This window comes from Artemia sp. Qi Xiang Cuo, chromosome 15 (assembly GCF_049724085.1).
Source record: "Artemia sp. Qi Xiang Cuo chromosome 15, ASM4972408v1, whole genome shotgun sequence".
Taxonomy (NCBI): domain Eukaryota; kingdom Metazoa; phylum Arthropoda; class Branchiopoda; order Anostraca; family Artemiidae; genus Artemia; species Artemia sp. Qi Xiang Cuo.
The window spans coordinates 32,223,045-32,353,817 of record NC_142808.1 but is presented as its reverse complement, the minus strand read 5'-3'; the positions used below and the strand labels follow the sequence as shown (position 1 = coordinate 32,353,817).

At 35.6% G+C, this 130,773-nt stretch overlaps 2 protein-coding genes across 4 annotated transcripts; one reads left to right on the top strand and one right to left on the bottom strand.

Moving 5' to 3' along the window:
- Positions 1–13,921: 13,921 nt before the first annotated feature.
- Positions 13,922–33,877, bottom strand: ATPsynC (ATP synthase, subunit C). 2 transcript variants are annotated; one of them, XM_089101714.1, is made up of 4 exons: positions 33,787–33,877; positions 21,274–21,325; positions 19,042–19,228; positions 13,922–14,404 (listed from the first exon to the last, which is right to left on the bottom strand). In XM_089101714.1, exons 2-4 carry the CDS (start codon positions 21,307–21,309, stop codon positions 14,241–14,243), a joined length of 387 nt encoding a protein of 128 aa, XP_088957840.1. In that variant the 5' UTR covers positions 21,310–21,325; positions 33,787–33,877; the 3' UTR covers positions 13,922–14,240. The 2 variants fall into 2 exon arrangements, with proteins under 2 accessions (XP_088957840.1, XP_088957839.1); XM_089101713.1 differs by having other exon boundaries at positions 33,739–33,814.
- A 191-nt stretch (positions 33,878–34,068) lies between these two features.
- Positions 34,069–101,759, top strand: LOC148943561 (uncharacterized). 2 transcript variants are annotated; one of them, XR_016142929.1, is made up of 7 exons: positions 34,069–34,198; positions 53,837–54,091; positions 58,712–58,844; positions 87,220–87,342; positions 97,268–97,475; positions 100,020–101,503; positions 101,622–101,759. XR_016142929.1 is itself a non-coding variant. In XM_089101060.1 (6 exons), exons 1-6 carry the CDS (start codon positions 34,096–34,098, stop codon positions 100,404–100,406), a joined length of 1,209 nt encoding a protein of 402 aa, XP_088957186.1. In that variant the 5' UTR covers positions 34,069–34,095; the 3' UTR covers positions 100,407–101,759. The 2 variants fall into 2 exon arrangements, 1 of the variants encoding a protein (XP_088957186.1); XM_089101060.1 differs by having other exon boundaries at positions 100,020–101,759.
- The last annotated feature ends 29,014 nt before the right edge of the window (positions 101,760–130,773 follow it).

The following is a 130,773-nucleotide window of genomic DNA, read 5'->3' as shown; positions in this document are numbered from 1 at the left end:
TATAAGTTTCATTAAGTTTAGTTTTACCCATCAAAAGTTATGCGAGAAAAGACCGGAGAAAATTTGCCTGATTTTCGAAAAAAGGGAGAAAGACCCCCTAAAAGCTATAGAACGTTAATGAAAATCACACCATCACATTCAACGTATAAGAGAACCCTACTGTAAAGATTTCAAGCACCTATATGGGAGGATCTTTCGTCGAAGGAAGTTTTCATGGGGGAAGGGACATTGCTATGAAGGGGATGCCGGATTTCCCATCATTATTAAAGACAAAATCAGAAATTAAATAAAAAAAAAGTTTTTCAACTGAAAGTAAGGAGCAACAACAAAACTTAAAACGAACAGAAAATATTACATATATGATTGAGTTCACCCCCTAATCAATACTAGTAGAAAAAGAAGGTGCCAGTCCCGTACGAACACCAAATATGGGCATGGAATCCCCAGGGAGAATGATTGCATTACAATTTAGTGTAACGCTGACAGTACATAATTTATGGAATTTGGAACACCTGTGCTGTCAGTCATTAATCAAATTGTTTCCGGGCAAATTTTATTAATGTCTGACAGGCACTGTCAGTCATTAATCAAATTGTTTCCGGGCAAAGTTTATTAATGTCTTTGATGTATTTCCAAGGAGAATTGTCTCCGGAGCGAAGTTTATTAATGTCTTTGGAGTTCTTCCAGGAGAATGTTTCCGGGCGAATGTTTCGATCTTAGAGACGAAGAGAATTACGCGGGAAAGGGTTTTTTAGTAATTTGAAATGTGACAGCGCAGGGATGCCAAAAACAAAAGGAACACGCTGAAATTACGTTTAGGGGTTATCTGGGCGAAACCGTTTTAGACATTTTAGGGAATTATTTCGGCGAAACAGTTAGAGACATTTTAAAAGATGATTTTAGAAGAGGTTTTAGAAGAGCATTTGAGGGTGAAACTCTGTGGTCGTTATAATACACAAGTTGTATTTGAACAGTGTTGTGAGGTCCTCTACCCCAACCCCAAAGGGCTCCGATCCCCCTACCCCACCCCCGAAGGAAGCCCCCGGTCCTCAAAGGTCCCCCGGGCTCCCAAAGGGCCCCCGGCGTCCCAAAGGCCCCTGAGCCCCCATTTTTAATACTTTTTTAAGACTTTATTATATCTTTTCAGAACAAGTTATTTTCTTAATGTCCTCCAATCCATACAATTGAAGTACCCATCTTTTCACCCACACTTTACTAAGCTTTTGAATGCCCAACACCAAGCAATACTTTTCAAAGGCATTTCAGAACAAGTTCTTTTCTAATGTCCTTCCTAAACCCATTTACAAGTTGAGTACCCATCCTTTTCACCCACTTTACTTTACAGCTTTTTAAATGCTTCAACACCAAGCAATACTTTTCAAAGGCATTTAAGAACAAGTTATTTTCTTAATGTCATTCCTAAACCCATTTTACAAGTTGAAGTACCCATCCTTTTCACACACAACTTTACTTTACAGCTTTTTGAATGCTCAAACACCAAGCAATACTATTCAAAGGGCATTTCAGAACAAGTTCTTTTCATAATGTCCATCCTAAACCCATTTTACAAGTTGAAGTTTCCATCCTTTTCACCCACAACTTTACTTTGCAGCTTTTTGAATGCTCAACACAAAGCAATACTTTTCAAAGGCATTTCAGAACCAGTTATTATTTTAATGTCATTCCTAAACCCATTTTACAAGTTGAAGTACCCATCCTTTACACCCACAATTTTACTTTACAGCTTTTTGAATGCTCCAACACCAAGCAATACTTTTCAAAGGGCATTTCAGAACAAGTTCTTTTCATAATGTCCATCCTACATCCATTTTGCAAGTGGAATTTAACAGCCTTTTCACCCACTGATTTACTTTGCAGCTTTGTGAATGATCCACAAATATCACAGCTTTTAAAAAGACATTTCAGAAAAATTTATTTTCCTAGTGACCTTCCTAAACCCATTTCAAAAGTTGAAGTACCCATCCTTTTCACCAAAAACTTTACTTTAGAGCTTTTTGAATGCTCCAACACCAAGCAATACTTTTCAAAGGGCATTTCAGAACAATTTCTTTTCTTAATATCCTTCCTAAACCAATTTTACAAATTGAAGTACTCTTCCTTTTCACCATAACTTTACTATACTGCTTTTTTGAATGCTCCAACATCAAGCAATACTTCTCAAATGGCATTTAACAACACGTTCTTTTCTGATTGTCCTTCCTAAACCCACTTTAAAAGTTGACGTACCCGTCCTTTTCAACCTTAACTATGCTTTAAAACTTTTTAATACCACCAAACCAAGCGATACCTTTCAAAATGCATAACAGGGAAATTTATTTTCATAATGTCCCTCCTAAACCCATTTTACAAATTGAAGTACCCATCCTTTTCACCCACAACTTTACTAAACTGCTTTTTTGAATGCTCCAACACCAAGCAATACTTTTCAAATGCATTTCAGAACCAGTTCCTTTCTTAATGTCCCTCCTAAAATTATTTTTACATGTTGAAGTACCAATCCTTTTCACCACAACTTTACTTTACAACTTTTTTTCTTAATGTCCCTCCTAAACCCATTTTACAAGTTGAAGTACCCATCTTTTTCACCTAGAACTATACTTCACAGCTTTTTGAATGCCCCAACACCAAGTAATACTTTTCAAAAGGCATTTCAGAAAAATTTCTTTTCTTAATGTCCCTCCTAAACCCATTTTACAAGTTGAGGTACCCATCCTTTTCACCACAACTTTACTATAAGACTTCTCGAATACCCCAACATCAAGCAATACTTTTCAAAAGGCTTTATTATATCTTTCAGAACAAGTTCTGTACGTAGTGTTCGTCCTAAACCCATTGTACAAGTTTAAGTAGTCATTTTTCTCCTCGCCACTGTTCTATAATATCTTTTCGAACGCCCCAGGACCCAGAAATACTTTTCAAAGCGCTTTTCACAACAGGTTCTTTTCTTAAGGTCCTTCCTATAACGATTTTACAAATTGAAGTACCCATCCTTTCCACCCCCAACTTTACTTTACAGCTTTTTTGAATGCTCCAACACCAAGCAATACTTTTCAAATGGCATTTCAGAACCAGTTCTTTTCTTAATGTCCCTCCTAAACCTATTTTACAAGTTGAAGAACCCATCCTTTTCACACACAAATTTACTATACTGCCTTTTTGAATGCTCCAACACCAAGCAATACTTCTCAAAGGGCATTTCAGAACAATTTCTTTTCATAATGTCCTTCCTAAACCCATTTTACAAGTTGAAGTTCCCATCCTTTTCACCCACAACTTTACTTTACTGCTTCTTGAATGCCCCAACACTAAGCAATACTTTTCAAAAGGCATTTCAGAACAATTTCTTTTCTTAATGTTCTTCCTAAACCCATTTTACAAGTTGAAGTAACTCTCTTTTTCATCCACAATTTTGCTTTACAGCTTTTGAATGCCCCAAAACATAGCAATACCTTTCAAATGGTATTTCAGAACAAGTTATTTTCTTAATGTCACTCCTAAGCCAATTTTACAAGGTAATGTTCCCATCCTTTTCACCCACAGCTCTACTATACTGCATTTTTGAATGCTCGAGCACCATGCAATAATTCTCAAATGGAATATCAGAAACATTTATATTAATAATATCACTCACAAGCTAATTTTAAAAATTGAAGTACCCATCCTTGTCATACACAACTTTAATTTACAGATTTTTGAATGCTCCAACAGCAAGCAATACTTTTCAAATGGCATTTCAGAACACGTTAATTTCATAATGTCCCTCATAAAACCTTTTTACAAGTTGAAGTACCCATCCTTTTTATCCACAACTTTACTTTACAGCTTTTTGAATGTCTCCAACACCAAGCAATACTTTTCAAAAGGATTTCAGAACAAGTTCTTTTCTTAATGTCCCTCCTAAACCCATTTTACAAGTTGAAGTACCCATCCTTTTCACCCACAACTTTACTATACTACCTTTTTGAATGCTCCAACACCGAGTAATACTTTTCAAAAGGGCATTTCCGAACAAGTTATTTTCTTAATGTACTTCCTAAACCCAATTTACAAGTTGAATTTCCCATCCTTTTTACCCCAACTTTACTTTACAGCTTTTTGAATGCCCCAACACCAAGCAATACTTTTCAAAGGGAATTTCAGAACAAGTTATTTTCATAATATCCCTCCTAAACCCATTTTACAAGTTGAAGTTCCCATCCTTTTCACACACAACTTTACAGCTTTTTGAATGCGCCAACACCAAGCAATACTTTTCAAAGGCATTTCAGAACAAGTTCTTTTCATAATGTCCATCCTAAACCCATTTTACAAGTTGAAGTACCCATCCTTTTCACCCACAACTTTACTTTACAGCTTTTTGAATGCTCCAAAACCAAGCAATACTTTTCAAAGGCATTTCAGAACAAGTTCTTTTCTTAGTGACCGTCCTAAACCCATTTTACAAATTGAAGTACCCATCCTTTTCACCCACAACTTTACTTTACAGCTTTTTGAATGCTCCAACACCAAGCAATACTTTTCAAAGTGCATTTCAGAACAAGTTCTTTTATTAATGTCCTTCCTAAACCCATTTTACAAGTTGAAGTACCCATCCTTTACACCCAAAACTTTACTTTACAGCTTTTTGAATGCCCCAACACCAAGCAATACTTTTCAAAAGGCATTTCACAACAAGTTTCTTTCTTAATGTCCCTCCTAAACCCATTTTACAAGTTGAAGTACTCATCCTTTTCACCATAACTTTACTATACTGCTTTTTTGAATGCTCCAACATCAAGCAATACTTATCAAAGGACATTTAACAAAAATTTCTTTTCTTATTATCCTTCATAAACCCACATTAAAAATTGACGTACCCGTCATTTTCAACCTCAACTATGCTTTAAAGCTTTTGAATACCACCAAACCCACCAATACCTTTAAAAATGCATTACAGAGAAAGTTCTTTTCATAATGCCCCTCCTAAACCCATTTTACAAGTTGAAGTACCAATCCTTTTCACCCACAACTTTACTATACTGCTTTTTTGAATGCTCCAACACCAGGCAATACTTTTCAAATGCATTTCAGAACCAGTTCCTTTCTTAATGCCCCTCCTAAAATTATTTTTACATGTTGAAGTACCTATCTTTTTCAACACAACTTTACTTTACAAATTTTTTTTCTTAATGGCGCTCCTAAACCCATTTTACAAGTTGAAGTACCCATCTTTTTCACCCAGAACTATAATTCAAAGCTTTTTGAATGCCCCAACACCAAGCAATACTTTTCAAAGGACATTTCAGAACAAGTTCTTTTCTTAATGTCCCTCCTAAACCCATTTTACAAGTTGAGATACCCATCCTTTTCACCACAACTTTACTATAAGACTGAAGTACCCATCCTTTTCACCCACAACTTTACTTTACAGCTTTTGAATGCTCCAACACCAAGCAATACTTTTCAAAGGGCATTTCAGAACCAGTTCCTTTCTTAATGTCCCTCCTAAAACCATTTTACAAGTTTAAGTACCCATCCTTTGCACCTAATGATTCTAAATCTGATTTACGAATCTTTTCAAAAAGCACTTTTACCCCACTATCAAACGTAGTTTTTTGTCCTGCGCTCTAATTGACGACTCACAATTGGCCCAAGTCCTGAGGCGGGCCATACCCTCCGTCCAATAATCAGTCTTAAATATTTCTGATGATTCAAACGTTCACTCGGCTCTTATAACTTAAACTTCCTGAGAAACATTGTTTGTGTAGCATCTTTTTTATTGCGAACTATCTTAGCGAAATCCAAAGCTGGATAGCGCCGTTCTTGTCTGAGGCCAAACTGCAATTTTTCTCTTTGCTGATTAAGGACTTTTCTTTTTTTGAAACTAGATTTAAACTTAATTAGAGAAAGTCGGAATTATCTTTAGAAAGAAGGAACTTTATTTTTGTATTTTAAATATATCACATTTTACTCACGGTACAGTATAGATTGGTGATTTAAATTCTCAGGGTTTCAAGCTCTGGTAGATTTCTAAATATTTTTTTTCTTAATCTTGAGATTTTCAAATATTCAATTCAGACGTTTAAATCGCGATATGTCTGATGAGCACAAAAATAAAAAACTGAGATTCTGCTCAGATTTAGCATGAAGTAAGAGCATTGTCCTATAAAAATTGGGATTTATTAACAAGTAATCTTGGAAATATGATTGAATGTTGAAAAAAGATCGATACCATTCCACTGATTCAAACTGAGAATTAAGAGACCCATCTATACCGGCTAGATAAAAAAACAACAATTCTTTGCCTTCTTTTATAAACAATTTTATACGAACTTTTATCGAAGTGCAGATATTTCTGAAGAGTTTGGTTTTTATTTTAATGCTTTAGGATCAACAGAGGAAGTGATATGTCATATAATGCTGAGCTTTAATTAGATGAAAATAGGCAGTAAAGTGGCCACCATTTGTTCACCGAAATCAAAAACGCAAATTAATAATATGTTTGCACATCTCATACATTTAATTTCTATTACAAAATCCCCTAAAAAACAACAATGTTGTAAAAACCACCCCGCTTCGCAAAAAAAGCAAACACACATTTTATGACAGCCAATTTCTTCGCCTCTGTGCCATAGCAAGACTCGAAAAGAATTTTTTGACAGTAAAAGGAAGTTTAAATATTAAGTTTTTTCAGCCTCGTTGTGACATCACAATCCTGAAATATCATTTCGATAGCCTGAAGAAAGTAGGATTTTAAATTTCACTTCATTCTTATTACATTACAATGATACTTGCCTGCCAATTGGCTCTCGTTGTAATATGGATAAATTTTATTGATAAATAAAAATTTAATTAAATACTTTCGGGCGGTATGCGTCATCAGTAAAATCTAACAGATACCACACAGAGTAACTGAAACTTCTTTTCAAACTTGTTTGCAAAAAGAAGCAGTCTTAACAATTAAAATCTTATTAATCACTCAACTATTAAAAACTAAGTACAAAAAAATAACTTTCGTCCCAACCCCAACTAGAGCAAGCGGTCCCAACCCCGAATCCGCCACTACGTTAGGGGGCGCGCACCCCCCACCTGGATCTACCACTGGCTGGAGCACTGTTTTGAATTGGAAGAAAAAGTTCCCCATTTCTTGGAATTAAACTTCTTCACGTTTGAAGTAAAGGCCAGATTTGTTTTTAACAGCTTACAACAAACTCTGAATTTGACTTGACCTTTAGAAAAGTGGGGAATCTCTATGAGTCAATCTTTTCATTCTAAGACTTGTTATCCAGGTGCTGAAATAATAGAGAGACAATAAGATGCCAGGTCCTCATAAGCGTGACGGATAGATCTATAATGATACATCCTATTGTTTTCACTCAAACAAGGAATATATCTGAGGCTCAAAAGACAAGAGAATAGACGTAGATATTCTACAGTTACTTGTTTTATCCTCCATCTTAGCCGATTCCAAATATGGCCGTGAAACATGGAAAGATCTCTTCTGAAAATGTGAGCAGCGAAATTTCAAATCATTAGAGGTGTCCAAAGTTTTATCATCTCGAGATTCAAGAGGGACACAGGTTGGCATCTCTTCGAAAATGCTCTATTTTGCCCCCCCTCCCTAAAAATACTAATCCTCGCTACCTTCTCGTCAAGGAGTCTAAGCCAATGTGAACCAAATTTTCAGATAGGAACTCCCATGCTCTTAAGTTCGCGTAAAATGCTGTGAATTCCCAAGCCTTCTCAATGGCATTTTGTTGCTTTTCCCTCTTCATAGATTTTAAGGTCAATCACCGATTTCTTTGTAGGAAATTGGAAAAAAAGATCCTGATTCGGTAAAATTTCTAGATTCGCCCCCCAAAAAAGAAAGAAGGCCAAGGACACCACAACTTATCAGTATACAACGACAGGCAAGGGAGGGACAAAACCAGGGTGGTTTAATTAATCCCAAAAGAATATGAAAACTTTGAGTGCTGAATCTTCGGTGATTTAACATCGGTAGGGGAAAAATTACTTCAGTATCTGGGCGACTTCACTAAAACCGTGGAGATTTCAAAGAGAATTGGCTAGATTATTAATTTGTATTTTTTTAGGATTAAGATCGAAATTTCTTTTTAAGATAACAATTGATCAGAATTCCCTATCTTTGAAGAACTGTTTTCACCAAAAACAATCTGCATAAGTGGTCCAGGTTATCACACGAAAATCTTCGTACTTTACACAGATTAAATAAAAAAACAAGTTTTTTTTTAACTGAAAGTAAGGAGCGACATTAAAACTTGAAACGAACAGAAATTATTCCATAAATGAAAGGGGCTCTCTTCCTCAACACGTCGCTCTTTACGCTAAAGCTTTTTATTGTCGCAGCCTTGATTTTGGCTCACCATACATGAATAATTAAAACGAAATTTGAATATTAATTTTACTTTTTTGGCTAAATGGCTTTCTCGAAATTTTGTTCTGACGTAACTTACGAATTAATTTACATAACAAACTTCTATATTCGTATGTTTTTATTACGTATATAAGGGAGTTCACCCCATAGTCAATTCCTCGCCCTTTACGCTAAAGTTCGAATCACAAAGGCCGATTAATTAGAATAGATAGCTCTTTTGAAAGTACTAAAAAAAACTTTAGCGTAAAGAGCGAGGTATTGACTTGGGGGCGAACCCCCTCATATACGTAATAATTTTTGTTCGTTTTGAGTTTTAATGTTGTTCCTTACTTTCAGTTGAAAAAAACTTGTTTTTTTAAGTTAATTTCTGATCTTTTTTTAAATAATGTTGGGAAATCCGGCGCCCCTTTCATAAAAATGTCCCTTCCCAAGGAAACATTCTCCATGAAAAGAATGTTTCGATATTCTATCCCCTCTCACGATATTCTAGGACTACTGGATCGTATGATCACCCCTGGAAAAAAAAACAACAAATGAACACGCATCCGGGATCTTTCTTTTGACAAAAAATGCAAAATTCCACATTTTTGCAGAGAGGAGTTTGAAACTTCTGTAGTAGGGTTCTCTGATACGCTGAATCTGATGGTGTGAGTTTCGTTAAAGTTCTATGACTTTTAGGGGTTGTTTCCCGCCTTTTTTTAAAATCAGGCAAATTTTCTCAGGCACGTAACTTTTGATGAGTAAAGGGCTGGGCACACGTAGCTGATTTTGGGAACTGATTTCCAAATCAGCGCCGATTTTAAAGAGAATTGGCGTCGATTTGAGCTTGAAAAATTTTCTAGTTTTCGGCGCCAATTTTCATCATGATCATCACAAAAAAAAGGGATACAAATAAATAGTCAGCCAGAGATATCTGTGGTGAAAGACCCCGCTACTGAGCTGATAACTAAACTGAGAACTAAGCTTAGATCAATCATGCAACTATTCATAAAAGCCTTATTTACCTGGGAATGCCCATTGGAAATTCAATTAAGGAAACTATTAAGCTTGCCATCCAAAATTTTGAAAAAAGAGACAAGGTTAGATTATGCGTCACTTGTCTCTAACGTTACACACCTTAGTCGTTTCCATCTTTCTAAACTTTATAAGAGTCTAACTGTGCCTCATCTTCTTGCTCTGTCTCCTATTTGGCAATTATTCCTGCTTCAAAAAAAAATTGTTCATCGGATTTATTTTAAATTTGCTAAATTCCTTTTACATATGCCCCCTTGGACTAGTAGCTCTTTTTTGTCCCAAAAATTTAAGCTCATTTTCCCTTCGACAGTTATTGATAAAAGAGTAAAATATTTTAAATCTTCCGCCAGTAAACTAAATTATGATTGGTCATCTTTGTTTTATGAGTTTTTTTTATGTCTTTTGATTTATTTCTTATCTTGTGATTATGATATATGATTTGTGATTATGTCTATGATTGTAAAAAATACTTGTTTTTCTTCAGTGTCTAAGTTTTCTTGTCTTTTTTCTTTTGTTTCTCTTATGTACTCTGTCATTTAGGGGACTTGCACCCTTTTTTTGTTTTGACAGGTTATAAATAGATTGAATTGAATAAACTCCAGTTGACTATTTGTGTCCATGATTCTTTGGTTTGAAAATCTCGCCCAATAAACTTTTCTTTCAACAAATTTTTCTTACCTCTATCGTCTGTCCAGATGCTGAAATCGATTCCCGAAATCAGATACGTGTGCCGAGCCCTTAAGACTAAACTTGATGAAACTTATATATTTAAAATCAGCATAAAAATCTGATCCTTTTGATGTATCTATTGGTATTAAAATTTCGTTTTTTAGAGTTTCTGTTACTATTGAGCCGGGTCGCTCCTTACTTACAGTTCGTTACCACGAACTGTTTGACTAACTGACTTCAGATTAGCATCTGTTAGCTGATTAAGCAGACAGAAGGATGGGACAATTACAGTAAAATAGTTTGCAAAGTAGCAGAAGTCGTCTTAGGGAGGAAAGCTAGAAACCCAGTCAACAAAATTAGCGAAAACACTTCAAGCCCGATTTTTTTTTTTGCTAGGATTTACGAGACAGTACTAAAGGATTTGCAAAATAATAAGACTTCCTGTTCTGATAGTGTGGTAAATGAGTTTTAAAAATATGGTGGTTCCGAAGTTGAAAAAAGGGATAATTACTGAATATTATGAATATGATTTTTGGAGGACAAGTATTTATAGAGTTTAAGGAGAAGTATCTATGAAAATTTTTAATTAACTCTTTTATAAAAAAAAGCTGATAAGAGTGAGTGGTAATTACATAGGCTTTAGCTAGATTTCTTTAGCTTGGCCTTGGGCCTACACCCAAGGCCCTACAGGAGAGGCCAATAAAATTCATTTGACAATTTACAAAGTATGAGATTTATTTCGCGAGGAGTTAAGGGACTGTTTCAATAGAAAATAATAAGGTCTCTGGTGCTGATAGTGTGGTAAATGAATTTTAGAAATATGGTTGTTGCGAATGTTACGAGATAAATTACTGAAGATAATGAACGATTTTTGAAAAAAGGGGAAGCATTTAGTTGGTAAGGAGATAAGAGTAGGGAAGTAAGGAGATAAGAGTGAGTGTGGTAATAACAGAGGCATTAGCTTGCTTTCTGTAGCCTGGCCTTGAATATAGGGCTTATATAGTTTCGTCAATTGGGGGGTGCGGGAGTCCCCTTCGAATATTAAAACAGAAATTATTTGGTGTTCTCATTGAAATAATCGAAGAGCGATTTTTTCTTAACAAAACTGGACTGACTTATCGTCGAAGTGCCAGGTGCACTTTGCTGCTACACTGCCTATTCAAAGAAAAGTGATTTTAAAACAACACAGAAATACCTTAGCTGCTTATATACTGTCAGATGTCTCCCAAGAATGGAATGGCTGCTGAAAGTTCAGTATCACCTATCTCTTTCATTACTTTTGGCTCATCAGTTGGCTTCTGTCCAGGTTTTCCACTATCTCCAAATTTTTGGGGATTTCTCCGTAAATATGTCTCCTCTAGGGGCGCAAAAGATTTAAATCCGACCCTGATGGTACTTATTAGACTAGGAAATACTATACTTTAGGTTTTATGTCAAGAATGGCGTGGTTTTAGGAAGGAGAGAGTATTCAAGAACTGAGAAGTGTCTGAATCCCTATAATCCTTCCTCAGTTTTACAGATTAGGAAGAGGCATTTGGTTACACTAAAAAAAAAACTTTAGTAAAGGTCCTGTTTCGTATGGCATACGAAATAAGTGTATTGATGTGATTAGCGCTGTGTACAACACGAATTTTTCTTTAGTTAAAATAGGAAGTGAGGTTTGAAGTTGGCTTCATGTTTAATCAAGAATGAAGCAGGGTTGTGCCCTCTCCACGTTTATAGATTATAAGGCTGGGCTTTGTAAAAAAAACAAAAAAAAACAGAAAAGGCTCTTGGGGAGCACGAAATCAAATTGGAAGGTAAAATTCTCCTAGACTTAGATATTACAGATGACTTAAGTGTCCTAGACAAAATGTTAGCAAAATGAATGAATGTATAGACGTTTCGAGAGTTCTAGGTGCATGAGCAGATACGAAAATTAATGTCAACTAAGTCATTGAGTGTTGAAAACCACGGCAATGAAATGGTCAAGTATGGTTCTGAAACGTGGATGCTTCGGAAGATTTGTTGCAAGGAACACTTTTTGACTGAATATACATCTAACAATAATCTGTACGAAAACAATGGTTCTATCCCACTTTTTAGGGTTGTAATGAAAGGCTTACATGGCTAGGCGACGGTTTATGGATAAAGGATGACAGATAGTTCTCTCTGGCCAGACAAACGAAAAACAGGTCGTCCCCGAATGTGGCAGGAACAAGTCATGAAGGATATAAAGGAAACTGGAACTGCATGGGAGGGGATAAATAGTGAAGCGTTAAATGAATTGGGGCAGAGATGAAGCAAGCTCGTCTGTGTTGGCACCACGTGGCTTGGTGCTGCAACGAATTCTTGGTAGCAGTAGCTTACTAAGATGTAATTCATGAAATATGGGGTTCACCACATTTTAGAATGCTTGAAAGGAAAAGCCTGTCACAGTTTAGAGTTGTTAACTATTTAAAAGACCCATTAGGTGTCAAATTTTTTATCTAGGATATGCTCCAAAATCTTTTATAGGAAAAAATAACAGAGGCCAATCATGCAAAGTAGTTGTTAGGTAAGGTCTCTGGTGCTGATAGTGCGGTAAATGAATTTTAGAAACATGGTTGTTGCAAATGTTAGAGATAAATTACTGAAGATAATGAACGATTTTTGAAAAAAGGGGAAGCATTTAGTTTGTAAGGAGATAAGAGTAGGGAAGTAAGGAGATAAGAGTAAGTGTGGTAATAACAGAGGCATCAGCTTGCTTTCTGTAGCCTGGCCTTGAATATAGGGCTTATATAGTTTCGTCAATTGGGGGGTGCGGGAATCCCCTTCGAATATTAAAACAGAATTTATCTGGTGTTCTCGTTGAAATAATTGAAGAAGCAACAAAATCCCCCCTAAATTTTGAAAAATGCATTTTTGCCAGGCCTAGGGGTGCAAAAAAAGAGCGATTTTTTCTTAACAAAACTGGACTGACTTATCGTCGAAGTGCCAGGTGCACTTTGCTGCTGCAATGCCTATTCACAGAAAAGTGATTTTAAAACATCACAGGAATTCCGTGGCGGCTTATAGACTGTCAGATGTGTCCCAAGAATTGCAGCTGAGAGCTCGGTATAACCTCTCTCTTTCATTACTTTTGGCTCATCAGTTGGCTTCTGTCCAGGTTTTCCACTATCCTCAAATTTTTTGGGGATTTCTCCGTAAATATGTCTCCCCTAGGGGCGCAAAAGATTTAAATCAGACCCTGGTGGTACTTATTAGACTAGGAAATACTATACTTTAGATTTTATGTCAAGAAAGTGAAATGAAATTTTTAGGAATTTATCTGGAGCTAAAATTACGCCCTGGGAAAATGTTCCGAGCTTAAAGAATTACGATGTTCGCAAGTGACCAAACACTACGGGAAATCAAGAATTTGTTTTCCCCCACACTAGTTTCAGCTTCCACTCCTACCATTTTCTAATGATTTTTGTTAATATTCTAAAAGAGGGGCTCCATTTGGTCTAGTTAGTGTTAAGTGAGAAACACTGTTTAGTTTTTTTCTGTACCATGATCAAAATAAACTACTGTACCTGCCTTATTTATACTATTACCTAATAAAGTATATAGATAGGTAATACCAGCATTGTAGAGCTGACAAAAAGGGGTTCCAGCCTCTGCCTTGAAAATCATTCCATTTTATTAGATCAAATTCCTGGTCTTTAATTCCAGGTACTTATGTCCTGCATACAGCTCTTCAGGTGAAAGTTAACAAGGTTGAATCAAGGTACTGTAGTCCTCTTAATTCTGATGTACTTTAAAAGTTGAACAAACCATAATGTAGCAACCTCTGGGCATTTAGCTTTTCGAAATTACAACCTAAGATAAAAGAAGACAAAACTGTGGATACCTTTCGTTTATTCTCGCTCCATTTAATTACCTAACAATCAATTCTTTATAAACTCGCCTCTTGAAAAAAAAATTCTTAAAATGTGATTAAAACCACAGGTTTGTCAAATTATTACTGAAAGCAACCTACAAAAATTTTTTGGATTGCAAAAATTCTCATCTCAGCCCCAGAGTTGAAAATATTTATAAGCCTTCACTAATAATTCGAATTTTAAAGCCATTGGAATCTTTCTAAAAAGGAAACAAAACTATAATGTGTGCACTTGTTCACATTGTATTCAACTTTATTAAAGTTATTTTTATAAGTGGCTTAGAAAGCGAACAAGAGAAGGAAAGCCATCATAAGACAGAAAAGACCCATAGCTTCAGAAAGAGCAAAACCCAAAATGGCATATGAGAAGAGCTGTTGCTTCAATGATGGATTTCTAGCATAGCCAATGATCAAGGATCCAAAAACACTGCCAATACCGGCACCTGAAAAACAGAAAACATGTTAACACCCTAAAATATTCCTTTTTGAGAAAGGGATAGAGAGTAGCAATACTGAGCAGAAAAAAGTCCACAACATAGCCAGTAAGCGTAACTTTAAATTCCGACTATGCCTACTTCTAAGCCCCAGATTGAGAATAAATTTAGGTGGATCAGACTAGAAATTGTAAAAGTAAAAATGATCAAAAACAAGAATTTAAATTTGTAAGCACTTAAAACTAAATGAAGTTTAAATTTATAGTTTCAGAAGTTCTCACCTCCAATATACAATATTATTAAATGAATTTAACCAAAATTATAACTAGCATTCAAAACAAAGAAAAATCATGGACCAGAGTCTATAAGCCTGTCATATTTTTTTTATTCAACATACTCCTGCTTATGTTGCTTGTGGCCTTAGCGTCATTAGCCGTTTCTACCTTTCCAATTTAACACTATGTTGACATGCACAAGTGCTTGCTAGTACTGAAATATTAGTGCTTGTGGCACTAGTACTTTTCATTAATACAGATCATTGAAGTGGTAGGAATTTGATTTCTTTCAGTTTGAGGGCACCCAAAGGCCAGGCCTGGATTTTAAATATCCAAAATGCTTGTCTGTTTATGAACAGATGCATATTCAACTTTGTAGGCAATCTTGACTCAAATCCCGGCTACAAAATGAAGCCAAGTTCTGCCTGTCATGCCTAAATTCATCTAGCAGCCATGCTCTTCCACATGTCATGAGACATAGACTATTAGGGTTGCAAACACAGAAGCAAAAGTAGCCACAAAATTAGAATTTTACAAAATAAATGAAAACTAAAAGCCTGTTGTCAGTCTGAGTAATTTATACATCTACATAGTAAGCACCAAACTCTGAACGTACAAGTTCACTTGCTAAATTAATTCATTCCACTACAAAAACACAGAAAATTGTAGACTTTAATGTTAATCATTAAATGAGTAGAATATTGAAGATTCTTATTTTTTAATTTGTCTAGATTTGATGAACAACATCTAACAAGTTTTAGTAATGAATTGAAAAAGATGACATCAAACATTGAGAATTCTAATAAATCATTTTTCAGCCTTCAGACTATTCGAGGTTGCAATCAATCCATTTCTCACCTTTTTAGCCATATGGAACCCTTATTACGAATGATGTGTCAGAAAAAACCTACTTTCTTATTCAATTCAACTTATGAAGCTAATGTTGGTAATCATGACTCAAATTTCAACTAAGGAACTAAGCTGAACTATGCCTTGTCATATTATTTTCCTTCACCAACCTTGCTCTTCTAAACTTCGTTTTTCAACTTCAGGTTATTTTTGGTTGCAATAGATCTTTTTGTCACCTCTTTAACCACATGGAACCCTTATTACGAATGATGTGTCAGAAAAAAGCTACTTTCTTATTCAATTCAACTTATGAAGCTAATGTTGGTAATCATGACTCAAATTTCAACTAAGGAACTAAGCTGAACTCTGCCTTGTCATACCATTTTCCTCTAGCAACCTTGCTCTTCTAAAGTTCATTTTTCAACTTCAGACTATTTATGGTTGCAATGGATCCATTTCTCACCTTTTCAGCCAAATCGAACCCTTATTACGAATAATATGGAACCCTAAGCCATATGGAACCCTAAATACGAATGATGTGTCAGAAAAACCTACATTCTTATTCAATTTAAACTTATGAGGCTAATGTTGGTAATCATGACTCAAATTTCAACTAAGGAACTAAGCTGAACTCTGCCTTGTCATACCATTTTCCTCTAGCAACCTAGCTCATCTAAAGTTCATTTTTCAACTTCAGACTTTATGGTTGCAATGGATCCATTTCTCACCTTTTTAGCCATATGGAACCATCATTACGAATAATGTGTCAGAAAATCCTACATTCTTGTTAAATTAAAACTTAAGAAGCTAATGTTGGTAATGTTGACTCAAATTCAACTAAGGAACTAAGCTGAACTCTGCCTTGTCATATCATTTTCCTCTACCAACCTTGCTCTTCTGAAGTTAATTTTTCAACTTCAGACTATTTATGGTTGCAATAATCCATTTATCACCTTTTTAGCCATATGGAACCGTCATTACGAATAATGTGTCAGAAAATCCTACATTCTTGTTAAATTAAAACTAAAGAAGCTAATGTTGACTCAAATTCAACTAAGGAACTAAGCTGAACTCTGCCTTGTCATATCATTTTCCTCTACCAACCTTGCTCTTCTGAAGTTCATTTTTCAACTTCAGACTATTTATGGTTGCAATAATCCATTTATCAGCTTTTTAGCCATATGGAACCATCAATACAGATAATGTGTCAGAAAATCCTACATTCTTGTTAAATTAAAACTTAAGAAGCTAACGTTGGTAATTTTGACTTAAATTTCAACTAAAGACCTAAGCTGAACTCTGCCTGTCATATCATTTTCCTCTAGCAGCCTTGCTCTTCTAAAGTTCATTTTTCAACTTCAGGTTATTTTTAGTGATGTGTCAGAAGAAAAAAACCCCTTTCTTATTCAATTAAAACTTATGAAGCTGATGTTGGTAATCATGACTCAAATTTCAACTAAGGAACTAAGCTGAACTCTGCCTTGTCATACCATTTTCCTCTAGCAACCTTGCTCTTCTAAAGTTCATTTTTCAACTTCAGACTATTTATGGTTGCAATGGATCCATTTCTCACCTTTTCAGCCAAATCGAACCCTTATTACGAATAATGTGTCAGAAAAATCTAAAATCTTGTTTAATTAAAATTTTAGAAGCTAATGTTGCTAACATTGACTCCTATTTATACTAAGGAACTAAGCTGAACTCTGTCTTGTCATACCATTTTCCCCTAGCAACTTCAGACTATATATGGTTGCAATGGATCTATTTCCCACCTTTTAAGCCATATGGAACCCTTAATACGAATGATGTGTCAGAAAAACCTACATTCTTATTCAATTTAAACTTACGAGGCTAATGTTGGTAATCATGACTCAAATTTCAACTAAGGAACTAAGCTGAACTCTGCCTTGTCATACCATTTTCCTCTGGCAACCTTGCTCTTCTAAAGTTAATTTTTCAACTTCAGACTATTTATGGTTGCAATGGATCCATTTCTCACCTTTTTAGCCATATGGAACCCTTATTACGAACGATGTGTCAGAAAAACCTACATTCTTGTTAAATTAAAACTTTAAAAGCTAATCTTGACTCAAATTTCAACTAAGGAACTAAGCTGAACTATGCCTTGTCGTATTATTTTCCTTCAACAACCTTGCTCTTCTAAACTTCATTTTTAAAGTTCAAGTTTTTTTGGTTGCAATAGATCTTTTTCTCACCTCTTTAACCACATGGAACCCTTATTATGAATGATGTGTCAGAAAAAACCTACTTTCTTATTCAATTCAACTTATGAAGCTAATGTTGGTAATCATGACTCAAATTTCAAAGAAGGAACTAAGCTGAACTATGCCTTGTCATATTATTTTCCTTCACCAACCTTGCTCTTCTAAACTTCATTTTTCAACTTCAGGTTATTTTTGGTTGCAATAGATCTTTTTCTCACCTCTTTAACCACATGGAACCCTTATTACGAATGATGTGTCAGAAAAAAGCTACTTTCTTATTCAATTCAACTTATGAAGCTAATGTTGGTAATCATGACTCAAATTTCAACTAAGGAACTAAGCAGAACTCTGCCTTGTCATACCATTTTCCTCTAGCAACTTCAGACTATTTATGGTTGCAATGGATCTTTTTGTCACTTTTCAGCCATATGGAACCCTTATTACGAATGGTGTGTGAGAAAAGCCACATTTATGTAGTTTTTCACCTTTTTTGCCATAGAGGTTCCTTATTATAAATTAACTGTATAAAAAAACATGCTAAATACCCCTGTTCTTATTTACCAGTTTTTATGGACAGAATATTGCTATTAACTTTATAAAAAAAAAATTAAATAAGGTAGCAAGCATAATGCTATTTTTGTCAGAACAGCCTGTAATTATTTGTCTATTTTCATGGGACTGCGAGGTGTAGGAACACGAACAAAATGTTTATAAGTCATACTTACCACATTTCTAAGAAAAACTAAGTATTAAATTTGCCAATTGTGCAAGTAAACTCTAAACTGCTGTGAAGGCAAAATTTCGACATATTATTTTTTTTCTTTTTATTAGAAAAAAATAGTCATATCATTTGTATCTAAAACCTAACTGAACTGTGCAGTCTTCAAACTTGTTTTTTGTCTAGTTGCTGTGGTAGTAGTGTTGGTAGTCTTGACTACAAATTTCAACCTAGGAAATAAACCTGAATTCTACCTTCTTATACCATTATTATTTAACAATCTTGCTCTTTAAGATCCAGCACTGAACTTCAGACTATTAAAGGTTGCCATATTTTCATATACTGAATTTTATGCTGCCATATACTGGCAAATCACTTGACAGCAGAAAATCTTGGGTTGAACCCAAGCTGGAACAAATAGATTTGATAATAAAGCTGATGCTTTTTGTTATCTTTAAAGACAATAAAATCAACCAAATTTAAGAGAAAAAAGTCCATTTGCTCAACAAACAAAATAAAATTGCAGAAAATCTCTAAATATCAATAAAAGGATTGGTCACAAAATAAAAGATAACTAACCAGATCCCGCAACACCGACGGTGGCAGCACCAGCACCAATAAATTTTGCAGCTGAGTCAATGTCTCTTTGAACAGCAGAGGTTTGAAGGCTTCTTGCCTGGGTAGCCACTGGAGCTTCATCAATAACCTTCTGGGAGAGAACAGCACTGCTGACTGGCCTCAAATAAGCCTGGGAACCTTGGCTGACCTACATAAAAAAATAATAATAAATCAGGCAAGAGTTCTAAAGACAATTGTTATCTAGACAGGATTTATTGCCTCATTAGAATTTCATTGCCAACAGCAAGAATCCCCATTTCTGATAGATACTTGTCTGATAGACCAGTACTAAAATAGAGGTGATTTTTCTGACCAGTCAGTCAAGTTTTATTCAAAAACGAAAGAAATTTGCTTCTGAGGTTTCATTTAATACAAACATTTACCAATTAGTTCTTCTTTTTGCAAGTCTGAATGAAGATATAAAAAAAACTGTCCTACATAATTGCTCTTTTTTATGAATGAGGTCGACTGTCTAAATTATCATATTCCTTCTAAAATAACAGAAAATAGGCAGACTGAAAGAAAAATGGAAGAATCATAGTGTATTTTATGAGACTTGGAAGAGTCCCCATAGTTTGAAGGAGCCTCTTGCGGATGTGCCTCTATAGCACCACCTGACAACGAAGAAAATAAAAAATAACCCATTCTACATATTTAGAATCTACTTTGATGCAATTTAAGGTAGAATATCCTCCTATCAAGAACAGTTTCTCATAATACTTTCAGAGGGACTTTAATCATTTTTCATTGCTGTTTCCAATGTGAATTGTCACTCCAAAAATATACATAATGACTAACATGATTTATTCATATGTAAACCCAATAAACTGTTGATATATACCAGCTGTAATTACGTTACATCCCTACTTAAGTTACTGTTTCTAGTCATTTAAATTAAGTTCATTTGAAATCATTTGCCATTTTTATTTAAAATGTTATAAGTGGTCATTGTCCCCTGATTTGTTTGCATTTCTTCCAGCTTCTTTCTTGTTCTTTGATAATTTGTCTTCTCTTCCGCATTTTTCTACAAAATTCAGGTAAATATATTTTTGATAAAGAAATAATTATTTTCTGATGTGTTACAAAAAAATAAATAAAAACCTAGGTACTAAAATAAAATCAGAAGTAACTAGACCTGGAACCCCAAAACAATCTTTCTTATAGACAACTATCACAACCCTCAGTCACCATTAAGTGCATATAAAATCCATCGTTATTGCACACTCAATTAGACTAAGAAGTTGATTCAGAAATAAATTGCATCAAAATCATGAAAAAATTTGGTGCTATACCATTACTACATAACCCTCAGTCACCATTAAGTTCATATAAAATCCATCGTTATTGCACACTCAATTAGACTAAGAAGTTGATTCAGAAATAAATTGCATCAAAATCATGAAAAAATTCGGTGCTATACCATTACTATTAGATACTGTTGTCCCACCATTTGTCATGGCCCTTGGGCCTGTCAACCGTAGCAAAAATATGTTTGAGGTGTAATTCAATAAAACTATCAATAAGAAAATATTCTTGGTTACTTAGAGCATAACTTCCAGTATTAAGGTTACAATGAATCTTCAGAACAATATATCCCTAGAGAATAGGGGTGGGGTGGAAAGAGTAATAATAGGAAGCTATTTTTAAAGCTGAAGTTTGATACTTAAAATCCATAAAGCATATAGGGTTGATTTTTCAGTATTGTCTATTTCAAAATGAACGAACTGTTTCATTCCAGCTTAACCATGAATATTCTCCAATATAATGTCCAATCCATCGTTTCTGTTGACAAGAATGTTGACAGAGAAAAAACAATGACAGAGAAGATAACATAAAACTTTATTATGACATAGAAAAACAAAACTTATGCTGACAGAGAATGAATCAAATGCTGTGTAGTCAACAAAAAATGAACCACACATGAATTATCCGTTCTGGCAGCAGGTTACACAAGACCCATGGGGGCAAAGGTAAAATCTAACACAGTGCAAACATTTTGATGTATTATGTAAAATAACACAAGTATTATTATATACTTAAATGCGAGTGATAACGTAAAACTTTCAGTCTTCAATTAAAAAATTAAGCTACTTGGTAGCTTAGACAGAGCCTTAAAATTTCACCTCAAGGCGTTTTTAATACAAAATAAAAATACAACTAAAAAATAGATCAAAATAAATATGAATTACTTACAGCAGCACGGGTGGCAATGCGGGCAACAGTGTACATTTTGGTATATTTTGACCTAAAAGAGAAATATGAATCAATTTTGGATTTGTGTTCAAAATACAGAACAGAAATTAAAATAAGATACATTTTATTTAAATGTCCCCTTCATTCAACAAGATTATGTGATACTGATATTCTAATAAAGAAGTGTTCTTCCCTCTGGAAAGAAATGTAAGAACATTTTTTTTTATTTATTTAACATATAAAATCATGAAATCATTCTTATGTTTATTGAAGCTCATTAAACAGGATCAATATCTGATTGTTAAAGATGTTCTACCAGAAGCAAGCTTAGAAACCTTTCATGTTTAGCTATATGCTGTCCTTGCCTAACCATAATTATAGACACACAAAATAAAAAAAAGTTTTTTCAACTAAAAGTAAGGAGCAACATTAAAACTTAAAACAAACAGGAATTATTTCATATATGAAGGGGGTCACCCTCTTGTCAATACCTCACTCTTTACGCTAAAGTTTTTGTTAGTACTTAGAAAAGAGCTATTTATTCTAATTAAATGGCCTTTGTGAATCAGGAGTCATTCTCAAAGAATTGGGACAAAATTCAAACTTCTAGCACAAACAGCAAGGTATTAACAAGGGGGCGACCCCCCTCATATACGTGATAGTTTTAAACATTTTAAGGTTTAATGTTGCTCCTTACTTTCAGTTGAAAAACTTTTTTTTATATAATTATGATCATTTGTTAATCATGCTGGGAAATCCAGCTCCCCCTCCATAGAAAATCCCTTCCCCCATGGAAAGATCCTCCCACCAGAAGAATTGCTCCTGAAAACGTCAGTATACTTTGGGCAATAACCAATATTCAGTCACATATGGAGTGACCAAAATATTTAGTATTTGTTGTGAAATTTTATCACTGTTTGTGAAAATCACTCTCTAATAAAAGGATTTTATCCCTATTTAAACTTTTATTTATCATCATGGAAAGGCAGTGTGGTCTCTGAAGTTATATAAACCACAAGGAGGGATGGCATTCTCAGATGTGACCATGATATTTCAAGAGATCATAAAATAAGGGATCAAGTGGCACTAATTTTATTTTATTAGCATGTTTTATTTTTCTCTTGAGGGAGGGGGTAGCAGTGGCTGGTAGATGGTTCAATGTATCAGTAAATTTATGACAGAAATCAGACAGAAAAGAAAAAAGAAATGTATCATTGATTTTTTTTTGTAATCTAAATAATCACTGTTGTTACAATTGCATCCCAGCATCCCTAAGAAGCTGGACATAGCACTAGGCTATATACAAAAGCTAAATAACATGGGTGTTTTTTTGTGCAAATTGACTCATTAACAAACAATTGATGAGAAAAAAAAATAGTACAAATCCACTAAGTCAGCTTTCTTTTGTATGTAGCATTGAATTTTAATTCTTTTTTTTTTCGTTAAATTCTAGTTCAGGGGTTATTGCTCCTTAGAAATTACACCTAGCTCCATCTCCAAATGCCCTTTGATGAACTTTTATAATCAATGCATTACAAAAGTTAGTCCTTATGAAATAGAAGTCTTGCTCAATTAGGCACAAGGAAGTGTTTGAACCTAATACCTTTGCACATCCTGATTTACAAGATTTAAAAATCTTTTTTTTTTAAATTTAAAAAGAAATCTTTCAAATGACTTGAAATCTAGCTGAAAGAATAGGAAATACATTTTAAAAACTAAAGCCAATAAAAAAGAGAATAACCCAAAATTAAGGCTAAGTGTTTTTTTTTTACTGAGCTAGGTAGGCTATAGACCTACAATATATGTTATCTTCTATGTTGTGGGAATATAGAAAGGCCAGATTCTAGCTTGATAACTCCTTCCCATAGTATAATTTAAGCCATTGATGCATTCCTGGAAAATTTATCATTTTCTTTTTCAAGTAGGTTTTATTTTCCATTATAATGTGTAAGAGAAAGGTATAGTCGTCAATGAAAAAGACTTGAACCTCAATAGTTCTATTTTTACCAAAACAGTGTGCTAGGAGCTCTGATCTTACTTTTAAGGCCATTTTTTGTTAACATTCCTCTTTACTATACTCTGATCAGTGGTGCTTCAATGAGATTGTCATCAATGTTGGAATTTTTTTTTTTTTTTTTTAATAAGTGAGCTGCCAGACCCTAGCACTTCAATGAAAAAAAAGCTGCCAATTTCTTTCAAAACTTCATACTACTAACAACTCACCACAGCACCAAGCCGCCTGCAGCCACACACACTCCACCTCCATCCCAATATATTCAAAGCCTCCCTTTTTACACACTTCCAGGAAGTTCCCATTTCCTTTAAATCTTTCTTAATGACATCCCCCACCCCAGACACGGACAACCTGCTTTCCATTTAGCCCTAGACAGTTGGCCAAAAAGGACAATCTGTCATCCTACCATCCACACAACATACCCTAGTCACCTCAACCTTTCTTTCATTATAGCCCTAGAAAGTAGTATTGAATCACATTTTTCATATAGACTATTGATTGAAATACAGTCAGTCAGCCAGGTACCCAGAACAATCTGTAAGCAATTTTTCTGGAAAATATCTAGCAAATCTTCATCTGCTTTTTGGAGTGACCATGCTTCAGAGCCATATTTGATCACTGTCATCACTGTAACTTCTAATATTCTAATCTTGGTTTGCGGACTTACCTTCCTATTCTTCCAATTTTTTTTTTTAACTTTGAAAAAACACCCTGAGCCTTGGCTATTCTATTTTTACCTGCACCCACCATCTTTACTACTACCAAGGTAAGTGAAATTGTCCATCTAATCAATCTTTTTGTTATCCAATGTCACCTTTTCATCTTCACTTATTCCTAGCTTTAGTGACTTAGTCTTCTTAACATTAATTTTCAAACCTAGCACCCTGAATTTGCTACACCTCTAAAGGTTCATTCATTTTACTCAAACTTTCATCTAGGATGCTTTAATCGTCAGCATAATCTAATACAAGGAGACTTTCCTCTCCATTTGATTCGGTGGTCTCCCATTGCCTTTCCTGTGCTCCTCAAGACAAAGTCCATCAAAATATTCCATATAAAGGGGGGTAGAGCACAACCCTGCTCAACTCCTGATTTAATGCAAAACCAGCTGCTAACCTCATTTTCTACCTTAACTTCAGCAGTGTTATTCTCATACATAGCACTAATCACTTTAATGTATTTGTCTGGTATACAATACAAGTATAAAACCTTTGCTAAAGCTCTTCTATCAACAGAATTGAATGCTTGCTCATAATCTATAAAACTGATGACCAAAGGTGTTTGACAACTCAGGCACTTCTCAATTATTAACTTAAGGAGTAAAAATTTGGTTAACACATCCTCTACCTTTTCTAAAACTGCATTGTTCTTCTCTTAAAACTTTGTCTACTGCATCTCTCAGTCTAAAAAATAGCATATTACTAAGTAATTTGCTATCTACTGAGACCAGACTAATGTCTCAATAATTATCACACTCACTTGCATCACCTTTCTTATAAAGTGGCTTAATTAAGGGTTTTCTAAAATTGTTAGGTACTTTCCCCTTTTCAAAAATCATATTCATAATCTTAAATAACTTATTCCTAACCTCAGAGCCACCATATTTAAGAAACTCATTTACCACACTATCAGCACCTGGATCCTTATTATTTTTTTATCCTTTTAGTACTGTTGCTAATTTCTCCTCACAGAACAAACCTTCCTTCATGTCCAAGGTATCACAAACTTTTTCATTTTCCTCTATATCTTTTCCTGCAACTCTCAGTTTAGCAAATTCTCAAAATGTTCTGCTCATCTCTAACTCTTTCCTTATCAATAATTGTGGCCCCATTCCTATCTTTAACTGGGACAAGTCCAGATTGACTACTCCCTCTCAATTTATTAACATACCAGTACAATATTTTACTATGGTGCCGTCTTGCTGTATCTTCCAGATCCTCGGTAATTTCATCCATGGCATCCACTTCACACTTTGTTAGTTCACATTTCATAGGCTAAATCATACATTAGCAATAAAATGAGATTCTAAATGTTTTCTTTGAGTCTTGAGCAGGCCCACTTCAGATCAAATTTGAAAGTTTTGCTTTTACAGCACAGTGGATATGATAATTCTTAAGGCTTTTTTAAGTCAGTTTAAGCCCTGGAAACTTTTCTGAAAGTTTCATTTACTAGATTTAACCAGCATATTTTCAAAAAAGAAAAAATGGTAAATTTGTACTTTTTCATAAAATTTAGCTAGGAATAAAGTGAATGGCGCTGCTTATGGTGCTGCTAGCGCTATTACAGCTGCTTTTGCGCCACTCTAGTTTAGCTTGTTTGTGTGGAGTTCTCAACTGTTTTTGATGGTGCATTTTTTCAAAGAATTGGCCTCCCTAGCTTTGCTAAGTGCAATCTTAATGACTTTTACCTATCAAAAAGAATGTTTAAAAAGACTTCATTCATTTTCAACTGACTACAGCGCCATCTAATTTTGATTCTTATAGATGTTGCTGCTAAACTCTAGTTTAGTTTGTTTATGTGGAGTTCTCAACTGTTTTTGATGGTGCATTCTTTCAAGGAATTGGCCTCCCTATATTTGTAATCATCATGACTTTTACCTATCAAAAAGAATGTTTAAGAAGACTTAATTCATTTAATCTGACTACAACGCCATTTACATTTGTCAGTCTGTGGCTTTTTGGATTACTCAAACAGCCACCAGAGGACTCCCTGCTTAAAAAAAAGCGTAGACGGCGTGGAAAGAGAGGCGGGTGGCGAGGCAGACAGACAGCCATACCCGTTCAACACTATTCCATTGGAAGATGACCCATTCCCCCAACTGCGACACATGTGGAGTGTATGAAGACATACGTCACATCATCTTCAACTGTAGAAAATATGAAAAGGAGAGGGAAATACTAAGGAGTTGCTGTGAGAGGGCATTTAAGGCATTCACAATGTGCTCTGTTCTGGGACATTACAAGTCTCCTCCTTGGGCTAGACAACTAAGCAAAAACCTTTTAGGTAGATTTGTTAATAATACTGGTTTTGTTCATTCCCTTTAAGTTTTTTTTTTTTTTTTTTTTTTTTTTTTTCTTTTACACCCTTATATTATCTCATTTTAGAGTCATCACAATTTGTATATTTTTTCTTTTTATCTATGTTCTATCAGTTTTTTTTTTTTTTTTTTTTTTTTTTAGTTGACGCATGTGACAGGAATGTTGTATATTGGCATTATTTATTTAATTGTGTTGCAATTGTATTATAATTGTTTTATGACAAAGCAGTGCTGAATTACTCTGATTGTTTTTCGACGCAGGCATTTGCTACATGTGAATGACCCCCTACCAATAGCACAATATGTGATACCTGACATGGCTCAATGATTATTGATTAAAGTGACACCCAAGCAAGCTAGTGATTACAGAAGGCACAGATTAATCAAGTGATACGAACGCATATGACCGATTGGTCGAACGCGTCAAACCCCAAACAACAACAACAACAACATACCCGTTCATGTTTCTGAGGAACGTCGTTCTGACCGGAGGACGGCTGTATGTGAACCAAGGACTCTTGTGAAAATAAGATGTTTGCAAAGGTACGAAATTCCTCCCACTCTTTCTCCATCACAGCTGCAGCCGATCTTACCGTGTTCCTCTGATGAATTTCCCCCGCTGTTACGTCCTGAACAATTATCAGCTCAGGCAAAGTTTCCGAATTTCATTCTGTGTAATGCCCGATCCTTAACAAATAAAGTTGACGAGATGGAGATACTGCTGAGAGAAGTGAGTGTTCCTATTGCTGTAGTTACCGAATGCTGGGATATCACTGATGAAATGGGTAGAATAAAAGGCTACACTAGCTATTTCAACACTCGCCGTGATAGAGGTTTGAGTAGAAAAGGTGGTGGCGTTGGTATCTATATTCGTAATGACATTTCATCTAAGCTGTTAAATATACCAACCGATTCGTGTCACGAAGTTTTCTGGGTAGAGTGCAAGCCATCCAAACTATCAAAAAAGTTCTCATGTTTTATAATTGCATCTGTGTATTACCCAGAGAGTGCAAAAAATAGGAAAGAGCTTATCAGCTACTTACAGACCTATATCAATAAAGTTCGTCGTGCCCATGCCTATCCTGGCTTCATAATAGCTGGTGATTTTAACCAGACGAACAGACAATGGGTATCTAGTGTCCTTGATCTGAAGCAGGTAGTTACCATTGCTACGCACCAGAGTGGCAGTACTCTAGACCTAATTTTTACAAACATGAGTAACAATTATTACTCCCCTTGGTCGTTAGGTCCTCTCCACAGCTCAGATCATTATGTAATTCTTTGGCAAGCCCAAAATAACCAACCGAAGCCAAAGAGAACCAAAGTGACTATTCGTCCGCTTAACTCTCAATCAATATGTGATTTCGGTCGGTGGATCGGGACTTACTGCTTCGACGACCTGTGTTCTATAGTAAACCTGAATAGCAAAGTTCAGCAGTTTAACTCTCTTCTGTTAGAGATGTTTCACAAGTTTTTTCCCACTAAAGTTGTAGTGGTAAGTGAGTCTGATAAGCCATGGATCACAAGCGACCTCAAAAAAATGATCAAGATGAGGTGCGAGCTGCACAGTTCCGGACGAAGAGCCGCTGCGGCGAAACTTAGAAATCGAATCGTGGCCGTTAATCGTTTCAAGCGAAGAAATTATGTTCGGGAAAAGGCAGTACCCCTTTTCCAAAGTAGCAGTGGGAAGTGGCATTCCACAGTGAAACAAATGACTGGCAAGTCAGTTAACAGTGAGCTGAAAATACCCAAGCCTGACGGATCTCAAATGAGCGCTTCAGACGTAAACGAGGTCTTTGCTGGCATTTGTACCACCTACCCCTCAATTACAGAGGCCGAACTGGTTGATCTCTTAGTCGATTGTGAAACTGACGAAATAAAACAGTTTACCGAATTTGCTTTTTATAAAGAACTGAAAAAACTAAAACCGAATTGCTCTTCCTACCCTGGTGAGTTGCCGGTCAAACTTATTGGCGAATATGCCTTGTTTTTAGCCAAACCATTGGCATCGATCATCAATCAGTGCTTCAGTGAACAAACCTTTCCCGATGCTTGGAAGCGAGCCTATGTTTGCGTAATACCCAAAGTTAAAGGACCTAAGACATGTGATCAGTTAAGACCTATTTCGATCACACCGAACTTTGCTAGAGTTGCAGAATCTTTCATATATCGTGAACTTCTCACGGACATTTCACAGTCACTTGACCCCTTCCAGTATGGTTTCTTGAAGGGATGCAGCACGTCTGTTTATTTAGTACGGCTTTATCACCTAGTAGTTGAATGGTTGGAGTTTGGAAGCTCGTTTGTAGATTTACTTCTGGTAGACTACCGAAAGGCATTTGATTTGATTAAGCACCCTCTTGCCGCCCAGAATCTCAAGTCAATGGGTGCCCGTAAGCACATCCTCCAATTAGTAATTGATTTCTTACGTCACAGGTATCAAAAAGTGTACGCCCTTTTTCCCGGTGACCTTGAATCAGAATGGGTGGACATTACATGTGGCGCCCCACAAGGTACCAAATTAGCAGCTCTTCTTTTCCTGGCTGTTATCAACTATGTACTTTCTGACTTTGATGATCGTTTTAAATTCGTCGATGATTTGTCTGCGCTTCTTAAATACCACGTAAAGGATTCGCAAGCTGTAGCCCAGTTCGACCCAAATTTTTTCGATCAGTTTAAATCAGTGTACTGCGAACAGTCTTCAAATTAATGAGAATAAATCAAAGGTTTTGAGGTTCAACCCACTTAAACGCGATTTTACCTGCCCCACGACTTTGTTCCCTTCTGCTTCGTGTGCGACTATCTTGGGTGTCACCTTTCGTGTGGACTGTTCGTTCTCTATTCATGTACAAGAGCTAGTTAAGAAGGGACAGTATGCTATGCGGACACTGGTGGCGATGCGCCGCCTAGGTTTTCCAGTGTATCAGCTGAAAACAGCATACCTCACTTTTATTCAACCCATCCTTGAATATGCGTGTCCCGTCTGGGGCCCACAAGTTCATCACATAGATTACTTAAGTGATGATTTGGAGGGGATCCAGAAACGAGCTGTAAAGATCATTCTTTGCGACAAATATGTAGATTATAGCTCCGCTCTGAAGTCACTTGAAATACCAAGCCTTCGCGATCGCCGTTTTCAGCTGATGATTCGTTTTGGCCAGTTTTTATTGTCTAGTCCTGTACATAGGACAATATTACCACTTGAAATGCCTGTCCGCACAAATACCGGAAGCAAAAGCAAACTTATGCCCGTCTCGGGCCGCACAAACAGACTTAGTAACTCCTTTGTTCCTTTTTTTACAAGTGCATTTAATAAAATGTAGAGAAGTGTTTTTATGTAAAAAAGTTTTTATGTAAAAAACAGCGCCTTTTAGTGCATTTTTTTTTAATGTGTCTATGACAGCTGTTTTTCATTAAAATGATTCTGTTCTATTATATGAATAGATAACCTGATGTTTTTAGGCTCTTTCAACTCTGGGGCAAATTCCATTTAGAACCCTTAATGGGGCCCCAAAAGGTAAATTAGGATTGTTTGAAAACTTTGTGCTAGTTTATAAAAGTAGTTAAAACTAGTTACAAATATTACTGTCAAATGAGCCCTGCAACAACTCAATGATGTTTCAGTGCACAGCTAACAACAAAGAAAACAAATCTAGATCAGTGCCACCCATGTGGCACTGATCTAGTTGTTTAAGGTGAGTTGTTTCTAGTTGTTTAAAACAACTGATCAAGTTGTTTTAGTTGTTTAAGGTAAGTTTCCTGTTTAGAAGTTTTCAACAATGACAATCCCAATGATGGGTGTAAGTCTAAAATTAGGGCTGTTGAGAAGGAAACATGTTAAAAAAAAAAATTTAGTTCATAATATGCAGAATAACTGTAGGTAACATTTTGACTGCAGTTCCACTATATTTTACTTCCAACCCCTCCTAATGCAAATATATAGCTCAGATTACATATTTCTCATGTGTTTTTCTGGTTCTTTATTTTTTTAAAAGTTGATTCCATTTACAGGTAAACAGGTTGAAACAAGGGTGATGCATTGCTAAATGCATGGAAAACATATAATTTGGACTATATATTTGAATATTATGGGGGGGGGGGGACAATGTATAGTGAAGCTGAATTCAAAATGTGATAACTATAGTTATTCTGCATGCTATGAAGTCAATTTGTCTTTTTCTTAACTTGCTTCATTCTCAACAGCCCTAGTTTTAGACTTATATCCAACAGTTTACTTTTAGTTTGGCTGTGATGGTCTTTTTGAGGAATTTTAAGCTCTCGTTAAAAAAAATCCTGTAAATTAATTTGCATAAAAGACCTAACAAAATAGCTTATTGAAATTAATTAAAATAGTAATTACCTTCCACAATCAGCTACAAATGTCAATTTTTCTCACTAGATAGCTTTTTTTTAGAAACAAATTTATATACTTTTGGTTACAAGCCTATGGACTGTTGGTAAATTTTTGGCATTTCATTTTACTGACCTATGAATAAGGTAAATATACCACAATACCTTTTTTATGCTTTTTCCAAAAGCATAAAATCATCCTTCAAAGATGATTATTTTCTTTTTGTTTTAGACTCTGTTTATATACTACTGTTTGCATCATTCTTGTTTAAACTGATATACCAGTAAATTGAATTGATTGTGACAAAATTGAGAACCTGAAGATACTTAGTAGGCTATAGTGGAGCTGTAGTTGAAATATGTTGACCAGAATTATTCTGCATATAATGAAACAAGAATTGTTACTTTTAACTCTTTTATTTGAAAAAAAGGGAAAAGGTATCATTTTTGAGGGTCTGTAAACAGCTTAGGCTAAAATTGAATTTCTGAGTTGAGCAATTATTAACATATCTTCAGAAAGAGCATAAAAAAGGCATCAAGTGGTATACACACCTTATTAGCCTATTAGGTTAGTAGGCTAATATATTTTACCAGACTGTTTTAGGCCCCTTTAAAGCCTCAATAAAAATTGGTAAATTTTTGGCAGTTCATATTATTGACTTAGGAATAAAGTGAACATACCAATTGATGACTTTTTTATGCTCTTTATGAATATAATAATTGCTTCTATCAGAAATTCAAATTAACCCACCCCCATGCCCATAATGTGCAAATATATACCCTGAATTGTAACCACACAAACAAGTTATCAACACTAGTTAAGTTATTGAAAAGTGGTTAAAACATAACTAGTTTATAAATAAGTTGTTCATGAGTAACATTTTCCTACTGTTTCAAGTTTTCTGAATGCCATTGACAAAAATAGTGCTGAATTTACTGATTTGAAACTTTACTGTTGACAATTCATGGTATATATTAGCACAATAGAGGGGTGGGTAAATTTGAATTTCTGATCAAAGTGATTGTTAGATTCATAAAGAGCATATAAAAAGGTATTGAGTGGTATTTTCACTTTATTTGTAAGTCAATAATATAAGAACAGCCAAAAATTGGCCCCAAAAGCAATTATTATAGGCTATTCAAAAATAGCTTAAAAAAGGTATCAAGTGAAATATTAGCCTAGAGCTGTTTTTTTAACACTAAGATATTACATCTTTCTGCAAAGATTATTGTTTTTTTCAACTCATCTTTGTTCTAAGATCTTACAGCTCACTGAATGTTAGCAAAAAGCATGAAAGACACCATCTTTCTGCCATATGGAACAATCATGGTAGAACAGGCCTGTTCTTTTGCACTAAGATCTTACATCTAAGATCTCACATTTTTCTGCAAAGATTTATGTTCTTTTAACTTGTCTTTGTTCTAAGATCTTACAGCTCACTAATGTTAGCAAAAAGTGTGAAAGACACCATCTTTCTAACATATAGAACAATGATGAGAGAACTTTGATGATATACTCATCATTTTTCTCAGACTGATGATGAGAGCAGAATGATGCAAGATGTTTGCAAAAGAATGCCATAAGATGTCAGATCTCAGTGCTAAGATTTCAATTTTAAGCTTTCTTTGAGAAAAGATGTAAGATCTTAGCACATAGATGAGTAAAAGAACAGCTCTAACTTTGATGATATACTCATCATTGTTCTCAGACTGCTGATCAGAGCAGAATGATGTAAGATGTTTGCAAAAGAATGCCATAAGATGTAAGATCTCAGTGCTAAGAAAAAGCACTGAATGATGAAAGATGTTTGCATAAAAATGATAAGAGATGTAAGATCTTAGTTCAAAGATTTCACTTTTAAGCATTTTCTGACAGAAGATGTAAGATCTTAGCACATTGATGAGTAAAAAAATGGCCCTAGCCTATTCACTGTCTTCCTAGCTAAATTATATAAAAAGATCCAAATTTAAAAAAAATCATTCCCTACAATTTTACCCCTTGTTTATCAGAACCTGGTTTTTAAGGTGCTAGAGACTGGAATATCACCTTAAATTCAAGGTAAAATTCTACTTTAGCTACTTTTGGCTCTCTTGGAAAGGGGTTAGGTTATGAAAATGAAACTTTCAGGGATGGGTCTACGGTTTAAGGTTTGTCCTGGGAAGGTATTTTGAAGTACTTACCTCTACTCCTCCCTCTAGAGAGTCCTGACATTTGTCTACATGCCAGGTCTATACCTATTGAAATTTTGACAAAACAACATTTTACCTTAATTTTCAGATATCAGTTTCTCTTTTTTTCTGGATTGAGGCCTAGTTTTGAACATGTCGTTCTTGATATTTTAGTAAGATCTTAGGGATTATCTATGTTTTTTTTTCAAAATTTAGGAAATGTATTTCCATAGCCTAGGCCTATCTTCAAAACCTTATAAATTGGGATTGCGCAAAGTTGTGAAGCTGAAAATATTTTTTTTGTATGTCATTTAAGCAGAAGATCTATTTTGCAAACTTGCACTATTATAACACACAGATTTTTAAAGGTTATCAAAGGTCAGGACCCTCTAGAGGGAGAAGGAGTGGAGGTAGGTACTTCAAAATACCTTCCTGAGACATACTTTACCCTGTAGACCCATTCCTGAAAGTTTCAATTTCCTAACCAAGATAGCCCTTTCCAAGATAGCCGAAAGTAAAATTTTACCAAATTCAGAATAGGCCTATTAAGTCTTTTGAATAAAACTTTACATTCATAATGAATCCTGAACTATGAACAGTTTTCAAAAACTTTATTTGAACCATAAGCATAGGATCTGCCTCTCCTGGTAAAAATCTATCATTTAGTAGGATTAAACTTAGTTTCTAAGATAATCCATAGAAAACAGCATGGTCTAGGCCTACTTTAATTCTATTCCATTTATACAAACAGAATAGAACTAGGCCTTGGTAACAGTTTCCAGCGTTAAAACCAAGGATATGCAACTTTAGATAACAAAAGAGAAAACAGACAAGCTAAAGAACTAAGATATACAATCTTTTGCTAAAGTAAAACCACGTAAAGTTTAAAACATACCAGTCAGTCCCAGGTACACAACAAATAAGATTACTTAGGATAAAATACCTTTGGTTGTCTGATTGATTCTCTAAGCCAGCTGACTTCTAATTTTTTCTATCGGGAGGAGGAGCTAAGAAAATTTTACTATAATTCATGGATTTTATCAATATTTTTTAAACTTGATAATTCAAAAGTAAATAATAGTGAAATTATAGTATGGAAATTTGTTAATGTTAAAAAATCATACATTAGCTTATATCCCTTTAAAAATTGATTGTCTTTTTTTTTGGAAGAAACAGAATAGTACAAACCATGTGACAAGTGCGAGCATCATTTTTATCACTCTCATGCAAGGGAACCTGCTGGATAGTTAGGATGGCCGTGTTTTTAGTGAACGTGTGTAAATTTCAGGGTTGTGGGCAAGAGTTTCCAAGCCTAAGTGGGTTGATACAGCATATAGAAGAATGTCATATTATGAGTAAGCAACTACATTATAGGCTACTTCCCTGGTTTGCTGATAGAAGAGTTCAAAAGGAATGTTTGGAAGAAACTCCATAGCTTTGCTTTTGTGGTGGATGTGTGGAATGCTGGTTTGGTAGCCTAATTATGTTTGTAGTTTCAGTGTATGTTCTGTCCTAACTGTATACTTTAACTGGTGCTAGTACAGTGGTTGGCTGCCTCAAAAGAAACAATAGGCCTAAAATTAGGCTATACAAACTAGGTTACTTTAGCCTAGGCCTATAAAAAACTGGCCTATATTATTCCCAAGAGTATTTTATTTTACCCCTGTCCCCCCTAATGTGCAAATATGACACCCAAATTATTTTAATTATTAAATATATACCAAATCATATTATTTAGTTAGGAATACACCATTTGATGCCTTTTTGGTAAAATTCTACTTTAGTTACTTTTGGCTATCTTGGAAAGGGGTTGGGTTAGGAAAATGAAACTTTCAGGGATGGATGTACATGCTAAGGTTTGTCCCGGGCCTGTACTTTGAATTAACTACCTCCCCGCATCCCCCCCCCCTCTATAGCAAGGTAAATGAAATATAAGTAATAGTTTTTTTTTTATACTATTTAATACTATATTACTATAATAAAAATAAATAAATTATTACCTTAAACAACTTATGCTTTTAACATTGTTCATTAAAATATATTCCAAAATCCTATTTAAATCCTAAGCCATTTAATTTTCAACCCATGCTGACTTTCTTTATGGTATATGAAACCAGCTTTGTTGTGATGTCACACTTGCCTTATCAGAAATCCTTACCCTTAAGGGTAGCAGGCACCTGCCAAACAACTCTGTTGATAAGACCATTTAAACTGTAGACTATTAATGAAGGAAAGGATTTGACAACAGAGACCAGTAAAAATAACCTAATCTTTTTTAGAGGACAAATTATGTCATGGAAAGAGGTTTTTGAAAATCCCCTTCAACCCAAACTAAAAATTTTCTAAAATTCTACTTTAGAAGCTTTTAAAATATTTCTAAAGTACTAAAAGATATAGTGCTAAAAACATCAGAATTGACTTCAGAGGACACATTATATCACGGGAAAATGTTTTTGAAATCCCCCCTCCCCCCAAACTAAAAAATTTCCAAAAGTATGCTTTATAATCTTTTATAATATTTAAAATATTTCTACAGATCTACTAAATACAGCACTAAAGACATAAAAATCAACTTTAGAAGACACTTTATCCCATGGGAAGATGTTTTTGAAATCCCCCGTTCCCCCAAACTCAAAAATTTTAAAAAATTATATTTTATAAGCTTTTTAAATATTTATAAAGAAGTAATAGATAGAGTGCTAAAAACATCAAAATCGACTTCAGAGGACACGTTATATCACGGGAAGAGGTTTTTGAAATTACCCTTCCCCCCAAACTCAAAATTTTCGGGACAAACCTTAGCATGTACATCCATCCCTGAAAGTTTCATTCTCCTAACCCAACCCCTTTCCAAGATAGCCAAAAGTAACTAAAGTAGAATTTTACCAATTTTCTAAAATTCTACTTTAGGAACTTTTTAAATATTTCTAAAGCGCTAAAACATAGAGTGCTAAAAACATCAGAATCGACTTCAGAGGACACGTTATATCACGGGAAGAGGTTTTTAAAATCCTCCTTCCCCCCAAACTCAAAATTTTCCAAAATTCTACTTTAGAAGCTTTTTAAATATTTCTAAAGCACTAATAGATAGAGTGCTAAAAACATCAGAATCAACTTCAGAGGACACGTTATATCACGGGAAGAGGTTTTTAAAATCCCCCTTCCCCCAAAACTCAAAATTTTCTAAAATTCTACTTTAGGAGCTTTTTAAATATTTCTAAAGAGCTAAGACATAGAGAGCTACAAACATCAGAATCATCTTTAGAGGACAAATTATATTATGGGAAGATGTTTTTTAAATCCACCTTCCCCCCAAACTCAAAATTTTCAAAAATTCTACTTTAGAAGCTTTTTAAATATTTCAAAAGAAAGAAGAGAGAGGGCACTACAAATATCGGAATCGACTTCAGATGACAAATTATGTTATGGGAAGATGTTTTTAAAATCCCCCTACCCCCAAACTCAAAATTTTCCAAAATTTTGCTTTTGAAGTTTTTTTAAATATTTCTAAAGCGCTAAGACATAGAGTGCTACAAACATCAGAATCAACTGTAGAGGATAAATTATGTTATGGGAAGATGTTTGTGAAGATGAAGCGCTAAGACATAGAGCACTACAAACATCAGAATCAACTTTAGAGGACAATTTATGTTACGGGAAGATGTTTTTTATGTCATGGGAAGATGTTTTTGAAATACCCATTGAAATTTTGACAAAACAAAATTTTACCATAATTTTTATTTATCATTTGCTTTTTCTCTGGCTTTAGCTCTGAAAACACAATTTCAGTTATTTGAGCAGAATTTTAAGCCATATCAATGTTTTATTTTCAAAATTTAGGAAATGCAATTGCATACCTTTAAAACCTTATAAATTGGGATTGAGCATATTTGTGAAGCTGAAAACAATTTTGTTGTACTTCATTTAAACAGAAGATCTATTTTGTAAGGTTCTATTGCTATAACTCACAAATTTTTAAAGGTCATTCAAAGTTTTAGAAATCCCCCTTATCATTCATCCCATTCCCCCTTCATACTCTAAAATCTGGTTGGTAATTTGAAAAGCCTTATTTTCCACGGGGGTATTTTTTGGGGGGAGGGGGGATTTTCCGTGAGGGTATTTCCCGTGGGGGGGGGATATTTTCTGCGGGGAGGTATTTTCCGGGGGGAATTTCCGGTGGGTATTCGCCAAGAACCACAAATTTGATGGTATGAGTTTTATTAAAATCTTTTACTTTTAGGGGTTGTTTCCCCCTTTTACAAAACTCAGACAAATTTGTTAGACATGCAATTTATCAACCAGATTTTAGAGTATTATTCCGGTGCAACACGTTGCAACGAAATGGTCAGCTTAGATTAGTATAAGCAGGGGCACCGCGAGCAGGTTGCTGACCCCCGCGCCCCCCCCCCCCCTCCCCCCGCTATCAAATCTCCTTTCAACTAACCTTTGCACCCTCGAAAGAAAATTTTTATATAAGTTCCAACATTTTTTACATATTTTAAATCTTGGATGTAAAAAAGAAAAGCAAAATTTTTCAACATTATAGGATTAATCTATTTGAATATGTTTTATGTGGTTACCCAACTCAAAATGTTAAGGGGTTTCCAAAAAAAATACTCAAAACGAATATAGATTATTCGGTACTTGTGCATTATAAATAACCCACTGCTATAGACTGTACAAGGAAACCAGACAAACGGGTATTTGTTAGACAAATGGATTGCAAAGCGTGATTTCTTAGTGCATTTACAATATTTAAACTGTTGTTTGTTGGTTTTAGGGAGGGAAAAAGGTACCTTGGGTTGGTTACATATTTAATCTATGCTATGATTTACCCCCCCCCCCCACCCCCTAATGAGCATATATATAGCCCAACTTTGTTTCTAAACTATTATATTTTAATCCTATTTTATTTTATTTCATTATCAGTAACCAAACTTAACTTCTTTCGTGTATAGTGGTGGGTTATTTATAATGCACAAGTACCAAATAATCTATAGTCAAATATTTACTTCTGCCCCCTCTCTCCCCCTCCCTATTTACACTCTAATAACGTCTTGTAGCGTCAAGAATGAAGATAGCTGCACTAAACTATTTTGACAAAAAAATTTCAATTGATTTAAGAACAAGGGGGGTTAGATACAGTAAATTGCCAAATTTTCTGTTACAATGTTTTAAACATTAATTAGTAAATAATACCCATAAAAAACAAATTAGTTGGGGTTATAAAGCTCCGATATATATTTCATGAAATGGTGCATTCTCGAGGAGATTGAATATTTTTTTTGAAATAGTGCTCTGCCAGATATCCTTCCATATGTTCTTCTCTTCTGCCATATCTGGGTATATTGTCTCGAACGTCACGCCAGTGTCTTTTGATGTTTTGTGTGTGAGCACCTGTTGCAGGGTCAACAAAATTTATACTGTGGTTGACGCGTAAATGCTGATAGCCCTGGCTACCCAGGCAATCGTAGGCCCTCCAACAGTCGCTGATAATTGTTGTCCCTGGCAGGATTCGGTTTTGGATAATTCCCAACAACGTGGCACTACTTCTATCCAGCACAGAAACCATGAATGAATTACCAGTTCCTCGCTCTATTCCACCAAATACCCATTTAACCTTGACAATCCGACCACTATTATATTTACGCTTCCCAAATTGGGCTTCATCTATCTCAACAATGACTCCTCCTCCCAAAGGAGCAAAGTTTGAATGACATATGTACATACAAACCTCTCTTCAGAACTGGCTCCAATCCACAAAGGTTTGTTTACAACAAGTAACATTGTTGATCATGAAATCCTTCCTTGGAGGCGGTATTTGAAGCCAAATCATAAAAAAACGGAAATTTTCTAGCTCAGAAAGGTGTGAACGAGCCATCCATGTTTCGTCATAGATCGATTTTGAAAAATTACACTTTACCTGAGAATATTCACGGCCACCTCGGATAGGTATAAGCCTAGACTTCTGGCAACGGAAAGAATTTCTATATTTTACGCAAATCTGCCAACAAATATCGCAATTCCTGCTTCTCAATAACATGCCATGGTTATAATACAACCCTAAGACTGCCTCAACAGTACGAAATTGAACGATACCACCACAGAAATTTATTTCACAAAAATTGCAAGACATATCTCAATAATTGTCATTTACAGACTGAAGCTGTAACTCGTAATATCTGTTGAAGCATTAATTAATTGTTTCATTGTTAAACGGCGGGAATAGTAGAACAAAGATAACAGTGAATTAGGTTATAAATATATTGGAAAGATAGGTCAACTTAGTAGGCCTATGCGTTTTTCCTGCATTTGAAATAGTTACTTCTTAACAGATGTAAATATACTAGTCGATTCTGATGTTTTTAGCACTCTATCTATTAGTGCTTTAGAAATATTTAAAAAGCTCCTAAAGTAGAATTTTTAGAAAATTTTGAGTTTGGGGAGAAGGGGGATTTTAAAAACCTCTTCCCGTGATATAACGTGTCCTCTGAAGTCGATTGTGATGTTTTTAGCACTGTATCTTTTAATACTTTAGAAATATTTTAAAAGCTTCTAAAGTAGAATTTTAGAAAATTTTGAGTTTGGGGTGAAGGGGGATTTCAAAAACCTCTTCCCGTGATATAACGTGTCCTCTGAAGTCGATTTAGATGTTTTTAGCACTCTATCTATTAGTGCTTTAGAAATATTTAAAAAGCTAATAAAATAGAATTTTGGAAAATTTTGAGTTTGGGGGGAAGGGGGATTTAAAAAAAAAATACCCTTGACATAAATTTACATATAAAGTTGATGCTTATGTCTTTATAGCTCTATGTCTTAGAGCTATAGAAATATTTAAAATATTTTAAAAGATTATAAAGGAGAATTTTGAAAAATTTAGAGTTTGGGGGGGCGGGGGGAGTTCAAAAAAATCTTCCCGTGATGTAACGTGTCCTCTGAAGTCGATTCTGCTGTTTTTAGCACTCTATGTTTTAGCGCTTTAGAAATATTTAAAAAGCTCCTAAAGTAGAATTTTAGAAAATTTTGAGTTTGGGGGGAAGGGGATTTTAAAAGCCTCTTCCCGTGATATAACGTATCCTCTGAAGTTGATTCTGATGTTTTTAGCACTGTTTCTGTTAGCGCTTTAGAAATATGTAAAAAAGATTCGAAAGTAAATTTTTGGAAAACTTTGAGTTTGGGGGAAGGGGGATTTTAAAAACCTCTTCCCGTGATATAACGTGTCCTCTGAAGTCGATTCTGATGTTTTTAGCACTCTATGTCTTAGATCTTTAGAAATATTTAAAAATCTCATAAAGTAGAATTTTATAAAATTTTGAGGTTGGGGGGAAGGGGGATTTTAAAAACCTCTTCCCGTGATATAACGCGTCCTCTGAAGTCGATTCTGATGTTTTTAGCACTGTATCTTTTAGTACTTTAGAAATGTTATAAAAGCTTATAAAGTAGAATATTAGAAAATTTTGAGTTTGGGGTCAAGGGTGATTTTAAAAACCTCTTCCCGTGATATAACGTGTCCTCTGAAGTCGATTCTGATGTTTTTAGCTCTCTATCTATTAGTGCTTTAGAAATATTTAAAAAGCTTCTAAAATAGAATTTTGGAAAATTTTGAGTTTGGGGGGAAGGGGGATTTTAAAAAAATATTCCCATGAAATAATTTGTCATCTGAAGTTTATTCAGTTGTATGTAGCACTCTATGTCGTATCTCTTTAGAAATATTTAAAATATTATAAAAGCATCGAAATGAGAATTGTCGAAAATTTTTGAGTGTGGGGAGCCGGGTGATTTCAAAAACGTATGCCCGGGAAATAACGTGTCTTCTGAAATCGAGTCTGATGTTTTTAGAACTGTATGTTTTAGTACTTTATAAATATTTTAAAATATTCTAAAGTATAATTTTAGAAAATTTTGAGTTTGGGGAAGGGTGATTTCAAAAACCTTTTCCCATGATATAATGTGTCCTCTGAAGTCAATTCTGATGTTTTTAGCACTCTATCTTTTAGTACTTTAGAAATATTTTAAAAGCTTTTAAAGTAGAATTTTAGAAAATTTTAAGTTTGGGTGGAAGGGGAATTTCAAAAACATCTTCCCATGACATAATTTGTCCTCTAAAAAGGATTAGGTTATTTTTACTGGTCTATGTTGTCAAATCCTTTCCTTAATTAATACAGTTTAAATGGTCTTATCAACAGAGTTGTTTGGCATGTGCCTGCTACCCTTAAGGGTAAGGATTTCTGATAAGGCAAGTGTGACATCACAACAAAGCTGGTTTCATATACCATAAAGAAAGTCAGCATGGGTTGAAAATTAAATGGCTTAGGATTTAAATAGGATTTTGGAATATATTTTAATGAACAAGGTTAAAAGCAGAAGTTGTGTAAGGTAAGCAGTGATTTATATTTATGATAGTAATATAGGATGAAATATGAGTTAAAAACAACTAGTAATGTGCAGTAATTTACCATTATATAGAGGGGGGAGGAGTGGAGAGAGGTACTTAAAAGTACCTTCCCGGGACAAACCTTAGCATGTACATCCATCCCTGAAAGTTTCATTTTCCTAACCCAACCCCTTTCCAAGATAGCCAAAAGTAACTAAAGTAGAATTTTACCGCCTTTTTTTATGCTGATTACAAATATAATAATCATTTCTACTGGAAATGATTTTCAGCCCCCCATCCCTAAGCTAACCCCCATCCCCATATGTGGGTAAATATATACCAAATCATAGGCTATTATTGAGTTAGGAATAAAGTGGGTAAATATATGCTAAATCACATCATTGAATTAGGAATAAAGTGAATAGCCCTACACCATTTGATGCCTTTTTTTATGCTGATTACAAATATTATAATCATTTCTATCAGAAATGAATTTCAGCCCCCCCTAGCCTAACCTAACCCCCCCCCATATATGTGCAAATATATACCCTGAATTGACCCATAGAGGGGGGGGGGGCTAAAATTCATTTCCGATAGAAATGATTATTATACGCGTAATCAACATAAAAAAAGGCATAAAATGGTATATTCACTTTACTTGAAAATCAATAATATGATTTGGTAAATATTTACTTGGGGGTGGGGGGAAAGTTTAATCTTACCCCTCATTTACATCAGAAATAAAATGTATCCCCACCCTACCAATGTGCAAATATATACCCTGAATTGCATTAGCATGTAGTACCCTGAATTGGTATATAGGGATGGGGGTAAAATTTATTTCTGAACAAAATGATTATTATATTTAGAAAGAGCATAAAAAAGGCATTGAGTGGTATATTCACTTTATTTGTTAGTCAATAATATGATTTGGTTAAAATTTACCTATAAGTAAGGGTTATAAACCTAGAACTGGGACTGTTGAGAAGGAAACATGTTAAGAAAACAATTCTTACTTCATGATATGCAGAGTAATTATAGTTAACACATTTTGATTATAATGTTACTATACTTCACCCCAACCCTCTCAACCCAATGTGCAAATATATAGGCAAATTACAGTAAATTTTTACCAAATCATATTATTGACTAACAAATAAATTTATATACCACTCTATGCCTTTTTTGTGCTCTTTCCAAATATAATAATCATGTTTGTTGAAAATGAATTTCACCCCCACCCCTATATATTCCAATTCAGGGTATATATTTGCACATTAGGGGGGGGGGGCAAATTCTATTATTGATGCAAACGGGAGGTAAGTTTAAACTTTACCCCACACCCCTAATGTGAATATACCTAATATACCCTGAATTGGTATATAGGGGTGGGTAAAATTTATTTCCAAAAAAAAAAAATGATTACTATACTTTGAAAGAGCATAAAAAAAGGTATTGAGTGGTATATTCACTTTATTTGTAAGTCAAAAATGTGATTTGGTACAAATTTGCCCAAATTACATGTTTCCCATGTCTTTTGTTTCTTGATTTTGTCAGTAGAGTTTATGGGTACATGGTAGAAACAAGAGTGATGCATGACAAAATACATGGGACATCCATTTGAGAGCTTTAAGGTCCTCTGGACCTGTAGTGCTCTTGAGTTGACAACTCCCAATTGAACCTCTGCTGCCTCTTCTCCCACTCCTTGTCAAGGTAGCATTTGAAAGACTGGATGGAGGGAGCACTGACAGTTGAGTCTTTCAATTGATTCCAATGGTTTATGACTCTTCTCAAGAAGTACATTTGACAGGTTCTTGATTGGGAGCTTAACTTTGGCAGCTTCTTAGAGTGTCCTCTTGTGTAATAATAGCTGGTGCTATGACTGCTGCTAAAGGTGGCAGAGTTTTCTTCTTGAAGTTTGTAAGTCAGCATCATATCACTATGCATGTGTCTGTAGATGAGGGTAGATAGCTTAAGTTGCTTGAGGTGGTCCTCATATGAAGTTGATTTTAGGCTTTTCATGCATTTTGTTGCTCCCCTCTGAACATTGTTGATGAGCCATACATCTTGCCAATAAGAAGGACCTGCAAGGCACATGCCAAAATCGAGATGGGGTCTGATGAGAGCTTTATATAATTTTATGAATATTGTTGCCTCTTGGCTACTGATGGTCTGTTTTAATAGGCCATGACGGGAATTTGCACAGGAAACAACATGCTGAATGTGGCTGTGGAACTTCAACTTGTTGTTGATGATGACACCAAGGTCCCTTTCTTCTTCTCTTTTCTATAGATGCTCCCTTGTTTTTGTGATGGGATTGTAAATTGAGTAGGTGGCCATTGGGTTGTTAGGTCCAAGGTGCAAAATACAGCATTTGACTGTATTGAATTGAAGGAGCCAGTCTCAAGTCCAATCCTGTAGCCTGTCTATGTCATGTTGGATGGTCTGTGGATTTGCAATGCCAAACAGTTTGGCATCATCAGTGACCAAATGCATACTATTATCTATGTGATTGAAAATGTCATTGATGTACATCAAGAAAAGTGTTGGGCCTATTACAGTTCCCTGTGGTACCCTGCTCATTACCATGGCCTCATGGGATGGCCACCCATCTTGAATAAGCAGACTTTCTGTTTGTGGTTGGCAAGGAAATTCATTAGCCAGTCTATCACAGCTGATTTGATGCCATAGGCAGATAATTTGGAGTGCAATTGAATGTGTGGTACCTTGTCAAAAGCCTTGGCAAAGTCCAGCAGCAGTAGGTCAACTAGAGGTCCTTGGTCAATCAGATTTGTAATTTCTTTGTATGATTCCAATAGGTTTGTTTCAATTGATTTTCCTGACTGGAATCCATGCTGCTTGGGCAACAAGATCTTGTTTGTGGTTAAATGTTTGAGAATTGAATCATTGACTATGCATTCAAGTATCTTAACAACAGCTGAAGTTAGGCTAATAGGTCAATAATTCTCAGATTTGGTACAATCACCTTTTTTGAGTACCAGCATTATGTTGGCTACTTTCCAGTCTGCTGGTAGCTCTTTAGAGATAAGTGATGCCTGGAAGATTCTTGTGAGGGGCTCTGCTATCACTTCTGCAGTTTCTTTTAATAGTCTTGGATGTATATTATTGGTCCCTGGTGACTTGTTAACATCTAATTTCAGTAAACGTTTAAGGACATCTGTAGACAATACCGTGGTGCTCTCCATTGGGGCTTTTACATTGTATTTTGGTGGGGAAGGTAAAGGGGCATCTGATTCAGTAGTGAAAACTGAGACAAATTGTAGGTTCAGTAAGTCAGCAAGCTTGTTAGTGTCTGTAGTTTCTTCACCTTGCTCTGTTACCAGTTTTTTGATACACCATCTATTATGGTTTTGGCTAGAGATGCACTGCCAAAACTTCTTTGGGTTTGTCTTGGCTTCATCAGCAAGTTTGGATTCAAAGCTTATGTACAAGGCCCATGTCAAGTTTTTAGGTTTATTCTGACTTTTGGAATATTTCTCTCTATTTTCAGGGGAGTGGTGTTTTTTATATTTCTTCCATTGTCTGCTTTTATGGTTGATTTCCCTCTTAATCTCTTTTGTCATTATTGGAAGTGTTCTTGGTTAGGGGATGAGCTTGCTCAAGGTGTACTGATTTGCTTTGATTATCAGTAATTCTTTGAAGCACTCCCATTGCTGTTCTAGAGAACCAGATAAGACGTTGTCCAATCTGATGTTGTTGAGATCCATTCTAATCTTCTCATTGTTAATAAAGGTCTTCTTGCTGTAGCAATTTGTTACTTTGAGGACTGTTGTTCTAATGTCTATGGTGACATGATCACTCTTTCTGATTGGGGGCATGTAAAAGGTAGAGAGGAGAGCTTCTGGTCTCCTGAGAAATACCAGGTTAAGAAGGTTTGGTTGCTGTCCCTCCCTAAAACACATCGGCTGGTCAACAATTTGATGGAGAAGGGATCACCATAAGGGATCACCTGCGATTAGAAGATCACCATAAGGTAAAATTCTACCTTAGCTACTTTTCACTATCTTGGAAAGAGGTTAGGTTAGAAAAATGAAACTTTTAGAGATGGGTCTACAGGCTAAAGTATGTCCTGGAAAGGTATTTTGAATTACCTACCTCCACTTCTTCTCCCTCCAGAGGGTCCTGACCTTGATGACCTCTAAAAATCCATGTGTTATAAAAGTGACCTTGCAAAATAGATCTTCTGCTTAAATGAAGTACAACGAAATTGTTTTAAGCTTCACAATTTTGCTCAATCCCAATTTATTAGGTTTTAAAGATATGCAAATACATTTCCTAAATTTTGAAAAAAGAAACATTGATATTGCTTAAAATTCTACTCAAATAACAGGAATTGTATTTTCAGAACTAAATCCAGAGAAAAAAAAACTGATAACTAGAAATTAAGGTAAAATATTGTTTTGTCAAAATCTCCAATAGGTATAGGTCCTGTCATGTAGCCTAGGCAAATGACCTGACCCTCTAGAGAGAGGAGTGGATGTAGGTACTTTAAAATACCTTCCCTGGACATACTTTAGCCTGTAGACTCATCCTTGAGAGTTTCATTATCCTAACCTAACCCTTTTCCATGATAACCAAAAGTAGCTAAAGTAGAATTTTACCATAATCAGAGCTATATATTTACATTAAGGGGGAGGGGATAAAGTATAGTAGAATTGGAGTAAAAATATGTTCACTAGAATTTCCTGCATATTATGAAGCAAGAATTGTTTTCTTAAAACATCCTTCTCAACAGCCCCAATTCTATGTTTATGCCTAAGTATTTTAGAATTTTTTAAAGCCATTTTCAGACTTATTGTATTTGTTTCATGTCATCATAGAAATGAGAAAAGTTGATTAAATGTGTTATTTTAAAATTCTAGTTGAGTGACAGGTTAATAAGATTTACAAGAATGAATACATAGAATAAATAGGCAAGTTTTAGTCTGTCAGGAGTGTGTTCCCAGATAATATTGCAAATTTAAAGCCTTTTCCTACCTTATTATGTATGTGCCTGATTGACAGTATTTCAAACAGTATGTTGTATGAAAAAATGGATAAATTTGCAGTTAACAACATGATTTAGCTAGGATGAAAGTGAATATATCCCTTGCTGGCTTTTTTATGCTCTTTCCTAATTCAGTAATTGCTTCTGGATAAAAATTACATTTCGAGTCCCCCTAAAGGGCTAGAAACAGCTCATAGTAACCAACAGTTTGAAAACATGTTTCTTTTAAAACTGGCTAGTGAGAAAAATTGCCATTTTTAGGTCCCCATCAAGGGCTCAAAACAGAATTTCCCCCAGAAAAAATAATTAAACTGTAAAAGAACATAAGAAAAGGCACCAAGTTATGTATTCATTGTCATCTTTGCTAAATTATGTTGAAAACAGGAAAATTACCAAAAAATGTGGTTCTATCCTGCTTTCTAAGGCTATAATGAGAGAAAGGTTGAGATGGCTAGTGCTTCTGTCTGCATTATGTAGATATAAACAGATCATTCTTGAATTGGGTGTGAGGATGTCATAAAAAAGGAATCTGGAACTTACTGGGAGGTTGTAAAGAGGCAGACTTAGAACAGATTTGTATAGGGGATGAGCTAATGTTGGCCTTAGGCAGCTTGGTGCTGCAGTTAGGTGTAGTACTAGTTTTTCACTATCTAAACAAAAAGTGTTTGCTAACAATTTTTGCAACAATTGCGTTTCCATTGTCCAAACGGAAATTGTTAACTAACATAGTTAGAGAATTTCCCTGAGGAAACTCAAATCTATTTGAAATTATAGCAACTTGTATGTTTGGCAAAAGTTTTAAAAGGTGCATCAATATCTTCTGCTTATAGTTATCAAATTAATAAAGAAAACGTGAAACTTACCCAGAAGATAATGATAAACTGACAAAATCAGCAAACCTTTGTGTATAGCCTAGGGCAAAATTGTGTAAGGACACAAGTTGTGAATTGAAGCAATTACTAATTTGTAATGAACATTGACTGGGGAATTCAATTATACATTTTTTCTCTTCTTGTCTGATTTCTGCCCTATTATAAATTTTAACCCTCTGTCAGCCCTATTCTAGCTTTTGCTTGATAACAGTCTTGTACATGGTCTCTTTTGAGCTAAAGGATAGTACCCTTTGATTCCCTGTTTAACACTTTCCAAATATAATGCTTGATAATGTAATAATTGGTCTCTAGCCCTCCCCCTAATTTGGTCAGATATAGACCTAGGTTATATTCAGAACATCTGAAGGAAACACTATAACAATTCATACTTCATAATACACAGAAAATGTCCAATAACCTTATGTTTATGGCAGAATTTAGATAAGAAAACAGGAGATGTTCAATTAGATTTGCTCCTTTCAAGTACAATGACGAGTGTTGCAGTTGTGCCCGGCCTTCTATTCTCTCTTAAGAGGTGAGATATAGCTCTTGGCTTTATATATATATATATATATATATATATATATATATATATATATATATATATATATATATATATATATATATATATATATATATATATATATATATATATATATATATATATATAGTAACAGGAGCCCAGTAGCTTCGCCACCAGGCCCCAGCACTTGTCATGCAGCAGGCTTCTAAATATATATATATAGATTCTCACTGTTGCTTGTCTTCTAAATGCAGACAATTTGAGCCTTTTCTTGATGTCATGACGTTCAAATGGACCTTAAATTAGAAGTGGTGCTTTTGTAAAATTATATTTTTTTTTATTGGAACTTTGATTTTTATTTTGGTTTATCTTTTGTCATAACGAACAACATGTCTCTAGACCAGCGTTTCTATTAATTTTTATGGTGGCGGGACAAAAATTCCTTTTTGTCCTACGATTCATCTAGTCCAGATTTTTGATTTTACAAAGTATGGAAGGCATTGACAATCCCCTTTGTTTCTGTTAATTGTTCAGGTTGTTGGACCAAAACTTCTTCTTTTGCCTTAGCTTGACATTTGTCATTATGAAACAAATATCGCTGAATCTTTGTTTCTTCTAATTGTTCAGGTGGTGGGACAAAAACTTCTTTTTCTTCCAACAATTTATCCAGTCTATATTTTTTATTTTCAAAGGCTGTGTCAAAATCCAAAACCCAATCATCATTGCTATCATTTTCAATTTGTTTGCTTCATTACACCTTGGCTTATCTTTCGTCATTATGAAATACATATTGCCAAATCTTTGTTATTTTAACAAAGGTATGGTAGGCATTAATGACCTTATCCGTGTCAAAATCCCAAACTCAATCATCATTGCTATCATTTTCAATTTTGACATATTTTGATTCTTGCTGTCCATGTTGATTTTCATTGACTTGCTGCTCTTCATTTTCATTTTTGACTTGCCCACTTGTTTGGTGTCCTATGTCTTTTAACCATGTGTATCTTTGCTCTTCATTTCCATTTTTAACACACTCTTATTGTCGTTTTTTTATATCTTCTAACTGGCTGTGTCTTTGCTCTTCATTTTCATTTTTGACACGGTTTTGGATTTTGATTACTTAAGACAATTTAGCAATGGCATTTGCTTTAGCTGTCCATATTAGTGTTGTTGCAATTGATGGTCCAGGTTGTCAAATTTCACATCTTATCACATTTGATAGTTCAGGTGTTGGTTCCAAAGAATCATCAATTATATTAACTGCAACTGCGAATTTTTGTTTTTTGGGCCTTCCAACAGACATTATATTATATAAATAACTGTTGTGTTGGAAACTCAATCTTATTTATGCTATGCATAACATCATATAAGGAAATGCTTATATGATGCACTAAAATTGTACATGATGTTATTTCTAAAAACCAAAATTAAGGCTCTTAACGAATTTTCTCAGATTCTGACCCATCTAGATCGTTTTTTTGTGCGAGAATATCCAAGATACGAAAATCGAGCCATTTTTGAGAACATACATATATATATATATATATATATATATATATATATATATATATATATATATATATATATGTATATATATATATATATAACAGATACAAATAAATAAAAGTTTCCTATTTTCAAGAATCTAAGCCTTTTAAAGTAAAATTTCCTATTGCTAATATATATCTAGGAGATTTTCATTTAAGAATCCCCAGTAGGCTCATCATTTCCACCGTTAAGCAAATCACCCCTTAGATTCACCAAACCATTGCATCCAAAAAGAAAAACACATGCATCTCCCAAAATACATTATAGTGGGCAAATTTGTAGTCTATTTGGAATTTTAGTATTCCTTCAATTTGTCGCAGATAGTAGACAATTTGCTTGCAGCTGAATCCAAATTCTAATATATTTAATGGGTAAATTTGACTTAAAATAATACTCCCCCAAAACTTTATTACACTTCAATATACAAATAAACTAGTCACAGCATTTGTGCCAGCACCCCAATGCTGAATCTATTGGTCTTCTAGTCCCTTGCCAAAGTGGCTTCAATGTGTTTTTTCCTGGAACCAGTAGCTGAGAAATGAAAATCCAAATAACTTGCCTCTTTTACTACCCAGATCTCTTTCTCTTTATAATAAAATTGCAAACTTATTCATTGTTACTTCTTAGTTTACTGTCAACCATAATTTCTGTTTTATCAAAATTTAATTGCAATCATTTTAGATTCAGGTAATCCAAGGCGAGATTTAAAAGTTTCTGCATCTCATCTTCAGAATTTGTCACCAATGTAATGTCATCTGCAAACAATCATTGAAAACCTACATTTCCTAGTTATACTGTTGGGGCCCATCTATTCTGGAAAAACCTACCATATAACTAATGAATAGAAAAAATGGCATAGGTGATAGTGAGCTACCTTACCTCAGTCCTATGTTTTTATAGAAAAATACCGTTCCCCATAACAATTACACTATTTTTTGTCCTCTCATACGTGGATTGGAAAAGTCTAACTATTTTGTAGGTAATCCTAATTTAACTGAAACTTGTAGCATTAGGGATCTATCAACATTATCAAATACTTTGTTCAAATCTAGAAATCCATACAGATTATTTCTGCCTATACTATACTTAGTGATTGAATTATTGAAAATATTAATTTTATATATTGTTGAGTAGCTGGTTCCAAAGCCTCTATGTTCTTCTTCCAGTACTTGTCCAGTTTTTGTCAACTCAATAGCTCAATCTTTAATCAAAAACCCTTTCAAGCATCTTCAACTATTTTGAAGGCTAATAGGCCTGTAGTTACTACATAACATAGGGTTCGATTTTTTATAAATTGCGAATATTAGAGATTCCTTCCATGGCTCAGGCCAAACTATATGAACTTCACAATAACAAACATTAAAGTACCATTGAAAAGTTTATGTATTATTGCAGGTCCAAAAGCAGAATATCCAGGAGCTTTATTTATTAATAATAATAATATTTATTTATAATCCACTTGTATCAAAAGATAAATAGTGGAGTAAACACTTCGAAAAAAAAACAACAACGAAAAACGTGATAAGAAAACAAAATCAACAATAACATTAAATAATAAAAGAAATGGATCAGACCATGGTGATGCAAGAAACGCCAATACGCTGTTTCTGAAAGCTTTTCGTTGTAAACCAGTCAGATTCTCAGCAATATTCTGAAGGTATTTACTGTCTTTCGATTCCTATACCAAAGAGGAAGATAAAGAAAAATATACAGAAGCGGAAATAAGACGCTCGAATATCACTGAAATCCTTTTTCCTAAAAACAGGGTAAAATCCAGAAAATTAAAGAACAGAATAATCTAACAAAAGTAGAATAAAGCTTACGAAGATATTGCTTCCTTGACCTCTTCTTTTGTTATTGGATTACATACCTTTCTTCCTCTTCTAGCAAGGGATTGCTATGCACTCTATATCAGACTTTCTTGTGTCCCCTTCCATGCTATTTAGCCATTGCAGCAATGACAAGTTCCTATCTATTTGTAAAAGTTTCCCATTTTGTGGGTTTGCCATTATCTTTTGTATTTATTTCTCACCAACAGTTGAATCATCATGCCCAATAAAGCCAATTTAAAAAAAAGAAACAGCAAACTTGTGTGTATAGATTAATGCTAAATCAGACCCTATATAGTGGGGTTAGGTAGGAATGCAATTGCAATGGTACCAATAATATTTTGGAAAGAGCATTGAATGCTAAATCTAAAGGCATTTTATCTTCTTTTTTTCTATATATAATTTTCGGCTATATAATATACCTCAACCGTACAGTTTGTCCCACTTATTTTCATCTGAAATAAATTATTCATTTGTGTGCATGTCTTTTTTTTCCTTTCTTTATATATATATATATATATATATATATATATATATATATATATATATATATATATATATATATATATATATATATATATATATATATATAAAGGAACTTAGATGATGAAAGTTCAGAAAGCTTATCAAATTGAATATTGTTTGTTATTTTGGGTATCAAACTACTAAGGTCTTAACTCTCTGATTTGTTTCTCAGATATGTTAACCTGAATCATCTGCGCATTTTGGGTTTTAGCCAAGTTCTTAGCATGCTAGAATTGAAATCCTGTGTCCAAAAGGGCTAAGGTTTGAGTCCTGGCGTTGCTTATTATTTGGTTTGGAATGGGAGTCAGCAGTGTGACTCTTTAAACTCAGCCAGAGTCGACCCAGCTCCAAATAGGTACCTAGAGATTTCTGGGGGGGGGACAGGAAGCATTGGATGATTTGCCCCTAACCACGCATTCCACTCCTGGCCAAAGGCAGAGAATTAGGGGATTTGCACTTGTGCTATGCATACCATAGGTCAGCAGCGTGAAAAAGCTTTTTTATTAAGTTCATAGGTTGTAGCCATCATGTGTCTGGTCGGCCTAGGTTAACCCATCATGCCTGAGGAGAAACAAGTTCGATAAAGGTTAACAGTAATATAATGCAATATTCTCTAGTAAGCTAAAAATCTTCTCTTTTTTCACTGAAAAGGGGACATGGTCTGAACATGAGAATGCCTCATAGAAATTTGGGGAAAAACTCAAAACATTCATGAATTTGGGAGTAAAAGTAAACCGGGTTTAAGTTGAGGGCCCCTTTTTCCTATCACCCTAATCCGTTTGATAGCTTTTAGGTCTACCAGACATGTTGTATATAGGTTTATCTGTGTTTTGAGTAGTTTTCCAAAGACATTGATGTTTTATTTCTTCTTCCAGGCATCATTTGGGTTAAGCCAATAGACAATCAATTACTTGTGTGCAGCATAATGTCAACTTATCTGTTTCTTCAAAATGCAAAAGTAAATATATTGCTAAAAAAAAAAAAACAAGCAAAAGAAAATTAGAATACAAAAGATAGAAAGATAAAGTTGATACTTCTCAGAAATAACTCTTGCACAGATTCCAATATGATAACATTATATTGTTGGCTATGAAAAAGAAAATTGTAACAAGTTGAAAGGGAGGTCAAAACCCTTTTGAAAACAATGTCAGATCAGCGTGAAACCTTTAATTGGGGATTTATAACTCCCTATTTTGAAAATAGTGTTTTAGCAGGAGTAGCATTAGTGTCCTTTTATTGGAGAAAAAAAAAACTTTCTTGTGTTGTTTTCAGTAAAGCACAATCAACCAGTTGAATGCTGCAGGTTGAAGTGGTTGGGAGTTGAGGGGCCAATTCCCGTCTAGAGCAATTTTGCTTGATTTCAGTTTTAATGTCACTCTTTGCTTTTATTTAAGAAAAACTTAATTTATTAAACAACGAGTTAGCATTAACATTTCTAGTGAACCAGATTACATTATGTAGGTTTGCAAGTCTTATGAAATTGAAGAAAAGTAACTTGAAGCCTGGCAATCCTTTGAGAATAGGAAAGGCCTTTCGTATATGGAATAAACCCTTTAGCCCTTTTCTGAACCCTTCAAACCGTATCTTCATTAGTCAAAATTTATTGGGAGCCAAGCTGAGGTGCAATGCACATGAAGAGGATGATCAAAAATCCTTATTTTTTGGTAGGTTCGGTCACAAAATGCCACTCCCAGATTTAAAAAGAACATTTACCAACACACCCTATATTTTCATGAATTGACACCACTGTTAGAGCATTAGGAATTTCCAGAGATTGAACCTTTTGGTTACCTCTTTAGGTTAAAAGATAATAATTAGCAACTCTTCGAACTCCTGACCCTGATATTTAGTGTATGTCATGATTTTTTTTTTTTTTTTTCAGATGCAGTCTAAATTGTAGAGTTTAAGAAATAAAATGACAACCTATTTGCACCTACACCAACGCTCCAACCACTCATGCATCAAATCTATGTTTTGTTACACTTTATGGCTGATACATTTTTTTTTTTTTTTTTTTTTTTATTTTTTTGCTAATTCAGTCTTGTATTTGTGGAGTTTTTTACGACACAAGTAATGTTTCCGGTATCATTCTGTGTGTCCAAAGTCACACCTTCAACATAGCAGGAGCCCCTCTGAAGATCAGTCCAAAGAAATACCTAAAACTCCCTCTTTAGATCCATCCCCCCTTGCCCTGGAGCATATCCTCTTGATACCCCTCAACTTGTAGAATTTACTGTGTACATTTTTTATAGATGACAGTTTTTTTATTTTTGTATGCATTATGATGTAAATTAGTTTTGATTTTCTGTTCCAGATATTGACTTGTCTGAAAGACACAAAGAAGATGAATATCCTGCAGCAGTTCCACTGAGCTCTGTTTTGAGGTACTACTCCGAAAGTGATCAGAAAAGTGATGAATCTTGTGTTTTGAATGATGATTTTAGTGATATAGATGAATTTGTAACTGATGAAATGCTAAGTGAACTTTCTTCTTTACCTTGTGATGACCTTAGTCTATTAGACTCTCCATCAAAAACTCCTCCACAGTCATTACCGGTTTCTTCAACAGGTAGGTTTGTCATTAAATATGTTTACTCTGGAAATATGTGCTTGTTTTACATAGATACTTTTTGTGTTGATGCAGCATGGTTCTTATCAATCACTTACCTTAAATAAGGATTTCTATCATTGTTATGCTCTATGATGACTTCTGCTGGTTGTCTGGCTGCTTCTCATATCCTAGTTGAGGATTTGGCTCCCTCCAAGTTGTACTGAAACTCCTGATGTACCCACTATCTGTCAATGTTGCACTTGAAAGTGTTTGTTGACTCAGCAGATATATTGAATGTCCTCCAGTCGTATGGTACAAGGGATGGGCAAGGAGAGCAGAGAGGATGTTTTCTGATACATTTTTATTTTGGCTAAAATCATATCCCCTCAATTTCTTCCATAAGTATGGGTTTGTAGTTATATGTGAATTATGCTTTTTTTTTTTTTTTTTTTTTTTTTTTTTTTTTTGCCAGCTGCATTACAAATGGGAAGCTATACTTTAATCCAGTCTCAAATGTATCACAGCATGAGATAAAATCTTGGTTGCAATAACTTAAATGGCTATTGTTATATATGGTAACATACATCTTACTTAAAAGCAAACACTTTAAAATGTGTTTCATTTTATGTTTACTTCTTTTTTTACTTGTATAAGGGTCAGTTGCTCTTACAAGGAAGGTTTGTTTAGGCAGTTAAGATGTAGGACAACACTTCACATTTTTTTTAGGTTTGGGACTTTGAAAAAAAATGACTGAAGGCCAGGCACTTCAAACTTTGCTGGGGGTTTTTGGAAACTTGGATATTTTTCAGACTGATTAAGCTATATTGTCCCTTTTCCTAGAAACAAAATACATAAAGATGCTTGGCCTATCAATGCCCCCCCCCCCCCTCTAGCGCTCTGAGCTTTGTCATGTCCTTTGCTGTTTATTATGCTAAAAGGATTATCTAACTGTATACCATTGACTAGCTGATGGCTCATAACCCATTTGGACCATGAAAACAAAGGCCGTGATTAGCCCAAGTTGAAATTGAATCCAGGCAGTTATTATTTGGGTGTCAATCAAGTTCTGTCCATTAAAGTCATCTGCCTGTCTGTGGGAACTTCAAAACTTTTCAGATGTCTAGACCCTGTTCCTCTTCAAGATCTATTAATTGTCTTTTGACAGTCATATGCCTACTACTCTTAAAATAGCCAAGCATAAGTGATCAGCAGTTTGGGATCTCACTGCTAGAATGTGCGTGCCTTGTCAGGCATTTGCTGGCCAAGGAGTTAAAAGCCTTAATTTTCTTGCCAGGTCAGACTCTTGTGGATGTTACAAGCCTTGCTGTGACATTTTTGCGTCTTCCTCCTTTGTCTGTCAGCCTAAGATATATAAGCGTATATATAATTCTGTAGCCTGACCTGAAGAGTGTGTGAAAGCACAGGATGGTTGGCCCCACACACCCCATTGCACTGTAGAGACTGTAAAGTCCAATACTGTATTCTTTTCTTCTTCTTTCCTGCAGTAGCATTGTGATCCATCTCTCAGTCTAGGAACTTGATGCGTACTTGTATTTGGCCAGGCTGGCCAAACACAAGTTCTTTCCGACAGAATCTCAAACGTTGATGTGCACCACCGCTGCTGTAACATCGAACCCGACGCCATGATTGTCAAACAGTGAAGACTGCGTTGGCTTGGTCATGTTCTTAAAAGACCCACTGACCGCATCATAAAGCAAGTGCTTCTAGCTGTCCCGTCAACAGATTGGCGCAGGCGACCTGGCGGTCAATTTAAGAATTGGTGGACAACTGCCAAAAACGATCTCGACCCCATTGGTGGATTTCGAAAGTTTGGCAGAAAGTGGGAGAGCTGCTGGCTGCGGTTTCACAAGATCGCGACAAATGGGAGTCAATCATACGTAGTCTTCTAGATGCCGGGTGAGGCGTCCGTGTCTGGTCCTGCAACAAGTACAAGTAAGTACATGCTGGCCCTAGGTCCTTTAGCAACACGCTTCCAACCATCAACACTGTTCATGAAAGTAAAAAAAAATGCATTTTGAAAGGAAGAAGAAAGGAGGAAACAGGTTGAGCCAGGAATAAAAATGAGAGAAATGAAGATCGACATATTTTTTTTTTTTTTTTTTTTTTTTTTTTTTTTTTTTTAGGCCAACGAAAATACTGGACAAAATAAGATAAATGTTTCGGAAGGACAACTGCTTCCCTTCTTCAGCACTATATTCCCTTTTAGCTGTCTCTTATAGCCAATGGGGCTATTTCCTCAGGCCAGTAGGGGTTCCCAAAATCATCTTGGATTGACCCAATCAATACACCTTGCTCAGTTTGAGGGGGGATGCTCTAACCCTGTTTCTTTACAAAAAAAAACGACAAAAAGCCTTTTGAAAAACTCAAGAGCTAGAATTGCATTGCAATTGTAGGTTTTACACAGTGACAACCAAGTATTTGAGACATTGGCCTTCTAATTTTATGAGTTTACTTTGTTTTCGTTTTTAATGTTTTACGTATTTGACATAGACCCTTTTATAATTTTCTGTTGTTGTTTGATTGTTTGTTTTTGTTGTTCTTCTTTTGCTGTATTTGACGCTAAAGTGCGAATTCGGCCCTTTTGGGCTTGTGATAGCCATTTTTCAGCAATAAATCTTATCTTATCTTATTGGACTTTCTTAACATAATAACTGTATAGGCCTACTCCTTTGCCTGGTCACTTTTCTTGGATGGAATGGGTACTTAATTATCCCTAGTATGTACTGGTGTGAATGGGGTTTCTTCTGTGGCATGGAAAGTCATTGGTATATGCATGGCCAAATAACTCAAAAGTACTAATTCTGTTGTAATGGAATATTAATCATTAATTATAATTTTGATAGATGTAGGCCTATATCTGTGATAGGGCTTGGAGAGAGTACTTGTCTCAATTGGCTGAAAAGGGCCTCTTTTCCGCAAAAAAGATAATTTCGGCCTAAAAATGCATTACTCTTGAATCCTACGTTGGAAATGCTATTGAATACTCTTCCTCTCCTACTGGAGTTTTTTTTTGTGTCTCTATGTAGCTCTGCTTTTTTTTCTAATGCAAATTTCGAAATTTAGTTGTGGGCAAAAATGTACAATACATGTTTTGGTCTCATTCTCCATTAAAAAAAATCCCCTTTGAATCCTGCCCCTGCTATCCAATCCTGGATAAAAGTTCTTTTTCCCAAGTTCTTTTTTCTGATATCTAAATTAAATTTACTTTTGTGTCAAAGTAAAATGAGTTTGATCGAATGTCACTTATTTCCTAATTAAGTGGGTACAACTAGCGTCTCGTTTTTATTTGCTCTATTTTTTACATGTTATGGAGAAATTATTGTGAAATTTTGAACTTTGATATTTTATGTAATCTTATCTGTCACATCTCTTTCGTATCTTACTGTTTCATGCTACTTTAACCTTGATTAGCTTCTTGTTTTTTTTTGTTTTTTTTGTCTTTTTCTAATTTCCTATTTATGGAAAATTTTGTGGAAACTTAGATTTTGAATCATGGTTTGTCTTGTTTTGCCAAGTGCAAAAATAAAATGTATCTGTTTCTTCGATTAAACTTCGGCTGATTAAAACACACCCTAGAAATATATTGGTACTTCTGTATTATCCAGAACATACTCAAGAAGTTTTTTTTTATCTGAGTAAAACCGGTTTTTCTCTCGCATTCGAATATTATTAGCTTACTCTCTCGTGAAATAAACTATGATGCAGGTATTTAATTTTAGTTAAATATTTAATATATAGAGGTTGTTAGGTTAGGTATTTAATATAATGCGTTCTGGGTGGCCTGCTTTCCGTAATTCTCTTTTGTAGTTTCCATAACTCCTGTAGTTCCGTTACTAAAGTATTATATTTTCATCATATTTTGATATATTTCATTATGATTAACCTAACTTCACCTCTTGAGTTTGTTTAATATAATACACAAGTACCGATATATTTTATGGTTTTGATAGTTATTATCTGACAATTACTTATGGACCCCCTCACCGCTGTGTACGTGCCTCGAGTCATTCACAAGCAATGATTAAACTGCGCTGTTCCATATGATTGTCAATTAACCATTGGCTCTTTTTTTTTCTGTCGTCTTTCTTTTCTTCTTCGTTTCTTAGGGAGAAAAAATGGGACAAAAATTGTCACATAAAATTTTATTTGAATAGCGTGTTTAGTAGTACATTTGATAATCAATTGCTAAGTTAATGTTTTATAATCGTAATAGAACAAACTGTTAAAAGAAATGGTTAGTTGCCATGAAAATTCTTTGGTAAATTTATATATAAAAAAAAAATCATAGACCAAAGTTAAATTAAAAAGGGGCAATTTGAAAAATATTAAGTAGAAATACTAAACTAGGACATACAAAAAATAAACCTTGCATCACCAAGGATAAGTATGGGGCATAAGTATTTAGTATCATTTAAATTTGAAAAGTAAGAACGGTTTGGGCCTGGAAAGCTGAATTCTTTCTGGGTTGTGGGGAAGAAGACTTTGTAATGTGGAGGGAGGAGGCTGTTATTACTAAAGATGAATGCATGTGTATGGAGAAAAAATACAAGGAAGGCAGAAAGTACGAGACTTCAATATTTTGAAAATCAATTCTTAGTGTTGTTCTGATCCTTCTAGAGGCTAGTGAAGCAGAAGACGAAGGCAGCGATTCAGACTCAAACGAGGATGAGAGTCAATGGACAAACAACTCCAATCCCTCAGATGCCCAAGAAGAATATAGCCCTGAGTTCATAATGAAATATGGAAGCAAGTATGTTTTTATCTTCTTTTTAAAAGGTACAATTGAGTCCATTGTCAATAACCTCCCCAATATCAGTTCAATCGAATGGGCATTGTAATTGCCCCCAAAGCAGTATTTAGATTTTGTTTCTGTAAGGAAGTGACTCCATTTTATTTTAAAATTATTTCTTTTTACGGCTTGGTCTTGAAAGATTTATCCCAAGCAGTATTTTGGGTTTCGACTTGATTCTTTTTTTTGTGTTTTTTTTTTTCTTTTATTACATTTTTTTTTCAGGGTTCTAGAACATTTTGCCTCAAAACCATTCTGCCATCGCTCTTTGTGTCATCGATTTTCTGGTTATTACAGAGTGTCACTTTTTTGTCGTCGTACAAAGTGCCATTTTTTTCTGTCATTGCAAAAAGCATCATCGTTTTTTTTCTGTCATCAGGCAAAGTGCCGCTGTTTTTCTGTCATCGTACAAAGTATTGCTGTTGTTTCCTGTCATTGGACTAAGTGCCTTTATTTTTTTTTTTTTCAGTCATTGCAATTAGAGCCCTTGTTTTTACGTGATTCCGCTTCTAATAGTGTGCTACATACTTACCTTTCTGCTCAAAAGCTGCTGGGGAGATGAGAGTCTTGGTGAAGTCATGGCCCAGTGCTTCAATAGTTAATCTTCTTGACCTTGCCGCGGGCCATCCTTTTAATATCACTACTAATTAAGGAGCAAGGGGCAGAAACCAACTTGTTTAATAATGAGAGAACTATAAGGGGGCGCTAATGATACCATTGCTCTGCCTCAGTCTTAAAGGTAGATATGAAATCACAAATCAACCGAAAACAAACCAAACTTGCCTGTGAAAATAATTGAGAGCCCTTTCTGGTGCACAGGAAAATGCTCATTTGTGTGGATTTGAAAATTACTCGATTTGATATTCTTAGATAGTTTGCAGATAGGGCCAAGGAACCGTTGCGCATCTTAAGCAATTAGATCTTAATCTAACTTTAATTTCAAACTAGTGCCTGCTTCCTTGCGAGCTAGAATGATGTTTTATATTCGAAAGCAGACACTTGGATCGAAGAATCGAAAGCTTGACGGAACAGCTTCGAATAATTCTATCTGGCACGTATTTAAACTCTACCTCATTTCATACACTTAAGGACAAGGGGAAACCTACCTTTTTGGCCCCAAGCAAAAAAAAATTCTATGCACCTTTTCAAAACAAAGTCTATAACCAGCCTGAGGAACAAACTTTCCATAAAAAGCATTGCCTCTTTTTCCCTTAAATCGAAATTGGGGGTATTGCAAAGGGAGAACAGGGGTAAAACAAAGTGTTGTTTCCGCTACAGAACAAAGTAGTTTTGTAAAGGTTGGATGGTTTCTGTATAGCCAAAGATTAGTCTTGGGAGTACTGATGGCATTTTAAGTCTATTTTCCAATTCTTTGGGTTGGGCACCTCATGTATTCGCTTAATTAATTCTTCATGCGATTCAGCATAACTGATTCTGGTCATGTTTGTATTAAGATATCGCAATTGCGTTTCTTAATATGAATCTTCATTTCTTATCACGTCTTAATTTGTTCTTGGACCTTTAATGGAATGAAATTACTTAAAACGATGCCTTGATTTAGTTCAGGACTATATCTGCCTACGCAGATGAGATCCTTCCATCGGAAAGTTCTGAACCCCCCTCCGTCTCGAGGGAAACTAAAAAACTATGGCCTAAAATGTACCTTATTTATGTTTCCATACCCCTCCCATAAACAAATCCTGTGACCCAGCTCCCTCAGGGTCAGACATGTGTGCTCGTAAGCAAGGGCGCTAAATCGCAACATTCTAGGGGGAGCCGGGATTTCTCTTCATTTTTTTCCCAATGAAGATACACAAGTAAGTATTTTTCAAAATCGGCGGGGGAGGGGTTAACAGAAAATACCGAAAAAGACGTTATTGAAAATCTAAGGGGCGATTCCTCAAGCCCCATGTTCCCTCACCTACAGTTTATGTCGGCTAGGGAGCTATGAAAATGGAAATTGGGAATGTAGTTTTGTAAATTATGGTGAAATATAATAAAATAGCAAGTGGGTAGTGAAAAGTAAAGAGTGAATTTTAAGCTTTAACCAGACAGAATCTAGCTTATATAATATGTCAAACTTAAAACGACAAATCACCACAAATATGAGTAGTGTTGACGCCTCTCAAGCCCTCAAAAGGCAAGTGTCATCCGCGCTTAATTGGAAATAAAATAAACATTTCTTATTTCTTTTCACAAAGGCGCTTCGTATTGAAGGAATTATCGTAAAACTTCGGAGGGGCTCATGTGATTGGAAATTGAAAGTTTTGGTGCCATTTTTAAGAATCAAAAGTGATTGGATGACAAGCAGCCCCGCCACGTCCCTTATACCTTCCAAGACATCCGATAAAATTTTGAGATAACCATTTTATTCAGCATGGTTGAAAGGTCTAATAACTATGCCTTGGGTATGATGCCCCCCTCCCCACTGTCCTTGGGACTTGGACTGTAACTTATGTAATTCGCCTGTTATTTACATATAGCATTTGTTTTTGGGTGAGGTGGACATATTTGAACCTTTGTGTACAAGAAGGCTAAGTGTATCAAGATGAAGCTTTCAGGGAATGTTTAGGGGAGTGTTGAACTGAATCAAAACAGACCTATGTGTATGCAGGTTGTCAAAGGGCTTATCTCAGGAACAGCTTAGGGTATTAAGTTAGAACTTTTTGGGAATAATGAGGGGGGGTGATCAATTGAGAAAAAGGCAATATGTGCACGCTGCTACAACTATTCCTTCTACTGCGACTGCTACTATGACTTAGGGTATTAAGGTGAAAATGTCAAGGACTGCTGAGGAAGAAGTTAAACTAAATCAAAACACATTATGTGTAAAGAGGTTGTCAAAAGGTTATCATCAATGTCATAGGAACGACTTAAGAGTAATAGGTTGAGACTTTCAGTAAGTGATGCGGGAATTCCAATTGACTGAAAGGCCATATGTGCATACTGCTACTGTTACTACTACGACTACTCAAGTCTATGGGTATTAAGGTGAAAATTTCAGGGAATATTGAGGAGGAAGTTTAGCTAAATCAAAACACACTAGGTGAATGCAGGTTGTCAACCTGGAATATCAGCAGAGTCTTAGGAATGGCTTGGAGTATTAAGTTGAAACTTGTAAGGCATGTCGTGGGGGATGTTGAACTAACCAAAAGGCACTATGTGCATACTACTGCTACTTCGATTATTGCTACTACTGAGAATAATGATATTAAGGTGAAACTTTCAGAGAAGGTTGGGAGGAGTTTGAACTAAATCAAAACACAATATGTGCATGCTTGTTGAGAATATATCAGTAATCAGTAATATATCAGTAGGGTATATCAGTAATATCTCAGGAACGGCTAAAGTTGAATATTAAGCTGAAACCGTTAGGGCATGTTGAACTAGCCAAAAGGCTATTAATTTGAAACTTAAAGGGCATTAGGGGAATGTTGAACTAACGAAAAGGCACTGTGTGCATTCTACTATTACTATTAATACTACTAATGCTTCTATTGAGGCTAAGGGTGTTAAAGTGAAGCTTTCGTGGAATGTTTAGGGCTATTTTGAACTAAATCAAAAAACACTGGGCATGTAGGCTGTCAAAAGGGCCTATCGGCAATATCTGAGGAACGTCTTGGAGTACTAAGTTGAAACGTTGCAGGGTATGTTGAGGTGAGTATTGAACTGACGAAAAGGTACTATGTGCTCACTACTACTACTGGGGCTAAGGATTTTAAGATGAAACTTTCTGCGAATGCTGAGGGGGCTGATGAACGAAATCCAAACACATTATAAGGATACAGGTTATAAAAAGGACGTATCGGGTATATCCTAAGAATAGCTTATTAGACTGTTAGGGTATTAAGTTGAAACTTTCAGTGTATCCTGATGGGATGTTGAACCAACCAAAAGGTACTATATGTATACTGCTATTACTACTGCTTAGGCTAAGGGTATTACGGTGAAATTTTCAGGAAATGTTAAGGGGGATATTGAATTAAATCAAAATGCGCTGAAGTGTATCAGGCTGTCAAAAGGGCGAATCAGCAACATCTCAGGAACGGTTTAGAGTATTAAGTTGAAACTTTCAGGGTATGTTAAGGGGGATGTTGAATTAAAAAAAAGGCAGTATGGTACTGCTGTTGCTACTAGTGCTACTCTTGCAAAGGTTATGGATATTAAGGTTAAGCTTTCAGGGGAAATGGAGAAAAAAGTGGAACTAAATCAAAACACTTTGTGTATGTAGGATATCAAATGGCCGTATCAGCATTATTAAGGTACAGCCTAGAAAATCAAATTGATATATCAGGGCATACTATACTAACCAAAAAGTCACTGTGTGAATACTACTATTGATATCACTGCTAAGATTACTACTATTGCTAATGCTAAGGGTACTAAGGAAAAAACTTTCTGGGAATGGTGAGGGCGATGTTGAACTAAATCATAACCCACTATGGGTATACAGGTTGTCAAAAGAGCGTATCAGCAGTATCTAGGAAACTGCATAGAGCATTAAGTTGAAGCTTTTGGGGTATTTTGAAGGAGATGTTGAACTAAATTAAAATACAATTTATACACACGGGTTATCAAACAGATGCATCACGAATATCCCAGCAACACCTTAGGGTATTGAGCCAAAATTTTTGGGCCAGTAGTATTACTACCACTTTTGCTACTGCTTCTACTTCTACTACTGCAACTATTGAACTAAATCAAAATAGTTTTAAGTGCAAGCAGGCTGTCAAAATGGCATAGGCGGGATACTTAGTACTGGAATAGGGTATAAACTAGAAACTTTCAGAAAAAGTTTATGCTAGTATAAAAGTAAGTCAAAAGGCACTATGCGCATGCTGGTTATCCAAAGGACGCACCAGAAGTATCTCAGAAACAGTTAAGGGTATTAACTGAAACTTTCAGTGCTAGTACTATTACTACTGTTGCTACTACTATTGAACAAAGTCAAAATGGTTTAAGTGCATCTAGGTTGTAACAATTTATAGATACGGTGTCTCGGGAACAGAATTGGGTGTTGTTTTCTTTTTCAGGGAAAGTTGAAGATTGTGTAAGACTAAATCAAAAGGCAATGTATGTATACAGATTGCCAAAAGGCGTATGTGCAATATCCCAGGAACGGCGAGGGATGTTGAGTTGGAATTTTCAGAGTATGTTATTAGAGACATTGAGCTAAATCACAAGATACCGTGTCCGTCCAAGTTTGTCATAAGGGCGTTTTTTGAATATATTAAGAACGGACAGCGTTATTAAGTTGACAGGGCATGTTCAGGGGGATGTATAATTAAATATGGATGTTCAAAGGATGTATTTTGAACAGGATCAAAACGCATTATACGCATGCAGGCTGTTAAAAGGGCGTATCAGCAGTACCTCAGGAACGGCTGAGGTATTAAATTGAACCGCTCAGAGCTACTACAACTAGCACTACTACTATTTATGCTACTACTACTGTCAGTGCATCTTTTTACGACTGTTTCTGCTTACGTTTTGGACTTCTTTCAGCTTCTTGAACTAAATCAAATGAGTTTCAATGAATCTAGGTTTCCAAAATAGCTGAGATGCAATATCTCAGGAATGGAATGGGGTATTAGGTTGAAATTTTCAGAGAAAGTTAAGAAGGATGTAATACTAAATCAAAAGCAAACTGTGTGTATCAACTGTCAAAAGGGTGTCTGCTATGTCACAGGAAAACCTCAGGGTAGTACTTTGAAACTTCAGGATATATTTTTGGGGATGCTAAACTAAATCAAAAAACAATATGTGTATCAAAGTTTGTCCAAAGGGTATATCAGCGATATTTCAGGAATGGCTAAGCGTATAAAGTTGAAATTGTCAAGGTGTGTGGAATAGGAAGTCGAATTAAATCAAAATAAGCTATGCACATCCAAGGTTGTCAAAGGAGTGTATTTGTATATCTCAGGAAAGGTTAAGGGGATTAAGTTGAATCTTTCAGGAAGCGGAGGGGGGTGGTTGATTAATATTTGTCTATGCTTAAGGTTGGAACATGATGGGGTTAGAATTCCGTAAGCCCTATAGAACATACAATATTACGCAGATTTTCAACCCATACATTTGAATATTTGTCTATTTTTCCACATCTATCCAAAAGACTGTCGAAAAAGACCGTCTGTTAATAACGGACAGGAACTAATTTAAAAAAAAAAATATCCAAAAAAGAAGTTTTTCAAAGAAAAAAACAGAGCTTCATTAAACCAAAGATGAGCAGAAATAAAGTCAAGTAATTTTCCAAGCAAAGAACTCATAAATCACTATCAATAATAAAACAAAACAAAAAAAAAGCAGAAATTACAATAAGTAAACATGTCAGACTCAAAACGAGCAATAACTACCCCAAAGCGGGGTAAGGCTAACACCTTATTTGCTTTCTAAAGACCAGACCGTAATTTGCGCTTTACTGAAAACCGAAATACCCTTAAATTTTTAAACTTTAAAAAATTCAAAATAATTAAGGCTGTCATGAATGAATATCAGTATATATTAAACTGCCAATCCACATTAATTTATTCTTTTCAGTAATCTTGTTTTCTTTTTAAGTTATGAGAATAAAAACACTACTCGAAATAAAGATTCGGTAAAGTGAAAATTACGTTTTGGTCATTATTAGGCACAGGAGGCGTTAGTCATACTCCTCTTTGTGTAGTTTCGAACCAGGAAAAAAAAAAGTCTAACTACTGTTGTGTTCGATAGAGTTGGACGGATAACTGCAAAAGGCGAATTCAATTGATTTTCTGTATTTGCAGAATGTGTTCATTTATTAATAGCTAAGGGAGTGATTAATAGGAATTATACCGCATGGTTGTGACTCAAATAAAAACCCGGTAAATTTATCAAACAGTTCGTGGTAACGAACTGTAAGTAAGGAGCGACCCGACTCAATGGTAACCGAAACTGTAAAAAACGGAATTTTGATACCAATAGATACATCAAAAGAATCAGATTTTAATGCTGATTTCAAATATATAAGTTTAGTCAAGTTTAGTCCTACCTATTTCATCAAGTTTAGTCCTACCTATCAAAAGTTACGCGCCTGTGAAAATTTGGCTGATTTTCGAAAAAAGGGGGAAAGACCCCCTAAAAGCTATATAACCTTAATGAAAATCACACCATCATATTCAGCGTATCAGAGAACCCTACTGTAGTGATTTCAAGCTCGTATCTGCAAAAATGTGGAATTTTGTATTTTTGGCTAGAAGAAAGATCACGGATGCATGTTTATTTGTTTGTTTGTTGTTTTTTTTTTTTTTCAGGGGTGATCGTATCGACCCACTGGTCCTAGAATATCGTGGGAGGGTTCATTCGAGCGAAAATTAAGTTCTAGTGCCCTTTTTAAGTGACCAAAAAAATGGAGGGCTACTACGCCCCCTCCCACGCTAATTTTTTCCCAAAGTCACCCGATCAAAATTTTGAGATAGCCATTTTGTTCAGCTTGGTCAAAAATATGATTACTATATCTTTTAGGATGACTTAATCCCCCGAAGTCCCCGGGGGGAGGGCTGAAAGTTATGAACTTTACCCAATGTTAACGTATAGTATTGGTTATTGGGAAGTATACAGACGTTTTCAGGAAGGATTTTTTCTAGTAGTGGGTGGGGGGTATGTGGGAGGATCTTTCCATGAAGGAAGTTCTCGTGGGGGAAGGGACATTGCTATGAAGCTGGGTGCCGGATTTCCCAGCATTATTTAAAAAAGATCAGAAATTATATATAAAAAATAAGTTTTTCACCTGAAAGTAAGGAGCAACATCAAAACTTAAAACGACTTAAAACATTACGTATATGATTAGGTTCACCCCCTAGTCAATATCTCGCTCTTTAAGCCAAAGATTTTTTAGTAGCCTACTTCCATAATAGCTATGTATTCTAATTAACGGCATTTGTGATTAAGGGGTCATTTTTAAAGAATTGGAACAAAATTCGAACTTTAGCTTAAAGAGCTAGGTATTGACTAGGAGGGCGAACCCTCTAATATACGTATTAGAAATATATGAATATAGAAGTTCGTTACGTAAGTTAATTCGTATGTTACGTATATTTGTTACTAATAAAAACGTTCGTAAATAAAATTAAACAGGTTTCGAGAAAGCCATTTACCCAAATAAAAGTAAAATTAATATTCCAATTTTGTTTTAATTATTCATCTACAGTGAGCCAAAATCAAAACCAGCATTAATTCAAAAACGTTCAAAAAATAAATAAAAAACCAAGTTTTTTTTAACTGAAAGTAAGAAGCGACATTAAAATTTAAAACGAACAGAAATTATTCAGTATATGAAGGGTGCTTTCCCCTCCTCACCCCCTCGATCTTTACGCTAAAGGTTTTTATGGTTTAAAAAAAATAGAGTTGTGAAAAATTCAAACTTTAGCGTAAAGAGCGAGGCGTTAAGGAGGGGACAGCCTCTTTCATATACGGAATAATTTCTGTTCGTTTTAAGTTTTAACGTCGTTCTTTACTTTCAGTTAAAAAAACTTGTTTTTTTTATTTAATATATGAAAGTCTTGTTGCTATCTAGGAAAGAAGCTGAGTTAGTTGAATTAAACTTTCAGGGATGCATCTAGAGTCTATAATATAACCTGGGAAGGTATATACAAAATATTGTTCATACCTTTTTCTTATTTCTAGGAGTTACAAAAATGACATGACCCATCTAAATTATGACAAAAATGTTTTGCCTGAATTTTGAGTTTTCAGTCTCTTTCATTGGCTCTAGATTTTGAATATACAAATTCTAGTATTTCAACAGGATTTTATGCAACAGCAACCCATTTTTCCTAAATTTAAGAAATAGATTTTCCAGTCTGTAAAACCTTGTAAATCTAGACTGAGCAAAGGTTTGACGTTCAGAATACATTCCTTACGCCTCATTTGAGCAGTAGCCGACATGTTTTTACCAAGGCTTTACTTATAACAAAATATTGTATAAGGTCATTAAAGTTCTTCTCTTTGAAGGGGGAAGCGGTGGAGGTAGGTACTTCAAAATATCTCCCCAGAGGGTTGTTGAGACTCTGGATTCATTTTTGAGAGTTTCATTCACATTCCTCTACTACTTTCCATGACAAACAAAAGGCCATCATCTGGAATTTCACCAAATGGGGTCAGTAGAGCAGTGTTAGTATAATCGTATTCTAATCCTCCGGATCTTTGTTACCCTGTTGATGCTCCCCTTGAGAACAGCAAAGTAAATCGTTTTCGGGATATGAGTTTTTTAATTGCCACATTCAAAATAGCATATAATTTTGTGTTGGCCAGTGGAATTCCAATGGAGTCCCGTGATTTCAACGTCATCCGAGATGTTTACCAGTTGCTGTTTCGGAAATTGTCTATCTTGGATACTTGCCCTTGTAAACTCTTTAAAAATATGTGCCAGGTTGGATCACGAGTCTTACATGTTAATCATTTCTTTCATTTTCTTTTTCTCTGTAAAATTCCTTTTTGAATTTGCTTCCTGTCTTATTATCATTATTAAAACAAAAGTGAATTAAGGGATTGCTGCGTCATTTCAAATATAAAAAGGGGGAAGGGTTATTGGTCTTATGCGGGGCTCCCACGACGTCAATAAAGTTAATAAACTTTCATGAAAAGTTGTCCCACTCGTCCCACTGCGAACCATAAAGTTGTCCCACTCACACAAGGATTTCACCTTTTTGACTTTACAGCAATTTTTCATATAAAATAACTGAAATAGTCAGACATGGAGCTGAGAAAACCATCTTTTTAAGCATTTTTTCCTTCTAATGATGTTAAAAAAAAAAAATTTGTTTCTTTTATCAAGCAAGCTATTTAAACAAGTATACACTATTATACTTGTAGACAGTAATTTGTATGTTGTTTATTTGGAGTTTTCCACACATCTTCTGATACTGGTTGAACTTTGTGGGCTTCCTTGAAAAAGTTAAATAAAGTTCAACTTTTTTCCGCCAGCAATAAAGTCAACTAAGTCATGGGAGGAAAACAGTTTATCAGCTTTATGGACAGCCTTATTAACTTGATTGACGCCCTGGGAGCCCCGCATTAAGATATTAAAGGCGCTTTCTTTATGTTGACTAAATAATAAGTTTTTTCAACCGAAAGTAAAGAAAAGATATTAAAACTTATAATGAACAGAAATGATTGTGCATATGAGGTGGGGGTTACCCCTTCTTCAACCCTGTCCCTGTACATTAAAGCCTAGAAGTTTTTTTTTTTAAATACTTCGCATTCTGACTCAAAGGTCCTTGTGTTACAGGAGTCGTTCTCAAAGAATTCTGGCAAAAAGTCGAACTTTAGCATAAAGTGCGAGGGATGAGGAAGGGGCAGTCCCCATCATATACAGAATAATTTGTGTTCGTTTTAAGTTTTAATGGTGCTCCTTACTATCAGTTCATAAACCCTTTTTTATGTTTAAATTTATGGGTGTTTTTCAAATCATGCCTGGAAATCTCTCCCCCTTAGTAAGATTCTTCTCATAGGAAATTCCGCGCGCAAAATTCCCCAACAATTCTCTTATATTTCCAAATAACAAATACTATATGTAAGCAATGGACAAGAGGCATAGTTATGGGACCTTTGAGCCACGTTGAACAAAATGGCCGTCTAAAAAAATTATAGGATTATTTGGGGCAAAAGGGGTCTAGGAGGGGAGCTAGTTACCCTCCAATCTTTCTGGTCACCAAAAAGGGCACTAGAACTTTTAATTTCCGTTCAAATGAGCCCTCTTCTGACCTTCTTGTACTATTAGTTCGAAACAACAAACAAAATAAGCAAGTCAACACGCATCCGTGGTTTTTCTTTTGGTAAAAAAATCACATTTTTGTAGGCAGGAATTTGAATCTCTAAAGTAGTTTTCTGATATGCTGAATACAATGGTGTAATTTTCTGTAAGATCGCTTTTGGGCGTATTTCCCTCCTTTTTCGAAAATCGGCCAACTTTTCTCAGGCTCGTAGCTTTCAATGGATAACATTAAACTTAATTACTTATATATTTTTGAACATGGATAAAATTCAATTCTTTTGATCGATTAATGGCTATTAAATCCTTTTTTTAAAGTTTTCGTTACTATTAGACGGCCATCCGACGTCGCTCCTTACTTATAGTTTGTTACCACGAATTGTTTGATTACATCTTACGTGTTTTTAAAAAAACTAACACAACTAAAAGCAATTACACTGATGTAGCAAGGGCCATAGGGAGATACTGAGTGTTTGTTCATCTCCTAGTTTACATAACATATAACAAATACAATATATCGTAATATTCAGGGGGGGGGCACGATAGTTTTCTTCGCGGCAAACTTTTTTCTCAAATCTTTGTATTCAATGATCCGAGATAAAACTGAAAATGAGTAGCAGGCACGTACGCAGGAATTTGTTTCGGGGGGGGGGGGGCCAAATCCTTCAAACCCATTATTCTGTGAGAAAAATCAGAAAATTATGGTAAAATGAAAAAAAATCGTGAGATTTCGGGTGAACGTTCCTGCGTACGTTCCTGATGAGTAGTTTCTTCATAAGAATCCGGGAAAAATCTGGAAAGGGCCAAGAAAACGCACAAAAACTGGATTTTTTTCTCTCCAAAATCTTACTATTTCTACAGCAGAGTGTGTATCTGCTCTCAAGAATTTAAATTAGTTTTTGTGACGAAGATTCTCAAAATTTCTCAATATCTATGGATTGTCCTTATTTTGCTAATTATGTTTGACTTAGTTGCTATTTGCTTAAGGTTGTAATATTTAGTTATTACGCCATTGAAAGCTATTATCAGTTAGTCAAATAGAATGAAGGTTTTGAAAAAATAAATTATTTTCCGCTTTGTGAATATTAGAGGAACTATCAGAAAGTGATTAAAAGTTTTTTTTTCTAATTATTTGTTCTTTTGAAGATGTGAGCGGTTTCTTTCCCATTTGAAAGAAAACAATCTATCGATAATTTTGTGACAAAGGGTTCATTTTCGGGACTGACTTTGAGGTCTGAGTTTAAATGGGACTGCTTAAATCAGAAAAAAAACTGAACATTTATTTGAAACTATGAGAAAATTTTTTGAGAATTTCTAAAAGCCTGAAACTCTTTAAAATCGACATGAAATCGAAATTTAAAGTGTAGCTTGGAAATCCATATTAACTAAGACGCTGAACTGGATGTATACAGTTGCCCATCTTAAATGACAAGGAAATCACATTTATGCATGCTTAACACTGATATGCCTCCTTTTTCCTCCGGGAGGAATCTTATAGAAATAGTGGCATAGAAAGTGAAGAGAGGATTAATTTATACGGAAATATAAAAAAACGTCTAGATTCTTTTTGAAATAACGAAGAAGATTGCATCGGAGTGAAGTGCCGTTCTCTGCTGCAAAACATCAATTTTAGGTTAAAAGTGCTAAAAGAACAAAAACCGCAAGTATAAGAATTATGGGGAAGGTGTCGTAACACCTAACCGTCAGGAGCACTACAAAATCCGTCATAACATCAACAAAAAAGTCCGTCAGAACCACTAACCGTCATAACGTCTAAAATTTTTAAATTTCAGTTTTTTGGGGTCTAGAGGGGAAAGGGTACCTAGGTTAGGTTAGGTTACGTATTTAATATATGCTATGCTCTACCTCCACCCCCCTGATGTGCAAATATATACCGAAATTTGTTTCTAAACTATTATATACTTCTTACTATTATATAAACTTATAAAAAATTCTAGATGTTATGACGTTTAGTGCTTGTGAGGGTTAGTCGAAATGGTAGCACCCCAGAATTATGCTCGACTTCGTTTAAGGCTTTGTTTGCCTACACAATTTGAACTAGCAACGTATTTATCAAGCAGTTCGTGGTACCGAGGGGAAGGCGGTGAGGGTTCAGGAGATCGTTAAAATCTGTTTATACCTATTGACTCTGTTAATAATCCGGCCATGGCTTGTCTCAGGGATGGCTGTATTTAATGTTCCGACCCCACTCTCTAACAGATAAGTCACATCTTACTTGAAAATGTTCAAAATTACAACCAAAATTAGATATTTATGTAAAAGGTAGGGCCTGTCTTCATTAGAAAAAAAAGAACGCATGTGCCACCACGCGGCATTGCTGCCTTTAAAACTGGGAAGCTCGAATTTTAACTTTTTTTATAATGTTATATCATCGTCCAAACAGGAAGCATACTTAGTACAATCGTTAAAGAATTAAGACAAAGCAAAACAGTCTCTTAGCCAGACAGTTCAGCTTGACTGGCAATTTGTGTTCAAATTATAGACGTGCATGTGTCCTGCAGTTCGCATGGAATTGCTCGTCTCATTGTGTTTGTCTTCGTAATGTGAACCAAGGCTGTTTAATGCGAACTCGTCACGTTTTCCTACTTTTTAGTTGCAGTTCCAGCTGAATGCCTTTTGTAAGTTACGAAAAATATTGCAACAAACCAAAAAAATACTTTCTGCCGCAATACAAAAATTTTGAGATAGCCAGTTGATTGAAAACTATGAAAACGTCTGCTTCCATCCCCAAAATAATAAGCTGTTCTTACGGTTCTCCTATAATTTGATCTTCTGCGTGGACTTTAGGTAATGCTCATCAACCCGTATTTCAGTCTACTGGAAAATTTACCTGGCACTGAATTTTTATGGATTTGGACGAGCTTTATATTTTGTCATAAATTTTTGGATTCCTTGAGTTTCGTAAATTCTAGCGTTAACACGTGTGTACAAGTCTATGACATGTGTGCAATATAAGATATTAGCATGTCTATAAAAAGATAGCCAAGAAATAAACATAACATTCGGTTCACCGTTCGATGTTCTTTATAAACTCATGTTCAATGTAGCTTATTGGCAATCAATTTTAATAAGCTATAGATCGACCAGTGTGTTTCAAAAGCCCAGATGTCAGATATATATATATATATATATATATATATATATATATATATATATATATATATATATATATATATATATATATATATCCAACATCATATCATCAACAAAACAAATTACAAAGCACACTAAAACAGAATACAAAGCAAAAAATGCCTATTCTAGAGACAAAATAAATTAATCGCATAAAAATATTCCTTCTTTCTAGGCATTTATTTGCTTACACATGAGCTCGAGTCCTTCCAAATACCTTTTGCCGGCTCTGAATCGGAAGTCAATTGCCATCAGTTGTATCCATCGACGCAAAAAACTTGCCTGGTAATTTAAATTTGAAATAAAATTTCTTTCCGAAAACTAGATTTAGCCAAATTATTTCAATGTTATTGAATTAGAATCATGCTGAGGCTAAATCAAAAGTACAACATTCCACAAATTTGGCATTCCCAATCTTTCTAGTAATGATTTAATCTGAGATGGCCATGAAGCTTTCAAACCACTCTTTAACGTCTCTTCATATTGAGCCTGTCTTCGTTTAGCCTTGTTAACCAAAATCTAAGCATGTAAGCTATATTGAATGCTGAGTTAATATAATTGCCATTTCCATCTTACATGTAGACGAATGTCTATTTTCCCTGATAGAATGGATTTAAAAAAAATCAAGTAAATCGCTTTATATGTATCTAACGGAAAACAAATCGCTTTCTCGGACTTTCTCTTTAGTATTTAAAAGAAATTAGTCGAGAAAGGCGAATAAAACTTACAGATGTTATTATGTGTTGATATTTGAGCTAGTTTTAGGGTGTCGTTCACATGGATCTAAAAAATTCCTTCACATTATTGAAGATAGCTTGTCTGAATGGTGACAGTTTCAAACAGTTCGTGGTAACGAACTGTAAGTAAGGAACGACTCGGTTCAATAGTAACCGATACTCATAGTCAATACCTCACTCTTTACGCTAAAGGTTTTTTTTAGTACTTTCAAAAGAACTATCTATTCTAATTAAACGGCCTTTATGATTCAGGGGTTTGTGATTCGAACAAAATTCGAACTATAGCGTAAAGTGCGAGGTATTGACTAGGAGGCGAACCCCCTCACATACGTAATAATTTCTGTTAGTTTTAAGTTTTAATGTAGCTCCTTACTTTCAGTTGAAAATTTTTTTTTTATTTAATTTAAAGAATAAGCCGATACTGTACGCACAGGGACTGAAAGATGTCTTCTCTTTCGCTGTTTATATGAATTCTCCCCTCCCCCTCACGACCATTTGTGTGCGACTGATAAGGGATTGGTCTCAAAACCAAGAAGAGCAGAAATAGACCTTTTCTCGAAGAGCAATGTATGAGTTTGTTGAAAGTTTAAATGCGGGTTCTGGAACGCAACCTGAAATAAAGTAGCAGTTTTTGTCCAAGTTTTCCTGATTTTAAAGACTACATGAGCCAACCTCCTGTTGCATAAAAGATATAATATGGAACTTGAGCCGGATATTTCATAAATATAATAATTATAATAATTTATTTATGCCCTCTATGCATACATATTTATGATATGCATATTTCATAAATATAATAATTATAATAATTTATTTATGCCCTCTATGCATACATGGATATACACATAGGAGTATAGGAAATAAATGAAAAGAAAACTAAAAAATATAAAATTCCACTTCTAACGAAAAGGATGACAATAAGTAGCTCATAATACTCATAATAACTCATGAATATATAATAAGTAGCTTATGATAGCTCATTAGTGCATAACACGAAAAACACTCATAAAACATAACGCATAAACACTCATAATAAATAACGCATAAATAGCTGTTTTATTAAAGCAATGGCAACAAAACTATTTTTCCATTAAACGAGACAATTAAGGGGGAAATGTCTTCTATTTCTCTAGATCGTATAAGAAATCGGTCGTATTGTTGATCCATTTTAACAGTAATATCAAATATTACGCATTTTCGTATAATATACCTATTTTTGATCCATAGTGGAATTCCAAGAAAATATTTACAAAACCGGAAAAAGTACACGCGAATACGCTTTTTATCACTTTTACTTAAAAACTCCAAAAATGGAACGATGAAAAATACGTGAGGCGCAAACATTGAATTATATATTATAGCAAGTGTTTGTTTATCAAAACGACCTTTCACCCTGACTAGCAGGCCATAAGTTTTCCTAAGTTTTCCCAGTACAGACGATAACACCAACTCCCACGTAGCTCTAATGTCTATCCGCTCCTTCTCAAAGATGCCAGTGATATTATTCTCCCTGGAATTCTTAGCTATATGACAAATGGCCGAAGCCAACCTTGGCTGAATCCATCCCTTGAAAATTAGCTTCTCGTGAGACATCTCATTGCCCATATTCCGTAATGAAGTTAGAGTCAGGAAGTAAAATTATATATTTTACAAAAACTCATGTTGACATTTTTTTTTTTTTTTACTTTATTGCCAAAGCTAGATTATAAATCTTTTATTGTATATATTAGAAAAACAATTAAAAGCAAGTAATTTCTATTTTTTATAATTAAATTTATTTTGGAAACAAAAGCAAAGCTTAAAACCAGCAAAAATTATTTTCTCGTAGCTCTGCAACAAGTATATTAAAACCTGCTCAAGTAAACTGACTCAGATTTCCTATATTTTTTTACTTTTGAAAAGTAGTGCTTACATTAGGTTTTTGGTAACGTGAAAGATAAAGCGCTTTAGGATGTTTTTACAGTAGTAAAATTAAGTATTTAAGATATTTTTATATAATTGAAATTCGTTTATTTGGGTACGACTTAAAGATTATTATTTTGTAGACACATCTGAAGTGAGGCGTCCAGATAGTGTTAAGACTATAGACTAACTTTAGAAAATCGCATAAATGACTTGAAATTATCCGTACTTAAGGCAGACACAAATTTACTTCTGGGGTTAATGTTATGGTCAATTATTTTTTGACTTGAATAGTATTAGAAGTGCGTTCCCACGAATTAAAAGTTATATTGCTAGCTACTGATAGTTTGAACTCTTTTTTTCTTTTGCTTGAGTTTTTTTTTATTATTTAAATTGTATACAAAAAGCGAATAATACCATTGTTGTTGAAAGAATATCGAGAGATTTTTAAATTAGTCTTTTATATTTTGTGAGCCAGTTCGTTTCTGTTCTCAAAACAGCATCCTGTTTTTTTTGTTGAGGGGGGGGGCGTGGGTCTCGTGTTTTCCTTTAAAGTCCTAGTTTTCAATTTTTAGTTTTAAAGATTTAAGGAAGTGTCATTAGTCTGCTTATTTGGGCTAAGTTTATAGATACATGTTGCAGAGGTGGCGAAGAATTTATTTGTGCTACATTCATAAGAAAAACTTAGTTTGAAAAAAAGCGGGGCAGAGATTCCAAACTACTGAAGATTTTTGATGCTTTCTCCTGGTTGAATAGAAATTAAAAAGTGGTTTCTCCAGTGATTAAGCAGTTTTATCCAGAAAAACTAAAAAATTTAAGAACAAGCTTATTTTTAGTTTAATTAATTTGCATACAGAATCTGATGAAATTTTTTTCATTTTTTTTATTATGAAAAAGCTTGGTTCTCAAAACGGTATGCGCCACCCCTGGTCAGTTTCACCAGTGCTTCAGTGGCATCGGTGTTTAGTTATTTCTACTGGTATTCGATGATTATTTTAATATTTCTGATCATTCTGTACGATAAAAATGGATACTTCATCAAAATTACGATCACGCACGTAGCCGAAAATTTATTTCGGGAGTGAATAAAGATAAAAAAAAAATTAAAATAGGCGAACCACACGGGGAATCTAGAAAACAGTTCAACGAATTTTGATCTCGGAGTTAGGATAATCGCCTGAGCCCCCTTCCCCTCGCACACGCACCTATTTGCGGTACTAGTCGTTAAAAGTAATTTCAATCAAATTTGGGCGTCAAATAATGGTCTGAATTTGGTTGGATAATTCCGTATGTGGTTATTACGAATTACTGTTTGCACGATTACAAAACTTGAAAGCAACCTAATCTGTTTTCTTGAAATGTAATTTCCCTTTTTAAAAATTACACTGTCGACTCCAAAGATTAGTTTAGAATTGATTAAGTTTTTCCATGAATTATATTCATGAACTTTCAACTTGTGTACACAAATTGCGTACAGGCTAAGAAATTGTTTGTGTCCATGTCTGGATTGATAAAAGCTTGGCTGTTGCATTTGATGGTGCAATATACTTGAAATACCGGGACGATTTTTGCCTTAAGTGCAGAATATAATTAAGCTTCATCAACCTGATTGAAAGGATGATATGAAAACATGAGGCTTGTAGGCTTTTAAAGATGCTTAGGGAGACTGGGGTAATGGCGGTCAGCGGGTAACGGCGGTCACTAGGATTTCTCGTAAAGTGGATAACGCAGATTCACACCGATGGGTGCTGCCATCTCGAGACAGTTTATGGAAATACTACTAGAGTGCTCGGCATCTTGCCAGCCTTAGTTTGTCTGTTGTGTAAGAAAGACTGTTTTGACGTTTCACCTTATAAGATAGACAATAGTTTAATCCACTATCAGCTCTTTCTGTTTACATTTCACGGAACGAGACTTATCTCGCAATAACAAGGTAAGTCATATTGTTGTATCATGTAGCATTTTATTAAGGTTTAAGTACTGATATTCTGATTTTTAGTCGTTAAATAATAACCATGCGGTTGGGGTAATGGTGGTCACTGCGCTAGGGGTAATGGCAGTCATGACCGGCATTACCCCATTAGTACTCATTTTTTTTCTATGTTTCAGATGCCCAGAAAATACATAAGGAAAACAGATAAAGCTGCATGGACTGCATAGGACTTAAAGAATGCAAAGACAGCCATTTCTAGAGGATTATCGATTCGAAAGGCTGCTGATCAATTCAAAATACCATTCAGCACGTTGCAAGAACGAATGAAGAGTGGGATTGATTCTGATCCAAGCTTAGGCAGGAAGTGTGTCATCCCTCCTGTTCACGAAGCAGCTCTAGCTGACCATGTAAAAACTTTATCAAAGATTTTTTTACGGCATCACTGCACTGAAATTAAGAAAAATTGCATTTGAATATGCAGAAAGAAACCTATTAAGCCATAGATTTGATAAAGAAACAAAAATGGCTGGCTTGGATTGGATGTACGGATTCATGGACAGAAACAAAATTAGTGTGTGCAAACCTGAAGCCACAAGCATTGGAAGAGCCATTGAGTTTAACAAAGACGAGCTAAATTCGTTTTTTTTAAAATTTAGAACAGGCTATGGATAAATACAAGTTTAAAGATACCAATTATTGGAACGTAGATGAAACAGGGATCACCACTGTGCAGGACCCTGGTCTAATACTGGTAGAACGGGACCAAAGGCGTGTGGGTTCTATAATAAGTTGGGAAAGGGGAAAAACATTACAGTTGTGTGTGCAATGAGTTCGGGAGGGCTTTATGCTCCACCAATGTTCATATGTCCTCGAGCTCGTATGTCCCCACTCTTAGAAAAAAACGGGCCACCTGGATCAGTTTACTCATGCTCTAAGACAGGCTGGATCAATGAAGAACTGTTCGTTGTTTGGTTAAAACACTTTGCTCAGTTTACTCATGCTAGTAATGACAAGAAAATGCTTCTTATTCTGGACAACCATTCCACTCATTGCTCATCTGAAGCATATGATATTTGTAGGGAGAAAGGGATTGTTATGGTGTCACTACCGCCCCATACATCACATAGACTTTAGCCTCTGGATGTAGTATTTTACTCGCCTTTGAGGGCTGCTTACAAAAGGGAATGTGATTTGTTCATGAAATCCAGGAATTTAGTAAAAATAACCCCTTACGATGTAGCAGAGATATTCAATAAGGCATATTCACCAGTTGCTACGATTGCAAAGGCAACAAGTGGGTTCAAAAACACAGGGATCCATCCTCTTAATCCAGGAGTTTTCACAGATGAGGATTTTTTGGTAGAGGACATCCTCCAGAAGAATCAAGACTTAACGCCTGTTTGTGTGGACGTTTCCTTGAAAGCTACTGCATATGAAGACATCGTATAAGTAGGCCGATACAAGGTCACGACTAAAGAAAACTTGGAATCCTCTGTCCTACGTGATGAAGTTCATATTCAGCCTAACACACAAATTAATATGTCTATACAAGAGATTTCTCCTCTACCTGGATGCAGTAATTGGACTGATAAGCCAAGAAAAGGAGCGAGACAAAAGCAACATTCTCAGATCTTGACTTCAACACCGATGAAAATCCTGCTTCAAGAAAAAAAAAGAAAAAGAGAAAAAAAAGAAACCAAGATCAAGGAAAAACTAAAAAGGAAAGAAGAAAAGAACCAAAGAACTAAGCGAGTAAAAAAAGAATTTAATGGAGAAAAGAAAAAGCCTGCTGTTCCTGAAAGAAAAACACAAAAAGTGGAGCAAAAGAAAATGATCAGGAAACTTTTTGAATCTGACTCCGACACTTCAATTGATGAGGAAAACATTTGTGAAGACGAATCAGAAAGTGAGCTATGTTTGACAGAGATCGGCAGAGAAACCTGTTTCTATTGGGAAGACACCGGGAAAGATGGAGAAATGTGGTATCGGTGCACTTCTTGTGCTTTATGGGCACATCAAGAATGTTCCGGATGGGACACTCCTCAGGGCTATTTGTGTGACATGTGCTCAAGAAAGTAAAATTGACTTAAAGTTTTGCAAGCTCATAAGTTATATGAATATTATTTTTTTTGGCGCTTGAATTCTTTAAGCCGTTTTTTGCTATGGAAAGATGTTTTTTTTTTTTTTTCAAATAAATTATTTATAATTATTACCATAATTTAAATTAAATTTTTTTAATTTACTAAATACGGAATCATTTAAAAATATAAATTATGATGATTTAAATTTAACGTGTTTATGTGATTGAAATTTCCCACATTTTTTTATTTACAGCCCTTTAGTAGAACATGACCTTACCGACTGCCATTACCCCTAGGATAGGGGGTAATACCGGTCAAAGCTGGTTTGGCAAAACAATGCTTAATGCCTATATGTAATCTTGATTAAGGTTCAATTCAAGTATGTAATAGGTAAAATATACTATGCTAGAGATTTAACATGTTTAGGTTTGAATTTTATCTTTCTTTTAATTTTTATTCTCATTTTGCCTTAGGTGACCGCCATTACCCCAGTCTCCCCCTACTTCTGTTGCTACGAGAGAACTAGGACTAGTATTTTTTAATCTTTATTAGGTGTTCCTTCATAAACATCATAGTTTATATCTAATGTTGGTATATTTACAGTTCAACGTAGTGAAAACAAGTTTGACTTGTTTGCATACTATGTCCGGTTGTAAATAGCGAACATGTGACTTTCGTGGTATAATCACTTCAGATAAAGACTGTAATGAAAGAATGAATATATTCTATTTTTGACATCCTTGTCCTATGGAACACATTCAGTTCACTCTATTTCAGAAAATGTTCCAATATGTTCAGCACAGGTATGCAAAAAGTTCCAAAAAGGCCAGTAGCAGAACTCAACAAAATTTCAAAAGCTTCCGACAAATTCGGGGATAGTGGAAACACTGGCAGTTTCTGAAAATTTGCTCTCCGGGGATCAACTTGATTTTAATTGGTTCATGGGCATTTCTGATCCTGTCCGACTTTGCAGAGCATTTAAAAGGGAACGGAAGGTGTGGCTGCAATTTTGCATTATTCAGTAAATTTGTGTCAACTTTGATTGAAATTCGCAGTGAGAATATCTACTTTTTGCCTTACAAATGCTAAACAGATGAGCCATGGTGCTTGAGTTTGGATTAGAAGAAATATTTTCATCACCTTGTTTTTTGTCGATCTATCTCCAGCTGAGTCACCTTGTCCATGGTCGTCAAGAAGAGCTAACGTGGGTTCCTCGAATCTATAAGTCTAAAGATCACGGCCTCCAAAAAGTCATCTTGCATTGGTGACCTCTATTATTTTATGATGTTTTGAAAAAAAAGAACTTATGATATCCTTTCAGCTCAATTATCGGAGGACTATTTGCCATGTATACGACGATTTCATGTTCAAATTTCACCAAAAAGTGCTATTATACGATGGTGCCATTGTTGAAAGCCTTAAATATCACATGATGTGTTTCGCATCAAAATACATGTCAGAACATTTTTTATGCACGACAATAATCTAAATACATGCGCGTGCGTGTACATTTTCCCATTCAGCGCTCTGATCAGCTACATAATGTATTAAAAAAGATAACAAAAAAATGAACTAAAACCGGTACTGGTTCCAGGGTTGTCACCGTCAGTAGGATTTTACTAGATCTAGTGAAATAAAAATATAGTAAATTTAGAGGAGCTAGTAAATTTCCTGAAATCTAGTAAAAAGTCATGATTTGTAGTAAACAAAACTTTCGTTATTTTCCATGAATTCAGGGGGAAAATTAGGGTCCACGATATTATGGCTACTATTGCTCTCATTTTTACGATTTCGCGTCAACCCTCTAGCGCTTAAAAATCTCTACTTTTCCCTAGGCTTCTTCTTGATACTCGCTATGAAAGGCAAACTATTTAAAATCAGGACTGGTATGCCGGCTTAATTTGTTTTCAGAAAAATTTCCCAAACTCTCGTAACAGCTGCTACGTTTGTTAGCTAGCTTTGTCTCTTTTTAAAGACGCTGCTGGAAACGGATCTTTTTCCATACTTGCCCAGGTTCTTTCTGACTGCAGCTTGCCCTATTCAAGTGCTGGAGCAGAGAGACAGTTCTTGATTTTGTTGGTTATCAAAACTAAAAACCGGAATAGGCTAAATGTCTTAAGTGTTTCGTCCATGATGAAAACGAAGCAACTTGTTCTCAGGTTGTCAAGTGCAGTACATGACTGGGTGATCCCCTGCGATTTGACTTCGGCTATCAAGAAATGGAAACTAGATCCCTTCAGTCAGAATTCCACACTAGTGGATGCTTTAAATTCGGGTGGGGCCAAGGACGACTAAGCCTTTTAAGTGCGATGTTTTTTTAATTGTGACTACATATTTTTCTTCTTACTTTTCAATTTGTATGATTTGCCTGACATGAAAACTATTGACACAAGATTTTTAAAACTAATTATCGTATGTTATATAAGTTTTCTTTTCTTGGCAGCCCTAGTCCAATTTGAGGTGCACTTTTTAATTTACATAATTTTACAACTAAACGGGTAGCCGATTACGTCATTTCCTTTTTGAAGTGACATAGATTGTATTGGTTTTTGATTCCCTTGAACACGAACGAGAGGGAATTCAGAAAAAATCATTTTAAAAAAATCCTAAATTAATTGCTTTAAAATTTGCCAGAATTCTTTGTAAGCGCTTATCCCTTATTTAAAGACCAGCCCAATTAGTGTTTTAAAACTGGCAAATTTCCTCTTAAAATGCAAAATTGAAAGGTTTAAATCTCAAACCTAAAAACGGAAACTGGGGGACAAATCTCAAAAGCCGTCACTTTCGAACACCTCAGATTCTAAGCACTCCATTGACTGAATTGCTTCGTCAATATGAGTTGTAGCTGTTTTTCTTCGTTGATTGTTTTTTAATTTTTCAATATATCTGAATTTTATGACCTGAAGTCCATTGTTAAATTTAAAGCCGGGCTTCATCAGCAGGATTTCTGGAATCCAAGATTCCAGACTATTGTTTGACGTTTTGGATACACCGCATCTGGAATATGACGCCTATCCAGTAATACATCCAAATAATCCAAAACAAAAGGATTTTTGAACTTATAGATTTCCGGAATTTTCAATCATACTATTAAAACGAAAGATAAAAGAAAAAGAAAACAAGAAAAAAGGAAAAAAAATTGTGTAAATCCTATTGATTATCCTCCTATAGTAAAAGTCGATGCTTGATGGTGAACGAAAAAATTTGTTTTGAGCATTTAGTAAAAACAAATGCGATTTAGTAAATTTTTCCTCTTAGATTTAGTAAATTCTTCCAGGCCAGGGTGGCAACCCTGACTGATTCATTATAACTAAACAAGCGCTATGGACAGTACAAGCAAACCAAACACTGAAACCCGTCAAACGGGCATTTGATATCTAAATTGATTGCAAAGCGTGGTTTCTTGTCGAGTTTACAATATTTAAACGATTGGTTTTCGGAGTTTAGGGGGGGGAGGTACCTAGGTTAGGTTTGGTTACGAATTTAATATAAGCTATGCTATACCCCCACCCCCCTAATGTGAAAATATATAACCCAAATTCGTTTCTAAACTATTATATATTCATCCTATTTTATTTAATTAACATTAACCAAACTTGACTTCTTTCGTGTATAGCACTGGTTTAGTTATAATGCACCAGTACCCTAAAACCTAATCTAAGTACACTTAACGAACCATGCACGTGTTGTGGGGCAAGCCACGCCACACGCAAAATTATTTTACCATGGGACCAAAAATCGCTGTGTAGCACGCAAATTGGGGCAATTCTAGCACTTTAGGAACTCACCGTGGTGGCATCCTTGTTGGATGCCCGTGGTGGCATCCTTGTGGCACGCTATTGAATTTATACCAGTTTAGCTTACCATGTTCTTGTCTAGTATCCTTGACAGAGTATAAAATTAACGGTTGTACAACTGTATTGGTATTATGTATGGGCAATTGTTTACTGAAGCAAATTTTATTGACAAGTCGGAATTTCTTAGTTTTTTTTTGTGTCTTTTTTTTTTTTTTGTAGGATGATCTCCGAAAATGAGGATCAATACCAAAAACGGAAGACAAATTATTATGGCTAATTAAAATTAAATAAATATTTGTTATTTTTCTTGAGACGAATTTGACGATACGGAAGCTACTCTGAAAAAAAACGTTCAAAAGAACATCCCCATAACCAAGAATATAAGTAAATTCTTTTAGTGTCTGTATGGCTTATTTCAGGGTAGACATGCATCTAACGCTGCTGAAAAAGGGATCCTTAAGAATGGGGGCATTGTTTGTTGTTTTTGTTTCGTTTTCATCACAGTAAGGTGGATATGGTAAACCTTGTTTAAATCAGTCATGCAAGGAATATTTTATCTGTGCAACTGCAGATTCGAAAGGAACCCATGCCCCTTACCGTAATAAGGGACTATGGCGCGAAAAAACTAACTGTGGTGTCATCCGTTGTATAGCATTTCTTATCGTATGTCCTACGATTGAAGCATTAAATTGAATAACTATCTGTTGAAATTATTTACTGTGTCCAATAAAGGAAAGAATTGAGAGTAAACCGTTGGTCTTCACAAATGAGAGCAGCCTCTGTTATTTATGGGAGAAACAAAAAACCGCATTTAATGGGAATGAAAAAGAGCGATTTTTTTTTTTAATAAAGGGCTAGGATAAAACTTCACAAGCATAAGTTGCCTTGAACGGGATGGATGTCAGCTAAGCGAATTAACTTTTGACTCAAGGTATCATTGAAGGTATTCTGTTCTGAAAAGCACAAATGACAATCTAGCCTTTTGAAGGGCGGCAATACAAGGCCCTACTTATTTGTAATAAAATGTCTCGACATAAGATATTTGTAACCTTTTATGTAGTTGTACGGTTTATTAATAAGCTATTTTCGTCACTGTTTTCTTCGTTGTGAATCCATTCATTTCGAATGTATATGTTACCGTGAATGTACGAAATCTGGTTAATGTTGACATTCACCGGTGAATGGATGAAATTCTTTTTCTCTGCTTGGATTCAATTAGCTTTGCGAGCAAGGCAGTACCCAGAGGGGGGGGGTTAGGGGGGTTTGAACCCCTCCCGAAATGTTTTTTTTACACGTAAAAACGTAAGAAAAATGGATATAAACAAATTTTGTATGCGTTTTTTGAGGTGTTTTTGTGTACCCCCTCCCCCCGAAAAGTCAGCTTTTTCAGTCTTATGTAAGCTTAGATAGTAAAAGTTAAAGTTAGGCCAGGTTAGATTAGGTTAGGTTATATTTGGTTCTAAATATCAGAAATGTGTTAAAAACCTAACTTAAGCTAACCTAACCTCGTCAAACCTAACCTAATCTGACCGAATCTGTCATCATCAAACCATTTATTAAATTGGAAAAGTTGACAGGCAACGCTGACTAAATCCAAGAAGAGAAAAAAAGTATTTCGGGCATTTACCGGTGAATGTCGACATTCACCAATATGTGGACATTCACGGTAACATATACACGTAATAGTCGGGGAGCCAAAATTGAAAAAGTCATCAACAACGATTTGTAAAAAACATTCTTTCTATCTCAGCGTTACGTTTCCGTGTATTTGAGCAAGCATCGAGTTTCGCTTCCAGTCCTCTAAGCATGAAACTGTAATTTTTTCAGTTTTCTTGATTGTGCCTACCATGGCTGTTCAAAATCAAATCGCGTTCCGTGTAACAAGTTATAGAATGAGATGTTTACTAATTTTGCGAGTTTCACCAACTGATAAACATGAGTGGCGCATTCAACTATAATTCTTTTCCTGGGTAGTGTGTTTTGATGTTGAACGATCGGCCGTTCATTTATATTTATGTATTTTCTGTAATAGGTAAATTAGAAATATACAGCATTACTGATAACGCATGTTGAATGTTTAATTGCCGGATTTACAATAATACAACTGTGAACTTGCGTAATATGGCGGATATTGAGGTATCAGGTGCAATCGTTTGTTTAATCTACTCTGGTCTATCATCGAAGTTCTTAAACATTCTCTTTATTTATCTACCTGCTCTCATTTCTGCTCAAGTGTTACGACATCCATCAGGAAATAAATTGGTATGATAGGGATGGATTAATAATGGTGATTTTGATGCTAGTTTTATTGGTCATTAGAATATAGTGTTTGATTACAATGCCAGTTTCTATTTTTGTCTTCTTTTTTTTTTATGTTTGCAGGGGTATGCGATAGAAATACCCTTGTATCCAAACTCTTGGCACTGGTGTACAGTATTATGCTCAAACATCCATTTGGAAGTGGATGTCATTAAGAATTGTGGATAATTTTTCAGATTTTGCGGGAGGAGGAACACGAACACCGAGACTTGTTTATACTTCCTGCTGCATCTAAATAAATTGATATACCCAAATCCGGCATTTTATATATATATATATATATATATATATATATATATATATATATATATATATATATATATATATATATATATATATATATATATATATATATATATATATACTTTGTCAGTCAAAATTACAGAGATTGAGAGCGACGCTTGTTCAACTTGGGACATGAATATAGACAGCTGTACAAAGTTACTGATCAGAGGAAAATGTTAGAAGACATATTTTTTTGCCTGAAAAGTCCGAAAATCCTCATTTCGCGAATTGTGAAGTTTCTGTGCATTCTTTTTTTTAATTTAGTTTGAAGGGTCAAAATCCAGTGTCTCAGCCGTGCCCCAAACCACAGGTTTTTTTTTTTTTTTTTTTTTTTTTTTTTTTTTTTTTTTTCGTTCCGTTACAGCTAATTCCTTATTCGGTGTGAATAGCGAAAGACAAGAAAACTCAGTAAAAGAAAATCAATTTTTCTCTTGTTTGATCATTGTCTTGTATAAAAAGTTTTATTAAGAGTTAATATCCCTTTTTTCCATAGTATAATCTGACTTCCATGGGGGGTATGAGAGGGATGGATTCTTGTCTTCAGCGCATCTACCCACGTGGCAGTGGTATCAATTCACGCAAATGTGTGGCGGGGAAGGGGTCAAAATATATTTCCTAAAATCTAAGGGAAGTAATTTTGTTGCTTTTCAGTGAAAATACCTCAAACAGATATTTTTTAATTCTATGGGGGGGGCAAAATATATTTTGCCCCAATCATAATTAATGATTGAAGTCATTTATTATCATTTATAGTAAAAGAAAAAGTTAGTGTGTTATTATTGAATGAGTAAAAACAAGTGATCTTAGCTATAAGTTAAATGTTTGATGTATGCAACAGAATTTGCTTTTAGTTGTCCCTTGTCGAGTTAAAAGTGTTGTCTACTAGTCTTGCAAATTGTGAATTTTTTGTGGCGTGATTTCTTTTGCTATTTAAAATAGGCTCTAATTGTTGAAATTTTCGTGGAAATGAGTTTTAGTTCATCCTTCTATGGCTCTCTAGTAGCCCCTTAGCGCAAAAAAGCAAGACATATCACTCCGGCCAATACTAAAATCTAAAGTCACTAAAAGTCCCTACTTTTTGAACAACAGCTATGTTAGGAAAAATTTCGTGACAGCCTGTTGAGGTTTTATTATTGCTTGTGTTCAAATCAAAATTCCATGGTGATTGCCAGTGCATTTTTCTTTTTTATCTTCATCCCTGGACACAATGTAAAATCTCCATGTAATACAAGACTTGTTATAAAGAGGAATGCGCTCTTGAGAACCTTTGAGGAGGTAGAATCGCACTCCTTTTGCCTTTGAACCCCGGATCCGACTATTTAGCTCTATTTTAAGTCATCTCACCACTGACAGCATTAATTAAATGGTGAGGTAATACTTATTTGTTGTTTTTCTTCTAGATCCTCTGGTGGAATTGGAGAAGAAAAACCATATGCTTGCCCAGTGCCGGGGTGTCGCAAACGGTATAAGAATGTCAATGGTATCAAATATCATGCCAAAAACGGGCATCGAAGAGATGGAAAGTAAGCCGACCTTTTTTTCTTTTTTTTATGTAGCGACATCGTTAGTTCAAAATAATAATAGGAATATTAGCCCAATTATAACTGATTAAGAGCGGCAGTGCTAGTTACTAAAAGCAGTGCTACTGTTTTTGTGTTCGTTTGCTTTTTGTGTTGGCGGTCTTAAACGGTGTTTCGTAAATAGTAAGAGATGCAAACTTGAAAACAATCAAAAAGAAGTAAAAATACACTGTCTAAGCTCCGAAAGTAAACTTGTTAGGGACCATGCTGTCCAACCTATGAGCAAATGGTGTTATCTTTACGAAAAACGGATATTGAACTTCTTCTAACTATTCTAAATTTCCAGGAAATAATTCCGGAAAAGTTTGTCTTGAAATCTGTTTTGTTTTTTGGATTTTGATCAGATTTTCTGAAGTTTCCTATGCATATTAAAGTTTGGGTTCAGAACTATGCTGAAATAAGTCCTGTTAACGATCTGACGTACAGGCAGGAGGAGGGGGAAGGTTTTTAGAATTATTTCGTCAGTATATTATGGTTGCGACGTCCGACGCAACTAGTAAAGAACGGACTCCGTCCTATGAAATCCAAAAATTTGAAAACACGTTTCGAAAAAAACTGTCAAATGAGGAAGAATCGTCATTTGAAGCTGATTCAGGAGTGGTAACTGTTATTTCGGCTATTATTCAATTGGTAAAGGCTTATTGCCAAAACAGATTGATGAGGATTGTGTCCACAAGAAGGGGTTCAGGTCTTTGCCAAACCTGATGTGAATTTTCACACTCTGTCTTCCTGGTCTCCTTACCAGGGGGCCTTTAAAATCTTTTATTACGATGTCCATCAGAAGTGATTGTTGGCTCTCAACCAAACTTGATAATAGAGCTAGTGCCGTTGAGTGAGGCGGGCGGAACTAGTCTGACCTCTTTTGGGGGAGAGGGTCCTTGAATTATAATCAACTGAATATATACCTCAAGAGTATCATGACGTTTTGGAATTTGGGACCGATTCATTTACCGATCTGTTGAAGAGGAGAGAAGGAGAACTAAATATTATTTCGGGCCCGATATGACATCTTTGGGGGGTACGGAATGAGGATCTAGATTCTTGTCTTACGCCCATCTACACAAGGGGATGTCAGATCCTGTTGAAACTTGTGGGAAGTAAGACTGAGACTTAATAGACCGTCTTTTTGTTGTCTGTTTCTCATTTGACCAGAGGCGGTATTAGGGAGGGGAAAGAGGAGGCACCTGCCTCGGGCACAAAAATTTTATGGGCGCAGAATTTGAAATAAATAATCAAACGGTTACAATCATTTTGTATAGTTTTAAATTTCATTTTTATGAAAATAAAGCAGAGCAACAGTTGGCAGTAGGCTAAGTATAAGCAAGTTAAATCCGAAATTTTCACTTTTCCCCTGTCTTCATTAACATTCCTTGAAAATAAAGTAAGTAGCCATGCAAGTAAAATATTATGATGATTTAGATCCCATTCAATTGTTCCAAGAACTCCAAGATATAGAAGAAAAAAAATTCAACACCGACGCATTTCCTTTAAGAAATAGATGTGTTAAAATCAATTGTGCACTGCGAAGATAAAGGGTTCTTCGCAAACGCAAGAGTTGCCTATCAAAATTTATTAGTGATTGCAGTGTCGGTGACCAGTAATGAACGGCCGCTTAGTAAACTTAGATTAATAATAACGCACCTCAGATCGACTATGGGCCAGGAGTGACTAATAGCGTTAATGTGCATAGAACACGAAGAATTAGAACCAGTCTATTTCGACGAGATAACTAATAATTTTTCTGAGGATAAAGTAAGAAAAGCTAGATTGAAACAAATGAAAATTTTTGTAGATAAATGAAAATTTCGTTAAAATTTAGCCTGCAAGTTTTTGGGACACATGGGGGTGGGCGCTAATCAAGATTTTGTGCCAGGCGCAAGAGAGACAAGAACCGTCACTGCATTTGACATTTATAGGGGGAGGAGGATAAGGCTTTCAATGTCTGTTTTAGGTCTAGTTACTAGGCGGGCTGGTCGGATTCAACCGATCATGATCAAGAGCTAGATTCAATATTTCGCATGTCCGTGCTCGATCCTAGCTCTGTGAACAACGACTATATTCTTTTCTTTCGCATTCACCAGAATTATTTATCGGATTTCAGTTAAACGTGGCAGAAGGGGGAGGGTTAGCAGCAAGAGTTTGGTTGGCGTTTTAGGGGCTGGATTCGTAAGCTCTGAAAATTTAATGCTAGAAGTAAGTGCCATATGAGCTGCCATATGACTATATTCTTTTCTTTCGCATTCACCAGAATTATTTATCGGATTTTAGTTAAACGTGGCAGAAGGGGGAGGGTTAGCAGCAAGAGTTTGGTTGGCCTTTTAGGGGCTGGATTCGTAAGCTCTGAAAATTTAATGCTAGAAGTAAGTGCCATATGAGCTGTGAGATGTTAGTTCTCTTTTGCTTCAGGCTTGTCTTCATATCCATAAACCGACCCTTATATATAACAGATCGTATAACGATCTTTGGTTGCAGAAAATTGATAAGGGTTGTCCAACAGACAAATAAATCAGAAGCTCTGTCGATACAGGGATTCTCCATGGAATGTAGTCCATGGAGATACATAATTGTGACACATGGATCACGGTTTTTACAACACGTCAAGCGGTCTTAATACCAGTTTTTCTGATGTTGTCGCTTCAGGTAAAAAGTGCCATAATAACCCTAACGGCTAGTTCGCTTTTTTTATTTTTTTTTTTTTTTTTTTTTTTTTTTTTTTTTTGAAGTGGGGTAAAGAAATTGCGAATAAGATGGATTATATAAAAAAATTAGAATTCATTGACAAAAATCGTTTAAGCATCGATATTCCTTAAGCATACCTTGGATCCGTCCCGACACGTGTAAAGGCTCAGTGTTTCCATCAGAGGTGGAAAATAGCTTGGTGCTCTATAAATGTTTAATTGCTAAATTCCAAGATTTAAATCCATTTAATGTAGTTTTCTAGGTGATAAGAGGACTCAAATATCCCTATGTATAGGAGTTGAAGGGTTTCCGACTCTTAACTCCAGTAAACCAAAACCTTGGTTGTACATTCATCAAAACCAGGGTATTAAACAGAAATTTGTAACCATGGTTATTCTTTTCTATTGAAGTCAATGTTTGTGCAAGGTCCGGTTGCAAGTCGTTAAGTGTTTTTCCTTCACTTTTTACAACCTCAGTGAAAAGTTGGAATGTAGAATGTGAAAACTGTTTTGTCTGCAGAATCAAGTGTCCCGAAAGCTCTTCCTGGGTGTTTAATTTGACTCCAGACACTTCTCTATTGTTTCGGGTTTGTAATTCCTATATCAAATTCAGTTTTTATTTATCTTCATCCAGATAGTTGAGTTCTCTTATATATAGGCCTATATTTTAAAAAAAAATCAACGGTACAGTAACAAAATAAACATATTCTAAACATTCCATTAGGTTTTTAGTGGATGTTTCATATTGACCCGAAAACGAAATTACCGATAATTTGGTTATACTTTACCAGTTGGGTTCCTAATCTTGGATTTAAATATGCTATCCATAAACATGGAACTGGCTGAATCACTGGGAAAGGTTTTTACAACGGGGTACTCATTGTTTGCCTTTGTGTATGCTGGGATGCATAGAGGCAAGATTGGAGGCACAGAATACGGCAGGATTTGAGGTAAAAATCTGTCGTTTTGGTGTATTAATGTAAATTATGAGACGGAGACAGGTGCAGTGTGCAGGCCTGATCTAAAACCTCTGCATCTGGTTTATATTTACTTTATTACAAGTAAGTAATTATAAAAAAAACAAAACGCAACACATTGAGGACAAAACTTACCTAAGTATTTAAAAAAAAAACGGAAAAGCGTCTAAAACAAAATTGGAACACAAACAAAAGTAATTTTTATCTAAACAAGATTATAAAATTGCAAAGCTTGCTATAACTCAAGGTGGTAATTATTATTATATAAAAAACTAGTATCATTCTAAAACTTTGTTCAAACTAAAAATCGCAGTATTAGAATCTAATTTTACAGCTAATGTTGTATCCGGATTTGAACCCCCCACCCCCCGAAACTTTTGTCTGAATCATAAAAAAGTAACTACAATGCACATAAAAAAAAAATTTGCGTTTTTATAGTCTTTGTAGCCCCCCAAACAAAAATCATGGGCCCTTGCCTACAGCTGAGGACTTGCAGCTATAATACGCTAAAACAACGAAGAAATGAGCGTAGGTTTTCTGCAAGTGAATAAAACGAAAAGATAAAGCAGATGTTTCGGCTAAGATCTCCGCCAAGCCGTCTTCAATGAAGAAAAAAGGGGAGGGGGGAATAATCTTTGGACATTACGAAAACAGAAAAACAAAGCAATTCAACCAAGAGCGAAGAAAAATAAATCAGAAACAAAGAACCAAAAGAGGATTTTTATAGGTATATAGAAAAGCACTGAAAAGAAATTACAAAACAAACAAATATACTATCTCATCCGTAATACAACGTCCAAGATTCGGGGGCGTTTTGGGGCTTATTTTATTGGGGGGGGGGCGTTCTTTTTAAATTTTACCGAATTGCTACCTGATTTAGCCTATACCGAATTTTCTGCAGAAGTCAAGAATTTTGCGAAATTTCGGCCGACTTTGCAAAATTTCTGCCTAAATATTTGCTTTCGGCAAAATTGTTACCGAATACCAAAAAGTTGGAGGGGGTGCAAGTATTGACTTACCTGTACATTCTATTGAAATCTATTGTTAAATAAAATATTCGTTCAGGCTTCAGTTTTTTTTTTTTTTTTTTTTTTTTTTTTTTTTTTTTTTTTGTATACTAACTGTGACTCCTGTCTATCGGATTGTGAAGCCCAGGCTGTGGAACAATCATTTAAGGTCTTTGCATTAGGTTCTATTATGTTTTCTTTTCAACCTCAGTTATCAATTTAGTCGCTGAAAAGGCCCAGATGAAAAATTTAATCCTACTTTCTTTTAGAAAAAAATTGTTCTCCTGAAAACTTCTTGTTCACTGGCTTTGTTTCTCCCTATCTGCCTCTCTCTTTCTATATATATATATATATATATATATATATATATATATATATATATATATATATATATATATATATGCATCTGTTTTCGTATGTTCAGAACCGCTTTTTATCAGAAATAGATTAGTTTTCAGAACATATGTAAATGAAAGTTTAAAGACAGCTTAGAACGTGCTTATCAAAATGGTGAGTTGTTGGAGTTCATCCAGCCGAAATCTAGCCTTTTGGTTACATTGTTACGTTATATACACGAATAATAATTAGAATAATAAACAAATTGTTTTGTTATCTATGTGATACTTCTTTGTTATTTTTTTTTGTGCATTTGGACATGCATTAAGACCTTTTTTATTTCTATTTTATCCTTTCTGGGATTTAGTAGTAGGTTTAGTCCATTTAGGACAGTAATCTCTTAATTATTAATGCTAACGGGTATTTTACTTACAGCAGGGTGAAAGCGACCAGAAAATTGTGCTAAGAGTGCGACAGTTAGGAAGAGTGGGGGAAATCAGGGTGGCTGGCCCCCAAACCCTCATTGTACTTCCTGGCTGAAGGGCCAACAAACGAAAATCAGCATCGTCGATAAAAACTGTGAAGTCTAGTGCCATATTTTCATTTTATTCTGCAACGCTCAAAGAGATTTTTTTTTTCTCCTTTTAAGTTTTAGGTAATTTTTTTCACACAAAAGCAATTTGTAATTTGGCTCATTTAAATCACAAAATCTTATGTTAGAATTCTGATAAATATTTGGGTAAGGTAACACTTATTAGATCGTTTGGAGTACAGTTTATATCAAGGCCGTATCTAGGGGGGGGGGGGTTACCGGGTTTGAACCCCCCCCCCCCGAAATTTTTGACCGACTCGAAAATAAGTCGAAAATTAGTAAAACCTAGGTAAAAATCAGTAAAATTAGTCGAAAACTGAGTCAAAAATTAGTAAATCCCCCCCCCCCAAAAAAAAAGTAAAAAATTAGTAAAACCCCCCTGAACAAAAATCCTGGATATGGCCCTGGTTAATATAATTATCCAGTAAGTTTAACGCAGATGATTTCTGGCTCTTCATTCTCGGTGCGAACAAAAAGCTCCTCCCACTTATTTCTGCACTTATTGTCCACTTATTGGTGACCCGGCCAAGTGGTTTTGTCAGTACTTGTTCCGTAGGTGATTATTCTTTGTCTACCCGTGAAAAGATCTAATGCCGCTTATGTTTATACCGGTTTATACATTCTCTGGAGCACTCGCACCTCGGTCCGGGTTTTAAAGCTCTTTAAAAATACTTCTCATTCAAGATCAAGGCCTCTTGTGTTTGAGTAGGCTTTCCTAAAGAATCAGGAAAGAAGTCAAACTTCATCGTAGAGCGAGCGTTGAGGAAGATGCAGCCCCCCCCCCTCATATACAGAGTAATTTCCGTTCGTTCTAAGTTTTAATGCTGCTCCATTACATTCATTTGAAAGAACTTTTTTTAGTTTGTGATTGTTTTTCAAATAATGCCACGAAATCCCCCCCCCCACGTGCAAAATTTTTCCTGGAAAATTCTTGGAGAAACCTTCCTCCTCACGGAAAATTGCCACCGTAGAAAATCCCACTCCCCGCAGGAAATTACCCCGACAAATTTTCGTTTATTTTCCTGTAGCAAACTATATATGAACAGTATGGGCCAATTGTGTAACTTTCAGCCCTTTTCCCAGGGACTGTGGAGTGTCGTGTCAAAGCACAGTCATTGGACTTTTCGACTATGCTGATATAAATGGTTATCTTAAAATTTTGATCTGATGTCTTTGGGGAAAAAATAAAGACGCCTCCATGATCTTTCTTTTGCCCAAAAATACAAAACTCCTCTCATTTTTGCAGACAGGAGCTTGAAACCTTTACAGTATGGTTCTCTGATATACTGAATCACTGAATCTGATGTTGTGATTTTCGTTAAGATTACCTGTATGTTTTTTGTTTTGTTTTTATGGCTGGCTTGCGACAATCTCTGGCTGGTATTTTGATAGAAGGTAGTTCAATGCTCTGATTAATCAATAAACTAATAAGCACTACAAAAGTAAACCGTCCTAGGCAAAATTCAGTACCCAATTAGCTGTGCTTCAATGTACCAACACTGGACGCCTAATTTTTCAAAAACTATACGCATCATGACTATCTTAATCTATTGATAGGATTCGAGTTTTTTTTTTTTTTTTTTTTTTTTTTTTTTTTTTTTTTTTCTATGGACTGTTTCTGAATTACCTTCAATTGTTTCGAGGAACGATTGATTTGAATGATTGATTTTGTTTTCAAGTGCTATTGACGGTCATTGATCATTTGAAATATCAACACGGAAAAAAAAGAAATTCAAACTGTGATTAAGTATGAGGAGAAAACAAAAGAAAGAAAAATGGGTGTGAATTTTTATGCTGATAAAGGAGCCTTTTTTTTTTTTTTTTTTTTTTTTTTTTTTTTTTTTTTCGCGTAGAAATCGAAAAAAGAAACAAATTAATTAGAAAGCTAGGTTTTTAATGTCAACCGTATTAAACTTAAATATGAATCACGCAAAATTTTAGCTTCTAATTTTTGGTTTCAGGGTTGCATATATTCAGAAGAAATGTATTCGATGTTGGTGTTGTTGTTGTTTTTTTTTTTTTTTTTTTTTTTTTTTTTTTTTTTTTTAATGATGAAATCTGATAGAAATCGTTTTTTGTAACCATATATTTGATGTCTGATTGATAGAAATTTTCAAAGACCCTGGTATTTATGCAGCTCAGTACGAAAATCAATACAAAAGTTAGAAATTTTCCATTTCATGATAGATACAGGTAGCCTACATTGTTTAATTGGTGTAAAAATAGGATCAAAGAATTTGTAATCAGCTAGGCTCCATTTTTCCTATTTTAAAAAGAGGAACGGTAAACAGTAACCTTTTTACAGGCTGAGAAACCATCTTTTGACTGCATCATAACATGCGATTATAGTTAGCAAGATGGTAAATAAGATGTCAAGAAATGGAAAAAAACATCCGCTAGAATTGACCAAATATAGGAAACAAATTTTACTATATGTATTATTATGAGTGCATTTTTTAAGGTTACTCGTTTTTTCTATATATTTTTTTTCTTTTTTATTGTAGCAGTTTAGTTTTTCGTACTACTTCAGTTCGACAAGAAGTGCAATCAATTCAGAAGTACTTCGGTTGCTTACTGTCACTCCTTTCATTTCCTGTCATTAATTGGCAAGCTCATGGTCGCTCTCTTACAAAAGTATGTAATCAATATAGTTGCTGTGCCAGAACTACCAATGCCCTTATATTTCACCGGCCTCCTCGTCAAAGGTCGTGTCAATACGAGCGTGATTTGTTTCATAATTTTGAAATATCCAGCCAAAACTATTTATATATTGTCGCATTTTGGCACATGTCACTGTTCCTTGAATTGCCTATTTGAACAGGTTGCTGATGAGAAGCCAGGACCGGGACTTCTTTTTCTTGTTCCCTTTATGCATTCCATTTCGTAGATAACAGTTAACAGCCATGTTCTACAGATGAAGAAAGATAGATTCCTAAAACGCTTGCTTGTTGGCCATCTATCTTGGGCTAAATGAAAATCAGTGTGGGAATGGATCATAAAGGATTTATTATTAATATTGTTATTATGGGGGTGGGCTTACTAAGATGAATCAGAGCTCAGGCCACAAAGGTCCATAGCCTCCATGCCCAAAATGAAATATGATTACTGGTGGGGGGACTGATATTTAGTTTCCCATCCTTACCGTGTATTTTGTCTACTGTCAGACATTACCTACCCTAACTATGTCCACGAGCATAATATTCAACATTTTTGCAGTATTTTTGTGAAATGCTTCCAACCGACATCTAATCCCGGCCTAACATTCTCCTATTAGATGCCTTCTAAGAAGGGATATAACGAAGATTCGAACTATGAGTGAGCAAAGAGTGAAAGTTTAAATATATTGGGGTGGAGGAGGAGCGGGCGCCGCTGTTGGCCTCAGTTGGCTTGCTGCTGCAGTAGGCCACATTCATGAGGACTTTAGACTGGACAAACGACGGTCTTACGAGGCTCCCACACACTGCCTCGGTCGTCCGGACCTCAAGACTTAGTATAGTGAAAAGGCTTTCGGGGCTGAGAACTCGGCGCTAGACGAGAGGCGTGTACTACTGGTGCTGGTCATGGAATACTCGGACGCCGATTATGTATAAACTCTTTTCGACTCTCATGAGCTGAGTCCGGGGGGTTTTTATACAGTAGTAGTTGCATAAAAAGTCCTGCACTCCTGATGCCGGTTGTTCACCCACCGTCACATCACTGTCAGACATTTTCTCTAAGAGACCTCCCAGTATCCTCTCTTAAAATCTAATAGAAGGAAGAAGAAATAGTCAAAACTAGAAGTCTCCGATGCATAAAAACTAATATAGTCTATTGTGTATGCCAGCAAGACATTAAAAGCTAAGGCTACACATGACCTTTGCAAGCGCAATCCAGATAAGAAGCGTTCACAATAGGTAAGAATTCATCCAGAGGATTTAGTGAGTCCATCCCCAATCACACTCAAAATGTATTCTGAATTTGCGCGTATTGCCAGTGAAAATTCGAGTTTAGTTTGTTATTGATGTAGGATCGTTCCTGTATGCTTCTCTTTCGCTTCTCTCTCACTCTCTCTCTCTCTCTCTCTCTCTCTCTCTCTCTCTCTCTCTCTCTCTTTTTTTTTCTTCTCTCATATCGACTGATCGAATTTTTTCTCGTCTTTCTTTTTTTAGGAAAAGGCCATAGAACACATTCAGTTTTAATTGAACCTTTGACATTTACCTTGTTTTTTTGGCATCCTTGCCATTAACTTCTTTCTCCTTGGAACTCACCTGTCCTGAAATTTCACATTTTTTTTTCTAGGGCATATAAAGCTTATAAATGTTATTGCGGGAAGGCGTACAAGACAGCCCAAGGCTTGAAAAACCATTCTCTAGCGCACCACGGCTGTCTCCCAGCAAACGTATCGTCAAGTGCAAATCTGTTAAATCAACTGAGGGTAACTAGAAAAGTTACTCTATCACCCTCAACAATGGCTGGCCTTCAGCTTGTTGGACTCAAAGCATTACAGGTTTCTTATTTTTTGTTTTTGTTTATTCGATTTTGTTTTACCTCATCATAGCCTTCTCCGCTTTGGCTATCTTAACTGAACATTCAAAAGTTTTTAAGTTTTTGTTTAATAAGCCACCTAAACCGCTCTTCGTGGTTAATATACCGATGGAACCGCATCACATATATACAAAAAATTAATCGGACGTATTCCAATGGAATTACCAATTAATTTCCATAAAAGAACTGGGGGAAAATAGTACAAAGAAAGAAAAACAAAAAGTATTTGGTATCTTACAAGCTGACTCGGAATCTCATTAGATTTTCTTGACTAAACAGTCGACAATCTAAAAAATCAGGAAGGTAAAAATAATGTCAAAAGTTGAAAAATGGCAATAGCCGTATTTGTCTGATGGCAATAGCTGTATTTGAATGGTAATAGCTGTATTTGTGGCAATAGCAATAGCTGTATATGTCTAATTCTATGAAAAAAAAATCTTTGAAGGAAATTTCTTGTCCTTTATTTGTTTTTTAAGGTATCACTGCTTCCCTTGCTACGTGTAGCTACATGTCTCTGGTATCCATACCCTCCGTCAAGAGCCCTTTATCTATAACCTCATTTGATAGGTTATACCTTTTAATTGTTTAAGTTAAGGGGCTTGCTTTTCTTCTTATTTTTTAGGGGACCACTGTTATTTTTATTTGTAGGATGAAGAGAAGAAATCTCATACTCATAAGCTATACAATATTTAAGTTCTTCTAATAACGTTCGGAAATTACCAGGACTCATTATTTAAATAACTAAAAGAGGCTTCAATCCGTCTGGCGCAAGATTTACTACGGTTTCTGAGATCAATTACTTTGGAAGAATGACAAGCACTATTGGGAGGGCTACCAGCAAATTTTCGGTGTTATCAGCTTACCATATAAACTGGGCGAGGGGGGGTTCTATCTCCCCCCTCTCGCTTCTCCTTTAATGCAGTATCGTTCCATGTTTCCTATAAGGTTGTATCCCTGTTCCACTTCATTATGGACTGGAAGAAAAAATATAGTGTTCTAACTGTTTCCTTGAATAATCAATAGCCGGTACTTGTGCACTATCTGGTACCCGCCGCTATAACTGTATCAAGGAAACCAGACACGAAACCCGCCAAACGGGTATTTCCAATAGAGAAATGGAATGCAAAGCGTGGTTTTCATTGCGTTTACAATATTTAAACGTGTTGTTTTTTGGGGTTTAGGGGGGGGAGGTACCTAGGTTAGGTTAGGCTATGTATTTAATATATGCTAGGCTTTACCCCCCCCCCCCTAATGTGCAAATATATAGCCCAAATTTGTCCCAGAAAAGTAAAATAATGTAACATGTTGTTCTTTCGAACAATCCTAAATCAAGAAGGATACATCTAGGAATTTCTCAGACTTCATCAATCAGTGCGACAGGGTTGACAACGCTCAGACACATATTATGCGAATGTTTTGGCTGAAATTTAGTTAGGTTGGTTCTATTTCCAAACTCTTGAGCTGCATTGAATGGCGCAATCCGAAAAAAAACGAGATTCAGTTATATAGATCACAAAAGGAATGTCGCAAAAAGCCCGTATTGTATTTCAAGCCCACAAAATACATGTGCATGTTGCGTGATGTTCGTTTCAAATTGTGCACCTTTTTCTAGTGGCTTCTGACGGGGATACATTTAATGAAAAAAAAATTGATTTTCCTATTTCAGTATTTATATTAATTGTTCTAATATTAACCTAAGAATAATTGTCAGAGTGTGTTCTAAGATTGGTTTTCTCATCTGAAGGCGAGAACTATAATATTAACTAAAGACCTGTTCTTTATTGGGAATTTGTATTGATATTACTGTAATTGAGAATTGTAATTTTAAATCGAGATCTGTTCTTTGTTGAGAACTTGTATTGATTTAAAAGGCCGTGCTTCAAGCGTGTGTATACTTTCGTACTTCATCGCTATTCCGTTTCTACCCTTCGCCCGTGTATTATTTTCCTTTAGTGAAGGTTTTGGAGCCTGTCGTTTTCTAGATTATTTAGGGATCATATACAGATAGCTAAAAAGGAGGGAAGATTTTGTACATACATTACATGTCTATAGACGGAACAGCTCAACCTGATTTGTTCACTAGTCTTAACAACGTAATTAGGATTTTTAAGAAGTATTACAGCACTGACTTTCATTAAGTTTTTTTTATTCTGGTAGTTTTTTTTTTTAAATAAATTTCTCAAATCTGTGATAAAGAATCAATTTCGTGTGTTCTACAAGGATAGCTGTGCATACTTCGAAAAGATATTCGTACCATAATTTGTACTCTCTCCCTCTCTGTCCCCCCTCTCTCTCTCTCTCTCTCCCTCTCCCCCCTCCCTTTCTCTCTCTCTCTCTCTCTCACTCACTCGCTCACTCACTCACTCTTTCTTTCTCTCACTCACTCACTTTTTCTTTTTTTCTCTCTCACTATTCCCCTTTATCTCCTTCTTTGGGCTTGCAGCTCTTAATCTCCATTGTCCCATCCACATAGGAAAAATTTTATTAATGCCGATTTTGCTTTCAGGCTCTAACTCCAGCTCAGTTGGCTCGCCTAGGAAGTGGAACGGCTCAACTTGTAGTTCGTCCAAGACCCAAAGCACTCACAGTACCTGCTAAAATGTTTCAAGATAGACTATTACGGAAGGCAGAGCAAACGCCAATGCTCTGCGACTTTGGTGATTCGGAATTACCAATACAATCCCAACCGACGTCTATAGATCCGACGAAAAAACTTCGTCTGGCTGTCCCATTGTCAAGTCTCTCCAACTTGAGCAGCAAAAAGCCGGTGAACAGCGGCATAGAATCAAGTAATGACTTATTCCCTGATGCACTTGAAGATTCATCATTGAACCTGCCGCCAACTCCCACGTCGCCTATTTGCGATGCTGAATACGAATCGCTTTTTAGCTGATGCGTGGACTCGTTTCCAAGGCTTGGAAAATTGGATCTCTGACCCAAATTGTCTGCACTTTGCTTACATTAAGCACAAGTTTTGAAGTTTTATTGCCTTACGAGGTATTTTTTACTGTGACCTGAGACCGACAAAAAGAATTATCGTGAGACTTTTTCCAAGCCGTCGTAGTTTTAAATGTAGCTCAGTTTTAAGTGTTGACATAGATCTCAGTAGTATCGTTTGATTTCCTTTTTTTTTTTTTTTTTTTTTTGTAACTATGTAACACCAATACTGTTCTGGTTTTCCAAAAAAAATTTTTGAGATTTGTTTGCAGAAGTGAGTTATGTTCCTTCTACATACTGAAGTGGTTTTTGGAAATTGGACTGTACAAAACATATCCGGAATTGAGTCAAGCATGTGAATTGTTTAATTTGTTATTTGTTGATGTTTGAAAGTTTTCTGATGTTTTTATTTGAATGATTGATGATGTTTATACATACTTCCATATTCTCTACATACTTTCTCTTTAAAAAGAACCTTAAAAATCATTATAAAATTTCTGATTATATGTACAGTACGCCTATACCAGTTTTTCCACTCAGATTTCTTAATCTCATGGAAGTTCTTATATCCTTAAAATTTTCATATTAATCCTAACAGTGTGAAGACATCTTAAGAGAAGTATTTACTTACACTACTGTGTGCTACTTTTCATTCATTGAACCGGACTTTGACTGTACTAAATAATTACTCTTACATCAAAAGGTGATGTATATAAAAAAAGCTTCACGGTGCATCCAATATGGATAAAAAGGCTTAAAAATTTAGGTTTCACAGAAGTAAGCAGGAGGTTTTCATCATCCCCAGCCTTGCCCCAAAAAAATGGTGGGAATTGCATTATATGCCAACATAGAATTCAAGTTAAGACCCTTTTCGTTTTACATATAACGATGAAGGTTTTCCCCCACTCTCCAGCCAAATTTGTTTGGTTGCCCTCCAGTAATTTTTCTTATTTGGGAATTTCTGACATTGAATTCAAGTTAAGACCTTTTTCTTTTTACATATAACATTGAATTCAAGTTAAGACCTTTTTCTTTTTACATATAACGATAAAGGTTTCCCCCACTCTCCAGCCAAATTTGTTTGGTTGCCCTCCAGTAATTTTTCCTATTTGGGAATTTCTGACATTGAATTCAAGTTAAGACCTTTTTCTTTTTACATATAACGATAAAGGTTTTCCCCCACTCTCCAGCCAAATTTGTTTGGTTGCCCTCCAGTAATTTTTCTTATTTGGGAATTTCTGACATTGAATTCAAGTTAAGACCTTTTTCTTTTTACATATAACATTGAATTCAAGTTAAGACCTTTTTCTTTTTACATATAACGATAAAGGTTTCCCCCACTCTCCAGCCAAATTTGTTTGGTTGCCCTCCAGTAATTTTTCCTATTTAAGAATTTCTGACAATGAATTCAAGTTAAGACCAATTTCTTTTTACATATAGCATTGAATTCAAGTTGAGACCTTTTTTTACATGTAACGATGAAGGTTTTCCCCTACTCTCCAGCCAAATTTGTTTGGTTGCCCTCCAGTAATTTTTCTTATTTGGGAATTTCTTACATTGAATTCAAGTTAAGACCTTTTTCTTTTTACATATAACGATAAAGGTTTTCCCCCACTCTCCAGCAAAATTTGTTTGGTTGCCCTCCAGTAATTTTTCTTATTTGGGAATTTCTGACATTGAATTCAAGTTAAGTTCTTTTCCTTTTTACATATAGCATTGAATTCAAGTTAAGACCTTTTTCTTTTTACATGTAACGATGAAGGTTTTCCCCCACTCTCCAGCCAAATTTGTTTGGTTGCCCTCCAGTAATTTTTCTTTTTTGGGAATTTCTGAAAAACCAGTGGAACAACCACCTTCGTTTAGTTTGTTCAATGAAGTCATGAGACAATAAAACTATGTTGAAGAGCTACAATTTAAATCATTTTCGATTCCTTCCTCTTCTGACAAATTCAATGGATAGCATTATTTGAGGGTTTTCAATTTTGAAACTCAAGTTTTAACTGCTTGAGCAAGAAATAATGATATTATCATGTCCATACAATTAGAAATATTGTGTCATCGCAAATCAAGAGATTAAGTGATTATTCCCTTTTCATATATCCTCAAATGTATTATACCCTCCCCACCTCATCAACAAAGCAAATACTTAATGCTGTTTTCGATTATATAACTAGACGGACTTTTGATGTGTTGGGTTAACAGGGTTGTGAGAAAACTAAGCTGAAAATGGGTCCATTGGGAATGTTTCCAGTTGGATTGGAGGCTTCACATAATACTTGTAAGCCTTCGATAGTTAGAGCTGTACAAATTATAATGTGATTGCTTCAGATAAGAAAACGCATAAAGCCAATTTAAGTGTTTTTTTTTTTTTTTTTTTTTTTTTTTTTTTTTTTTTTCAAGTGCCAATATCTCAAGTAATGTTAAACCCAAGATTTGGGGGACAGAATTTTCTAATTTTTACGCCACTGACCATTTAATCTAGTATTTAAGATGTAGCTCTGGGTAACTTTTCTGGATTCTCATCAAGTAAAAGCAAATGTATACCTATTCTGTCACAAACACAAATTGGTTAAATCATTCAAGGTCTAATCTGAGAGCAGATATAAACGTCGTTGTTTGATTAGTAATATATGAGCACTTTATATGTACTTATCTTACATGTTCGGAATGCATATATACAACTTGCCTCTTAAGCCACGTCTTCATTCAGAGCATGTGGTGTGGACCAAGATATGCCCAATGGTAACCAATCAAAGATTAAAAAAATCATTTTTGGTTGGTGTTTGGAAAAAAGAATAAAGACGTGGCTTTGGCATTGCACTCGAATGAGGACTACTGAAATATGCAAGTTATTTCAGGTTAAAACTGGAACATTGTGTCAGTTATGCCCTAATTAACCAAGTCATTGTTACGGTACCTTAGTTTCTTTATTACTGTTTTGAATGCTAAAATAATGGAAAATTTTGAACGGTTACATGTCTAGTCTGCAGAATAAGAACCCTTGTTAAACGTCGTTAATATGCCAAAATGATCTGAGTATTATACTAGAAGGATGATTACCTGAATTTAAGTTTTAAGTGAAGAATTGGATAGGGTATATTAGATTAGCCTAAGGTTTGACAAATAGGTAAGGTTATGCTATCTTGACTTAAATATTATCGTGTCTGAAATCGAAGTATGTACATCACACTTTCTGAGAATGTGATATTTTGCTCTCAGAGCATATTGATTCCATTTTCAAGCTGTTTTTGCATCCTAAGAGATGGGGTATGTTACCCATGATGAAAGAAAAATGGGGCTCTGTAAAAAGGGGGAGTGGGCTGTTACCTAGTAAAGAGAAAACCAAGGTTTATTGTATTTTAAATTGAGAAACGGGTTTTTAATGACATCGTCTAACGATGGATATTTCCCATGTACCCTTATCTTCAAAAAAAGTATTTAGTTCGGATTCTACTTTGAAGTAATTTGTGGTTACAAGACGAGTTTTTTGGGAATTTAGAAAAATTGAAACTCGTCTGAATTAAAGCCAAATTGAAAAATAAAGTACTTGAAGAACAAGGAAACATAATTTTTGAATTGGTAGCAAAGATTACTGAACATAATTTATTTGCTTAATACCAAAATGAAATCACGGTACTAAGCTATGCACTTAGATGTTTATAGATTTTTTTCTTATTTATTTCTATTGAAAGTTACTCTACAAGTATGAAAGTCTGAGGTAAACTTTTAAGTTTTAGCGTAAACCTAATAAACCAATGGACTGGACTCTATCACAATATATAAATATGGTACTGAAGGTTTGTCATTAAAAAGATCGGATATGTTAAATAAATATATTTATTGGTATAAAGAACAGGGAGCAGCAAAGCCATTAGCTTAAAATATGAATGACCTTTTCTTCTATTTTTAAAATAGTTCTTCTTATAATAATTGAGTATATCTTTAATTGTTTAATCAAAGAGTATGGATAACTTATAAGACTGGACAGGGGCCCAAGTGTCGACAAAAAACACCATACATATTCGTATTAGTGACCCCGAAACAAGGTGCTGACATTAGGTCCTTTTTTTCGAAAAATTTATAAGTTTTCTGCGAATTGTGGACATGGCAATTGTGATATAATCCATTTTAAAACTGACTGCGAACACTAAAATTACTGTTAATTTTCTCACCAGATGATTGATGTATTATAGTCAAAACAGTAAGTTTTTTTTTAGGTAACTGATTTTGCAACTGAGTCACTTAACTGTTAGAAATCAACTAATAAGTTTAAAACCCTTTTCTAGTTTTGAAACTCCGTCTAGTTTTCATGGTGCATGTCAAAACTCGGATCATTTTGGTATCTTCTTCATTCATCATCAATAATATTGATAGGTTTATAATGGAAGTGTTGTAATTTTGGAATATCGAATCTGTGACGTAATGCGATTGATTGCGAAGTATTGGATTTGTTTTTTTGTTTGTTTGTTGTTTTTTTTTAACTTCGTTAAATAAGCCAGCTATTCAAAGACCGAAATATCATGTTGAACGATGAATTTGTCAATTTTTTTAGTGTTGAATTTCAGGTTTTAAGTGTAGCGTGAGGTATCGAGTATCATCAGTTTTGGTTTCAAATTCTGAAATTCGAAAGAATCGATGAGAAAAACGTGAATTTCAGTAGTATTAAGCGGGAATTGACTTTTTTTTCTTTTTTTACAAAAATACAATAGAAAATGAACTTGGTTCTGAGGAAGAAATCTCAAAGGTGGTTTGGAGACTAGGCGTAATCAGAACTAGTCGAACATTGTTCGAAAGGGTCCAAAATCTTAAATTTAAATTGTAAGGGTTTTCCGGAGCAAGGGGGGATTTGGTTGTGCCAAACAATCTACGTTAAAAACTTCTGTAAGGTTATTTGCGTAACAGATCGTGTGTAACTCAAGTTTCACTAAAAACTGTTCCAGGCGACTTTCGAGTATCGCTACCAGTTTTGTACATGTAATATGATCAAGCCCTTTATTATTATTATTATTAAATTTCGCTTCGATGTTTCATCTTTGAATTGTTGGCGCCGTAGTCTTGTGTTATGTAGTTTACCAGAGCGGAAGTGCAATTTATTGTTGATATGCAAATCTGGTGACCAATAAGGTTGTCTTTTTTTTGCATGTGCCATAAAGCAATACAAATGTTCTTAAATTATTTTTAAGCTTGTTTTTATGTATAGGATTCTGCGTTGTAGATTGGAAGTCAAGCCCCTGTGTGGTTAAGGTCAAAAATTTGCATTTATGCTAGGTAGCGCTAGCCCTTTTGGACCTTACCCATCCCCTTCCGAAATTACTAGACTTGCCATTTTTAGATTTAGGCCCCGAAATAAATTAAAGTGAGTGCGCTGGGTGTATACCTCCCCCGCTCTCTCTTTCTCTCTCTCTCTCTCCTCCTCCTCTCTCTCTCTCTCTCTTCTCCTCTCTCTCTCCTCTCTATCCCTCTCGCTTGAAACCACAAAATTTTGTGATGTTATCGATTGTTTTATTGTTTACATAACTTTACAGTTTTTATGGTTTGGTAAATTTTTTTTTCTACGCCCTGAAATGATCTGCTACCGTGCCTGTGTCAAAATATTTGTAAATGCGGATACGTTATGTCAGCTTAGTTTTCCTTGAATTGTGGCAAAGTATCTTCTGAATAATTTATGTTATTTGGATCGGGCTAGAAGTCTTCTAGAGGAAAAAAATCCCCCTTGGGCGGAGGGGGGTTAGGAGAAAGGGTAAAATATGCAATAACTATGAGTTTTATTTGAATAACTTGTAATATAAAAATATAAAGCGAAAAAATAGTAAAAAAAAAAAAAACGAGGATTATGCAAGCCAGTGAAAAATGTGGACTAAAATGCAAATATTTCACTATAAAAAAATTTCAAGCCTTAAAACAAAGTACAACTAAAATTTGACGACCCTTTCCATGTAACGGTTCAATTTTTTAATTTATACCGAGCATTTTTAAAAGCTAAACGCTTTCCAGGTACATCATGATCTTTTTCCATATAAGTAAAAACGATCAGAATTAATTAGTTCATTATAAATGGGGCTTAAATAGGTATGACAACCCGTACCATTTCGTTTTATTCGATAACACCTCCATTATTGCCCCTGTTAAAGGTCTCATACAAGTTTTCAGGGACGCAGTTGAGATAAAAAAGTACCTTCATTGAAAGGTAGCTCTCAATAGAGAAAAACCTATATAAGCCCCATTTATAATGAACTAATTAATTCTGATCGTTTTTGCTTATATAAAAAGAATCACTTTTTTCAACCTAACCTAATCTGTCATGATGTTGAATCAATTTCTGAACCCCCTAGAGCTTCAAATTTAAACTAGATATGGTTGAAAAAGCTGGAAATAAATAGCTGGAATGACAATAAAAGTCAAACAAAAAGCAATTATCCATAATGTCTTGAAAAGATTTAGCTCTAATCCTAGAAGACTGATTAATGCCGAAGCTTATCGATGATTTATGATTTTTGGTGATTACTTATTAATAAAGATTTCATAGGTAATGTAAGGTTTTGTGAACTGCCACTATAACTTCAGCCCCCCAGCCTTCATAAAAGAATCGGCTGCCCCCCCCCCCCTAGAGAAGAAACTACGTACGTCCATGGGTATTGGATAGAAGCCAAAGTTTTACAGACTCAAAAATTTCTGCTAAAATATATTCTAAAAGAATATTGTGGCGGTAGCGAATATTATACTTGTAAGCAGGTTTGAATAGTGAGTTAATCGTCTTGTGAATATTAGCTTTCAAACGACAGTAAACATCTCTACAATATTCCAGTGCCCTGTTAGTACTGAAGAAATGAAACAAAAAATAGGAGACTTACCAGCGTTTCTGTTCTTTTTAAAAATCCCATGTATTCATATCCGCAATAAGCTTTTAGTATTAACATAAATTTAGATCATAGCTGTGATTCCTGAATCAGCATGAACCGCAAGTTTTCATACGAGATAGTGCTTTTTTAACGCGTTTTTAACATAATGGCTACTATGCGCCGTGTTTTTCTCTGTACTTAGATGCAACTATTGCTGCAGCCATATCCTTCAAGTTTTTTCATGCCCTGGGCATGGAAAGTTTCACTAATTTTTAAATATATTGGACAAAAGAATAAATTTTTTTTAGAGGAGTGAATAGTTTAACATTGAAGCGGTATAAATAAAAAATAATTAACCAATAAATTAAGACCGTTTCATATGAGTCTCATTTCGTCACAACGGGCTGAATTACATTTTCTAGTTATATTGTTGATTTTAGGAGGGTTGATTCGAATGGGGGATGAGTAAGTGAGGTTTGAGTTAAACGAGGGTTGAATTACACAGAACTCGAGTTGAATGGGGGTTGAATGATACGAAGGTCGAGTTGAATTAGGGTTGAGTTTCACTGAATTGAGTTGAGTGAGAGTTGAGATGCATTGATGCTCAGTTGAATGGGGGTTAAGTTGTACGAGAGTTCAGTTAAACTAGGGTTGAGTTGTACGAGGGTTGAGTTGCGAGGAGTTCAGTCAGAATGGAACCATTTTTCTCATTAATAAATTACCGTAGGTTTTTGTAGCTGCCGATAGGTGGTTCACCGGGGATATCTACTTTCAGACAATCAAATACTAGATTCAATATTTTTATTATATAGAAATTGCTTTCAAAATCTACAGTGTGGGCGCTTTGCAATCGTGTATCATTTTTAAATTTAGTATTCTGCAAGTCAAGCTATCTTTGTTGAAAATTGAAGCCATGTTTTGAGGAGTGTAATAGCTTAGAGTGAAATAACTATCCAGTGAATAAAAAAATACCCAAAATCGATGCTTAGAAATTATGGCATTTATTAATAAATTAGATAAAAATTTCAATATCAAACATAAAATAGAAAAAGCCTAAGGTTTCTGAAATTGCACTATTTGCGCTAGCTTTAAACGCTCTGGTCGTGGCGAATTTGTTCTAAAAATAACTGGTTGCTATTGATTCTACGAGCAAACATTTGCACTTGCATTGCGAACGCTATACTCAAAGACACAGTTTGTTTTTATACAGGTTACTCTATTTAGTGTGATAGTGCGAAAAAAAATTCAAGGGAGGGATGCGGTAAATCAGTCAAAATAAAATAGTCTTAAATCTACGTTTGTTGGAAAGAACGATTACTGTGCTACCTAATTATTTTAAATTCCAGGTTCCTGTCCATGACGTATAAATAACAGTTCAATAGGAAAAAATCCTTAGTGAAACCCCAAAAAATTTCTGGAGATTTCGGTCGCATATACAGTGGCCGTCATCTGCAGATAAACTCTCTGCTGATCTACTGATGACGGCCGCTGCATATGTGAGCGAAATCTCCAGAAACTTGTTGTTGTTTCACTGTCAAATAAAAGGGTTATGTTCCTATTGAACTGTTTTTTGTATAGATGGCCAAATTTAAAAAACACAATTTACTGTCAGAAAAAATTTAAACTAAAACGAACTTAGATTACCTTGAATAAAATATCAAAATTAAAACGAACAGGAATTATGAAGAATGATGAAACACATTCTGAAACTACTGCTACTATTGACAATTCACTGGAGCACCAAACCACCAGAGGCTAACACATCTACGCACGCTACTCCTCCACCCCAATTTATTTCAAACCTCACCCTTTACTCCATCCAATATTTTCCATTTTCCATGCCTTGTGACCTTTTCCCACACAATTTGGGGACGAGCAGCCTTTCTTTTGGCCCTAGATGGTTAGTCGAAAAGGATAGTCTTTGGCAATCTATCATCCGCAGAACGTGTCCTAGCCATTTCAACTTTTCTCTCATTATAGCCCTAGAAAGCGGGATTGAACTACATGTTTCGTATAGCTTGCCGTTTGAAACACGGTCATCTAGACGAAAGGATATGACACTAGACCCTTAAAGTCCAAACTAGTGGTGCTGATCAAACCGGCAGTACCCAACAATTCGTAGAAAATTTCTTTGGAAACGTCTAACAAATCCTTTTTGCCTTTCGGAGTGCCCATACTTCGGAACCATGCTTAACCACTGTCTTCTTCTTCTTCTAATTCACAGCAGGCGGGCTTTTCAGTTGATATTATTTAGCCCTTTTGCTTCACTCTGTGGGCTACAGAGCTACTGGCTTGGTTGTCTCTTATTATTAGATATTCTCAGATATCTTTCAGTAGATCTTTTGACTCAAGGAGTTCAAATATGAGAAGATAGATATCGATTTCTGTGCTCTGTGTGCAGGTATAGTTGGCTAGGCTCTTGGCTGATAGTGAGATTTTGTAGTGTTTGAAGCACTTTAACAAATTACAATGCAAAGTACGGTGTGCAGACGTCAGCATATTACATTCAAATAGGCAGTGGTCAATTGTTTCATTATTCATAATACAATACTTGCAAAGAGGGGACAGGGGAACTGAACCACTTGAATTAGGAAACTGACACGAGAATGCAAGAAAGTTTAGTCCATTTGTTCCAGAACGAATTCTATGATATATTTTAGAAAAGTACTTATTGGAAAAGGGGAAAAGAGTAGGATTTTTCTTATTAAACATAATATCTGATAGTCTCCATCGGTAAATATCTCTAATGGGGATTGGTCTCCCGCTTGGCTGGTCAATATTTTTAGCATTTTCGGCTATTTCATCAACCTGATGATTACCACTTATACCAGAGTGGCTAGGAATATACTGAAGATAAGTTCTTATGCCACTTGAAGCAAGCTTATTTATAATATTAAGACAATGATAAGTGTCAATATCCAGCTTATACTGAGGAGCTGAAGACAGCAACTCAAGGCTTGATAGAGAGTCAGAATAAACTATAATATTATTTGAATTAGCAAACAAGGGTTTATTTTCCATAAGGTATTCTAATGGCATGGCATGGCATTATGGCATGGCATGGCATGGCATGGCATGGCATGGCATCATGATTATGGCATTTAACTCTGCAGACATTATATATACATTATTATACAATTTCTCACCCATTACAATTTTTAGGTGAGGAAGGAAGGCACCGCTTGCTACCTTCTCATTCATTTTGCACCCATCAACAAAGATTTGAAAATGGTTTTTATAAGTGATTGCATTAATTTCAGCAATTTTTTTCTGGACAAAAGCGATGGGGGTTAAATCTTTAGTCCACTTTGAGAAATAAGTGTTTATTATAGGGATTGATAAATTCCATGGATCGGATGGGGGGAAAGTAGGTGAAATAGAATTTGCGGGTACAGGAAACTTCTTCTGAATATTGGCATACTCATATGCAATGCCTCTATACATGGATGGATTTCTTAACCAATTATGTAGGGTGTGTGAGCTATTTGATTCAGTTTTTGTAAGATGTTTTATCAAGAGAAAGCTACGTCTCTCCCTTATTGTTGTTAATCCACTCTCCGTAAGCAGAAACTTGGTGCTTGTGAGTTTCCTAAGACCAAATATGAGACGCATTACATCATTTAGTATTGTTTCAATTTTTTGTATCTCGGTCTTTGCACATTCAGCAAAGACGATGAGCCCAAAGTCAATACGGGTTATTATATGTGGTTTATAAAACTGAAGTAATGTTTACTCCTTACAGGCCCAGGGCGTGGAAAGACGTCTTTTTAGCATAATTGTTTTTCTATAGCATTTTTTTATTGTGTTTGAAATGTGGAGGTGGAAAATAAGTTTTTGGTCAAGTATGAGACCTAGGTAATTAATATGATTATCTTCTGGAATAGTTGTTCCATTTAGAGTTAATCTTGCATTAACATGATTTCGCTTTCGGTGAAATTGGATTACTTTTGACTTGGTAGGTGCAATGGGTGAATTTGAATGTTGAGAGAATTTTTCAAATTGGAAAAGTGACTTTTGCAGCTTTGACTGTGCAATCTCAAAGGTGTTGCCAGATGGCCATAGTACTAGATCATCAGAATATTGTAGATTCGTGTGAGGGAGTTTTATGTCCCAGAGAGAAAGGGCAAAGAGGAGGCAGCTGAGGTCTGCTCCCTGAGGAAGGCCTTTGGCTATTGTCTTTTGGGGTGAAGAGGCTGAACCTACACAATCAATGAAACTTCGCAATTCTATGAAAGATGTCGTCTTCTTCTTCTTCTTCTAATTCACCGCAGTCGTCGTCACTGTAGCTTCTAATATTCTTCTTGTTCTTCTATTTCACAGCGGACGGGCTTTTCAGTTTATACCATTGAACCCTTTTCCTTTTGCTTCACTCTGTGGGCTACAGAGCTACTGGCTTGGTTGCCTTTTATTTATTAGATATTCTCAGATATGTTTCAGTAGATCTTTCGACTCAAGGAGTTCAAATATAAGATGATAGATGTTGATTTCTATGCTCTGTGTGCAGGTATAGCTGGCTAGGCTCTTGGATGATAGTGAGATTTTGTGGTGTTTGAAGCATTTAAACAGTTTACAAAGCAAGGTATGTTGTGCAGACGTCAGCATATTACATTCAAATAGGCAGTGGTCAATTGTTTCATTATTCATATTACAATATCTGCAAAGAGGGGACAGGGGAACTGAACTACTTGAATTAGGAAACTGGTACGAGAACGCAAGAAAGTTTAGTCCATTTGTTCCAGAAGGAATTCTATGATAAATTTTAGAAAAATACTTATAGAAAAATATTCTAATCTTGATTCGCAGACTTATCTTCCTATTTTTCTAAACGTTCTAGTTATTAACTTTGGAGAAGATAACTTTAAATAACCTTTAAAGTAGGAAATATGCTTCATTTGACATGCAACATCTTAACTTTAAAGCTTGGTGGGCTTACAGTTTAAAATCCGGACTAACTTAGAGCTTAGACAGAACTTAGTTGCAAAGGACAAAGGCCGGAGATACCGAGCAGAGTAACTCCCTTCTTTCCATTAAACGGTCGGGCCCGAAATCCCAATTTTATTATAGAGGTAAAAAAATGTTAGTAACGAACCTGTGCGTAACTTGAACTTGAGAAGAGGAAGCTTGGAAATATACAAACATAAAAAAGATCCTAAACACAAATATAAAAAGGACAATCCGAAATAATTTAAATCCATGCAATTTTCACCAAGTTTAATTAATGACTTGCATTTTATTGAAGATTGAAAGTCAAATATCTAATTGTCTCTGACAGGCCCACTCAACTAAAATAATACAAGGGTCAAATTGTTTTACGCAAGTACCCGCAGGCTGAAAAAAAAACGAATATAAATCTAATTTATGTAAATCATCAGGGCCAGATTTTAAAGCTTTGAGGCTCTAGCGTTTCTGTAGTTCTGTATTCGTACCATAGGAGGAAGGGTCAATTTTCCTTAAGAAAATAATATTTGCGATGGCAATTTCTATTTTATCGCAAAATGAAATCACTTAATGATAATAATATGAGGATCAAATATTTGTACGTTAGAGGTGTTAAGTAAATTATATAAGCCAATATGGTATTGAAAATGAGTTTAATCCATCGGTAGATAGCAACACCTAAATACATGTACGCATCATACATTGTTTTGTAAGTAGGACTATTTATCTTCAAAGTCAATTGATAAAGCCTTCCTCTTTGCTTTTTTTCGTGCATATATCTTGAGCCAGCCTTCCCTCAGTAGTGAGCAGGGATAATGATGCCAATCTGTCGTGGCTGATTGAAGATCTTAGGTAATTCTTCGCCCAACGAAGGGTGGAGAAGGATATTTTTCCTATGCAGTTTGTGGCAGGCACACTAAGAACCATCCTTAAGGCAATGTCAATGTTTGGATAGATGCCAACTTCATCAAAATGACGCAAAACCTTGACTCTAACGTCAGTTAGAGTCATGCTGTTTTTCCTTCATCAGTATTTTGTACCAATCGTCAGAATAAAAACTCAAGAGCTCACTTGCAGGCCTCGGGATTTCTGAGGTGTGATTCGCCTGGCGACGGAGTGCATTTGGCATTTTGACAATAAATCACATCAGTCCTGTTTTTTTTTTGTTTTTTTTAGAAAAAAACTCGGTCAGTGATAATTGTCGGTCGGTCTAGTGGGCCTATTGGTAAATCCAGGCCTGTAAATCATGCTTATTTATTTATAGTTATAATTCAACTATCATTAATTGTAGCTACAGCAGTGTAATGCATGAATTTTTGATCAAAAATTGATAGAACAATCCAAGATTCTTCCTGATTTTATCCAGATTCCATATCAAGGTCTCAATTCTGACGCGATTCCGAATTCGAAGGACACTTATTGCTTTTACGGTATCAATAACAATTATAAGAGTTTAGATAGTCATATTACCTAATCAAGTACGCATTAGAAATAAATTTGATGCATCAATCTACTGTCATAATTTACTGTTTCTGAATAGAAGGTTTACAGGCTAATAAAAGAAAACAAAATCACAAAAATTAATCTGGTATGAGGAAGTTGAAGTCCTTTTTAATGAACGGCATGGTAAGAAAGACCACAAACAAATGACTGTGACTCCTCTTAAAGGCTGTATTTTTTTTTATCTTCAGTAAATTAGTTGCTTTTTGAGCTGAAATACGGTGTCTCCTGGACATGTCAATGGTTTAAATTGTGTATTTAAGACATGATTTGATTGTAAACGTAAGTAAAATACTGGAGGCTGTAAGACAGCACCCACTCAACGATTAAATATTTATGAAATAGTTCATAAAATTATGTTTTCTAGTTTTGGAGATAGAGATTTGAAGAAGTCTTTTGTACATCCCAAATTGTAAGAGAGGAATGGGTCGAAAAAGCCATGGATGATCTCCAGCCATTTAAATCCTCCGGAGAATATAGGGTTTATTCCATAATGCTCTAAAAGGGGTGCGAAATTATAAGAGGCCATTAGCCTATATTTGTATATTTAGGAAAAGCCTAGCTGTGGGATATGTTCTTAGACATGGCTAACAGCAAGGGGTGTCTTCATACCTAAACCAGGGGGAAAAGATTATTCAAACCCCCGGTCATATAGAATGATCATTTTAACATCTTTTCAATTGAAGGTGATGGAACCACTTATTTATTGATGCCTGATATGTAGCCCAGAGATCAAAACATGATTCAAAGAACGAAATAGGGTTTGAGGTAGAAAGTTCAACAGAAGCTGCAATACACCAATTGATTTACTGGCTTACTGACTTAAGTCCCATCCATCCTCGAAGGTTGTTTTGGGGCCTCTTCATTCACCATGTTATTGATGTGGCGTCTGTATGGGCATCTATCTTCTGATAGGTGTAGAAGTTGCGGCAGGTTGAGCGTAGAGAAATAATCTTTCCATCTCTTCGGGGGGCGAGAACCATGCACGCGACCATGGAAGACTATTTTCAGAAGACGGGAATTTTCCATACGCTGGATTTGGCCTAGCCACCTAAGTTGTTGTAGTTTTATTTTGTCAAGTATGGCGTGTTTAATTTTGAGGTTTTCGAAGAGCCTAATATTAGAGACCCTGTCCAGGTACGTAATTTCCGCGATGCCTGAAGTGACTTAATTTCGAATGTGGCTTGGCGACGTTGGTCATCTGTTTTGGAGGCCCATGATTCACAAGCGCAAATGACAATGGGGATAATCAGTGTGTTGAAGAGTTTTTTTTTTAGCACTGTCGACAAATTCTTGTTCCTCCAGATCGGCTTCAAGGCTTTAATGCATCATTTGGCAAGCACCAGGTGCCTCTTAATATCTTTCGAGTGGTTGTTATCTGACGTTATAAGGCTACCAAGGTAGGTGAAATCTTCGGCCCATTCTATGTTGTCACCACCGAGCCGGAGGCTTAAGCTTTCGTGAACAGAGCATAGCTTTCGTCTTTGAGGAATTGATGGTCATTCCAAATCGGCTGGTGGTTGATGGGATGTTGTCGACGTGGGACTGAAGATCCCCAAGGTTCTCATTTATTTGGTCTGTGTCGTCTGCATAAGCTAATTTATCAACCAATATTCCCCCGGTGAGAAACCTGACGAGTTTTCAAGGAGTGATAGGACAGTGGTAAGGAACAGGTTAAACATTTCCGGAGAAAGCAAGCAACCCTGCAACGCACCAGTCGATGTTTCAGAGCTCGGAAAGGCCCTCTCCCGTCATGATGCGGCTTCTGAACTTTGAGTACATATCTCTGATCAATGATACTAAGTTTTGTGGTATACCAAAGTGAAGAAGAATGTGCCACAGACCTTCTCTCCATATGAGGTCGAAAGCCTGCTTAAAGTCAATGTAAAGGTTGAGAATACTACATGCAAGTTCAAAATATTTTTCCATAATCTGACGTACCATAAATATCTGATCGATTGTTGACCTGTTTGGGCAGAAACCGGCCTCATATTCTGGAATAACATTTGAAGCTATAGCTCTTATACGTTCCAGCATTACTCTAGTGAATATTTTAGCGGCGTGGCTCGTAAGGCTTATAGGCCGGTAATTATAACATATTGCTTTCGAGCCTTTCTTATGGAATGGAACTATCGTGGCTTCACACCATGAGGAGGGGAAGTGACCTTCCTCCCAAGGAGCAGTAGTAATTTTTAGGTATAGGTCAACAAGGGGATCGCAATTTACTTTCAGTGGCTCCGGTTGGATTGTATCTGAGCCTGCAGCTTTGTTTGTCCCTAAACCCTTGATAGCCGATTCTATGTCAGAACGAAGGTGGTGTGGGCTTGGGTTCGCGGTGATTATGGGGAGGCTGTTAAGCATCACTTGGTCTGGGAGGATCGTTAAGTTTAATTTGCTCTTAAAGTGTTCTTTACATCTGGTTCGGATCCCGTCTGTAGTTTGTATCCGGTTACCATCTTCATCGAGGAGTGTACAGGCTTTCAGTCCCTTTTTTTTCGGCATACATCAATTAGGCTGGCAAATTCACCAAGCCTTTGAAAGTAAGTAACTTGCCCTGGGGATATTCCTAGATATCGAAGGGGCATTTGAAAATACCAATTTTGAAGCCATAAAAGAAGATATGGAAGAAGTAAGAATAGATCAATACACAAAGAAATGGAACTTTCATATGGTCAGAAATCAACAAATAGTCGTGGGCCTGAAAGAAGTCAAATTATCCAAAACTGCCCATAAAGGTTACCCGCTGGGAGAAGTAAGTTCTCCATTCATGTGGAATTAAAGAGTCTATTAAGTTTATTATTAGATCAGTATTCCAGATATACCCTGGCGTTCGCAAATCGATTTAGTATCCCTACTGAGAGGAAAATGTCTAAGAGCCCTGTTTGAGATAGGACAGCATATGCTGAATGAAATTCAAATATGGTAACAAAAACATAAAGTATTCCTAGTTCCACAAAAGGACGGAATAATATTTTTTACAAGATAAGGGAAATGGCAAGTTCCTTTCCCTCTAAAAATGTTTGACCACCCAATTTCCCTGAAGAGGGATGTAAAATATCCTGAGCTGGAAAGCTCAATGTAAAGAAAAAGCTCGGAAAGCCATAGCTTCCTCAGTCCAGTGCAGACGAATGACTTACTTGACTGACTTACTTGAATTAAGAATCCTGCCGAGGGTTCGGCGCAGAGAACGATGAGACCAGGCGCCTCCAGGTTGACCTGTCGCTTGCCAGAATCGCAGCTTCTTCCACCGGGATGTGCAGCTTCTCAGCTTCTTCCCATTATTCGTGCAGACGAATAATGGGAACAATTTGGATCTAGCTCCAAACCAAATTATGTACCTATATAAGACTATCATCAATCCGATTCTTTCGCATGGAGTAGTGTTACGGGTGTCTTTGACTCAGATTAAAAGCCATATTACCCCTCTTATGAGGATATAAAAGTCTGAATATTCGTAATCTATGTACCATATTTCCCTATCACTGACATTTTAAAAGTGCAAGTTAATTTTTTTTATGTCGTAATTTTAGAAGAAAAGACGAAAAAACTTCAATTTCGCCTCAACCGATTTTGTGTATGTTGTAGAGAAACTTTTTTTTCGGTTCGAATGATACTAAAATCGAAACTGTTGCAATTTGTTTGAGGTAACCCCTAAAATTAATTTAGATTGACTGTCTATAGATGACAGGAGAGAAATTGAGCAGCGGTTGGGTCTGCTTCACACAAGCAACGCGATAATTTGCTTTACGGATGGTTCGCGATTTGATGAGAAGCTGGGAACTGGAATAGTAATATACCAAAGAGTACGGGGTAACTTATAAGACTAGAAACTAGTGCTAGTGTCCAAAAAAACCATCAACACCATCTATCATTTGGTCACACTTGGTATTTTTTCTAGCTTTGTATTCGTTTTCTCTCAGAAACTGCGATCAGACGCTTAGTACTGCATTAATTTTACTAACTACACAAATTAAATTAATTATTCTTATTATCATACCGAAAATGCCAAATATCGCCTAACACTAGATGGTGTTGATGTTTTTTTTGTCGACTCTAACCCCAGTTCTAATTCCTTTAAGTTACCACACTCTATGGTAATATACCAGAATACACCCGATCTAGAGAAAGAGTTATAAACTGGGTAGTTAGTATTTGGGTAGATTTGCAACGGTGTTCCAATCTGAAATGTTTTGAACAAAACGGGCAGCTAGAACGCTGATGCCACCATGCCCACCTTGACCACATGCCTGCTTGTAACCAATTCTAAACGAGGTACATATTTGTGCTGTGTGATACAAAGGGGCGAAACAAATGAGAGAGAAATAGAAGGAGTCAATATAGGGGGCCATATAGGAAGGCCGTATCTCACATAGGGACAAGATGAACATACTACTCAATTCAGTTTTGCATGTTCTTTCCAAACGTACTAATCAATTCCTCATAGATTTTCCTGGAAAATTTCACAGGCAAGAACATGTGGGATCAAACTGACAACCAAGCATGTAAGGTTCTTAAGAATGTGAAGAGTGGGTAAAAAAGTGATTTGGAATGCTATGAAGCACTGAACAATCTGGCAACCAAAGGCACCGAATTACTTTGACGTGGGTCCTAAGACATTCTTGTGCCCAAAATCAGGGCTACTGGAAAGGGCCAGTGAAAAAATAGAGCAATGGAATAATGGAACAAAACTAGCAAAGGATGGGACACAATAAGACGAAGGCAGTTCTCCCGAAGTTTAATCCCACTCTAAATAAATGTACTAATACTAATAAGGTTGGAGATAAGAACGATAACTAAATGCCGTAACAGAAATTGGAAATTGTGAAAAGCACCTTGCCTGAACTAGGAGGGCTGATTTCACTTTATGCCGAAAGTGCAAGATGACCGTAGAAACGAGGAAACATCTTAGTGAAGATCGCCCAGACATTATGACATTATGGGGGAAGGAAGGGTCTGGCAGCTGAATGAGTATATTGCAAGGGTGGAGGGTTCAAGTTCCTTTTAGCTTTCCCTAGCCAATAACTAGTTCTTTCTTAAGGGATATGAAGGTCTTGGGTCTTTCGGCCTTGCGCCTCGACCTAGATGATTTTAATGGGTCCACTCCACAACAAATCCCAAGGATCAAGAAAAGCCAGAAGGCCAAAACCTTTGCAGAAAGTATCTCTTCTCCCAGCCAGACCTGTTTGAGCTTATTCAGACGAAAAGGGTAAGGGAACCGGCCATGACTGTATATTAATTTCCAGTCCCTTTTTTCTGTCTGGGCTTTGGCGAGTGCGTAGTGCCAGACTGCGCAAGTGTGCTTTCAAATTATATCATACAAATTATGCAAAAAGTCCTAGGTGTTTTTGTGGCGGGAGAATTTTCTGATAATTTAAAAGTAGAAAGTAATAGCCAGCGGAGCATAATTTTATCAATGTGGTGTTGCAAGCTTAAAGTTGAGCCAATAATCACTCCTGAAAGCTGGGTTTGCATAAATTGAGTTCCTTCTGGAATAAATTTTAGAAATGGAGGTTAGATATGAGAGAATTCTTATGTCAAAACATGCCATGTTTTGAGGTTTGGCTTACAATCCAGGGCACCAGCTTGTGTTAGTACATATTCCAAGAAACAATCAGTTTCTTGTGGAATTGATTCTAGAAATGGGGGTCAAATTTGAGGAAATTCGTTATTAAAACGTTTTCATTTTGGGGGGCATGTGCCTTCAAATCCAGAGAACAAGCTTGTGTCACAATATCTTCTAGGCCACCTTTGAGTGACTTTGAACATTTTTCCTGCGAGTTCCTACCAACAAAGGAATGAATTTGCAACGTCTATCACAACCCGATGCAGGATTCTAGAACTAGACCCCAACCAATAAGAGGCCCAGCTGACCGCTGCCGAAGTGTCGCAATGCCACCGGTGCGCCGTACGCGCGCCGCCGCCGGCAGAGGCGGCAGCTTTGGGTTGACTTTGAATTAATTGTGCGGCAATTCTTTATTGCGTCAACCGCAAAGTCGGAGCTTTTCTTTTCTCGTGTGGTTAAGCATTTCGATTTTCCTGATTAGAAATCCAGCAGGGCTTGAACTACCCCCGAATTTTCGGGGATTTTCCCGAAAATCTATGTGTCACCTCGAAAACAATTTGGTTCCCCGAATCCTCGAAAATCACCCAATCACGGTTCCCCCCTAGTGATTTATCAGTAGTGACTATCCCTGCCAAATATTACTTTGTATACCATAATTCTTCACTACTCTCTTGTTCATTAATTTTCGTTTCTTGTGTTACTTTGCATATAAACCAGACAGATACAATTGCAATATACACGGTTCTTCATATGTTGACAAAATGATCGTCTTTATGAAATCAAATAAAAAAACATTTTTTTTTAACTGAAAGTAAGGAGCGATATTAAAATTTTATTGTTTTAAAAAGTAGAGTGGTGAAAAAGAGTCAAACTTTAGAGTAAAGAGCGAGGCGTTGAGGAGGGGACAGCCCCTTTCATATACGGAATAATTGCTGTTGGTTTTAAGTTTTAATGTTGCTCCTTACTTTCAGTTAAAAAAAACCTGTTTTTTATATAATTTCAGAACGTTTTTCAACTAATGCATTTTCGATTTTGGCTCACCGTGCATGAAAAATTAAAACACAATTTGCATATTAATTTTGGCAGATTTATTCCAGATATGAAGGGTCGCCCCCTCCTCAATACCTTGTTCTTTACGCTAAAGCTGTTAGTACTTTAAAAAAAAAACCTTCCTGTTCTAATTAAACAGCCCCTGTGTTTCAGTTTTAGTAAACAGTCAAACTTTAGTGTGAAGAATAAGGTATTGAGGAGGGGGCAACCCTTCATATATGGCATAATTTCTGTTCATTTTTTTAGTCTCTTTTTGTACGAGTCCAATTTAAGTGACGATTGTTATTCTCAATCTTGGTTTCAATTTTTCTCTGATATATTTCGTATATGACTATTAGTTCCATTCTTTATGTCTTTTGCTTTCTTTTAAGCATATTTTTTCGAGAACTGAAATAAAAAATCCGTTATTGGAGAGATTTCTTGTTTCTCATATCTGTGCGCATTGAAGTAAGCACATCATTTAGTGAGAAGAATATAAATTCAATAATAGGGAATGAAAGTGCCGTTTAATTTCTTTACCGTTTTTTGTAATATTTAGACTAGTTGATATGCTTATCTACTGTTTATTTTTAATTCACTGATGATTATTTGGGGTAATTTTTTTTACCAATTGCTGCTTGATGCAATGATATCCATATTGCTTATGTTTGTTAAGTATTTGGGAGCTTAAAAAAAAACATGTCGCGTACCTGCAGTGCAGTGTATAATTGAGTTTTTCTGTCTCGTTTTTGTAATTTGTTCTAAGGGCTGATTTAGATCTTAGCTCCAGCGTTCGTCACTAAAAACCATCATGTATAACTCCTAAGTTATTGTGTATTTCTTCTTTTTTTTTCGCTTATTGCTCCGTCTTTTTCTTTTTTTGTATGATGGGTTTTCCAATAAATAATAAAAATAATAAATAATGCCGGTAAATCTGGGTCACCCTCTATGAAATATACCCCTCCCTCACGGAAAAATACACCGTGGAAATTCCATCCAACGTAAAGTGCACCCCTCCCCCGTCAAATTCCCTCCGGGAAATTCCTTCCCCGCTGAGAATCTCCCTCTCTGTAAAATTGCTTGTGGACGATTCACCCTGAAAAATTTTCGCATAGTAATTCTGTCAAAACTCCCCAGTGCAACATTTCCCCAAGAATATTCACTCATCAGAAATTTCCCTCCCAAAGGAAGATTCTCCCCTTAGAAATCCACCCCAAGCAAACCCCCCCCCCTCCAAAAAAATGGCTGTATACTTCCCAATAGCAAATACTATATGTAAACAATGGGCAAAGTTCACAACTTGCAGCCCTTCCCCTGGGGACTGTGGCGGGTCATTTTACACCTAAAGATATAGTTGCTAGATTTTTCGACTATGCTTAACAAAATGGCTATCTCAAAATTTTGATCCGGTGACTTTGGGAAAAATGAGCGTGGGAGGTGGCCTAGTTTCCCTCCAATTTTTTGGTCACTTAAAAAGGGCACTATTGATCTCCATTCGAATGAGTCCTCTCGCGATATTTTAGGACCAGTGGGTCGATATGATCACCTCTGGGAATAAAAAAAACAAACAAATAAACATGCATCCGTGATCTTTCTTCTGGCAGAAAAAAAAAAAGAATACAAAATTCCACATTTTTTCATATAGCTTTAAATCTCTACAATAGGGTTATCTGATACGCTGAATCTGATAGTGTGATTTTCATTAAGATTCTATGACTTTTAGGGGATGTTTTCCCACTTTTTCGAAAATAAGGCAAATATTCTCTGTCTCGTAACGTTTGATGGGTAACACTAAACTTGATGAAATTTATATATTTGAAATCATTATAAAAATCCAATTCTTTTTATGTATCTATTAGTGTCAAAATTGGTATCCGTTTTTTAGAGTTTCGGTTACTATTGGTTACTATTACTATTGATCCGGGTTACTCCTTACTTACAGTTTGTTACCACAAACTGTTTGATGAGATTAAATCATTTTGAATGCAGTATCCCAATTCCTATAAGATTCTTACATCATTCGTAGTCAAGAATTTGTATTTTTAAGTTGAACGGAATGCATACACTATACAGGTTCAGTTGGACTTCTGTCCGACTTCAGCATGACAGCTGAATTGTAAGTTTTTTGTAGAATTTTGCTTTTTTTTGCTATTTTTAGATACATTATCTTAATGTTTAATACACAATTATTGAAATCCTAATAGATTAAAGAAAATACAATCTTCTTTCTGAATCCCCCCCCCCCCCAAAAAAAACAACTTCTAATGAGACAAAATTTAGCTAATTATTTTTTCATTTAAAGTGGAGACGGATGAAAATGATATCAAATTCCCTGGGAAACCATAGAAATATTTTGATAGACCCAGCCCCCCCCCATTGGGATTATTTCATTGTCTTGGGTATTTTTGGATTTATCATAGGCTACTGGCCTAATTTGGCTTTTGTGTGTGCTCCCTTTTAATTAGATTCTTTGGATCTTATTGAATGCCACGGCGAATCTATTACCTGTTATTTTTAACTATTATGCAAGGGTTCTGAAATACCACAGCCCTTTTGTTTCTACCAGATTTCTATTTCTCTTGATGAATAAAGAAGAAGACCAGCGTCCAGCCAGCGACCTGCGAAGTTTTTAACTCATGAATAGGCCCAAATCTGTTGTAAATTCAAGCTGGGATTTGAGAAAGACTGATGAAAACATTAATGTTTGCTGTCAGAATTGATCGCGCCGGTGGTGCGTCACCGATATCTCACCGGCGTCTGCATAAAAAAATCATCGGCGGCGCGCCGCCGCTGCCATTTTCGGCCCCCCCCCCCCCGCCGCCTGCCTTCCATTATCGGCGTGGTGCCGGGGTCTATCTAGAACATAAAAAGGAAGAGGATTGGACCCAGCAGAATCTGCTTGGGTATACCACAGTGAATTGATTGAACATTCTTATTTTTAATTTATTGAGACCATCCACAGAGTTTATACTACGGATTTAGCAAGAAATGGTGGAAGACTAAACTCATGAAGCATTTTCCACTAAAAATGAGCAATATGTATTAGATCAAATGCTTTTCGCAAGTCAATATGGAGCATGCTGATCCAAGTATTTGGTTTTTCTGGATTTTTGTAAATTAAATCCAACAAGATAACCAAATAATGCAATGTAATTGATTTATAAGTGTTGCCAAACCGTTTACTACCAATATTATCCAGAATATCCTGCTTTAGCTAATCTGTTAGGACAAACCTCATATGCAAGTACTTCTGAAAAAAGTGGAGTGTGTGACACAGTAGACCTCACTGAAGTGCTCAACCCCTTCCTTCTTCTGGACAGGTGTCATGTAGCCATGCTTCCAAGATAATGTATATTTACTGGGCACAGACATATCATTATAAATACTCACTAGTGGTGCTGAAATCTTGTTAGAATTGCTTATTAGATTAGGAAAATTTTTGTTACGTTTTGTCGTTTTGCAAAAAGCAGTTTTGCTGTTTTCCTAATTATAGTTGTGGGTGTTATAGTGGGAATTCCTCCTGGTTTGGAAGTTGGAATAGATGACTGCTTGTCTAATAGGCGAAGGGGAAGAGATTCTACAATTGGTGGCAGAGGCTTGTTTAGGTTGTTTGCAGTTTTGTTTGGAGGCTCTACTTTCTTTAAGGCAATTCGTACCGTCAAATGACATTATTTTTACTACCTGATAATGTTCCAGGGCCTGCAAGTTAAACTGTTGGTTTATCTAGATACAGTATTAGAATGAAGCTGCAGTGTCGATTTACTTTTTTATTGATTTTTATAGGAGAATTTCTTTTTCGCTTCTATCTGTATTAAACAGCTTCTTCATCTTTTACTTTTTCATCCACAGACCTAGCTGAATAAATATCAGTCCACGGTTCTGATTCTGGTTGCTTATTTACAGTTCGCTACCACGACCTATTTGATGAATAAAAAAATAACATAAAACCTAAAGTTCCGCTAAAGCTTCGATAAAGCCAAAGCTCCTGATTGCAATCATTCCATCTCGTAGCAAATTCCTTGATAGTACTCATGGTGCCTCCCTTCTTCCCCCCACTTTCCACTTTTTGTGCCGGTAAGTATAGACTTTGAATGCAAAATTTTATGTTAGAAGCATAATTATTTCTGCAGTAAGAACGGAGCCATTATCCCACAGCCTCCATATTACAGGCTTGTTCAGAAAATGGGAGGTTAATTTCTACGCCCTACCAGACCTTTTATATTTTGTCTAAGGGCTCACAAGATTTAAATAATACGGGCATAAAAATCACCTTTTGAGGTCTCGGGTACAGTCCCCTATCCACACAAAGACCAAACGTCCTCCCCATAATAGCTTATGTGCGATTACACATCACGGTAAGTAATTTTATCAAGTTTCGGGTGAATCAACTTAGTTAAACAAAGCTTTAAAAAGATGTCAATATATTAACCATTTTTTTTATCTGGGACAAATGAAACTTGCTGCCTAAGGAATTACTGCCTCTGAAACTGAGAAGCTTAATATATAGTTCTCCGATAATTTTATTCGATTGGATATCTCAATGTTTTCAACTTTGGCCCTCATGGGGGCACAATTATAGTTTTGAGCCACAAAATGTCAGAAATCGCTGCTTTGCTCTTTGGCTACTTAAAAGAGCACTATAACTTTTAATTTTTGTTCTAATACACCTTCTTCTAATTTTTCAGGACCATTGGCTCGATACGATCACCCTTGAAAAAAAAAAAAAAAAAAAAAAAAAAAAAAATGCATCTGCAATTATTCTTCTCGGATAAACACGAAATCCTACATTTTTGTAGATTGGAGCTTGAAACCTCTGCTATAGGGTTATCTGATGTGCTGGATTTGATAGTTTAATTTTCATTAAAATCACTTACATTTTCGGGGATGTTTCCCTTTTTCCGAAAATCAGGCAAATATTCTCTGGCTCGAGACTTTCAATGGGTTACTTTAAACTTAAAGAATTTAATAAATTTTACATATTTAGAATCATCATATAAAGCTGATTCTTTTGATATACATTTTGTTAGAATTTTCTTTTTTTTAGAGTTTTGGTTACTATTAAAACGAGTTACTCCTTACTTACAGTTCGTCACTACGAACTGCTTGATTCGTAATGATGGTGATGTATGTTTGAAGATAGTGTTGCCTGTTTATTGAACAATCATTTCATGTTTATTAAACAATATTTGTCAAATGGAAATAAGTTTAAAACTGATAAGTAATCACAAGGATATTTATTACTATCTAATAAACTTTAGTCAAGTCCCGCAATTTTTTTTGCATACAAGAAAATGTCGGAATAAGCTTTCTTTTAACAGACAAAATTCATGAAAACATTTTAGAAAAAACTAAAGATAGGTGTTCACAGGCACATAAATCACCGGTTTCTAAAAAAAGTGCTCAGTCAGACAACTGCATTAAATATTTTTCGTATGTGGCTTAGCGCTCCAAAAACCCACCAGAACGTTATTAACAAAATTGAAAAATAAAATAGCAGAATTAAAAGATTGATAGATCTTAAATGTATCGGATTTGATCTTATCAAGCCTACGGATGTGAAATATGTGACTGTGAAATATCAACTTATTCCAGCATTTTAAACATTTGTTTTGTGCTATTCATATTTTAATGAACCCTATGGTTTTTTACCCGGAAAATTTTTAATTAATCTTTAAGTTTTTTGAGGATTTTGGTTTGTTTGTGTTTTTTTACGTGACATATGAACTGAATGATGCTCTGTTGGAACTGGTGATTGCAGTGGCACCAATTCAGGACGGGCATTTGCCCACCTCAGAAAAAAAAACACGTGTTGAACTTTTTATGTTTATTTATTTTATGTTGTTTTTTGTATGTTTTATTCGTTTTGTGTTTATTTATTTTATGTTTGGGTATGTTTTATTTTAGTTCTACAGCAAAAATGAAAAAGGTGTCACTTTAAGTCCGTGATTCTCAACGTGGGGTGCATGGCCCACCGGTCGGGTATCGTAACATTTTGGTGGGTCATGGGCAGGATGTGCACTCTTCAGTTGACTACAATTTAGAGCCTCAAATTTGAAAAACTTTTTTCATATGAATGCTGCTACATTCAAATGCAATTAAAGAGCATAAAATGATACATGATAGTATTGCAGTAATGTTATACATTGTATAAAAGGTGTCGTGTTCAATCAATATTTTTCATTAGTATAAAATATGCCTAGAGGAGAACCCAAAAGAGACATACCAAGTTGGTGGCATTTTAGTGGCACCAATTCACGGAAATGTCGGGGAGGGGGGGGGCATTTTTTCCCATTTTTCAATGAAGATACAAACAACAGAACATGATTAAGCAAACATACTTGAAACAGGGGGTAGCGGCGACTTCGCTGTTTCGACAAATCGTCGACTAATCTATCAAAATCCAGTGTCTCCTCTTTCAACGGCAATGATCATGAGATGACTGAGTCTGTCATTTACCATTGTCAATCGCAGATAACCCTTCACACGCTCTAATTCCGAGAAGAATCGTTCATTACTGATAGTAGTTACAGATGAAGCAGCAACTAGCTTCATCAGTTTTAGCGCTACAGAGTAAGCAATCAGGGTTTGACTTCTATTGTTCTGAGCATTGGTATGGGATTTTCTGATTCCTGGATATCGTGTAAAGCCAAGAATTCGGCTGTGTTTTTGCCGAAGATTTTATTTGCTATCATTTCCCAGCTTTTGGAGTGTCTCGTTTGTCCCAGAAATCAGTACAAGTGCGTTATTAACCAGTCAACTTTCTGTTTGAAGTTGCTCTGACAAACAATTTACAATGACTAACACTTTTTCCATTATATGCAAAGTCGAGACAAAACAGGCCGAGATAATTTTTTCCAGTAGCCATTTTGCTTCACAGGCTACCTCACCGTTAGAACTATCAGACTGCAGCTAGCACAAAAACAATACAATCAAATCTGGCCATCACCTTGGAAATGTGCACCATGCGTAAAACCAGCGGGTTTAGATGGTCTTCTCAAGTTCCCAAGACTTTTTGCCTGCTAATACACTGGGAATCCATAAATAGTTCATTTCAAGTATTGCTGCATGCTACAAACACGTAAAGTCTTTACACCACAGAGAAAATTTCCGAAAACTCGCTGATGTTTTTCAGCCTATCAGTAGGCGTGACAGTGTAAAAAAAAAAAAAAAAAAAAAAAAAAAACAGGATGAGGCAACTTCTCCCTAAGCTTTGGTTGTATTCCGTTGGATTCCCCACTCATAACAAATACGCCGTCATAACATTGGTCAATACACAACATCAAACGTACAAGGAAACTTTTCTATAGTTTCCCAAATCGAAGTGGATAAGCTTTTGGCGTCTAATATTTGCATATGATAGCAGCCGATTAGTCGCTCCACAACTTTTCCATTTGATATGTACCTCAGTAGGATTGCCAATTATTCTTTTCTAGAAACATCTTTTGTCTCATCAACAAGAATAGCGTAGTAATTAACAGATTTTATTTCTGAAATAATGATTCTCCTCAAGGCGTTTTCTATCAGTGTAACTGCGTCGTACTGGTACTGATGACTGCAATAGTGACCAAATGGGTCCTGTAACTTGGCTTTCAGCTTTTTGTTGCCTTTAGATATTTGCTCCTTCAGTTCAACGAAATTATCCCGGTTTACGGATGTTCCTGATTCGTCATGGCCCCTCAAAGGAAGATCCTGGCGGCCAAGAAGCAAATAGTGCGAAAAATGTACTTCACATGATCTCTATTTTCTTGAACCTTCTGAGATCTGGACAGACTTAAGCCATTGGCTACACATCTCAAAGTATCAGTACTAATTATCTTAAATTCCACCCCGATACTGAAACACAATTCTTATGTGTTTTACTACCATCATGTTGCGGCAATAGACCAGAGCTGTCTTTACACTTACAAATTCTGTCTCGATGAAAGCCCCTTTTCCCGCAGTTCTCCAGCCCCTAGAGCCCCACTAGATAAATGGTAGCAAGCAAAACAAGACACAGAATCCAAGTTTAATGAGTTTTCAATCCATTCGTAAGTCTTAAGGTAATGCGCACTGAATCTCCTTTTGCTAGAAGCGGAAGCCGAATATCTCTCAAGAATAGATCGCGCTGGTTGTTTTGGACGCGTCATAGACCTCAGATACCTGAGAGAGATTATCGACTGCTACTGGAACCTGCAACAGGTCCAGGAGCGCAGACCCCTCTTTCATTTTGACCTGAGTCATTTACTATTCTGCTTCTTTCCGACAGATTGTCACAAGTAGGAGAAATCACGTCCAACAACCCAACACTTTGAGCACTGACATTATTACCAGTTTCTTGCATTCTTCATTTTTCTTCTGGATTTTCACCACAAAATTTCAAAAGTTTGTTGTCACTTTTTACTCATTGTTTGATTACGGATTTACAACAACAAAAAAGATAAACTGATGAGCTGATGCCTAGTTTTCAATGAACCCCAGTAAGAGATCATGACAGCGGAGAGGAATTGTATTATACATTTCAAAACAAGGTTGTCTAGTATTAGTATATTTAGGATTCTCCAGAACGGGGACAGAAGTAATATTTCAAAACAAAGTCACTGAAAAGTAACGGCAAGAAATGTGACAGGGCAATGTAATCGCTCTGAAAAAAAAAAGCACGGGGATGAACATTACAAGCGACCGGTCATCTAGTCTTGCTAGTTCAATATAGCACATAGCTAAAATACAAAATAGCTATCAAATAGAAGTAACAAGGCATTTTTCCAAATCTAGAAGGCGTACCCCCTGCCCCCTAATTGGCCCCACTGCGGTCTTTTAAGCTTCTTTCAGGTGAATATAAGTAAAATTTTGAATGCCTAGGTGGGGCATGGCCCCAAATTAATTGGGAACCACCGCTTTGAGTGGTCGAAATGGGAATTGCAAACCTATGGAGTTTTTCTCTATATCAAAAGTTTATGAAACATTAGGTCCATATATAGTTCTAATCTCCAGCTATTCTCTCCGAGATGATTTTTATAGTGATAATATTGATAATAAAATTAACTAACTTCTTAGCTGTAGGCCCAGGGTGAAACCCTGAACACTTAGACAGTGTCTAATCTACAAGCTGTTCTGAAAACACAACATTCTTTTCTTAATCTGTTTTTACAAAGCGTCTTCTCGAACAATCTTCATCAATCTAGCTGATATATTTAGGCGACAACTCTTAAATAAAGAGACAATGACCCAAATTACGAATCGCTATAGTGCGGCAAAACTAATCTGAAATTTGAAAATAGGAAGAGGAAATAGGTCTACCGTGGGGTAGGAAAATTTGAATCGGAGAATTAAAGTTTCTTTAAAAATGTCCTGTGATGGCACAGTGGGTTTGATATTAGCTTGGTAATACGGGACCCAGAGATTAAACCTTGGTGTAGCAGCACATTGCGGGGCCGACGCAGGGACCTTAGCAGTCAATAAGCGTTGTTAATCCGATTACTTACTTCTTCTAAAATTGTTTAAGGCGATCCTTAACATTTACTCATTTTAACCCTTGGTCCCACTCATAAGGCTGATTTGTCGCAAGTTCGTGCGTCATAGACAGTTCCGCAGCAGCTTTAAATATTTTAGCTGAGCCATCGAAAAGCCGATGTTCCAAAACCCAAAAGACTACAACGAAAGACAAACTAAAACTGACTATAACATGGCCTGAAGAATTAACTGTATTTCTAAAAAGCTATCCTGTTTTATACAACGAAAAAAGTAAACCGGATTCCTCCTGTCGAGGTAATGCAGAGCTTCTCGTTTTTCTCCTTGGTCTTAACTTTCTACTGGATTCCGCGCTAACCTTTTTCCCATTAGCGTTTTATCAATTTGTATCTATGGATTACGAAGGTCCTGAGGTGACTATTGGTAGTTCATTCCGCGTGCCAGCTTATTACCGGACAGCTATATCACAAATGTCTACACCTAATAGATACCTAATGAAGGCTATCAGAAGAAGCAAAGGTTCTAGGAGCTACTCTCATCATCTCAACGTGCCTAGAAGCGTTGCTAGGAGACTGGAGTCCTCCACTTCCACAGGAAGTGCTATGTAGAGAAAAACGTTTTATTTGTCTAAACGCAATAGTCTATCATGTTACTCTAAAATGGGTTATTTGTGCATCTGGTGTGAATTTTTCGTTCAGAAGACTTGTACAAGTTACTTGAGAACTTCCCAGCATCATTTTTTTTTCACTTTGAACCGAAAGAAATGGAATATACCTTAAAGCACTAGGATTATAAAGCATAACTAACATAAAAACTTTTTTTAACCCAAACATAACCAGTTTCATTACTAAAACTTGACAACTGGGAGCGCAAACCCTTATTGAAGGGATACAGTATTTGTGTGTGACAAAAGTTGGTGACAATCTTCTGGACCATCGGCAAAAATCAATATCTTGACGGTCCGTTTTCATAATCAGTTTAAATTTCAAAAGTATTCGAATAGTCTG

Bases quoted from the DNA above. Each gene is read 5' to 3' on its own strand.
- LOC148943561 (XM_089101060.1), top strand. From the start codon at position 34,096: ATGGCCGTGTTTTTAGTGAACGTGTGTAAATTTCAGGGTTGTGGGCAA. The intron at 58,845-87,219 runs GTATGTTTTTAT...TTTTTCTTCTAG, and splicing joins ATAATGAAATATGGAAGCAA to ATCCTCTGGTGGAATTGGAG. The intron at 97,476-100,019 runs GTTTCTTATTTT...TTTTGCTTTCAG, and splicing joins TTGGACTCAAAGCATTACAG to GCTCTAACTCCAGCTCAGTT.
- ATPsynC (XM_089101714.1), bottom strand. From the start codon at position 21,309: ATGTACACTGTTGCCCGCATTGCCACCCGTGCTGCT. The intron at 19,229-21,273 runs GTAAGTAATTCA...TTTTTTATGTAG, and splicing joins GCATTGCCACCCGTGCTGCT to GTCAGCCAAGGTTCCCAGGC. The intron at 14,405-19,041 runs GTTAGTTATCTT...TCTGTTTTTCAG, and splicing joins CGTCGGTGTTGCGGGATCTG to GTGCCGGTATTGGCAGTGTT.